Source organism: Perna viridis, chromosome 2 (assembly GCF_037379345.1).
Source record: "Perna viridis isolate PV_CMFRI_1.1 ecotype Kerala chromosome 2, ASM3737934v1, whole genome shotgun sequence".
In the NCBI taxonomy this organism is placed as follows: domain Eukaryota; kingdom Metazoa; phylum Mollusca; class Bivalvia; order Mytilida; family Mytilidae; genus Perna; species Perna viridis.
The window spans coordinates 54039305-54152993 of NC_142446.1; the positions used below are offsets into that span (position 1 = coordinate 54039305).

The 113689-nt window shown below is 32.8% G+C and overlaps 5 protein-coding genes across 7 annotated transcripts; 1 reads left to right on the forward strand and 4 right to left on the reverse strand.

Annotated features, from left to right (window-relative positions):
• Nucleotides 1-615: 615 nt before the first annotated feature.
• On the reverse strand, nucleotides 616-44526 carry LOC148626043 (usherin-like). Its single transcript, XM_088569651.1, has 44 exons — nucleotides 40762-44526; nucleotides 39944-40121; nucleotides 38782-39204; nucleotides 37766-37990; nucleotides 37168-37248; nucleotides 36178-36360; nucleotides 35008-35121; nucleotides 34185-34354; nucleotides 33303-33432; nucleotides 32656-32843; nucleotides 31931-32078; nucleotides 31160-31474; nucleotides 30144-30323; nucleotides 29337-29487; nucleotides 28617-28756; nucleotides 27747-27883; nucleotides 26745-26880; nucleotides 26005-26304; nucleotides 25226-25444; nucleotides 24401-24592; nucleotides 23675-23920; nucleotides 22263-22475; nucleotides 20780-20982; nucleotides 20013-20221; nucleotides 19484-19583; nucleotides 18906-19051; nucleotides 18416-18546; nucleotides 18036-18223; nucleotides 17256-17406; nucleotides 16680-16883; nucleotides 16143-16340; nucleotides 15301-15455; nucleotides 14476-14674; nucleotides 13854-13961; nucleotides 10318-13308; nucleotides 9169-9368; nucleotides 7790-7885; nucleotides 7145-7389; nucleotides 6414-6637; nucleotides 4158-4337; nucleotides 3379-3459; nucleotides 2456-2685; nucleotides 1360-1578; nucleotides 616-812 (listed from the first exon to the last, which is right to left on the reverse strand). Exons 2-44 carry the CDS (start codon nucleotides 39951-39953, stop codon nucleotides 747-749), a joined length of 10425 nt encoding a protein of 3474 aa, XP_088425777.1. The 5' UTR covers nucleotides 39954-40121; nucleotides 40762-44526; the 3' UTR covers nucleotides 616-746.
• On the reverse strand, nucleotides 8588-89361 carry LOC148626044 (cholesterol 24-hydroxylase-like). 3 transcript variants are annotated; one of them, XR_015919975.1, is made up of 15 exons: nucleotides 89084-89361; nucleotides 86964-87041; nucleotides 85253-85334; nucleotides 84379-84452; nucleotides 82439-82525; nucleotides 81856-81994; nucleotides 80848-80961; nucleotides 77648-77804; nucleotides 73910-73966; nucleotides 72938-73010; nucleotides 71579-71774; nucleotides 70424-70515; nucleotides 67413-67482; nucleotides 62952-67065; nucleotides 8589-8972 (listed from the first exon to the last, which is right to left on the reverse strand). XR_015919975.1 is itself a non-coding variant. In XM_088569653.1 (14 exons), the coding sequence occupies exons 1-14, from the start codon at nucleotides 89227-89229 to the stop codon at nucleotides 66907-66909; spliced, it is 1524 nt and encodes a 507-aa protein (XP_088425779.1). In that variant the 5' UTR covers nucleotides 89230-89361; the 3' UTR covers nucleotides 62092-66906. The 3 variants fall into 3 exon arrangements, 1 of the variants encoding a protein (XP_088425779.1); XR_015919976.1 differs by lacking the exon at nucleotides 73910-73966 and having other exon boundaries at nucleotides 8588-8972; XM_088569653.1 differs by lacking the exon at nucleotides 8589-8972 and having other exon boundaries at nucleotides 62092-67065.
• On the reverse strand, nucleotides 40021-60266 carry LOC148626045 (usherin-like). Its single transcript, XM_088571081.1, has 24 exons — nucleotides 59800-60266; nucleotides 57606-57768; nucleotides 56877-57070; nucleotides 55821-56091; nucleotides 55165-55352; nucleotides 54621-54833; nucleotides 54323-54416; nucleotides 53547-53873; nucleotides 52768-52963; nucleotides 51317-51973; nucleotides 50384-50576; nucleotides 49888-50051; nucleotides 49128-49277; nucleotides 48329-48817; nucleotides 47951-48153; nucleotides 47282-47524; nucleotides 46593-46737; nucleotides 45484-45711; nucleotides 44634-44765; nucleotides 43045-43176; nucleotides 41503-41628; nucleotides 40762-40880; nucleotides 40559-40562; nucleotides 40021-40121 (listed from the first exon to the last, which is right to left on the reverse strand). The coding sequence occupies exons 1-24, from the start codon at nucleotides 60264-60266 to the stop codon at nucleotides 40021-40023; spliced, it is 5199 nt and encodes a 1732-aa protein (XP_088427207.1).
• A 2229-nt stretch (nucleotides 89362-91590) lies between the features above and the next one.
• Nucleotides 91591-95739, forward strand: LOC148626046 (uncharacterized). Its single transcript, XM_088569650.1, has 4 exons — nucleotides 91591-91688; nucleotides 92134-92223; nucleotides 92856-92987; nucleotides 93311-95739. The coding sequence occupies exons 1-4, from the start codon at nucleotides 91658-91660 to the stop codon at nucleotides 95485-95487; spliced, it is 2430 nt and encodes an 809-aa protein (XP_088425776.1). The 5' UTR covers nucleotides 91591-91657; the 3' UTR covers nucleotides 95488-95739.
• A 4200-nt stretch (nucleotides 95740-99939) lies between these two features.
• LOC148626047 (uncharacterized) lies at nucleotides 99940-105697 on the reverse strand. Its single transcript, XM_088569652.1, has 2 exons — nucleotides 105606-105697; nucleotides 99940-103782 (listed from the first exon to the last, which is right to left on the reverse strand). The coding sequence occupies exon 2, from the start codon at nucleotides 102905-102907 to the stop codon at nucleotides 101174-101176; it is 1734 nt and encodes a 577-aa protein (XP_088425778.1). The 5' UTR covers nucleotides 102908-103782; nucleotides 105606-105697; the 3' UTR covers nucleotides 99940-101173.
• Nucleotides 105698-113689: the final 7992 nt, after the last annotated feature.

Here is a 113689-nt window from a genome sequence, read left to right on the forward strand (position 1 = left end):
TGAGTCTGCATTTATTTTCAAACCAAGAACCATAACCCATCAAAAATCAATTGACTGGAACAACATTCGAACTTGACCTGAAAGTTTTCATGGAATAGAAATTTACACAATATCAAATGTGTATCTGCAAGTATGATGACAAAACTTAAGAAAACTTAGTTTTTGCATGAACTTCAAGGGCCATAAGTAAGCAACAAATCATTGCACCAGAACTGAACATGAACCTGATCTGTTACATATCATTGTTAATCAATGTACCAAACATCAAATGTATATCTGCAAGCATGAGGAAAAAAACTCACAGAAAACTGATTTGCAGGACTGACGGATGGAGTGCAAACCAAAAACTGGAGGAGACTGATAAGTCATAAACATACAAAAAAGAGTCGGTCTTCCATAGATTTATAGATGACCATCATCTAATGAACTTCTTCAGCAAGTTGACTGAACAAAAGAAAGGGCTTCAGACAATTTGATAGCTTAATATAGAAAGCTTTAATCTTATCAAATGTACAATCAACTACCAAAAAAGTTATTTAATCAAAGAAAGACCAACTCTATCCATGAGCTTTATGATTGCATGTGCTGTAAAAATGAAATAATCATCAGTCTTGATCATATTTAGAAATATTTTTATTAAAAAAATTGTTGCATCAAAATAAATAATATCAAGTAATTACATAAGTCAGTAGTAATTAAAAAATATCACAGCACTTCATCATTATGTCTAGTTAAGCAAGTATATATTACAATATTGTGTCTCCGTTATAGCCTGGTAAATCACTGTCATCTGAATCATCATCAAATAGAAACTGAAAAGAGAAATGAGATTGTTCAAGTGGCGCATTAAAAAAATACTAAAGTTTTTAAGTATCAACTTGAAGTTCAGTAAAAAAAATTCTCACTGACATTTAAATGAATTTTGTTATTGTCAATAATGACCATATGTGAGGATTTTGTTGTTTATAGGGTAGTCATTTATTTTTATATTAAAGCAGCCCTGCTAAGTTCGCTATACCTTGGTTAAATTAAAATGTGTTTCAACTTCAAATTAAAGGCAACTTAGAGCATGTGGCCACTTGGTGACCCGCAAAAAAAAATGAATTGTTTGTACCATCGTGGCCGATCAGAAGCTTTGATTGTCTCAGGTGGCAATCTTAATTAATCAAACTGAACCAAATTTGGACCATTGGTATAGAATTCTTCTATAGATCATTATCATATATTGATCTAATGTTTGGTTGTTAACCTGTCATCATTTTTTTGAAGTTGAGGTCAACATTAAAAATTATGGATAATAAACTGGAATTTGTGGTAAAAGCTCATTTTACCTTAGGTCCAGGTGAGCTGAAAACTTACCAGTCCATTCCCAGGATATTCTTGCCAGTATGCTTTGTCATCATCATCATTAAACAAATCAGATAATCTCCCCTTAGTTGACTGGTTCCCCTGATAAGATCTACTCCTACTTGATTGATCCTCATGGTAACCACTTTCATAACTTGAATTGATAATTCCATCTTTACTATAAAGACTATTGCTAGTTTTTGTGTGGAATGCAGCTGATCCTGAAGAGGCCTGGTAGAAAATAAACATGCATGTATTCATAAATCAATTCAAAACCTTGTAAGAGCACAATGATTCAATTATTTTGTTTTCTTCTCCAAAGTGAGGTATTTATTTGTTTTGAGAACATAAATTTAAATGCTGAAAACTTCATAAAGCTAGTTGAAATTTTTAATACCACCAGTACAAAGTTGATGTTTGATTTGACTACAAAAAATGGGTCAATGACAGAAATGGCCAAGTTGATGTAGGTTGAAAAATACACCAAGTCTGTAAAGAGGAAGAAGTGCCACAGACCTGAATTCACACCTCACAATATGGGATTCCATAATAAAGTACAAAATATCTTGTGGCTGTGTTTTATAGAGGCTGAGAAAAATGTTAAAAAAATATTTTCCCTGCCTGCCCAACATTCACAATTCCATAAGCCGATTTGCACGAGTGGGACCTGGCCAAAAATGAGACATTTCATAGTACCAATCTTTCATAAAAACAATGTACAGTACACATTGTTCATAGTAAAGTTTTATGATTTGTAAAGAATGATCATAATCACAGATTTTGGAAAGAATTAGATTGGTGCTTTGTTCACACATTTTTGCTTATATTGAAAGTAGCAAATGTCGTTAAACCACAAAAAATAGCATGTTATCTCCTACTTAAATTGATCTATTACAGACAAACCTGTCTAAACCAAACCCATTTTGTTCTGAAAGATTTGTTTTGATAAGGCAGGTGTTCAGTTTACACAGGTTCAAAACACCTTGAAAATGATATGAAGGGACTCAGGAAGATGACTGGATAACAAGTAACTTATTAATCCAGGTTCAGTTTATAGAGGTTTTACTATATATACATGTATAATGTATACTGGTATATCAAATCTTACTGTTTCTGAGCTATATCCATCACTATTGCTATACATCTGAAGATTTTTAGACAGTTCCAGTGGTGATCTTTCTCTTATGTATGGTCTGGTAGCTCCAGCCTTTCTACAACAGCATGCAAGTAGTGTGAACAATATCAATGCCCCAATCAGTGATACAAGTACGATGAACCATACTTCTGAGTAGAATGTCACTTCCTCTGTATGTACCAATTTCTGAGCTATTGTAGTCCCTGGAAAACAAAGTTAGAGTTTTGCCACTGCTGGAATACTTATTTTTTATCATATGTTTTGGAAATGTTACATGCAATCATTAATTAGACACTTCATGAGATGAATATGACCAGAAAAAACTTATTGGTTCTAAGGGTCATTAACTACATGTGTGTGTGTGTGTGTACATGTATTTCCACTAGTGCACTCCAATTAATGCACCACTACCATCTCTAGTAGTCAGTAAGAGAAATACAGTCAAACCTGGCTTACCAACCGCCTGTATTCAGCAATAATCTGACCTAAAAAACTAAGATTCTAATATCACTATGTAGTGTTTTGTATGCACTAATGACCTATGTATAAAGACCTACTGTCATTTGTGACTATAATTTTGCTTTCATGTGTAAGGTCAATTAAGACAGGTTAAATTGCACTGTAATAGAGAACGAGGTCCTCATAATGGTAATCAATGCGAATTTAACCTTTGACTTTAGAGGTACTGAGAGCCAGTCTGACAGGAAGTCAACTTGCAATAAAAAGAGTAAAACAAAGCAAGGATTTTTTTTAGTCTTGTATCTTTAATGATAGTCAGAAAAATAAATCATTGTTGACATAAAACTGTTCAAGGAATTATCATTTTAAAAAATATCAATATATTCAACTACGTCCTCTTACAGGCTACACCTGCCTCTTATTAAATTATAGCTTACCTGTTGTATCAGGTGTATATGTAATTAATGGTGATGATACCCTACCAAAGTCAGTCACTGTTGTTATAAAAAAATCAGTAGCTGTAAAAAAATTATTTACCGGTAAAATTAATCAAGAAAATCAAATGTATTTTCAGAATTATGTAACAAGTTTTAAAATGTAATTCCATAAATATATTGGGAGTGAATGTGCTGCAATGCGGTCATGATCTTCTTTAGCGCTTTTACTGAAAATGACATCATGTGCCAACAGTGTGTAGTTACTCTACATTTACTAGATTTAGTAGTCCCAATAATGATTTTAAAATGAATAAAATGTCAAAATTTGATTCCCGATAAACAGAACAATAGTTATTTTTTGATTTTGATAATGATAATATTATATAAATTAATTTGAGATAAATACTGTAATCTGATTGGTTAAAATAATTTTGTTACATCTCAATAGATAAAAAAATATTGACACACCCCTATTCAGTTAAATTCAGAGCTACTTTTCTCATGTTTAAAGATAAAAATATGTTTTAAAATTAATTTATAAGAATTGGCCATGATGAAAATTTTGTCTATTGAAAAATAACATAAATTTTCGTATAATAAACAAAATATGCAGATGGAAAATTTATGTTATTTTTCAATTAACAAAATTTTTATCAAGGCTAATTCTTAAGTGGAATATCTCAAGACACTTGTTGCGATGTCCACATGATATTATTGGCGTCAAATTCATAGGTAACTGTTATTCTATATCTACGTCTAACTCATCAAGCCTTTCTTACCTTTATCTAATGGTAGATCTTTATATATGTACTGTGTACTAAATCCACGGAACACTTCTCTATCCCCACCAAGCAGAATGTACTCTATGAGCCTACCATTGAGAGTAAAGCTCCGTGACCAGTTTATAACCAGGTCTGTTGATGTTCTGTTGAATCTTGGGTAGTTAACATATTGAGGAGCTATAAATAAGACAAAATATTTTCTTCATCATAATACATAAAACTCTTCAGCAATATTCATCAGTACGGTATTAATTTTAGTGTATTTATACTACACCCATCGTATTTAAGCATCAAACTGCATTTACCATAAATTTTCAAATGATTTAGGGTAAACTTTTTGTTGTGACATCATAACCATTGCATTATTTAAACTTGCTAGGATGTTGCTTACTTCGAATAATAAAAAAAAGGTTTTCCTGGCTTGTAAAGTTTTTTTTCTTTTGAAATGTTGTTCAAATTCAAAGCCAATAATTGTGCACTGACTTGACAAAAACTTTGATACAGCAAATTAGCTTGAACTGTTGAAAAAGTCACACATGTTCCCTTGGTTCTAAGCCTTATCTTTATACATGTATTGGTTTTGTCAAGTCAGTACACTCTTATTGTCTATATAGTATGTACAATATTATTCAAACAAAATTTGAAATGCAGTGGAAGCAAGTTATAACTACACTCAGGTGCCAAAAGTTTGTCAACTTTTTTTCAAGATGGCGTTATTGTAAACAACAAACGTCACAATAAAAATTAAAAATCATACCTTTATTTATGACATAAAACTTCAATATTTTGTAATAAATCCTTTAGACATTAACACTTGTCGGCAACGTTTCGGCAATGTTCCGTATAGGCTCTGCAGGTATGTTACACTGATCTTATTCCAGGCCGTCCGAAGTTCGCGTTTTAGGTCCTCCGTGTCTTTAATGTGAAAAATGTTTCTTTTTATGTGATTTTTCAAGACCAGCCAAACATTCTCAATCGGATTTAAGTCCGGGCTCTGTGGTGGCCAGAAAAACGGTTGAATTCCATTTCGCTGCTTCCAAGCTTCGGTTTCTCGGGACCTGTGCACGGGACAGTTATCATCCATAAACTGAAAGTCATTATTCGGAAAGTGTTTAATGATAACAGGCCTTAAAAGTCATTTAAAGTCTTGATATATTTCTCCGAATTCATATTTCCGTCAACGAATGCAAGCAGTCCTCGTCCGAAGTAAGTAATAGTACCCCAAACCATAAGCTTCAGACTACGAGTCGGGCCCTGATTCAGATATCCAAGACAATAACCACGCCATTTTTCGTTTTGTTTTCTCCATACCTTCACTTTACCATCCGGTTTTATAACAATAGTCATCTCATCACTGAAAATAACTCTCTTCCAGTTACGGTTAGCTGTCCAATGTAGTTTTCCACGACAGAATTGTAGGCGTTTCTTCCTGTTAACCTCGCGTACTCCAAGTTTTTTCGCTACTGTCCTCTTATTATACCCAAGCCTCTTCAATTCACGTTGAACTGTTCTACGAGACAGTTTCACAGGTGTATCACTATTAAGTTCCGCTGTTATGTCGTTCAAAGTTTTCCGGCGGCCTTTCTTTACAATTCTTGTCAATGCGTTTTCTCCGCGAACTGTCAAAAGTTTGGGATGTCCTTTCCTTGGTGCGTTTTCGTTGTTTCCACGTTCTCTATACCTCTTCAAAACTTTGGAAACTGTAGACTTATGTATCTCCAAGATTTCTGCCACTTTAGACGACTTAAGTTCACTCCTAACCATAGATAGAATGGTTTCTTTGGTTTGAACATCAAGATCTTTACCTCTCTTCCCCATGTTTACAAACACGCGAATAATGACGTAACAAAGAAAATGACGTCATTTTTGACCCAGTCACCGTAAACGTTACTTATTTTACTATTTTTAAACCAACAATTACAAAGTTGACATGCATTGACATTGTCACTATCGGTATCGGAAAAATTAAAAGGGGGCGTGGCCGGACTAGCGTACATGTGAAAGTTGACAAACTTTTGGCACCTGAGTGTATGTGCTAAGATAATTTTTTTTAAGTTCCCACATCTTTTCTTTTCAACTAAATAATATTGTAAATAGAATGTAACAGCACTAAGTTTTCTGTTCAATCAAACTTGAAATGTTTGAAGAAGAAAAAACACATAAATGTGATAATTCAATGCACTGGACTATTAGCTTAAAATTATGTCATGAACCAAAGAAATATCTTGATATGAAAATATTATAAACTCTAACCTGATGATTTAGTTTCAGCTCTGACCCAGGCTATGCCCTCTGCCATTCCAGCTGAATTCTCAACATCAACTTTGAATTCATATGCTGTGTATGGAGAAAGACTACTTGCTACTTTCCCTATTCCAATCCCATCAAATATCATACTGGTATTACCAACACTACATGGCTGCTGGTAGAGAGGTTGTGGCAAAGGTGGGCAAGTAGTTCTCTGATACACAATAAATCTGAAATAACCAAGTCAATAACTGAACTTATTCTTCGCAAAAAAAAAACTAGAAATACAGACATAGTAATAAATGGATGGAATTGTGCTGAGATGGGCTAACAGATTTAGTGGCAGAAAATATCAGAGAAACTGAACCTCTTTTAGACTGAGAAATTTGATCAGTTAAGGTGTTCAGTTTACACAGGTTCAACATGAAGTTGCATGAATTGTCAAGCTATGCATACCCATACTCGAACAGAAACTTATAACATATGCCCCTTATATATGAAGCCACACACCAAATTTGAAATCAAACCATCCATTGGGAGCCAAGATAATTGCGATGAAAATTTGGACAGACGGAATGATGGACAGACAAAGTGATTCTAACATACCACCCACTCATTGAGGGAAGGGGTTATAAGTATTGAAAGTAATAAGAAGTGACTTCAGAATATGTCTGGTTTACACAGGCTACCTGTTTACCCAGGGTTCAGTTTAGACAAGTTTCAATGTAACTACTGACCTTCTGATATTTCCATTAGGATTAGTGGGATAAGTCCAGGATAGATGGACAGTGTTATCTGTTGTACTGTCAACTGTGATAGGTGCCATGCCTGTAGGTAGTGTACTCTTTGTCTGTACAATCAAAGCTTCACTCACAGTACATCCTCCACCAGTACAAGCTTCAGCCTTCAAACTGTATATAGTGTTAGGTTTCAGTCCTACAGTCTGTCCTATGGTATGTTGAAGGCCTATACTGCTGCTTACCTATTTTTATAAATAAACAAAATTGTACTTTTGCTATGTATGATAATAAACATATTAAATTCATCACTGATTCTTTTTTCAGCTTGAAAAAAAAAAAAACCAAAACAATGTATTACTTCCCTTGGTAAGACTTTCATTATAGCCAATCCATACCAAAAAAAAGTAATCAAAAAGATTGCTTGGCAGTTTATAATAGTGATTCCTTCAAAGAAACAACCAATGAATTTAATGAAACCATATACCATATACCATTTTTTAATATCTATAATAATTATTTATGCATTTAAAATGCTAACTTTGAAATCAATATTTGATTTCTGTAATCTCTCAAATCTATATTTTTGCAAATGTCTTTCACACCATTATAAAAAGAAATACAAACATGTAATTGCAATCATACCATTGTATTGTTGACATAAACACTGTATTTCCTAATGATTCCATTGGTCACTACTGGTTCTGTCAATTCAATTGTTACTGTAGTCGGTGTTATATACTATAAACAAAAGTAGATTCAAGTACATGTATTGAAACCCAAAACTTGTTGCTTCATTTTAACTTTTTTAAGCTAATTGATATTTTTACTTTTATTTTAGCGGTCAACCATTAGATTTTGAGACGGGTTGCGCTAGAAGAATTCCAAAATTAATATTTTGACTCAGAATTTTTTTTTAAAATAAATACTTTGATCTTGAAAATTGCAGGAAAACAAATAATCACTAAGATCAGAACATTATGCTTTTCAATATATAAAATTACTAATTTGATTGGATGAAAGTGGAAAATAAATATCTTAAGCATTAACATGAAAATATATATTTTGACCTGAAAAAAATTTTCCAAGTCCTTCCCCCCTCCAATATCAAATGGTCTTAACACTATTTACAGGCAATAATGCCCTGCTAATTTGTAAAATTCATTATCAAACAATAACAATTAAGAGGGAGTCCATGTGAAAAACCAAGCAGTAAATGGCACATCACAAATTTTGTTTTCAAAAAAATTTCATCCATTTTATATCACAAATGTATCCATTCCCAAAACTGAATGTTGGTTTTTGATTAACTGCAATGATAAATTACATTGAAATTCATTGCAGAAAGGGAGATAACTCTTTAATTTGAGGTCTCACTAACCACTTCCGGGTAAATGGCCACCCCCCCTATGTAGTACCAAAAACACACTGAACCTAGACATACGCATTGTAAGTGCATTATTTGTGTGTATTATGATTAAAAGTAGTCAAAATGAAGCTGAGAATGTGTACTTTAAAATCATTTATGTAATTAACTACAAAAGTGTATGAATATTGTTTACATGTGTGAGTAATTTGCCTCCATGCTGTCAGTTAGCAGAACAGGTAAAAATGTGGATTTTCAGTATTATTTATTCAAGTAAATTTCGTGAAGAATTTCTACAATCATAGTACCATTAGCATAATGATTTTGGAAGCCTTATTTTCCAAACTTCGCAACGGTATGCAACTTTAAGATGTCTTTTGTCCTGGGAATTCACAGTGAGACTTTGAAAATTACTTTTTTAACATGTAAAGTAATGGAAACGTTAGAAGTGGTTAGTGAGACCTGAGCAAAATTTGGTTGCTTTGTTAGGGAACTTTAAAATCATTTTCTGAGCCATCCATTGTGGATTTAAAACAAACTATACATATCCATTACATTTGAACAAAAACATTGAGTGGGATAAAATTTACCCTGTGCCACCCATATCACAGAATCTGCCTGATTTTTACATGGACAACCTCTTAACCGTGTAACATACCTCAACTGTCGGAGGAAGTAAAAACTCAGGAGGTGCCTCTTTGGTTAGTACAGCCTGCCAGACACTCTCTACCTTCCCAGCTCTGTTTCCTGATATTACCATATACTGGTACTCTGAATAAGGTTTCAGTCTACTGTCAGTGTCTATATACCCAAGTTTGGTACCATTGTAAGTTAGAGTCAGTCCACTGTAAGATGTTCCTGAAAAGTAAAATTATCATAAATGATTCTTTTCCCAAATACTGTATAACAGGTTATTTTCGCAGGTGTTAAATTTCGTTAATAGGGGTAATTTTTGCATCTTCAGATGTAATGGAATGGAAATTATATGTATAATATCTGGCCTTAAATTTGGCAAGCTTTCTATTTCACAATTCCCAAACCATGCAAATATGTAGCAAAAATTAGAGTTACAATGTAATTTTATTTACATTTGTCAAAACAAACTGGTAATTGAAAACAAATCTCACAAAATAAAAAACAAAATTCCAATGTACCCTGTTACATTCTATGAAAATTTATTAAGATATGAAGGCATGAGAGCTCTTGCATTGTCATATGAAAAAAAATTAGCAAGATTTTTTTTTAAAGGTAGATCATACCTGTTACACTGAGCATTCCTTTCTGTCATCTTACTGAGTCATACAGACATATATTTTCAATTAACAGTGTAAACAGCATGTTTAAATTATTTTAAAAGAATTTTTGAAATAAAAAAATGTATGGTAAAATTACAAATATTAATTGTATAAAACCTCTTTTATTTTCTTTTAATATTACAAGAAAAAAAGTTCAATCCCCCAATTTTCTGGGTTTTTTTTAAATGAAAGAATGTCAGTTAAGTGTTCTCTATATAAAGATTTATCTACCAGTTCTTTCATAGTTTGCAAAACAGCTAATTCCCAACAAACATGTAGTCCAAATTCCAAAATTCCAAATAAAATTTGCCATTATTGAGATATTGGTTGTGGCAACCTAGAGATCTCATGAAACTTTATAAAGCAATGTAGGTGCAAAAGTGCTTACAATGTTCAGCTAGACGGACAGAAGCATCACATTTCTTTGTCTCAGCATTGAGGCAGGGGCAATAATAAAGTAACTATAACCCTAACATTACTATCCCCTATTAAAACTTTGATTTGTTACTTACCTATGTCTTCATTAGTCACCATCCTTCTGTAAAGTTCAAAATACAGTATATCTCCATTGGGCAGAAGAGGACCAGTCCAAGCCAGCTGGACTCCTAAATGTGCTCCTTCATCATTAGCCAATGCTAGAACAGATGGAGGGCCTTGCTCCTCTGGCTTTGATTCTAAAGTCTTCACGCTAGCAACTGTACTCAACTCACATCCCCTGTCAGTACAAGCTTGGACCCTAAAAGTGTAATCTGTCCAAAAATGTAATCCTGTTATAACATGAGTAAATGTAGTATGCCCTCCTGAGTATACTATTTGGCTGGACTGAAATAATGTATAGTTAACTATAGGCCCATTCGGAAAGGCTGGTGGTTGCCATGAAGCTTGTACAGATGTCGAGGTCAAGGCTATCACATTTGGTGGGTCAAGGCCACTAGGTGAAGCTGAATATGTTTTGGCAGTTACTGGTAAACTCTCAACACTTCCTTTATTATTTCTAGCTAAAACCACATACTCATATGTTGTTCCTGGATTAAGGTCATAGTCAATATAATTAGTCTTCAAGGTACCAGACAGAGTCAGTATATCAGTGTAAATCAGTTTCCCATTCCTTCTGACATCATATGAGTTGACAATACCATTAGGATAAACAGGTGGCTTCCATATTATTTCAACTGACCTTGAACTTAAAACATTAAGTATGGGCAATGGCATCTCCATGGGAACATCATCATCTGGGCGACCTTTCACTTTTCCACTCATTGTACAACCTCCACTTGTGCAAGCTTCTATGTTAAAATCATATTCCTTGTAAGGGATGAGACCAATTTTCACATATGACAGCATAGCACCATTGTAAATTTCAGTGTCATCCATATATAAATGATACTCTACAATAATTCCATTTGAAACTGCAGGAATAGTCCAAGATATATTTAGTGCAGTTGAACTTAAAATAGTAACAATTGGAGGGTTGACTTGCACTGGAGCTGACTCCTGGGTTTGTATCAATGCAGGATTACTAACAGTACAACCTCCCTGTGTACACACAGTTATTTTGTAGCTATACCATGTGAATGCTACAAGGTTATAGTCTGTATACTCCATTGGGTCAGTTGAGGTAAAGCTCAATGGGACAGTACCATTCCTCTGTAGGTTGTAACTTTGGATTATTCCATTTGGTTTTTCAGGTGTAGTCCACTGTACATATAGACTGTGAATATCATTAGGTAGGTGAGTTACTGTAGGGGGTAGTATACCCTCTGGAGCAGCTTGAGTTGTAAACACACTCTGCCAAGTACTTTGTGTTGATCCTTTGGAGTTACTGGCTTTTATTGCATACAGGTACTCTGTAAATGGTTGAAGTCCAGAGTCTTGATACTCATAATTCTCTAAATTGGTATCCATAGTCTTATATATCACAATGGGATCAGAGAAGCTTCTTTTCAAGCCAATTTTATGTTGTCTCAATACTTCATACGTCGTTATTTGACCATTTGGACTGATGGGTTTTGACCATGTAATTACTGCTGATGTAGAATTGGAATACCCTGCCACCGGACTTGGTTGGTTGGAAGGTAGAATTTCAGCTGTCATAACACTTTGAAATTTCCCTATAGAACACCCTTTAGTAGTGCAGGCTTCTAGTCTAACGAAATACTCTGTGAATGGTTGTAAACGTCGGAACTCAAACTCTCTGTTCAGTCCCTGGTATAATGGCACTGTTGAGCCCTTCTCATGAATTTTATATTCTGTTATTATTCCATTCGGTAAGGTTGGTGGATTCCATTTGAAAATCAGAGATGTTCCAGTATTGATTTTCTCCACAGAAAAGTATGGAAGCCCTGAAGGTGATGATTGTTGGGTTTGAACAATAAATGGAGTTGCAGATACATTTCCCTTTTTGTTGTATACTATCAACTGTACCTCATAGCTTGAAAATGGATCAAGGCCGCTAACACTGGTACTAAGAACATGAGGCTGAACAGCAACATGCTGTTTTACAGATACATATGAAGGGTCTGGTAAAATTTTCCTATATGTAATTTTGTACTTAGTAATAACCCCATTAGGTAACTGAGGTGGTTGCCAAGTGACCTGGAAACCGAATGGACCACTAGTGTTGACAAAGGGTGGTAATAGCTTTTCTGGCTTAGCTTCAAATGTCCTAGCAACAGACCATGGACTTGACACATCGCCCTGGGAATTGCTTGCTACCACTTTATATTCATATTGTGTGTAAGGCTTCAAGTCATTTCCTACATGCTGAGTAGTGAAAACAGTGTTAAGCACTCTGTTTATAAGTAGAGCAGTCGTTGTCCCTAGTTCTCTATAAAATACATCATAATAAGTGATGAGACCATTAGGATTTATAGGAGGTTTCCAACTGACACTGATCGCACGGGGACCTTCTGGCACAACAGTGGGCGCTTCCATTCCATCAGGTAAATATTCATCCATTCTGATCACAGCAGCAGCTCCTAGACCACACCTGTTGGAGAATCCCTTCACACAACCTTTAACCCTTACTTCATATTCCATATAAGGTTTTAACCCATCTATAGTAGTTGACAGAACATGTCCAACACCTTGATCAATCTCTGATACTCTCCCTGCATTTAATACTACTCCATACTGGTCAATAGTCCCTCCTGTAAAGTCAACCATATCCCATTCTACAAATATAGCAAATGGACTGAGCACTGTAAGGTTCTTAGGTTCTGGAATATAAGGTAGGGAGAGTTGAGGCATGGTTAGACTGAGTGGTGTACTACTAGTGTTTCCAGCATTAGTCCCTGTGATCAGAAAATACTTGTAGGTTTCACCCTGTTTCAGATTGTTCTCCACCATTTCTAGCTTCATGCCAAGGTAGAAGTAGTTGAGTCCTTGAGACCAGAGCCTCATGACAGAGTAGAACAGTATTTCACCATTAGGATGGGTGGGAGGTTTCCAGAACAGCAATACAGAACTGGCTGTTAGAATTAATGCTCTTGGTGGGTCTACACCTGAAATATATACATGTACAAGTAACTCATTAACTCAATAAAAATTGATATATGTAGATCCAGAAATAAAAAATTTATTTGGCAAAACAATTGAATGATATGCAATGAATTAACTGTAAGATGAATAATGAAGTTAATTACCACCATTATATTTATGGTGTTTTTGTTAATTGATGGAGATTTCAACTGTGTTTTTTTCTAGTTTTGTTAGGGTTTGCCCAACCAATGAAAACCACAAAAAATTGTACCATAGTACACATTTACAATTTACTTAAGATAGTTGTATCTTCTTCTGAATATAATAATGTCAATGATTACAGGTACATGTACATAATCAAACCTGTTTTGTCATATGATTGCTCACAAGAATATGGCTAGTGTAATAAAATGAATTTGAAATGACTGCAGGGCGCTACTTGTCAGAATTGAAATATACACAAACCTTTATTGTGAAAATTGAAAAGTAATTGTTTACAGTTGATGGTGATTTCATGAAGAGAGTAATTAGTACAGATTTGACAGAACTATCACATTAAGATACAAACCAACAGGTAAATCAGCCAAGGTTCTGACTGTTGTCTCTGAGCTGTTTGTACATCCACCATGGGTACATACTTGTACAACAAATGTATACGCTGTATAGGGTGTCAAATCTAAAATTATGGTAAGTAAAAAAAGTTTAGATAATATGAAAGATGGCATGTACATCATATCAAACTAAATATAAAGAAACGACAAAAATAAATTCTCATTTCATAAAGTGAAAAATGGCAATGTCCCACAGGAAGTTGATATCTGACAGCAACCAATATTGCCTATAACGTATGAACCATCTATATAAAGACACACACCTAACTTGTGAGCAGAGATAACTGAGGTGAAAAAATAATGGACAGATGGAATGACATATGGATGAACTAGGTTATTCAAATATACCATCCATTGGTTGAGTGGGGAGTTTAAAAAACTTACAATTTGAATGTACTTTAATAATTAATAATTTTGATCAAATTTAGGGAGATCATGAAACAACTACAGAAATCAAGTCTGAAATAGTTAGTTAAGTTTCTCCATAAAAAGCTAGATTGTTTACATATATTTAAAAATACATTTTAAAAGAAATGTAAAATATAATATTTTTTGTCATATTGTGAATGTAACACTTACTATTCAAAGTTTTCTGTAATATATACATAGGGTAATGATCTTGGTAATCTCCAGCTGAGATGAATAAGATATAGCCCTGTATAATACCATTTGGTTTGGTAGGTGGAGACCATTTGACCCTGGCCATTGTGGAAGTGAAATCTTGTACAACAGGGGCAGCAACTCCTTCTGGTTTACTCTCTGCTGTTGCTGTGACAACCTAGAAAATCACCAAAATAGATAGATGAAAATGTCATATCATAATAAAAAACATAAATACATTAATGTACCACTGTAATTTCTTAGTTATATATATCTCAGGAACATCTTAAATTCTGCAATAGCTGACAAGATCTCATAATTATTGATTTCATGTGTTGGCGTTATCAACCGAATCTTCTGTTCAGATTAGAAAGGACAAAGTCGTAAACATATGGGGAGGCTTTAAAAATTACAAAAACATTGGGCATTAATGGAACATCAAGTGATACCCAGCCACATAATGGCAAAAAAAGGGGATGTCAAGTTATTAAAAATGGTCTAACTGGAGGTGAACATTGAACTTCACCTAGATATTTTTTGGTACTAAACAACAGTACAAAGTTTCAGAAAAAATTCATAGATTCGTTCTCAAGTTATCATCTGGAAACCATCAGGGGATGGACAGACAGACATGCAACTTTTCAGATGGTATCACATAATACCCCACCACTTCTAGTGGCAGGGTATTAAAAGGCATGCCCCCTTGCCACTTTCATCAACTAATGATTTTTTTATGAGTATGGAGTTACGGCTAATGGAAAGCAAAAAGATCCATCAGGGTTACAAAAGGGAAGTTTTACATACCTTGGTGCTATCAGTACACCCTGCAGCTGTACAAGCAGTAAGCATGTAGGTATAAGACTGGTATGGTAAAATAGCACCATCATCTGTATACTGCTGGGCCATACCTCTGTATAATTCTACATCATCTCTCCACAGGATAAATCTTATGATATCACCTGTTTAAATTGTTGTAATAATTTTTGCTAGTTTGGCAGGGGACATATTAGTGAAAAATTGTTCCCACATTTATCATAAACACTATTTCATAAAACCATGAAATTTAAGACAGTGAATATGTTCACTTAATTTAATCTGCCAAAAAAATTATCAAATGCTAAGTTTATCCATTTACAGAACTAATGGTAAATACAATAACAAAAATTAAATTGTCACAAATATTTTCTTTGAAGAACAATACAGTATTATTTGATGAATGATTGTGAATTTAAAAAACTGTGTGAAAGCAGATTTATAGCAGAAACCGTGAAAAAAAGATGACACAAAAAATTTCCTGGTTTACAGTAATAAATACAATGCACCAGAAATTTAGAATAATTAGATCTTTACTTAGTGTATGAAATGGGTATAATTGCATTACAGAATACATTAACTATTGCATTCAATGTAATCAAAGAATGTCATACTAACTTTAATCTGGTTGTAAATCAAGACTTCATATGACGTTGCTGAAATGCAGCAAGGATACCCTTTTTCACAACCAAAACGCTTCTTCAAATAAACATTTCCATTAGGCATAGTTTCATACCAGTATAGTGAGTAATATGATGTATTAATAAAAAATTATATCCATTATTTTTTCTTGCTAATTGTTAACTGAATTTTCTGATTTAACATGCAATTACCATTTGGCTTCAGGGGTAGACTCCATGACAATTCTATGACATACAGTTGTGTTGATGCTGTGTTGATTATGGGTGGTTGCACCTGCTCTGGTGGTGCCTCCTGGGTACGGATAAATGTTTTTGGGCTGGTTGTCTCCCCTGCGCTATTGACAACACTCACTGCATACTGATACATGGAAAATGGTTGCAGACCTGAGTCTTTTAAAAAAATAATGAAAGAAATATAATTTCTAGGATTATATATTAAATAACGTAATGATAACTTTACATAAATCTTAATTATACGAAAAAAGCATATTAAATCAGATGCATTTTAAACTTAAGCTCAGAGAAAACATAAATATTGTACTACATACAATATAAAAGTCATAAAAATAAACGAGTTATATACATATACATATTACTTTTTTCAGCTGTTAGAACTCTGTCTGGCAGAAGACAGCATACTTCTTTCAAAAAAATAGAAAATATTTTTTTTTTAAATCAGCAAGTAATCATGTTTTATGCATTTTAAAACACAATTAATGAAGAACCAACCTTTAAAGGTGAATTCCATTCCAGTATACAAGACATCTTCATTTACCACACAATTATCTGTTGGGTCAGGAAGGGGAGGTAATACATTGTCACCATAGTAACCAGCAACAGAGCCACATCTTTTAGATTTCTTATCATAATCACATCTGTCACAGAATGCACTGTCTGAATTGGAGAGAGGACAAACTGTTGCTTCTCCACAACCTACAAAAAACATAACATTTTGTTATAACAGTGGCTTACAAATATCAAAAGAATAAAGAGATCTTATAAAATACTTGTAACCCATCTTAAGGTGCAAAGTAAATCATTTTATTCACATTGATATATTAGGAGGTTGAGATAAAAGACTATTAATTATCACAAAATATCAAGAAAATACCCACTACAGCTCTAATTCAGAGGCACGAAGTTGCAAAATTTTCATCCATTTAGAGCCAAGATAATTATCTTGAGCAGGATGGAATGACAGATAAGATGAATCTAATACTGTAAAATGGGAATTTTTTTTCCTTGTCTTTAATTCATTACCTATTGTATGGGATGGGAATCTTCTATTTTATAAATTTAACTCACCAACAATATCATCAGATATATCTGCACAGACATGGGTCAGTGGATTAAAACCTTTATTGTTACAGCAACTCAAGGTTTTTGATATCTTCTCCATTCCACAACACCTCTCATTAGATTTATCTTTACTTGTTTTATTTGCATACATATGAACCTGGAAAAGATACAGTAAATGAATATTCATGAAACAATACAAGACTTTTAAATCAAGATTAATCTATATAATTTATTATTACTGTTATAAAAAGCTCACAAAAAGAATACCATCATACCTCTCCTGGGTTCGACAATGAAATGATCTTTAAGTTAAGTTGCCTCCCTTTACATTCTTCATACAACAATTTTATTCCCTTATATACATCTACCTATTAGGAGGAGTTGCAATTACAAGGTTTCATTTTTTTTTTATCTCGCTTTGGAGTCATAAGATAATAATTACATTCCTTCAAGACCAAACTTCCTATGAAATTTTTATCACATTCCCATGAGCAGTTTAGGAGGAGTTTTGACATTTAAATCCTTCGTACACATCTACATATGATGCAAAACCTTCCTACTTAGTTTCACCATGATCCCTTGTGAATTTGTGCTTACAAGGTTTTAACATGCGAAACCCTTCATTTTGATTATTCAGGTTAAAATATATTTAAACATACATAAAGAGGATCTTCTAAAAGTGTTGATTTAAACAGGTGTTTTTTTTTCAAGGTTTGGTTTAGACAGATTTCACTGTAGTAGTATAAATGAAAGTAGATTCACATGTAAATATTTTCAATTTCTCACCCTTTGATGGCCAGTATCACTAGTACAACAGAGTGTAGCATCAGTGTTGACATACTGTCTATCACAACAACTATGATATGGCAGGAGGGTGTAGGCTGAGCCATCTATATCATCACCACAACATATCTTACTGTCCTCTATCAGATCACCTCCACAACACTGCTGCTCAAATCCATCATACAATTTCCCTGTAGAAAATGTAATGAAGATTAATACAAAATGAAATCTGTTTTAAAAGTTTCCTGTAGAAGTCATAATTCCAATTAATACTTCTATAAAACACTTCATTTTGAAATATTTTATTGTTTTTTCATAGGTCAAAGAGAAATGAGTCCTGTTACGGCACAGAACCACAACATCAATCATCATGGCCTACTTACCCTTACAACACACTTGAGATCCATTTGATGAGTATGGTACAGAACCACAACATCTGTCACCATGGCCTACTAATACTCTGTCTTCATATAGGTCTGGACAGCATATTTCACCTGGTAATACCTTAATGTATCTGAAATAACACAAATAATAACTGAAACAGGACAATGCAAAATTATTTTTTTAATTTTCATGAATCAAAAAAAAATTATAAGAAGCTTGAATAGACAATAAATGTACAAAGAAAAAAGACATATTACACAGGCATATATTGTTCGCATGAAATTCCTGAGAATTGAGCTTTGTGTGAAAATTGAGCTTCATGTGAAATTTATGCGAACTTCACATGAAATTAATGTCAGTTTTATGTGAAATTCACTTGACATAAACATATCACAATTTTTTTTGCTGAATTGAAGTGAAATTTATTTATCATGAGATTCCTAACTCTACAATAAAGAGGTTAGTGCATTATTTCCAACCATAACTTACCTCCCCTTGCAGCACTGATAGTTTTCTTCCTTTTCGTAGAACATGCCAGCACAACACACAGAATCAGACGAGGGTTTAGGTAAGTACTTGTTACCACAGCAACCATGATTCTTATAGTTGTCATGGAGAACACCATCACAGCAAACCTAAACATTTACAGATAAATTGTCATGTCAGGGAAAAGGGAGGTTATAAAGGCAGAGACAACATGAAGTTGCATGTGTTGACATGTAAAACATACCCCCAATTGTACAGCAATCCCATCAAAACAGGAAGTTGATATCCAACAGCAATTAAAATTATGTACCATTAATATTATGCTAAGTAACACATTTGAAATTAATCCATCTATTGGGGTCAAGATAGTTGCAATAAGAGGGGTATAACTTGTATGAAAATATGTCTTGCTTTTTGTAATCAATTTTATTATTCTTTCAGAATCCCTATCACTTAGCAAGATGAAGTAAAAAATAGTAGAAATTTGTGGATGCAAAGCACTTAAAAGAATTAAAGATAATTTGGTATCTGAATTATAATTTTTCAAATGAGAGAAAGCTAGCCATAAAAAAAACACAAACCTTAGCTCCTGAATAACAACTAGTTCCACAAATATTCTCAAATATACTGCACTGGACATAGGTACACTTTGTTATTTCAGGACTCATTGTTACTGGTGGTCTACAAAAAAAATATAGCATTGATAGTAATGGAGCATCAGCAACATGCTATATAGGTAGATGCTCTGAAACATGAATGTCTAATCATTGTTCTGTCAGAAGGGAGAAATTCCAGAAATGATATACGAAGTTAGGAAGTGCTTGTTTTAATGCAGACAAACAGGAAGTCTAGCATATTCCCATTGGTAGAAACATCACCCGTTACCTATCGAACATCCCCGGCTATCCCAACAACGGTCAGAATCAACATAAAGGATTACACCTATCATAAATATGAATAGCTCTGTCCCTCATAGGCAAATAATATTAGTCTAAAACTTTGAAAATAAACATGAATCTAAACAATTCTTAACATGATTTTTGAATATGTTAAAAATGACATATCATAACTTATTTTTACTACTTCAGTTTCTTGTATGATTTCACTTACATTTCAGAGCATGGCTTCAGTGTTTGACGAATCAAATCATACTGTAGGATTATTCCATTTCCATTCTGAGGGGGTTTCCAGTTTATATCCACTTCAGTTGGAGAGACTGAAGCCAGGGAAGGTTGATCTACCCCCTGCGGAAGGGCTTCAGCTGTTGTTACCATAACAGGCTCACTCTCAGTGCAATCAAAAATAGTACAGACTTCAATCTGAAAAAATAAAACAAATAAGAAACAAAATTAGAGAAACATACCAAATGTAATTATAGGAAATTAATGGTTCATTTATGATGCTTCAATGGTGTGTAAAAACCTTGACCATCACACATTTTGGACATGAGCATGCTTCATTGAAAACATGCCATGGTCAACATTTTACATGCCAATGAAACAACAAAAATAAAACATTCAATTCTTAATAAAAAGAAAAACACAAAACTTTAAGTCATTTAATCTAGTGAAGAGCAGATAAAAAACTATCATCCACATCTACATACCATTTCCATCAAACCTATAAATTTTCATTTAAATCAGCTGAATAGTTTAGGATGAGTTGCCCCTAGAAAATATCCCTACAAATCGACAGGCAGGCAGTGTTTTCCTACATATCCAAAAATCTTTGTTTGAAAGAATCATAATCATAAGTTAAGGCTATGTGGTAAATTTATCTTTTTTAATATTTGTTCAACTAAAGTCAAGAAAGTCAAGAAGATTCTTGAATCACAATGAAGAAGTAAATTAATTGACCAATAAATTTTATCTTCTCACCTTGATACTGTATACAGTATATGGCAGTAAAGTATTGATGATGAAGGATCCTGGCTGTGTCATTCCTGTGGGTATCCTTTCATTGATCAGATGTATGTAGTACCCTGTGATTTCACCATTGGGTTGTTGTGGGGCTAACCAGGATACTCGAAGAGATGTTTCACTCAGAACTGTTATCACAGGAACCGCTATTCCTTCTGGGGCTGAAAAAGGTATATATTACATATAAAATCATAAGCAATATACATTCTGGTGAAAGCTTGAATAAGTTTTTTTGTACATATAAGTAATGCTGTTCTTCAAAATATGGTTAAAATGTTTTTAAAATTGAAAAACTGAGAGCAAAGCTCATAAGCTTACTGAAGAAAATACACCTGCTCTCCCCAACTCAGTTGCTTTATGGTCAAAAGATAAAGTCGTAAAATAGAAAGTTGATGTTGCTTCAGTCTGCAATAAAATCCTTCAATTTGGCATACCTATAACAAGCTTGCATCAAAATATTAAGTAGCACTCCAGCTACGAATCATGCAAAATGTGATTCATGGGTAAAAAGCCTACATATTTTTATTTTTGATATTTTGTTTGAATTGCCATAGTAAACAGAAATTAACAGTCGGTTATTCATATACCCAGTGCTCTTAGGAGATAAAAATTATATAGCATGCACTATAGATTTCAAAATTAAGGGAGATAACTCTGTAAATGACACTCGAATACAATATACTCTATAAGATTTTCAATGTTGATTATCTCCTAAGAGCAGACAGATTCGAATACATATTTACACATTTCATAATATAGACCCATAAATTAACTTAATATCAAAAATAAAAATATGTAGCCTTTTTTGAGGTATATCACATTTTACAGATTTTGCATGATTCTTACAAAGACTACTACTTAAGTGATGAATAATTGCAGTGTACATTTGCAACAAAAAAGTTGTAGACAAACAGGCGTATGGAGGAAAAGATGGACAGGTACACTATGATCACTAAATATCCCTTGAAAAATGAAGACGTTTGACAAATATCAAGTTATTACAACAATAACATGTAGTTGCAGGAGATGTCATGCTAGAGATATCTCAGCTTGAATAGGAAATTGATATCATACAGTAACCATAATCACTTACAACATATGCCCCATCTATGTAAAATATGACATTGAAACCAAACCGTCCATTGGTAGCAGAGATTTTTGTGACAAAATATTCTTGATCATTCTATAAAGTGAAAGATGGCATATTCCCATGAAACGGGAAGTTGATTTTGAACAGCACCAAAAATCACTTGTAACATATGCCCCATCTATAAATAGCCACAATTAATCCATTCATCAGGAGCCCAGATAAATGCAACGGACGGACAAGGTAATTCTAATATTGTTCCCCACTCAAAGTTAAAAAAATCAAAATGATGTGGCAAACACTGGCTGTGCAATCTTAAAAATACAAGTGCTTAAAACTTTCTACAGAACTAACCTCCATCCAAGGTAGTAGCCTTCTTTGGTTCACTGATAATACTAGCTCCACCATGTATAGTGATGGTCACATACACTGTGTATGTAGTAACAGGAGTAAGACCAGTCAGGAGGGTACTATCTTCATCAGACGCCAGCTGTTTAGTGACATTACCCTCAGTACTATAGGCTGATACCTTGTATTCTGTAACTGATCCTTGTAAATCAATCACATCTGAAAAATACAACTCAACTTATTTATTGACCAATCAAATAGCATGAATATTTTTAAGATTAGAGGTCTTTCAAGGTTATTTTTTAACAGTATTCAATTTGATAAATGAAACTATATCCTAATCACTTTTAATTAATAACTATAAGTAGTAGTCTTTGTAAGAATCATGCAAATTCTGTAATATGTAATACATCACAAAAAGGCTACACATTTTTATTTTTGTTATAAAGTTGCTTTATAGGTCTATATGATGAAATACATAATTATTCATTCCAATTTTTCTGCTTTTAGGAGATAATCCACAATAAAAATTCAAGAGATTCCATTGTAGTTTGGTCTCACTAACCACTTCTAACGTTTCCATTACTTTACATGTTAAAAAAGTAATTTTCAAAGTCTCACTGTGAATTCCCAGGACAAATGACATCTTAAAGTTGCATACCGTTGCGAAGCTTGGAAAGTAAGGCTTCCAAAATCATTATACTAATGGTATGATGATCGTAGAAATTCTTCACAAAATTTACTTGAATAAGTAATACTGAAAATCCACATTTTGACCTTTTCAGCTAACTGACAGCATGGAGGCAAATTACTCACACATGTAAACAATATTCATACCCTTTTGTAGTTAATGACATATATGATTTTAAAGTACACATTCTCAGCTTTATTTTGACTACTTTTAATCATAATACACACAAATAATGCACTTACAATGCATATGTCTAGGGGTTCAGTGTGTTTTTGGTACTACATAGGGGGCTGGCCATTTGACCCGGAAGTAGTTAGTGAAACCTTTAGGGTCATTTACAGAGTTATCTCCCTTAATTTTGAATTCTACAATACATTCTTTATAACTAAAATCTCTTATAGATAGGGTATATATATATATATATAAAACAATTTCTGTTTAGTATAACATTTTAAACAAAATATCAAAAAAAAAAAATATGTAGGCTTTCCAACCATATATCACACTTTGCATGGGTGCCACTTAACAACTTAATTCCACAAAATCTGATTTATTCACAACAATATTTCTGACATTAAAACTTTATTTATGTATTTGAGAGGTAAACAACATATGTATTGAAATTAGATTCTAAATCAAAATTAAACTCACAATTATGAAAATAGTTTCAGCAATTAAAAAGTCTTAATAAGTATGTTTTCACATATTTTAAAACTTTGCATATTACCTGGTGTAGTCCACATTACTTTGAGTGTTGTGTGGTTGATAGGGACCAAAGTGACCTCAGCAGCCTTCCTTGGGAATCCTCCATAGGTAGTTACCTCCCTTGAGATATTACTGGTCAACTGTCCAACATCATTATAGACTGTTACCCTGTACACAAATGTTGTGAACAAAGGCATCCCTGAATCTTCATACAAGGTCTTAGTTCCTAAGTACACACTCTGCCAAATGTGGAAATTGGTAGCTGAAGCTGAAAATCACAAACATTTATTTTGCAAGTTTTTAATTTTTTAATTTTTTTTTTTTATTTAAAAAAAAAAGTTTTTAACTCTCAGTAATATCAAAGAAGAATATAAGAGTGACATTTTCACAAGTTTTCAAAAATGATGTCCAACTACTGAAAGTAGCTTAAATTAAAATCAAACCTATAAAAGTTAACTATTCCAAATATACACAAGCAAAATGTTCACATAAAATTCATGCAAATTGAGCATGAATATAACACATTTATGTGATTTTCATGTGAAGGTGTAATGCACATGAATTTCACATAAAGTCTGTACTTAAATTTATTTGCTTAATTCAGGTGAAAATTATGTAAAAATCAAGTAAAAAATATTGTGCCTGTGTAACATCTTCTTTAATATTCAAGTACTTGATGTACCCATTTTTCCAACAATCACCATGTATTAAAATGACTTCATATCAGTTTAAGTAAATTTAAGTATACCCTCTAAAGGTTGCTTCAACTTCATTCTAGACAATTCATATCTAATATTAGGTCCATTATTCCTGTAAGGTCCAGTCCATGCTACAGATATAATGGTCTGAGAGACCTCTATAGGTAGGGGAGGGTCCTGTCCCTCAGGAACCGTGGGGTCAGTCCGTACAGTAACAACAGTACTCTCTGTACAACCAGCATCTGTCAATCAAGAAATACATCTAAATGTCATATACCAGCAATCAATAGCTCTTTGAATAATGAATAAAGGGAAAATGGGGTTAGCACATTAACCATGACTTGAGTGTAAATATAAATACTAGGTAAAAATGCAGACAGATACCACTGGCAAAAAATCACACAAAACTAAATAAAGGCTAACTAAGACTAAAAACAATGTAAAAAAATCAATTATGCATCTAAAATGTGTAAAAATAGAAATTTATTTCTTCTAAAATGTATTCTTGTGCTTTCATGATGCTGAAGATGATAGTACCTCGTCAAGCAATTTAAGGAGGTAGACCTTAGGTAAGGACACAAATCATTTGAATGTTTGTATTCAGTATTTTACATCAATCTCATATAAGCATCAAAGTAACTTAGACTGCTTTCATTATGTTTCAAATGAAAGCTTGATAGGCTTTGGTGAAACTAAATATTATACAAACATATCACTGATTTCAAAAGTTATGTCCCTTACCCTTGGTCTATCTCCTTAATACAACCATGAAAAAAAAACTTACAATAGACTTTTAACATTTTCTTCCAATAACTCTAAATAAAAAGTTTTTTCTTTAAATATGATGAAATGTAAGTATCTATAATAATATTTACCTGTACAAGCAGTAACAGTAATGTAGTACAGTGTAAATGGAAGCAGTTCATCAAACTCCATAGACATGACACTAGTGTTTCTGATCTCTATCATGGGTTCTGGAAGACGGATGACATAATATTCCAAAATACCATTGGCCTTTCCAGGTGGCTGCCATGTTACCTCTAGAGATGTAGGCCCAGTGACCTGAACTGCTGGGGGTAATAACTCTGTTGGTTCTGAAACATTTTAAAACATTTTGAAATAATAATTATAGAGCTAAATGCAGTTGCAAGAAAAGAGAAAATTAAAAAAAACCATGTATTTTAAACACAATGTAAAGACAATGTAATACTTGTAAAACAAACTTAAACCTCTCATAATTGCAGAAGATGCCTTTTGGTTATAAATACACATGTTAGAATGAAAAATCTAATTTTGTTTACCATTTAGTAACTAAGAATGTTCCACCATATGGCAAAAATTAATAACTACATTTAGTTATATCTTGAATAACAAATTTGCATTAATAAAATCAGCAATAATTCATAAATTTCTAACTTCTAAATTATTGGTAACCAATTTAATTTCATAGATACTTATTTAAGTGTTTTCAGACATTATTTAGTTCCCTCCCTGTCAAACACAAATTCCATTATATAGGGACTTTTTTACAGAGATTTATTTTCACGAATTTTTCTTGCATATTAAATTAGTGAAAATAAATCGCTAACGAAAATAAGTTGGTTACAATGTCCTTTTAAAATATATTTTATATGAAACATCACAAAAAACCTACTTGCTGACATTGTTGTTACAGTAGCCCATTCACTGGCTAATGCTCCAGCATCATTTCTGGCTAATATTCTATAGTTATATGTTGTAAAGGGAGTTAACTCTGTTGATTCATCAACAAAAGCAAGATTCATTGATGGTAGGATCTGTGTGATAACTAAAGGATCAGATTGTGTCTCAGAAGCCTGGCGTTCAATGATGTATTCATTAATTAATCCATTCTCATGTTGAGGTTTGGACCATGTGATCATAATGGAGGTTGAAGTCAGAGCTGATAATTTAGGGGGAGATAATCCCTCAGGTACTGAAAAAAAATATTTAGATAAAACAGTATATTTAAGGCTAATAAATTGTGATAACATAGAGTTTTAATAGATTTTCTGAAGTAAGAACTAAGTTGAAATTATTTGACCAAAACTGAATTCACCTATGATCAACTATTTATAAAAAAAAATCCCTAATTTTTATATCATACACTATCATCCTGGTGTTTTTAGAATTGGAACTTAAAAATTTGATTTGTATCCTTTATAAATATTCCCATCATATCAAAGTAAGGCTAAACTTTTTCATAAGTACAAAATAATAGTGCATATAAAATAACATTCCTTAAGCCTGAAAATATTCTAAACTGTTTTATATGATGTTACACCATAAATAAAGTATTGTATAAGTAAATATTCGGACAGAATCACATTTAAAAGTGTTGGAGAAGATTAAATCTTTTTATTATAAGTAACTTACAATCTGGTCTAGTCCTAATAGTATTGGATTGACTACTGTTAGTACACCCTCCTTCAGTACATGCTTCTACGATGAAGCTATAGAGTCGGAATGGTGTCAAGTCTGGTATAGATACTGGCAGATCATCTATATCAGCCTGGAAAATATTCAAGTGTCGGTCTCTGTTAGAACAAGGCAGACGATTAAACATGGTATGAAAAGTGTAATTTGACTACTTGTACTGTCAGAATCAAGGAATAAGACAGGATTTGCCATATCATTTTAGAAAAAAATATTTTATCATTTCATTTAAATGCACTTTCAAAGGCAGCTAACTCTGTCAAAAACCACATTTTTTAACATTCCAATGAAAATTTTTCAAATAGAAAAAACTACCTTGGGTGATATTGTGTAGTCACCATGATGGCTTTTTGGTGTGCATGTTTCAGATTTTTCCAAATTTGCCTAATTCATACAAGTGTTCTTAAGAAGCACTGCAGCTAAGAATCATGCAAAATGTGATACATGCTTAGAAAGCCTACATATTTTTTATTTTTGATATTTTGTTTAAAATGCTTCAGTAAACAGAAAATAATGTGAATTTTCATAGAACCCCTGTTCATAAGAGATATAAATTATATAGAATATACTGTAGAATCAAAATAAAGGGAGACAACTCTATAAATGATACTAAAATACCATAGAAACCATTGGATTTTTAATGTGAAATATCTCCTAAGAGCAGACAGATTGGTATGAATGATTACACATTTCATCATATAGACCTACAAAGCAACTGAACAACAAAAAATTAAAATGTGTAGCCAAAATATGCTGCAAATCATATTCTGAAAACAATTTACTTAAATTTGACAACTACATGTACTTAGGATTTTAAACATCATGTAAGCCAAATTTCTGCCTTAAAAGAGTAAATTTTCACTATCAAAAGAAAATAACTAAGACAGGTTTTATTTTCTCTACTTTTCTTATAAAACTACAAGTCTGATTGTCTGTACTTACAGGTAGTGTAAACAATCCATTTGTATATATCTTATATTCCGCTATATAGCCATTGGTGATAAGAGGTGCCTGAAATGTTAAGTTGACATGTCTGGTTCCTACTGATACCACAATAGGGGGATCCAGTCCTACAGGTTCTAAAAAATAAATTACAAAATATTAAAACAAAGGCATTTCTTAGGAATCTTTCACTTTATCTTTTAAAAATTTAGAGACACATAAAACTGCTTACTACAGTGAAATCTGACTGAACTAAACATTCTCTAAAGTCTCTTTATAAAAGATTTGATCAATTTTGAACTGTGCAAACTAGGCACTTATCTAAAAACTCAATTTTTTTAGCCTGAGTTCAATTCAGACAGGTTTCAGTGTAAATGCAACTCACTGACAAAATAAAATTTACCAAAATTTAAAAAACTGATCAATAAAGACAAAAATAATGGTCTCTTCAGTAGCAGTTTTCATAAATATAATACAGGTGATCCTTACATATAAAAAAATCCATCAAATTTAATTTTATTTCTTACTTAGAAACAGATACAGACTACATAATTAGCCATTAGTTTTTCATTCTGTTATTGCACTTTTGATATAAAAAAATATATGGGTTGAACATGAAATTGGCAGTTTGCAAGAGTTATTGTTCCTAATATGGTTGATTAATGTAGGAAATAAATGTATAGTTTTCTCCAAAATACAGGTCTATATGCAAATATGACTACAGTTATGTACAAATATTGTGTTTTTAAATTAAAAAAGCATCATTTGTTCGGTAGGTTTCTCGCACCACAAATCACCTCAAACATTGGCAACATATGAGTTTTATATGGATTGGTAGTAAAATGTAATTGTAACTTGAAGAAAACTTACTGTCCTGTAGAGTAATGATCATGACCCAAGGTGAGTATGTATATCCATGACTGTTGGTAGCTTTGATTCTGAAGTCATATTCCATCCAGGGTTTTAACTGGTGTTTGGTATAGATGTAAGAGGTGGTAGGCCCAAAAATACTGTGTAAAGAAACAAACAAAATATAAAATAACAGGGTTATAGGAAAGCAGAAAGACAAACAAAACACATAATCACAGGAATTTAGACAAAAAATTAATACATAAAGACAATCGTACAAAAAATATATAATCACAGGAATCTAGGCCAAAAAATTACTACATAAAGATGATCATACAAAACATATAACAGGGGTCCAAATAAGCACTTTCCCACTGGCCAGCATTATGTTTAAGTTAAACAGTGCTTGCATGCTGGGCCACCAAATTTTTATAGTTTTTACTGTTCAACATATCATAAGGGTGAACTTTACTCTGGGACAGTTGAGTTTCGGCAAAACTTACCCACTTGACCAGTTGGACAAATTTTTCGATCACCATGCTTATTAGTATTTTAGGTAAAATTTGAAGTGGTAGATCATTTTAAAGTATAAACACCACGGTTTTGTAATAAGCAATTGATATGTGTAGTATGAACAGAAAAATTTAGATAACTTTTTGCCAAAACCTTTTGTTCTAATTATAAGACATTCTAAAAAAATTTATATATCACAAGCTCTTATCAATTAGAAATAAAACTTACTCAATGATGAGTGTTGAATTACTCCTGTCTCTGAACTGTAGGACAAAGACTGGAGCATCCTTAGCATTCTGTCTGCCAACCTGCTGCCATGTGGCTGTTACTGATGTAGAGGTCTGAGATACCAGAGTAGGAGGGTAGACACCATCAGGTGCTGAAATATAAAAAGTTTATCACCATGGTTATTAAAGCTAGTAAAATAGTTAACTTCAGAAAATACATTTTGTCTTCCTTTAATTGAACTACCAATAACTGATGAAATGTCGTCTTAGGTAGTTCATTGGACAATTGACTAGCCGATTTAAACTTTCTATCATTTAATCTAAGTTTGAAAGAAAGTTTAAATCTCTATGTCAGTTGTTCAGTGAATTTCTGAAGGAAGTTTGTCATATGGTTGTCATTTAATCAAGCAAAGACCAACTCTATTCCTTGAAGTTTACTAAATTACTTGCTATAAATCTTTTGTATAAGACCAGACTGATATCATTATGTTTACTTATATCAAAGAACTAAATAGTAATTTTTGAAAACCAGCATCACACTTAAGGTCAGTTACAAGTTAACTCATGATTAATATACACTGTCACTCTATTATTTTAAGGTAAGGAATCTAATTTACATAGAAATCTATACTGAAAGGCATACAAATGAAAGATGAATTTTCCTGAATCTTTTTTTTTTTTTTTTTTGGGGGGGGGGAGGATTACACATAGTTTTCGTACACCTGAATGTAGAATGTAATTTCTCAACAAGATTTCCCACTGACAAAAAAACCCTTCCAAAGCACAGTTCACTGGTGTATATACTTACTTCCTTCAGGCATATCAAGATCTACAAAGTTACTGAGTATAAACCCAGCAGTATTGGAGGCATTGATCTGTACACTGTATGATGACATGGGAATAACAGGGGAGATCTGAACCCATTCCTGAGATGTGGTGGTATTGTATAACTGTCTGGTCTCTGTTACTGTCCTGTAATCCCAATTACCTACATTAACAGAAAATAAATCAACATTTTGTTAAGACAACTAAGCTTCCATACAGCAGTCTAGAATTACTTGTTATTTTATTCTCATAACCATAGGACTTGTAAGTCTCAATTTATTTTTATCCACAATTTCTGCTGTTTAAAAGCATTCATAAAACTGAAGACTGATTTATATTTTGTTGGCTACTTCCAGGTACACCAATGTGATTCAGTGGTTGTCAAAATTTTCTATTTTGTGTGATTACCAAACTCATTTTAATTTAGAGATAGTGTCATATTTTTATCATCATATTCATGTATAAGAGGTTATTTGTTGACAAGGTTGTCAAGGTTACTATATAAACAACCACTTCTCATGCTTTTAAATAGCAGTTAGGGACCCATTCATGTGAATTCACAAGGTCACATGACAAGACTTACAAACCCTATTCAAACTTAGATCAGGTGATGATATATTAAATGCTATTTTGGGAGTAAGTAACTTTTGGCAGACTGGACTTTTGCTATTAGCATGTGATTTCCCCCCCTCCTCCATTCCAAAATAATATAACATGTTTGTTACCATTGTTACCCAAAAAAGTAATTTTCCACACCAATATCTTTGAAAATAAATACTGTTCAAACTTTTATTCTTACTCATCATTCAACAAAGTTTGAAGGAAATCCATAATACAATTAACACACTACCAAGTTGATGAAAAGTTATGACAGACAGATGCAGAGGTGGATGGACAGGTAAAAAAAGTTATACCCCTGAACTTGTTGTATGGGGGAAAAAGTACAAACTGACAGAAAGGAAACATGAAAATGTTTAATGTGTCCGTGTAAGTTAGTACCTGGATCTTCGTAGAAAAGTCCCGTCAGAAGTACTTTATAATGTATAATTCCATTGGACACATCAGGAGGGGTCCATTTTACATTGATTGTCCTCGGATTATGTACAATGGCTTCCATGACAACAAATCCACTAGGTGGAGCCTCCATAGTTCTGCCTGTAATCTGTCTACTGGATCCACATCCCTTTGAGGTACATGCTACTACTCTGAATGTATGTAAACTAAATGGTTCCAGTCCAGTCAAAGAATGGGTCAATAAGAGGCCTTGGTAAATCAACACTTCATTGTGATAAAGGAAGTAGGATGTTATATGCCCTGAAAAATATATTTTATCATTGCAAATAATACTTATCTAATCAATCTTTTACATAATATTGGATTCAACAGTATGGTTGATATCGTAAGAAAAAGAATTTTTTGTGTGACTAATTAAAAATGGAAAATAAGTACAAAACAGGCACTCTCCAGCACTGGTCATTCACTACAGTACAGAGACTATTACATGGTCTACATCAACACTGACAGTCTTACCACTAGAACAAATACATTAAAGAAAGATTAGTGACAGTATCAGAAAATCCTTGCAATTGTAAAAATAAGAAATAATTCATATTATTCAAAAGACCCAAATTATATATCATAAAAAGAGTTCAAAAATGAGTCTTGACCATTTTACACAAGTGTAAAATAAAACCAAAAAGTTAACTCTTTAAGATTTTTCCACTGTAAGTTACAACTGCCATTGAATTAAATTGATACAACATGACTTACCATTGGGTTGTAGTGGTAGACTCCATGTGATATTGAGTTCAGAGAAAGCAGGGGAAGTAATTACAGGTTCCTGTACACCATCAGGTGAGCTCTCCTCAGTTTTGGCTGTGCTGGGTGAACTCATTGTACATCCACCTCCTGTACAGGCCTAAATTAGACAAATAAATTTAAAATAAATAAAAGGTTGTAATTTTTTTTTCTAACTATGATCAAGTAATAATATGCAACAACTTAAAACACTCATGGCTGCAGTGTTCTAGGATTTTTCTGAAATTGAGGTTTCCTCGGGAAAAATCCATATAAAATCAACTTTCCCACAGTCAATGACTGCTTTCCTAACAAAACAAATCCTTACAGCATATGAATTTTTCAACTTGCCACGGGAAAGTGTAACTAAGTACCTAACTTTCCCTGACCCAAATTTCACTTGCCCCGGGTAATGGAAAATAGGAATCCTAAAACACTGGGTTGTAAAAACATACATATATTAACCATATTTGAAAACAAAGAGAAATTATAAAAGTTATGGTATTACTGGTAAACAAAAAGGATAAATGAAGTCCAACTTATGTTGAATGTTTTTTCTACTAAACAAACTCAGGCTCATAAAAAAACATCCCCTTGTAACAAATACAGGCTACAGGTCTGTCATGATCTTAGTCAATGTCTATATAATGAGTGTCCTTCTATATCTATATGCATTCACTACTGTATACTGGACTTACCCCAATAGTGATATAATACACCGTTCCTGCAGACAAATCAGTAACAACATAGTCAGTGAAGAAATCAGAGTTGTTATATACAGTGTTGCCCAGAAGGATAGGATACTGTGAAACAAACAAGACATATCTCTCCAATACACCATTCAATTGTTCTGGTTCTACCCATCTTACTTCTATCTCTGTTGTACCTATAAAGAAAAAATATCAAGTTTGGTAAATATAGAATTATTTAGAATCATGCCATATTGTAAAATCAGATTATAAATCTAAAAGTTTCAACTTTAAAAATAAGAACATAAGTGATTCTAAAATATTATCTTTATAAATTGTACTTCATAATCAAATTTCATGTTAACTTTAACAGCAATATTTTATTATAATAAAACAAAAATCTTACAGCGCAAACAGTGATAATTTTCATAGGAAAGAGTTGATCTTTTTTTTATCTATCAGACACAGATTCAAATACCAATGGAATTAATCAACTGGATAATGGTTTGATAGAAAGTTTTAATCAGTTCATCAAGTGATTGTCACTGAAGATAGGGAAAATCAATTCTATCCCCTGATCATCATCATTACATGCACTGTAATTATTTTTTTCTAGCAGGAAGTCTCCATGATCAGGGAAGTTTTAACATACACACCTAAAACAGAGAGTGTGGGTGCCTTGACAAATGTAGGAGGTAACTGTGCTGTACTGAGAGCAGCTACTGGACTGTTGGTACATCCTACTGTGGTACAGGCTCTCAAGTAAAACTGGTAGGATGTGTACACCTATAAATAAAACAATATAAAATATCAAATTTGCATGAAGGAAGTCTGTGTTGCGCTTAGAGAAACTTCTGAGCTGTTGTACAATCTTCTGTGGTACATCCTCCAAGATATGCACATAAACATTTTTCATATGATACATTATTCATAAAACCAGTATTGCACATCAGCACATAGAATGGAAAGACCATTTATACAAATAAATAGCTAAACATCTTTTTTTCCCTTTTCAATTTAAAATACTTTATGATGTATGATACAATATGAAATGTGAATAACACCATTTGAGGAAAAATAATTTCATGAATGACAACAAAGCCAACCACATCATATAAGTCTTATATTATGCAAATAAGGAGATTCACATCGATAAGATGGGTAATGGTTTTGTTTTTTGTAATTCCTAAGTAATTAACATGAATCTGCAATTAGCAGGTATGTGATTTTAAGGTGGAATCCACTGTAGGTAGTAATATATAGATTGCACTTATCATTCCTTGAAACCAGGGGTAGGTCCATGTGAGGGCGTAATGGGCTTACCCCCCATTTTCAAAGAAAAAAAAACAAAAAACTATCGTAATCTGCTAAATATTGCATTGAATATGGCAATTCATCATATTCATTCATTAAACATGTCATAGTCTGGTTTCTTTTTATACTCATTCTTGTAATTATACCACTCCTTCATAAAATCCTGGATCCCCCTTTGGTAATCAGATACTTTTTACAAAGATTTTATTAACACAAATTAATACCTGTAAATCAGTAATATTGATCATTCTTTCTCCACCAGTGTAAATCAGTTCACCATCCATGTACACGAAGTACCCAGTTATTATACCATTAGGTTTGCCAGGCTCAGACCATATAATTGTCAGGGCATCTATATCCTGTAAGGCTTGAGGGGCTGCTACATCTTCTGGGGCTGGAATATGAGCAAGAGTTTTACACACTGATGACAATGTACAATAAAGGTGAATGTGTATATGTCCAATATACATTTAACCATCCAATTTAAGAATCAACTGACATAAAGCTTTGCAATTACAAATACTAATGACTAATGTTGTCCATCATCAGTTTACTAAAATGTAAGCATAAATGCATGGATAGTAAATATATTGGGTATCCAGATAAAATATAAAAAAAACCGTACATCATTCAACTACAATTTATACTGAAATTAACAATTGGAATGAATATTTTTTCGACAGCCCAATTACATGTCAAAAACAAAAAATAAAAAAAGTAAATTGTAAATTCAGCAAAACCTGTCTTAAGGATGTTAGAGCAACAACCTGTCTAAAAAGACTGGTTTACACATCTCTTTGTAATACATTCCCTGTAAAATAAACTGAGAACATATCTACACTTCAAATAGCGAAAATTAGGCTAGAAAATATCTGGTAAGAATTTTTAAAAAAATTAAAAATAAAATCCTCCCACCCGCCCCATACTTTTTGTGAAGGTTGGATGAGAATCTACCGATTAAGTTTACTTGGCCTAATATGACCATGGTTTTGCTCTCCTTTGAAAGGTCACTTAAGACATGCTGGACTTTATGGAGTCAATAATTACCTTCCTGGTTAGTAAGTACAGTAACACCATTTGTACTTTCTGTACACCCACCTCCTGTACACGCCATTATCTTTACCGAGTAGTTTGTGTGTGGTATAGCGTTACTAATCTGTCCTGTGAACAAAAGTCCAGTTTTAAATTTCTGTGTATTTTCTGAAATAGGCTAACGCTGTCTATGCCCACAGGGTTACAGCAAATAAAATCAAACCAAAAATATAATGTCTAATACATGTAGTCATTAAATATGACTGGTATTTTAATTAAAAAAATCAACCAGAATGATTAGGCAATAAAAAAAGTTTCTATCTTTAACTTTATCCTTTTTCACTTCTTTTTACTGCCTAATATTTTCAAGGAGTAATCAAGAGAACCAAGGTTATAGCAGTAATCAAAAGAATGTAATCCAGGAACAAAGACCAGACATGGAAAACAGACACACACAACAAAGAACATACTAAAATCATACATACAAAATAACAAAAGCAAATGAGCAACTCAGACTCAACTAAAAACAGGGAGCATGGACCAGGTGCACTGGTAGGGTTAGCGTCCTCGGCTTTTCTAGAAACACCCGCCAAGTTGCTCATAAAAAGTCAAGTCCGGGGTAGACAAACGAGGCAAGGAAAACCATGACCCGTTGAATAAATCAGTTTTTCAGATGGATACACCATAACGATCCACAAGTTCATGATGACGACCATAAAACTTCTGTAGTGATGACTTCAATCTTGTAGCAACACAACCCTGTTCCAGAAACCTATTTGTTAGAGTTCTAGTGCGATATAAAAAGTCTGCGTAATTTCAAGCTATTGATGTGAAACTAAAAAATACAAAAAATTATCGGCAATATCCAATGACAACGTTATTTCAAATGGACTGATACATTGTCGATAAACAGAATACAGAATACAAATCTTGCCCTATCAGGATCACTGTGATATTTATGACAAGACTTCAAAATTGTTGTTATTCTGTATGCATTTCAATAATTTGGACAAAATGTTCATGTATTTGTCATAATTAAGAAAAATACTTGAAAAAGTTGGCCTTGTAATCATAATTATATCCAGAAACAAAACATTTGATAATCATGCAGATCTCATACAGTCATGATCACTTACTAGTTTGGGGGTTAATAAAAAAATATAACAGCAAGGATTTCAATTCTACCTTGGAATGTTTTATCTCCATATTCAGCTTCTACAGGTGGTATTTCAGGATGGTCTAGATTGTGGGCTCTAAGTATATATTTCTGTAGAAGACCAGAAATGACTTCTGGCTGGGTCCACTTGGCTGTTATTGCATAACCTGTTACTACTACAACATCATAGGGTGCTGCCACTCCCTCAGGTGCTATTACATAAAATTCAAGATCATATTAAATAACATTGTTTGAATTCAGCTGTGATAAATTTCCTTTGGTTGCCTTTAAGGGAAAAACTTTTTTGCATTTTTAAATGATAAAAAAAAGTAATATGTAAGTACATATTAACATAAACACGCCCAAATTTTATTTCATAGCTTATTTAAGTTACAGGCTAACTCTAGTGACATGATACCCACCCTCTTATTTCGGGAAACCATCTACAACCCCCTTTTTCAAAATTTCTGGACCCGGTCCCACCATTGATAGTACTATTAAAGACACAAAATGTAACAATATTTAGAAAAATCTACTTATTTTTATTCCTATTTAACGTTTGCATTATATGAAATAGATTTTGATTCAACTATTGTAATGTAAAATCAGACTTATTGACACAAGGTTTTCTATGACATATAGCTTCAATTTATTGAAAACTAAGACCTTACTATGCAATATATTTTCTTAACATGCATATATTCTAAACAAAAGAACCAATTGTAATCTCCAAATAGAGAATTACCATATATATAAAATATACCTATCAATCAATGTTAACATAGGCATATATTGTTTTGTAAATGAAAATCTCTCTTTTACCACAAAAATTACTGCCAGTAAAATAGTTAAGTTCAGGGAATCAGGGAAGATCAACTCTATTCCCTAATGACAATTATATTATACGGTATACCCATTTAGATTCAGTTTCTATGTTATATAAGGTTAGGTAAATAAATAGTGCTTCTCTTATTTAGACATGATTAAAGAGATGAAAGAGCATCAACAGCAGATCCTACCTCCCTCTAAAGTTCTGCCATATGCCCATGGACTAGGACCAGATCCTGCCTCATTGCTAGCCATTACTCTGTATAAATAATCTACAAAAAAGTACACAAAAAACAGTTTATATAATGAGTACAAAGCCAAATATTTGATAAAAATCCCTATAAATTATTTCTGTACAAGTAAAGTGATTATATATTGCCCAGTCAGACCTTATGTTTTCTTTCCATTCTCAGCCAGTGATCAAAAACCAAGGAACTTCTTATCCACCAAGCAGTGATTCTTCAATAGATTTACAATCATTTTACATTATCCGTGTTTACTACAGATGGGAAAAACTAATTTTCCTTAAGACTACTCTTGATTTAAACTATTTCTTCACTCTCTATGATAAAATTTAAAAATTAACATGCTGGCTAAAGCTCACTTATAAAACTCCTTCTTATACCATCTTGAGTGGAGAAACACATTTAACTTTGGATTTATGAAGTCTTTGTGTTGCCAAGTTTCAAAAGCTAAAATAAACAGCATTTTTTTCATCATAATGCTAATGAAATAAGAAATTAGAAGTTTTCAATAAAAGGCATAAATAAGACAATGCCTGGATCTTACCTGAATAAGGCACAAGATTCTGGTCATTGAATGATAGATCAGTCCCACTGTAGATATTAACGACAAAGTCTTCACGACATGTACGTTGAGGAATGTGGAAAGGTGTGCATCCATCAAGGTTGATATTGGATATCGCAACAGCAGCTAGTTTTAAATCTATAGATATGATGTATTGGAATGGAATGAAGTTCTGAATCTTCAAATCATCTATACATCCACCAAAACCTGAAATGGTATCAAAATGAGTTTTTTTAATTCTTTCTCATATTTTTATTGTATTATTGTATACACAAAAAAAAAAAAAAAAAAAAAAAATTGATAACAGACCAGTATTATCTAAATGATGTGAGTAGAAACAAATACACTTATCACAAATGGTATTGAAATATAAGGTTTTTTGGGGCTTAACAGAATGAACTGTTTCAAAGATGTTTTATTGAGTACAACCAATACATTTAACATTAACAGCATTACGTATATCAAAACTTTTATCTTACACATTAAAAGTTTGCTAGTGAAAAATTGTGGCAATTAATATATCGCATTAAAAAATAGAGCCAAATGCAAATACGTCACTTTCATAAGCATTAGTCTTGTTTATCGCTATTTTGTTTAAAATCCCTTTGATCTTTCTGTACGATCATTTTTAATCTCATGCCAGTCGTGTGAGAAAATTAACATACAGCTGCATAACGTGTGACGTCATGTAGCACTCCGCTGAAAAATAGACCCGAAGGGAACTTTGCAGTGCTTATAAAACATACACATTTCAGTTAGGAAAACAGAAAATAAAAGAAAACTAATACCTTACACTTCAGCAAAACAGCAAAAACAGATTATTTGATATTTTTTCAAATCCCGGCAATGCCCCTCAACCAGATAAGCATGAAAAGCTCCCAATCGTTGAAAAAATATTAAATAATCTAATATTCTATGATAGGAAGAAAGAATCTCAAATTTGAGCTGCAATTGTCCTTGACATTTTTAAATCATGTCTAAATTTAGACATTCATTACCTTGGAATGGCAAAGGTATATTGTTGTCTTTCACAAACTGTGACGCCTCAGAATTATCCGGGATCCCTCCAACAAAGACAGGGGACACAGTCTGTACATCCAGAGGAATACTTATCTCCCCTGAAGACACTGTTATCGAGTTTATCACAATTTCACCCCGTTGTCTCAGTTTTCTCACTTCTACAGTGTGCCAATAGCCATCACACAATGATATATCATCACGACTGAAAGTGACGCTACCAGTAGCCACATTGTTAGAGAACTGCATGTGTAGTGCACCATTGATCAGACCAAGGTAGAAATATATGCCTGGACCCCCATAGGTAAAGAACAGTAAACCAGTCCTCATGTCTGTTCTCAGTGTTAGTGATAGACCAATCATCTGTCTCACCTGAAGCATGTTCCATAGCAGTGTCATGTATCCTACAAAAAATATCAGCATTTAAGATTAATGTACCATGTGAAAATTGATTCTGGAACTTACAGTCCCTGAACTTATCCACCCAATTATTCAAAAATTGATGACTGATAGATTTGTAAAAAAAAATCTGATCTAAATGAATCATATCCAGATGGAATGTGATAAATGGTTCACAGCCAACTCTAAACTCAATCACTGCAATCTGCGGTCAGGTGGCATAGAACTGAAGCAATTTTTAATGGCTGATTGACAATTGATGATAAATTGCAATTATAAGACAAATGTAGTTATCTAAATGATTATTTTAGTTGAATGGAAAGTTTAATTTCATACCTGAAGCAACTGTATGTTAGTCATAGTACCATTAAGTTATTTGGCACTGTTTATATTAACATACTCAATTAATTTAGTACAGACAACAACAGACAGTCAGATACAATTTTTTACTGTCATTTAAGGAGGAAGACCTAGGGCATGGGACATAACTCTTGAAATCAGTGATATATTCAATTTCACCAAAGCTTATCAAGCTTTCATTTGAAACAAAATGTAATCAGTCCAAGTTACTGTGATCCTTACATGTAATTTATTTCTAAAGCTGAATACAAACATTCCGATGATTTGTTGAGAGACAGTTGTGTCCCTTACCCTAGATCTACCTCATTAAGTGACACAAAAGTATACTTCTACTAAAATAAGCAACATTAGACTGTTTTTCGTTCAGAGTTAACTTATGAGTACCTTGTCCCATGAAGTGAATTCCATGATCCAGATTAGTAGGGCATCCCTGCCAATTAGCAAATGCAAGCTCAAATGTCTCAGCCTTTGTCCAGTCTAATGGTGACCAAACTTCTACAGGGTAAAGCTGTTGTAATATTTCTACATCTTTGATACAACCCTGAAAACTTTTCTCTAAAACCTACAAAAGACAGTACACAAAAGTTTATTGTATCTCATTATCCAATGAAATCCTTCAAAATTAAACCTTTTTTTGATTGAAGGGGCTTCAATGTAAATCAAGGTTTCAGACCATTAAAATATGGGCAATAGTTGATGTTCACACACATACATGGCAGTAGTGGTTCCAGAAATTCAGAAAAAGGCGGGACTCCAGTGATGGCCTGTGAACCAAACTTTTTCTGCATAAGAGATGAGGGACCCTCTTCCAAACTTAGATTTGGTTATGCATGGTTCGTATGTTTGAATTGTAGATGATCCTGTACTGTTGAGAGCAAAGCCTTAGGCAAAACATCAGTCAACTGATTTCTTTTTCTTTTTTTTTTCTTCATAGGACTGGTCTAATCATTATTCTAATGCTTGAACTTTTGTCTAGTTTAGTTTCATAAACAAATCTACTTGACTACAAAAATAATGTCTTCAAAAAGGATCTAAATCTATAACAAATTTAATTTTAGCCAATGTGACATAGATTTTTTCTATTTTCATTGCATTGATTAAAAACCTGATAAAGCTGCATAGTATTAAATCTAGTCCTACATTGAGAGGATAAACTAAAGAAAAACCATTCAATACTCATCATTTTCCATGAAGATTTTTACCTGCTTTCTGGAATCATCTCCACCAATTCTCTGGACAAAGTTTTTAGGTACACCACCAATGTACACACCAGATGTAGGACCAATAATAGTCCCTGTTGCACAGTCACTTTCTCTTACTCCTATTTATGAAAACAATATATGATTATAAGTAACTTGATCGTTTTTTTTTTTAAAAAGCAATTTTAAACTAAACATTTTGTAAGTTACCCCTTTCCTGAGACAAGTTTCTAAGCACAGAAATGCTATTCTGTGTAAGAATCAGGCAGTGGGTGAATAATGATGGAAAAAACACATAAGTCTTTCCATGAAAACTTATTCAAAATGTTATCTCTTTCCATGAAATCTTATTCAAAATGTTATCTGAACCACAGAAATGGCATTCATTTCTTATATAAGTGTCAGTAATTCGTAGTTTAAGTTTTATGCAATCCATACCTGAGCATGATTCATTATTTTTCCATTCTGCCTGAATCTTAAAGATTTCAGCACTTAATACAACTTTAATGTAAATGGAAGATAGATATAAAGCTAGGAATATTATGCCATCATTAACTTTAACAAACTGTATCATAGAAAACTATGTGGATTTGTTTGTTTTAAAATATTTATCAAACTATTATCCAACAAATATTTGGTTTCATCTTAACAACACATTTAATCTAATTAAATCACCATGTATTAAAAGAAATGCTATCATCTAAAATTTCTTATGTATCTTCTTAACAACATAGTTGACCAAACCTGTCCATCGATTATCAATAGAGATGCTGGCTCGTTTACCCTCCCTCTTGGCCTGTAAGACATGCCATTTCATATCATTATATGGTAACCCTTCATCATTTGTTGGAGTAACAAATGACGAACAACCTGATTAAATAAAACATGCAAACGTTCTTACTAAACTACCACAAACTGTTAGACTACTGATGTATCAATATTTGGCTGGTTGTGAACTATGTGGCAATTTTCAATATTACAGCAAGTAAAATAGTAAACTTCATGGAATAGAGTTGGTCTTCCTTTGATTAAGAAAGGAAAACAAAAGAAAACAAAACCAAAACAAATATACATGTAAGGAAAAAAAGTTGGAAAAAATGCCACTTTGGCTGAAGATATTGCTGTGTTTGGACAAGTGTATACTTTAAATTAACACAGGTTTGAAATGCATATAGACCAAACTGCAAAATAGGTCTTTAAACCATGATTGTTATAGACAGGTGATTAAGTCCTCAAAAGTCCAGTTTAGACAGGTAATTAATTTATTCAAGGTTCAGATTAGACAGGTGATTGGTTTATTCAATGTTCAGATTAGATAGGTGATTCGTTTATTCAAGATCCAGTATAGACAAGTGTTAACTTTATTCAGGGACCAATTTAGACAGGCTCAAAGTCATATGTTACATCCAGCCAAAATTGATACACCTGAAATTTCAAAGCATTACCATTAAATCATACCACTTATACTACCACTCAATCGGTAAACATGCAACATAAATATAAAAGTATACTGTGACAATTTCATAATCTTCTGTTTAATATACTTTAATATGATGGTACATGATAATTCATATATTTATATTGAAGACATTTTTTCATTGAATGAAGATTACAAAATTGTACTATATAGGTTAAGTCACACGAGCTGGATGACCATGCAAGGAAATAAGACCTGCTTGATTCTGAGAAATAAAATATAAGGATGATTAAAAAAAAAAAATCGTAAGTCTACATGGATATAAATAAATCCATAAGAGCAGGTCTACTACAGAAACTCTGCTTTGATGTATGCACATGAGTGACAAACCTCATTTTTAATTAATTTAATTTCCAAATAATAATTATTAAATCAAATTTTCAATTAAAATTTCAATAACTTCAAAATTAATAGATTTATTTCTCAGAAAAGCAGCAAGTTGTTAAAATGGCTGACACCTTGTGCAAACAACAAAGTGCAAAATTTCTGAGAACTACATCCTATTTGCGCTATTCCTGAGTTCTTTTAAATATGACATTCAAATTTGAACATTTGCATCACCTACAATCACTTAAAAGTTCTGATGAAAATATAGCTCTCGATGGATAAAAGTGCTTAAGCCATTAAAAATCATATGGAACTCATAAACACTAAAAGGTTTCCCCAAATTTGATTCTTTTTTGTCAACCATGCTTCAAATAAATAAACTAGAACTCAGGAATTTAATTAGCTGGAAGCCAGCAACAAGCGCAAAGTGTTAAAACTGCAAATGCTTTTGTGTTTCACTGCAAACTTCAATCATCTCAAACCTCTAAATGTTTTATCAATTTCTATCTGGGAATATTCATTATCTCGCATGACATACAGATAATGCCATTTATTATCATTGTAAGTACGATCGTCATCCATTAGTGGATCAATTTCCACGTATGAAGTGCAGCCTGAATAACATCAACAAAAACAAAGTAAGACTACAATTGGCTTATGGCTATTTCAAACATTTCGGTCTTGGGGTTTGTTTTTTTTTTTTTTCATAACGTAAACAAATAAATTCACACCTTTTCTTCACATGCCAATAGGACTTGCAGGTCTCATCACATGACTCTATGAATTCAGGAGAATGGGTCCCTAACTCCCATTTAAACACATAAGATGTGAAACAGTGTAAACAGTTCACACAATTAATTATATAAGTCAATACAGCAAAGCCAAATTAATCAACTAAAATTATAAAAGAAACCCATTCAGAAAATATTTTTATTCAAGCTATGCTTTTCCTCTCACATATGCATCAATGAAACAAATATAGATAATAAAAAGTGAACTGGATTCATAACACTGGTACAATTCATATGACACTAAGTGTACTATAGTTTGCAAGTGCAAATATTTTCATATACACTATGCTTATTATTTTGTATACAAACATAAAAAGCTCACGAAGAATCACGTTAAATCACAGGGAGGTTGGTGTGTAAAGGTTTTAATACATTTGTCATGGTATGGAATATTGTTACATTGAAGCAAGTGAAGCTAACCATATTGATACTGACTAGTACATTTATCAAGGCATATGACATTGACATTTCAAAAATTCAATAATTTTCTAATTATCTGCACACGTAACTCAACTGTGTGACAACATCTGAAGATAGCTGGTTCATAATTTATATTTAATGATTGAGTATTTTACATGTATTTACCACATATTTCTTATTTTAACACTTTACTCACTTAAGGCGGTACACCTAGGCAAAGGGACACAACTGTTACAAATCATTGTAACGTTTGTATTCACAACTACATCAATCTTATGTAAGCACCAAAGTAACTTGGACTAATTTCATTCTGTTTCAAAGGAAAGCTTGAAAGTCTTTGGTGAAATTGAATATGATACAAACATATCACTGATTGAAAGAGTTATTTCCCTTACCCTAGGTCTACCTCTTTAACTCTGTGGAGTCTAAGAGACAGACTTGTCAACAATAGCTAGGAATAAATATGAAGTTGCATATGGTGTTGTGGTAGATTTATCCCACTCATTCAATTTAGTGAAAAATGGTGAAGTCTCATGAAACAGGAAGTTGATACCAGTCAGCAAAGAAAATTGTTTATAATGTATATCCATCAATATAAAGCCACAACCAAATTTAAAATCAATCCATCAATGGTGAGCCAAGAAAATTGTGACAATATTGGAAAGGACAGACATGATGATTCAAATATATATCACCCACTTGTTGAGGAGTGTATGAAATATTTCCATTTGTTACTACAGTTTGTTACCTCTTTTTTAATGTCAGGAGTAGTAATAAAAGTGTATTTTTATGTCTTTTGACAATAAACATGTATTTCAAATTCATATTTCAGAAAGGTCAATAAAGTACTTAGCATTTACCTTGAGGATCAAACAAAAACCAAGGTCTTCCAGATTTAAACTGAACAGCTATAAATTCATCCTGATTCCCAACAGAACCAGCAAACATCAGAAGGGCATCTGCTGATACTGTCCTGAACCAAAACCTTATACCTAAAAGTTAAAACAGTAAATAAGTCAGTCCAAAGTGATTAAATATCCTTCAATGTTGTTTCAATTGCTCTTTCCTTTGTTTTTAAACAAAGCCTGTTTTAAAGCAATCTTTTAAGTAGTGGTCTTGTAAGAATCCTACAAATTCTGTAATATGTGATACATCTAAAAAAATACTACATATTTTTATTTTTTTTTATCAAGTTGCTTTGTAGGTCTATATGATGAAATGTATATTTATTCATTCCAATCTGTCTGCTCTAAGGAGAAAATTCACATTGAAAATCCAACAGTTTCTATTATATTTTAGTTCTCATTTACAGAGTTATCACCCTTAATTTTGAATTCTACAGGAAATTCTATGTAACTTTTATCTCCTAAGAACAAGAGTTATATGAAAAGCCACATGTTAATTTCTGTTTACTATAACATTTAAAACAAAATATAAAAAATAAAAATAAGTATGGTTTGCAATCACAGGTCATATTTTACATGATTATTATCTGGAATGCTACTTAAAAGCTTACATGATAATAATTTTTGCTTTAATAAGTCAGGAAAATTAACACCTTCTTTGAAACTTAAAGCATTATTTGAACAAATATGGAAACTTGCAAAAGAGGAAAACAGCCTTCTTTCACTAGGGGAAAAGCCCATTTCGGCAGTAATTAAAGACAAACAATATCACTGGCAAATGCTTACTAAGGACAATAGTTCTTACCGGTAAAACCAACATCAAATGGGATAGTGTCAGCAGGGAACTTGTAATAGCCTCCCCCTGGAAACCTGGTTCCCTGTATAACATTTGGTGGAAAACTGAGTGAAGTTTCAGTCTTCTCTATTGAGTATACTGGTTGCGGACCATTAAATACTTCAGGAGGTACCCAACTCAATTTAATTACCGAAGAACTTAAACTCTCAATTCTTGGTTTAATTAAACCTTCAGGTACTGAAAAAGAAAACGATGGTTAGATAAAAAAAAATATGGATGACTTAAAATTGACATTTTCATTTCTTGTTAGCCATAACTGGGCTGGAAAAGAGATAATTTATGACAATCATAACTTAACTTAATTGTGTCTTCTATCATATGCACATTGTCCAATTACCATATCAAGTAATCTAGTATTTATCATTCAATATTCCAACCAAATTTTATGTTTCTCAGATTTCCTCTACTGTATGTTTATTAATAGGGTCTAAATACTACACATGTGTCAAGTATCTACCTAAACACATATGCCACACATGTGTCAAGTATCTACCTAAACTCATATGCTACAGATGTGTCAAGTATCTACCTAAACCCACATGTTACACATGTGTCAAGTATCTACCTAAACACATATGCTACACATGTGTCAAGTATCTACCTAAACTCACATGCCACACATGTGTCAAATATCTACCTAAACACATGCCACACATGTGTCAAGTATCTCCCTAAACCCATGTTACACATGTATCAAGTATCTCCCTAAACCCATATGTTACACATGTGTCAAGTATCTCCCTAAACCCATATGCTACACATGTGTCAAGTATTTCCCTAAACACATATGCTACACACATGCCAAGTATCTCCCTAAACTCATATGCTACACATGTGTCAAGTATCTACCTAAACTCATATGCAACACACATGTTTCTCAATACAAATAGGACCCATGTGTTGCACTCATGCATTCACATGTGTGTAACGCACATGTGAAACATGCATATGTGTTATGCACATGCATGTGTGTATCATTTTTGTCTGTGTTTAACTTAAATCTTTCATATAATATTATCTTAAAGCAAACTTATTTAGTGATAACACAAAAGACTTACTATCCTGTAGAGTAGAGCCGTGACTCTCTGTACTGTTAATACATCCTACACCATTACACACTCGTACTTTAAATGTGTAGTTTGTGTAAGGTACCAAATGGTCTAAAGTGTATGAAGTCACATTAGGGTCAGTGGTTATCAAAAGCTGAAAAAAGTAAACCAGTAATACACATCAATGAAGTCAAAATGGCATCAACTGAGTTTAAAGACAATAACACAAACATTACCTCAATAAAAATATATTTTCCTAAAAGGCAAAACAGTACTCTACCAGTATTATGTTTTGTTTTACTCATATACAACTGGATGCTATAAAATTTTTGTTATGTTTCAGAATACCGAGCAGTAGCCTATAAAGAGGGCATTATCATGCACAACTTACTGCCCTAGGGATACTGATTTTGCCTGAATCATTGATGCCTTGAGCTGCTTGCAATGGGCATAATCAGTGGTTGAAGGCAAAACTATTCCCCAAGAGCAGTCAATTTATCTATAATTCCATCTACATAAGCAATTATTGTGTTTACATCATTGAAAAATCTGAACAGTGCTTTACTGTGTTGCATTTGATCAAAACACATTAATGAATACCACATGACCATACCTCGACCAACAAGAATAGCCCATTCTTCTTAGATATGAGATAAATCATTTTGCTAAATGAATTTTTTATAATACATATACTGTACCTTCCAAGTATACGGTGGAGCAAAGGGGTAGAGAGTATGGTTTGTTGGTTCATAGAAAAACAGATGAAATGATTGGATTATTCCCCTTGATTCATCGGGAGAAGGTTTTCCCCAGGTGATGGTTACTGCAGTACTACTGTAGGGTTCTATAGTTGGAGGGGCAACATAGAGTGGCATAGCTTCCCCCGTCCTTGATCCTACCCACTGGCTTGCTGTTTTACCTTTGTCATTTTCAGCTAAAACCTGTAATTATTACATATATGTAAGTTAGCAGAACAATGCCTGGTTTTAAAAAACAAAATCAAATTAAGATTTTCCTCAAATACTTCCTTTATTCAAAATTCAACCAATCAGATCACTTGAATTTGAAGAATTCAGGAAAAGCTCAACATTCAAGGAAATTCTCACTGAGATTTTCTTATATGAAACACAATCCAGATTACTAAGTAACTGAAATATCAACTGACAAAACATTCCTCCATACAAAAATGTCATTTATCAATCATTGTGAGTGTTGCTATACAAAATTTATACTAGTAGTTTTGTACAAAAATGCAAATTGACCTTACTTGAATTATATTGAGGCAAAGGTCCTGAGCTAAAGCGACAAACTTCAAACCTTAAAATACAATTAAATAAAACATAAAACAAACAATTTATTTCATTTACCTGAAACTCATACCAGGTATAAGGATCTAACCCTGACATAATGTAGTTAGTGTCTGGTGGTGGTAAAGCATTTTCTTGAGGGGAGAGGGTTGGACGAGGGTTATATTGTCCTCCAGGATGAAATATCCTACTAGCTGGTGGATAATGAACGCCCTCCGAGTTCAACATTCCTCGCATCCATAGTTCATAGTATATAATGATACCTGTACAGAAAAAAGTAAGTATTCTGTAGATCAAAGTGGAATCTTAATTTCACTATCATAATTTGAAAAGAATAGGAAACCACTGGTAAAATACGTTCAAAGAGCCTTATTTGTCACTTTGGGTAGTGCTAAAATTTTCAACATTCAAATATCGGAAACTACATTGAATACCTACCATTTGGATGTAATGGTGGTGCCCATGTGATGTTCAACTCAGAGTATCCAACTATGTCAATTAGAGGCTCAGCCATTCCCGAAGGTGGGGCTGATTTAGTGTAGAAATATGTCAGCCAGCTTTCATGACAACCACCTGGTGTACAAGTCACAATGTAAGTTGTGTAATTCATAAATGGGATCAAGCCAGTTATTTCTGCAACTTTAGAAGTGCCTGTCCACTGGACTGTACCATTATCACTGCCAGGGATGGTAGTCATGACTGTATAATTGACGAGTGGTCCATTCATACTGACCGGTTGGTTCCATGACAAAGTGGCAGTGCTTGATGTGACTGTTAAGACATCAATCAGGACTATGCCTACAGGTTTGCCAGGAAGGGTTTGGAATGTAACAGCTGGGCTGTATATACTGCCAAAATCATTGGAGGCCTCAATCACGTAAGTATACTTGGTATAGGAAGCCAGACCTGTGTCATTAAATTCCATTTCTGCAAAATATAAATCACTAACAAAATAAGAAGAAATAACAAAATGACAAGAAGTCAAACAGAGTGAGGCACGGTATTACAGTGATAAAATACTTTGGTGATCGGGCCTTTCAGAGTTTACTTAGAGGTGTATGCCCACTTGTTGATCTCTCTAAGTATTTACTATTTTGTATGCATTATCTATTCCACTATCAACTAGAACTATATAAGCATGAAATTTTGAAAAGAGCTGAGGCGATCTGTAAAAATATTGAAAATATCTTCTTTATCATATCATTTTTGAATAAAAGAATTTCCACTTTAAACTCACCTGAACCATTGCCAGAAAATATGAGAGTACCATTTCTGAACAAGCGGTACAAATTAATTACACCATTGGGGTAGTCTGGTTCATACCAATATAAATGGAGAGCTTCAGAAGTTAGCTGGATATGGAGTGGTGGAGGCTGTTGAGCAGGAACTGAAATGAATAAAATACATGCAAAGTACAAATATGAAAAATGAGATCGATTAACATGTGTAATACATATGCATGTTCTTAATTTATTTTTCTGAACAAATCCTGTAATTCCATAGTCACTTTTTCAATGCAGCCTAACAAATTATTTTAAAAGATGTACTGTTTAGTGCATTTGTGTGTCTTTAAATACATGGAGTCATATGTAGTGGCAGGCTAACATATGATTACCATTTGTTAAAAAAACCATATGATTATCATGTGATAATTATATAATAATCATATGTAAATTGAAATATAAGTCAATCATACTGTGCTCCACTCATACGATAATCATATGTAAATTGAATTACAAATCAATCATACTTTGCTCATCTCATATAATAATTATATGTAAATTGAAACATAAATCATGCTCCACTCATATGATAATAATATGCTTCACTTCATATGATTCTCATGTGTGGCACAATTTTGCTGTGTAAAGCAATTTTGAAATGATTCACATATGTAACTGCATAAATGATAAACATTCTGTTATTTCTTGGTTTTCAAAAATTTTTTATATCATGTATATTCTAGATAATACAAAAATTCATATTGTTATTCCTACTTTTACTACATCCATAAGGGTTATCAGGACTAAGATGGCTGCTACCAGCTACACATGTGTCACATCTTCTCCCAGTCACAAAGTCTTTACATTCACACTGTCCACTGACTATATCACAGAGTTCACTTTTACTTCCTGGTGAATAACAGTCACATCTACTGCAGCTGATAATAGAAGATAAATGAAATTTAGCAACATACACATAGTTCTCCAAATGAATGTCCCTTATATAATGGAGGGCTTAAATCAATAATAATAAATAAAAGAGATACCTGTCTGAAAAGAAGCAATTAATAATTATTTCATTTTCAAAGAAATAAAAAAAACCTACTATTAATAACTAAAAACTGCTACCTCTGGAATAGATAACTTTAATTGTACATTTTTTAACTATAGTACACTTTATCTTTTCTAATTTTGATGGTGTGTGTATCCTAAAACAATGAAATATTAACAGAAAATAGAAACTACATGAAATAATAAAAAAAAAACTTACTTTCCATTATTAGGATTGAATGAGAAATATTTCTCCAGACATTGATTACATGCCCTGCCAGTGACCCCTGACCCCTGTTGTTTACAATAGCATTGACCAGTTTCAGAATCACAATGTGTCTGGGGTAATGTCCCTTTTTTGTCACAGCCACAGGGATTACAGCCTCCACCTGCTGCTGTATTGATGTAGTAATCTACAAAATTCATAAGTTCATATACTAGTATGTAATTGTTTGCATGTACCTGTAAGTAAAATCTTTCATTCATTTCCCATAAAATTAACCAAATGGAACCAAATCAAGAACAATAACTCTTGTCAAGTGCCAATTTCATGTACAATCTATACAATTTTTATCTCAAAAGTACAACCTCAAAATGAAAAACTAAGCCTGGTTATGTGATCAGTAACTGTTTCTGAACAAGAAATAAAACTGAATTTGGTGGGTTTTTGACATGCTTGAATCACCTTCTGTCTGATTTATAGAAAGACTGCAACTTAATAGAAATGATCATTTGTTTATATAACACTAGTTTGAAAAGCATCACACAAGGAGATTCGATTGCATAGGTCTATATATTACCATTATATACAGCAGTGCATAATCAAATGATCCCTGTATTATAAATTTCAATAAAGCCTATGTGAAATAAATTCTGTAATTTCATTCTAAGACTTTCTCCCATAAAAACATCACAATACTTTGCTCTTAATTTGATGTCATGTGAAGTTAATTTAATTTGATGTCACTGAAGATTTGGAATATCAATCTGTCAATCACAATATTAACAGCAAATTATTGAGAAATCTATATAATGAAAAGAATAATCAATTGTCTATTGTGAATTACCAAAATATAATTGCTCCTGCCAAGAACGCTTGGAGAACACATGCATGGAACAAGTTGTATTGTAATTTGAACAACTCTACACCTACCTGGGGAACAATCATCACATTTCCTACCAAATCTATTGGCCAGACATGTACACTCTCCTGTATTCTGGTCACATGCCAAGTCATTAGGTGATGTATCTCCATTCTGTGTCCCGGTTGGATCACAGTTACATGGCCGACATCCATCAGGATCAGTGATGTTTAGACCAAATGTATTTCCTTTACACTGGTTACATGACATTCCCTGCACGTTGTCTTTACAAACACAATTTCCAGTAACTTTATCACAAACAGATGTACTATTAACTGTACCAGCTTCTTCACAATTACAATCATTACAGCCTTTCTCTGTTGATCCTCCAAAGGCATAGGCTCCATCCACACATTCATCACAGGACACACCCTGCACATTAGCCTTACAGACACACTGTCCAGTTAGTGGGCTACATATGGTTCCTGGTATTGTTCCCTGTACATTACATTTGCATGGTACACATGCACTGAAAAATTTGAAATACCCTGTGGCACAAACATCACAAGTTCTTCCCACTACTCTGTCTTTACATGGACACTGTCCAGTGACTGGGTCACAGAATTGGGATGTCGCTCCAAGTGGATTGCAGTCACAAGGAGTACATCCCATTGGGTTCTCATCTGTCAGGTTGTAGTACCCATATTTACAGGCATCACATTTGTCATCTATAAAAGGTGAAAATAAAATAAATAATATTCTTTAAAAATGAAAAAAATTTATCTGGTTTGAAAAACATAAGTATACAACATAAAAAGCCAAAAGTGCTACATATGATTATCATACATATATGAATCGTGTTAACATATGCTTCACTTTACATAGGATTTTTGTGTGATTAATATATGATACTCATATGCTTTTTTCACAAATATATCATAATCATTTGTTTGCAGCTAATATTTACATATGATAATCATATGTGGCTCTTTTGGCTGTGCACCATGGACAAGACTCCTTCAGAAATACATTTGTTTTATTTTCCTCGTCTCAAGTATACTTACCTTACCATTGTTATTAACTGTACTTCAATAGATACCAAGTTATTCCATCAGTGTATCATTTTATAAATTTTTAACTAACAATCATAGTTTACTATACTGTAAAGCCATCTTATTTAGAAAAAGAAATCAGTATCTAAATTAGAGTGAAACCTGTATAAATCGAAACCTGAAAAAACCTGAAAAACTATCTAAACCAGACATTTTTAGAGTCCATTCATTTATAGTGAAACATGTCTCAACCAAAACCCTGAATAATCTGAAAAACTGACTAAAACAACACTTTTTTTAAATCCTTTTAATATCAGTTTAAATGTATTTTTAAAATGAGTAAACTGAACATCTTCCTTCACCAATAAATTCTACAGTCCATCAAAGGTTCAGTATAGACAGGTTTCACTGTACTAAAGGTGTAAGTCCCAAAGCTAAAAAGAACTGATCCAGCACTTATAAGTACCTACTTCTAACAAAAGGTTTACAGGAACAAACACCAGTTGTAGGGTGACATGTGACATCTCCATTGTTTGTTCCCATGGTAACACAGCTACAATTACCACAGCCCTCCGGATTGCTGGCTTGGAGGTTAAAGTGACCTGGTTTACATCTGTCACATTGTCTGCCCTCCACATTAAGCTTACAGTCACACTGTCCACCAACCTATTGGGAAAACATATGTTATACACATGAAATTTGTAACATATGTATGAAAACGTATGTTATACACATGAAATTTGTAACATATGTATGAAAACATATGTTTAGGACCAATATGGAAATATTTTGTTTTTTTCTTTTTTGCATATTCAACACAGAAATATGTGATTTCAAAAATAATATGAAAACCATAGTCTTTTCATATTCTTAGTCTTGTGAATAAGATAAAATTACCATCTGATTTTTATTCAGGTGTAATTTAAAACATATAAAAAACATTTGTAGCATTTTTACAGGAAAATAAAGTTGAATGTTTGAAATAAGGACAGATATACTACAATTAATGGCTCATTAACTTAGTAGTTGTGATTGTGTGTTCTTTTAACATTTTTCATACAAACTTACATATGAAATCAGTTACTGTCTGCATTTTCATATTTGAAAAAAAAACTGCTTTGTCATCATAAAGCAGTCATAAATTACAAATGAACTTAACTCTTCACAATCATGACATGAAGACTTTGGTCAATATGATTTCAGTAAGTTATCTAAAAATTAAAGTATTTTTACAGAAATCAAAACCAACCTTTTCACAATCCAGATTAGAATTTTCAACGCCATCTAAGAAGCATTTACATGAAGAGCACACATCAACATCATATTTACTCTTCCCTTCTGGCCTGTAGAAATAGGTCACACACATATCACAAAACTGTCCTGTTGTATTGTGTTTACAATTCTGACATACTCCCCCACCTCCAAGGTCATGGTCGTCTGGGAAAAGGTCAAGGCTGTTGTCATAGATACAGCTATCAGCATGGTCATGACATTCACATGGTTTACAATTATAAGCATTAATCTGGTCCCCCATCTTGTATGGTTTGTTGTTATATAAAGGTTTACATCTCTGGCACTAAAAATAGAAACATTTCATTTTTCAATCAAGCATGAGAATGAAATTGAGTATAGCTCATCTTTTCAATTGGAAATGCCTGTACTGTTATGATTGTTTCCAACCTTCAGCTTTTGCCTTGATATTGCCATTTGTTACATGGACTTTCCTTCTTCAGACATATTCCTTTTGACTATGGCCTTGAGTTTTTGCCTATCAGTTCCATAATTTTGTATTCACCCTTTATTTTTACCAAGAGAACTGAAGATTTATCATCATTTTACAGGTATTGTTAAGAGTCAATAAGCAAAGCATTTGGAAATAAACCATTTTACCATTCAGTTCACTTTTTATTGATGTAACTGATACAGTACTTGTAAAGAGTAAAACTGAACATTTTAGTTAGCGTCCTTTCATATTATACTTTATCTTTTTACCTTTCATACTAAAGTAAGCCATAGAAAATTTACCTTATTCCCCTCTGTGTAGCTGTCAGCTGTACAATTACATTTGTACGGAAAGCTGTTTGTGTCACAACTATCAGCATGGCCATTACAGTCACATCTAGAAAGAGATGGGAAAATTGTCAACATTTGTAATAAGAGGGGCAAGGGTGTGCAATAACAATAGCAAGAAACTTCTTACTAAGAAAAAGACATATTTTTAGCTTATTTTTGTCTTAGATTCTAAGAGCAATTCTACAAATATTTCTCAATTTGAAAAGACAGGTCTGATGAAACAAAACAAAATCAATACAATTAAGATCACCTTCCACCAACAATAAGTTCAGACAGCCCAAAGTATCCATGTCTGAAGTGATTGACATAGTAATGTCCCATCAATGTAATTCTGACAAGTGAGGCCTGTAGGAACTCCTGAAGGTCTGGTGTCTGGTATAACTTGTTATGGGCAGGTCTGGGTACAGGTTCTGTTGACAGAAGGTTGAATGTTATCTGGCCTTCTGAGTATGGTACTGTGTTCCTGAAAACAGACATATATATGGACTTAAACGTAAACAAGATCAGTAAGGAAAGTAGTAGCAGAAACATGTATGTCTTCAAACATTTTTTTTCAAGAGATGAGGTACTTACAATGTAGAATATAATCTATGAGACTGTTATATATCTACAAAAAGAGTTGCAAATGCATACACTAAAATCATTAACAAGATACTTCATTAGATTGACAGCTTTGTATCAAAGCCATAAGCACTTTTCAACTACAGTGAGTGAGAGTTTCTGACAAAACTATGATTTTTTTTGTATTATAACCAATGTCACTTTTACACACAACAGCAAGATAAATTGCTTACATATCAAACTGTATACAGTTGACAGATGTTGACGTTACCAGTGGTCCATTGTTAGGTTGGTCAAAGTAATGTTGACAGTCGTCCGCATAGTATTGCCATACTGTCCAGTCTGAGGTGTGATTCTGTCTCCTCTCGATCTTAATGGCCTTGGAGTAAGGGCTGTAGAAATGGAGCTGGACATAAAATATCTTGAAAAACAACAAAACAATATGCCAGTTTTAAGATACTCAATTCCTGGGGTTTTAAGCTTTTCTTAAATAAATGCTTGCAATATAGGTGCAAGCTAGGACACACATGCAGATATATCACATTTGTTTTTTCAGTGGTGGGTCGTGGGGGACGAGGAGGGGGAGTTTGAGGGTTGGAACTCCCACCATTTGTTGGATATTTTTAAAAATGTCGTGAAATTTGGGTGTAAATGAGCAAATAATTGCCTAGAACTCCTCTGGAACCCATCCTTTTCAAATTTTCTGGATCGCCTCCTGTTTTTTGCATTATAGTTTGTCTTAAAAGATTTTTACATGAATTATGGCCTGTTTTTACCTTATATTTTCCATGTGATACTTTCAACAATAATTAAATTCAGAGATATGTGTATAAAATCTGCTTAGTAAATGGGAACTAATAGAAATTTCAAATGCTTTACTCATTATTACCTGAAAGGTATCCTTCAAATCAATATTGATCACAATCTGATCCTGGAACTTAGATATCCACACACTGTTACTATCTCCGTCATTTATAAACTCTAAGAAATGAGCCTCATCATTCAGCCTCAGAGCAACATCGCCAGTATTGTCTTGGACGTTATTGGGAATACAATAGTGGGACTTATCTGGTCTGACTCGTGGATGGGAGGCAGGACATCTACATTCTGTCTGAACTCTAAGTTGAGGTAAAAATCCTGTGTAAATCTGGTCTATCTCTCTGTAGAAGATTTATTTTTACTTGAGATACAAGATTTTCATTCTCTTTGTGTATTGCAATACTATTTAAGTATCACTCCAGCTAAGAATCATGCAAAATGTGACACATGGTTGGAAAGCCTACATATTTTTATTTTTGATATTTTATTTAAAATGTTATTGTAAACAGAAATTAACATGTGGATTTTCATATAACCCTTGTTCTTAGGAGATAAAAGTTACATAGAATGTACTGTAGAATTCAAAATTAAGGGGGATAACTTTGTAAATGACACTAAAATACAATAGAATCATTGGATTTTCAATGTGAATCATCTCTTAAGAGCAGACAGAATGGAATGAATAATCATACAATTCATCATATATATAGCAACTTAATTACAAAAATAAAAAATTGTAGCTTTTTTGGGGGGTATATCACATATTATAGAATTTGCATGGTTCTTACAAAGACTGCTACTTAAGGTACATATTACATGACAATTACAGTGAATGGTATAGTTAACTTCAGGGAATAAAGTTGGTCTTCCCTGATTAACTTCCTCAGGTAGTTAACAGAAAATTGACAAAGTGATTTAAACTTTCTATCAGACTTAATAGATTAAAATACCTATGCAATGATAGACAGTTTAAATCTACTTGTTATTTTTTAATCTTAGATGAAATGGATGCACAAACCCTGTCAAAAACAATATTTGTCCCCTACCATAAACAATGCATGTTACTGAAAACTGTCAATCTGATAAACAGGTAATTTCTGTGATAAAAAGCAATAAAATGATATACCTGTTGGATAAAGTTGTTGAGTAAACCATGAAATTCTGGATCCTTCCAATGAACTGGCCCCCTCCATTATGATCTTGGCCAATCCTTAGTGTTCCCTCACCATCAAACAGAGCACCAGTAGTCTCAACCGTATAAGTGGCCAAATACCCTGGGCTGATTCCATTGATGTAGAAACTCAAAACATTCATATAGGCCTGAAATATACAGAGCAAATACAGTGAAACCTGTCTAGAATGAACTCCTTTTGGAAAGCAGAATTTGTTTGGTTTACACAGGTTAATACATTTAAATGGGCATGAAGGGACTCCAAAAAGTGTCTGGTTTAGCCAGGTTTTCAGTTTTGTTGAAAAAAAAATTAATTTCTGTCAAAATTTGGGTTAAAATGAGCAAATCGCCTGGAAACCCCTTTCAAAGAGTAATCAAGGGAACTAAGATTCAAACAGAAATCAAAAGAATATATTCCAAGGATTCTGTTAGACAGGAAAAACAGACAAACATAACAAAGAACATGAAATAACCATATTAATATGTATAAAGAAATGTAAGTAAATGATCAACCAGGACTCCACTGAAAAGTGCATGTATGTTGCACCGGTGGGGTAAGTGTCCTTTGCTTTTCTAGCACCTGTTGAGTTGCCCATCTATGGATCTGCCCTGGAGATAATATTGTTATTAAAGTTTTGATGAATGAGCATTTAATTCTTTAAATTCAATTCATAAAGGATATACCTGTATTGCAAGATGTGTCCATGTTTTCTCAGGTAATGTTTCAGAGAAGGAGACTGTTTCTGTACCAGTTGCTGTTCTGAAGGTATACTGGATCCCTGTTGTAACCAACTGTATTTGGTATAATACCACACTTCCATTGGAGGACTGTTTTTGTACAATGGTACTGGAAAATACAGATTTAAAAAAAATTGAAACATAAACAAACAATTTAATAATTTCACAGGGGACAGAAACGTCAACAATTTGACACAGTCGACACTTCACTGATGTACTTCTAATTGATTACATACAGGTACTATGGTGCTTGAAAAGTGACAAAATAGGTTATGCAGTTCAAACTAACTGCATGTCCTACTCCACCCAAAATGGAAGGTAATGTAGAATAATGAATGAAAGTAAAAGCAAGGAGACCATGTTTAGAACAAGCAGGATTTTTATCATCTGGGAACAAAGGCTTGACCAAGAAATCAGACAAAACACCAAAAGTCGCATGAATTATCTAAAAGTTTATACACAGAAAATATAAAGTAAAATGAGCAACCTAGACTCCACAAAAAACTGGGAGTAAATTAAGTCCAATTCAATCAATAGGGTAAGTGTCCTCTGCTTTTCTAAAAACACTAAAGTTGCTCATATGATGTAAAATCCACATGTACTCTATTCATCTAAATATCATTTTATTCAAACTTTTCATATTCTTAATTATAGAAGAAGCCATCTACAACTACAACATAAAGTGAAACCTGCATAAGGAACCAACCATTTTTATACTGAGGGGGAGTCTGGGATTATTACTCAGTCAAGGACAGAAATAACAAAATATAATAATGATTCAATATTTTCCCTATGACTTAACAACATAGATTTCCAAATAAAATTGTTTAATCTGGCTGCTGCTGAAAAAAAATTATTTACTTTTGTGCTTGTGTGAAAAAATTTGTCTCACTGAACACAAAATTCCAGGCTCCCCCTTCAGAAAAAATGGTCTTTGACCTAAACTTAATCCATTTTGGAACTTAAATTTGGTTCAATTACGATAGGGGTTTAGTTTATCAGGTTAAAATTACATTTTAAATGATTTAAAGAAACCGTTCAAGTGTGTTCAGGCTTTGGGATTATTCAGAGTTTCGTTTTTTATAGGTTTCATTTTATAAGCATAGTCATATTTAATGGTCATTTATTACTGTGAAAGTACTATTGTTTGTGGGGTACCAATTTTCATGGTTTTTCCTGGTTAAGCCACACCATGAAATTTGGTTCCCAATGAAAAGGATATTTTCATTGATGTGTCTACTGAAAATTTCAAAACTATGAATTAAGAACCCAAAAAACTTGTTTTTCTTCCCTAATCCACAAAAATTGGTATCCACAAATTAAAGTACTTTCAAAGTTTTTCAGAGTTCAAAATATTTTCTCAAGAAAAATTCCCAGTGACAATAATGAATGTCAAGGAAGAGCAGTAACCATTGGTAGACCAATGGGAAATATTTTATTCCACAGAAATACCAACCATGTATGTTAATAGAAGGGAACTGGGTCTAGCGGGAATATTTTTGTAGTGAAGTTAAACATGATCCCTACCAAAATCACCAGTAACATATTTCAATAATTTGAACAAGATCAGACATGTATTGACCAAGACTGTAACACCACACTAGAGCTATAACTATATAGTCCCATAGTAATTAACACAATACCTGATATCGACCCTAGACAAAATCTATTTATATATTGATTAAAACAGAGGTGGTACTACACACATACATTATTCAGAACCTAAAGATAGTTATGTTGGCTCTAAGTGACAAGGGTGTGACCAAAAGGCATTCAGAGAAAAAAATCTTTTTACCAAAACTACCCTACATGGTGGTATAAAACAAATATATTTAGGTTTTATGTGAAAGCAAACAAGATGTTGACTGGCAGGTCTAAGCCAAGAATACCTAAGAATACCCCCACTCAACCATAACTGTCAGCGATATGGTAAACAGAAAGTAGGTAAGCAAGGTTACTGGAAAGGGGAGTCATAGAAAAGGTCATCATGCAGAAAAAATAACCAAATATCTAAGCATTCCCTTTAATAGAAACTTAGAAATCTGTTACAGAAAAATGTAACATGCACAGAAGAATGGACTAATGGATGGACAAGGTGATTGCAATATAGCCCCACTCAGTAAATAAGACACACTCTTACCCATAATTGCCAGGTTCTCTCCATATCCAAAACGCAAATGTCACAGCTCCTTCAATATAAATCACTGGAACAGCTGATGGAGTAAAGTAACAATCTGCACCCGGCTTTAAAAAGTATGTTGAAAACTCTCCAAAACTAGAAGCAGGCTTTGTGTTCACACTATCTGTCAGGACACACTGTCCAAATCCAGCACTTGATCCTATGAGTAAATCTGTTGGCAATGGTAATGAAGTTCTATTTGGACAAGATTGAACACAAAAAGCCTGAACACATTGGTCTATGGAAGCTTTATAAATAGAACTGATGCAATAAGCATTTCGTGTTGGAATGCCACAAGTACTGTCTGAAGGGTCTGTTATTACTGTCCTTTCTAACGCTACGTTAGTTAACGGCGGAAAATGTTTCTGAGCAGTAGTGAAAATCGTGTAAGCAAATAAACTAATCATGAACAGAGTCACTTTGCACATGTTCCTATTTCTTGGTAAGGCACTAAAAACTGAAAACTTTCTAAATCCTTTGGTAAAGAACATTCTATTATTCTATCTTCTTTGTCATCAAAGTATTCCTTGGCATTCTGAAAATAAAATTATATCAATTACATTATTTAGTTGATGCCTATACAGCTAGATAAATCAGAAAAAAATACAGACAGTTTTAATCAAATTGTTTCTTTAAACCCCAAAAATAAACTGAAATATCTTTTAAGATGCTTTACAGGGAAACATTTTTAATTTTTTTACAATAAAATAAAATTATTTTTGCAATTATGGAAACCCAAACCTGTTGATACACACTATTCTAAACTTCGAATATTAACAATTTAAAAATGTGTTGAAATTAACAAAATATTACGAAAAAAAATATAACAAAAAAAACTTCATATTACACCCTACCTTATAATCTTAGAAAATAAATTCCTCTGTGTTCCCTTTCACTTGCATAAAGAATTGATTCCTAATTCTGGAAAACAGTAGCTAATCATGAATAATTAAAGCAATTTATTACCAACTATCTCTACTGTTTTACCTGTAAAGGTAATCTAATTAATATACACCTTGCCATATGGTCAGGTAGATCAAAAGTCTAATCAATTAATTACTAGGTGATGACTTTACTGATTAATAAATAATTATCTATGTAAAAAAAAACATGTTAGAGTTTGTGTAATAGTGGGCCCCAAGTAATATACAAAATATTTTTTTGAGAATGAATATTACTATCTACTTTTACAAACATTTTTTCTTCATGATCACCCCTTAAGTAACAGTCTTTGAAAGAATCATGCAAATTCTCTAATATGTGATACACCCCAAAATTTATTTTTTGTAATTATGTGGTTTTGTGGGTCTATATGATAAAATGTATAATTATTCGTTCTACTCTGTCTTTTCTTTGGAGATAATTCACATTAAAAATTCAACAGTTTTAACGTGTTTTATTGTCATTTACTGAGTTATCTCCCTTAAATTTGAATTTTGTAGTACATTGTTTATAACTCATACCTCCTATGAACAGGGTTTATATGAAAAGTGACATATTAATGTCTGTTTATTATAACATTTTAAACAAAGTGTTAAAAATGAAGATATGTAGGCTTTCCAACCATGAATCACATTTTGCATGATTCTTAGCTGGAGTACTACTTAAAAACCAGTTGTTGCACAAAAAATAATTATAAGAATAACCCCACTCAACCATTTGGGTCAAACCTGAAAAGAGGAGACATGGTACAATCCACAATCTAGTTATCAGAACTGATTTAATAAACATTCTTAAAACATTTTTTATTACACAGTTCAAACCATTGTGAAAAAATTTGTACTGTTTCATAATGCTTTTAAGTAAATTTATTGATATTAAATTAAAAATAAACAGTGGAAATTTGATATATTAATTACTAGTAAAATATCAGTGAGATGAATCAATCTCAGTGGGCTCGTTGAAATAAAACCTTTGGTAAAAAAGTAGTAAGGACAGATTGGTGCTAACCAACATGCCAAATATCTAAACCTCATTATAAAAGACAAATAATTGACAACCTGGACCATTACTGTAAGATAAAAAAAACCCATTAATTTCATCTTCAGATCCAGATGTCACAAACCATGGTACAATACATATTGCAAACGTATTAATGTTCGTGCTTGCTTATTTTCGTGGATTCAAACTAACACTGGTTATGTGGTCTGTAACAGCTTCTGAATTTGAAACAAAAATGAATTTGATTGTTTCCTGACATGCATAAATCACCTCCTGCCTGATTTTTATAAAGACAAAACAAAGATACAAGACTAGCATTCGATGTAATTTATTGTCGAATATAAGTAACAAAAATATAAAATATTAACATCATGTTACAAAATGTATACTATTATAGCGTGTATAAACAATGCTAGAAAAAGAGTTAATCTTTTGATAAATCTGTCAACTACTACATACCTAGTACTGTAAAAGTACTCTTATTCGTAGGTATCAATTTTCATGGTTTAGGGAAAAATATTCCATCTGTAGATTCTAGAATTTGTGGGTACCAATTTTCATGGTTTAGGGGAAAATATTCAGTCTGTAGATTCTAGAATTTGTGGGTACCAATTTTAATGGTTTAGGGGAAAATATTCAGTCCGTAGATTCTAGAACTCGTGGGTACCAATTTTCATGGTTTACAGGAAAATCATCAGTTCATATTCTAGAATTCATGGAATTAACAATTCTACTGTACAAAAGAATGAAAAATTTCCTCTTCCTTGGGAACCAACACATGAAAACCACAAAAATTGGTACTCCATGAACTATAATACTTTTACAGTATATTAATGTCTCAAAATACAAATAACCTAAAATCTTCTCTGATTAAATAACATTTATTCTCATTGAACCAATGAAATATTTAAGTATTATTTTCTGCAGTTTGCTTACATTGTAAACATGAAGTTGCATGAATTGTCATGCTAGGTACACCCCCACTTGCACATAAAGTTATTATCAGACTTCAAACAAAACTATACCCCATCTATATAAAGCAACTTACTAAGGTCTCACTAACCACTTCCAGGTCAAATGGCCACCCCCTATGTAGTACCAAAAACACACTGAACCTAGACATATGCATTGTAAGTGCATTATTTGCGTGTATTAGAAGTGGTTAGTGAGACCTAAATATGATATCAATCTGTCTAGTTGGTGCTGAGATTTAAGTACTTCTCCATCTAAGAATCGGGCAAAATGTATATAAGGTGTGGAAAAAAACGCAGAGATTTTATTGCATTAACCAAATAATAAAACCTGATAACCACCAGAAATAACCATCAAAGTGTTTGTAAAATTTGCCTTTTTAGATTAATAGGTCCAATTTAGTTGAAATATACTATGGAAAAATGGCAGGAAAATTTTGTTTATATGAGCAGTTAAAAAGTTTCTACATCAACAATGCTTCAGGATAAATTTGAATAGCTTTTCAGTTGTTTTCTAGATTTATTTGAATATGTTTGAGGCAAAAAAGACCTAACTGATAAAAATGTTGCGCCACTCATTGCCTGATTCTCACACAGAATGGTACTTAAAAGACAAAATTTTAATGGAGAGAATGGCAAACTGATGGACGGACAAGGTTATTATTATTTATCACTCCAAGTAGTGAAAGAATGACCATTATATTTTTCTGTCTATGAGGAAATAACCCTTATCAAATGGTACACACTAAATAACATGAAAAGCAGGTTATTTTCAAGTGTGCACCAAAGGCATTGAGGTCGTTTCAAATACACAGAATTATACAACAATCATTCCATATAATATATTTCAGTATCAAACACTAATAAAAGATCACCAAAAAGCATTGATTACGTCAGTCACATTACAAACTTTTGTTCATGAGGTCCACAACGAAATTTCTTAATCAATCATAAAACATGTTACTTCTAAAATTAAATTATTAATAATTAATCTTAAATAGGTATAAAACAAAAACGAAATTCTGCATTCTTAATATTTAACCAAAACAAGACAAAAAGGATAAGAATTTACTCTAATTGGAGTTGAACATGTCTAAAAGTAAAGTTTTTTGTTTCAGTTGCTAAAATCAATTAAAATGTTAAATAAATAATAAAAAGGGAAAAAATACCCCTAACAATCTATTTTCTACAGTATTTGGAAATGTAATCAAAACATAATCAAAAAGTAATCACGATTACACTTTTTCATTCAGTAATCGATTACATATGATTACTTGTAATAATAAAATTAAATGATTCCTGATAACATGTAATAACTAACGAAAATGTAATTACAGCTGATTATGATTACCCATCCCTGACAAATGTACTTCCAATTGAACAAGTATCAATCCATATAGATCTCAGACATTTTGAATCTCTTTGTTACTTGTCCACTTAATATCTAAGGATGTTCATTAGGTGATTCTCATTTAAGTAAGGGAAGACCAACTCTACTCCCATAGTTAACTATAATATAAAAAGGATAATACTTTTCTATGAGCAGAATTCCTTGAGTATAAATGTCTCCTTCACTTTAAAATGCAAGCATTATAAAACGAGGTATTATTCTGATTTAGAATTACTTTGATATTTAGAAGCAGCATGGCTATGGGGTAATGTTAGTTAAATAACAAAAGGCAAGGATAACTTACTAACCCCCCTTAGTCATGACGACATGACAAATCCCCTTAGTAGGGTTAAGTTTTATAAAAAAATCATTTTACTAATTTTCTTAAATCTAAAATAATTCAAATTCAAATAATACCTTGTTATAATAAAGATCCTAATAAAGGGTTTGTAAGTCTTGTTCCTGCATGTTTCATTTTCCTTACAAGAATTACTTTTGTAGAATGTATTAAAATCCAATGACCAATCTGCATTTTATTGTTAACTTCCAGGATCTTGGAATGATGCATTGCAATGCAAAATCTTCCATTTATTTCTTTTGTTAACACTTTCATCTTGTAAAATAAAGTTATTTGTCAATTCTTATCAGTATTTTTACACGGAAACATGATTCGCTTCTAATACTTAACCCTACACTCTGTAAATGACAAATTGGGACCCATTTTCATGAAACCATGAAGTCATGTTACAAGACTTACATACTTTATATAAAATATATACAAATGTATTTATAAGAATATTTATTGTATTAAAGTTGTTGGACTGAATAATTCATTACGCCTCTCATAAGAATATGATACAAGAAATAATTTGATAAAAAAATCTTTCAACAAGAAAAGAAAAGTTGACAATAATCCAGGATATATTTTTATCATTAAAAAGAGCAGAATAGAACAGTTATTAAAATTATCAGAATTCATAATACACATGTATTCAATTTTATCATTATGATAATTGAATTTTCCTTCCTTTTGATAAAGTCAAAATCATATTATGCTTAAAAAATAGATGAAACATAATAAAAAAATGCTTAAAATAATCTGTAAACTCACAGCATAAGAATCATTATATAGTGTAAAAAAGCAAACAACAGCATAACAACATTCAGAATGAATAAAAAAATTCTATAATTGTACAACAACAAAAGCAAAGTATATTTATATAAGATGCACACATTATCGTGCTAAGTTTACGACTAACCATAAAGGAAGTTGATATCAGAAGACTACCAATACCCCTTAAATGTAAGCCGTATTTATACAAAGCCACATACCAACTTTGAAATCAGTCTATCTATAGGGAGTTGAGGTAATTGCAACAAAATTTAAAAAAAAAAACCCTGGACCACCCAAGTGATTTCAATATACACCCACTTGTTGAATGGGGTATGACAAATCGTTCTTCAAAAAGCATATATTAGGGGTGGATCTCAAGACATTATAAAGAGGGTTTCTAGAGAGGTTCCAGATTATTTTATTTGCTAATTTTTGCCAAAACTGTACTCAAAATTAACAAAATTTTCCAACAAAAGGGGGGATTCCAAACCCTGGAACTCTCTCTTCAGGATCCACCACTGCACAGCAGATTACAATAGGTGACATGACATCTTTATCTTCTTAGCCTCTAAAGGAATGAAAATAATAACCTCCCTTTTAGGAAACATGCAAAAAATACATAGATTTCATTCTGTTTCTTTTTATATTTCTAAACAAAATTGAATGTAAAATAAGTATTTTGATGAAATTAGATTTTCATGGTCAAAATTTCTCCCTACATTATTGTAAGTCCAAAGTAGAAATAAGTTGTCACATGATCACTGCATCATGTTTAGCATATATGCTAAGTATGGTTCTGCCTAAAAACCAGGCAGGTAGTGTTTCATCGTATCTTCAAATAATAAATGAAACTGTATAAATACATTTGTTAGGTCCTAAAAACAATTTTTTCTATGTTCATGTCTTGGATCTGTTACTTATATTTTTACTGGTTATAGTGTAAAAATTCTGGCAGGAAATTTTCCTGTCCCTTTTCTGTACTAGACCATAACCAAATTTTAAGCTTTTATATCTCCAGTGGACTACTTTTATTAGCACTTATATTTCCTATTACAGTTTCTAAGGAGCCTACAGAAAGATTTGCAATAAAAAATATTTGGTATTAAGAAATGCATGAATCATCCTTTATAAGCTTCTACCTGGTTTTAAGACAGAGCTGTACTTAATTATACACATTGTGCAATAGAGAATCACCATTTTTTGACATTACATAAGTATTTAACAGAAACATATGAAGTTGTGTTCAAAGAAATACACCAGGATTGTCTCTCTTTTACCACAAAAATTAAATACTGGACACGAGTCAACATAAAATGAAGACATTAAGGGTAGGGGGAGCATGGTAAAATATTATTCTAGCAAATGTTACTGGTAACTAAAAATTCAAAATTTTGACACAAAACTTATAACAAATGTTATTTACCACCGTAAAACAAAATAATAATAAATGATTTGCATTAGTTAAAATGTTAAAATCATATGCATTGATTAAAAAAGTTGCATTGAGAATATCTGTTTAACAGCATTTTGCATTGATATATAGCTTATAGATATAACATACATAACAACTTGACACCTTAACTGACTTTAAACAATAACCAGTAACAGACACTTAGTCAGTAACCATGGTAACAAAGATTATTGCTGCTGCATCACTCTTCGGCAGTTAATGGATTCCTTTGTTTCAGAAAACATTTCAACCCTTCTTTGAATTTCAAAGTAGATTCTAAAACAACCTCAAAAGAATGGTCAGGGTCAAGTTTGACATCAAAATTCTGGAACAATTTTATCAAGATCATTTTCCCTTCAATCTGCAAAATAAAATTTCCCAATTTAGTGCTTTTAGAACACCAGGAACACTTTTTATGCATTTTAAGAATATGAAAGTTATGTCTCAATATTTAAAAAAATTGTAAAGCATAAAAAAAAGTAGAAATTGGTGAAATTGGAAGCAAATATGTGGTAAAAAAAGAATTATAATGATAAATCCTAATATGACAAAAAGGCAGAAGAAAACCAGGCCTGAAATTTATGCAGTTTATTTTTATCTAAAACCGTATTGCCCTGAAACTAAAAAAAAAAAATTGCAAGAAGAATAAATTAAATTGACATGCCTAAGTAGATAAATTACACATTCACAGTAACACAAATCCCTTACCTTGGCAAACTGTTGACCAATACAAATTCTGGGTCCTAGGGTAAACGGATAGTATGTGTAAATATTGGGTCTGAAATAAAACATTATACAATGCACATGAGGTAATGGAAACTTATTTCTTATAGAGAATACTGTGAAAGTACTTTAAGGAAGTAGACCTAGGGTAAGGGAAATAACTCTTTCAATCAGTGATATGTTTGTATCATATTCTATTTCACCAAAGACTTTCAAGCTTTCCTTTGAAACAGAATGAAATCAGTCCGAGTTACTTTGATGCTTACATAAGATTGATGTAAAGTTGTCTTACAATTATTTGTAACAGTTGTGTCCCTTACCCTAGGTCTACCTCCTTAAGGTACCAGTATCGTATTACATATCCCTGAGCAGGTGTAAGTCAAAACATGGATGCTATAAAAATATAGTGCATTTTCTTTTTGCCTCTCTACAAACTAATATTTTGTCAAAAGATATGAACAATGACTTATAAAATAGAGCAAACATCACACTGTAAGATGAAGAACTTTTTAAAAAGAAAATCTAACATAATATCATAAAAATGTTCCACTGAAAAGGTTGGTTTGGTGAGTACAAAACGAAAGTGAAAGTAGGGAAAATGGCTATTTATAGTTCGAGACTACTTTTCTGTCCGATCTTCATGGACTCACCCTATTTTCTTTGCGGGAAATTATTTTTTCACATGTCCTTAGAAATGCTACATAAGTGAAAGTTTTATTGAATCAATTTACATATTTTTTAAAAAATCCTAAAAATATGCACTTCACTATAGAAGTCTATGGGAAAATTAATATGATACTGAGACCTTAATTTGTGGATACCAATTTTTGTGGATTTGGGAAGAAACAAAAGTTCGTGGATTCTTGAATTCGTGGTTTTGACGTTTTCAGAAAACACATCAATGGGATTCCCTTTTTTGTTGGGAACCAAATTTCGTGCTTTGGCCTACCCACAAAAATCCTGAAAATTAGTACCCCATGAACAATGGTACTTTCACAGTAACAATTTATTAGCGTAACCTAATGCTTTTCACACTGACTCATACTGTTTGTTCAATGAAATACACTACGGTTGTCTCTCATCCATAAATTTTATTATTAAATTCAAGTTTGTAGTATATGTCAATTACTGGTAAGTCTTTAATGAGACAAGGGAGTGGTATTTTTAGGGAGAGATGTTTCCTCGTACTGCTTACAGACCATGTTTGTATGTATGATAGAGCCAGATTCTATAAGGTATTGTATTGCAGTACCTGTAACTCAGTTATTACAGTGAAGCATAAAGTTAACTTAGGGAATAGGGTTGGTTTTGTCTAGGTTAAATGACAAACACCTCATGAACTTACATAGGTAGTTAGTTAACTGGACAATTTAAAAAGAGATTTTAAGCTTCTATCTAACTTAGATCAAAATATTTATAAAATAATAGAAAGTTTAAATCTCCACTTAAGTACCAATGACATTTCATCAGGTAATGTTCATTTAATCAAGGAAAGACCAACTCAAGTCCATGAAGTTAACTATGTTGCCCGCTGTAAAAAAATGCTTTTTCTTTGAACTTAAAAATTTGAAACTAATGCATATAAGCAGGTTTTTTTTCCAGGATTTTGATAACTTTAGTCACTTTCATGTAAGAAAATTAGGACCAATTGAATGATATATTTTTTTTGAAGTACAGTAGTAATTAAAACTGACATAAGACATTTCAGAATCATCTGTTATTTATAGCACTGTGTAAAGACAATAAATAAAACTTACATGTACATGTACATTGCATATGAATAAAGCACATATTTTTTTTCTACTATCATACAATCATGTTTTCAAGAGAATCCAAATAGCATACCTGAGATTTCATTAAAAAAGAAACTCCCCAGCTTTTAAGAATCATCAAAAATAGAAATCCCTTTACACTCTTATACATAAATCAGGGACATACATCCTTGGCATAGTTTTAAATGTACATTTTTTTTTCATAAAAAAATGCTGTTTTCTGCATTGCCACCCTTTGTAGAAACACAAAAATACATCTACAACAGTGTAAATATAGAACTGCCTTAACATGCACCAATGCTACATTTGACAGATATAAATATTTTGAAATAGGCACTTCCTTATTGTTGCCTCATGAGATTCTATTTTTAGCACAATTTTCAACTGTGCTTTTGGGAACCAGACCAAGTGAATGACAAATTTATGTCAATATATTTCAGTTAGTATTGTCCATGAGGAATTCATTGATAGCTTAAATGATATTTTCAAGATCATAAATATTGCTGACATGCAACTACAAAATGTAGTGACACTGGGGTAGTGATTAAATTACCCACATTTGGTTTACACTCAAGTTTGATGTACAAAAATAAATGATAAATTACTTTTTATGTCATTTTGATACAAAGTTAATGAGAAGTAAAGGAATTTTCCAAGCAGCAATGGTTACCAGCATTTGAACTTTCACACTTAAGTGGTCAGAGATCGACATTCACTCCACATGCCTGATTTGTGTAATGATTGTTTACACAAAATTTGGACACCTTGTGAGAGTTGTAATTAGCTTGGAGTAATAAAATTGTTACTTTCGCCACTTGAACCAATGTTGGGCTTACAGCTCTTAATGTTTTCTTTGTACTTTCCAAGATTTCAGGTGATGAAATGAGACTAGATTATTTTCTTCATTCTAAAAAGTCTTTCATCATTGGTGAAAATGACGAGCACTAGAAACATCACTGATATAAGCTAAATTATAACAGATTTTTTCTGACTGTTTCAATGTGAAGCAACTAAAATGAAGTTCCATATATAGATAATTCATGTAGGACTGACAGTATGTGTTTTGTAGCAAATACAAAAAGACACTTATTTTCTAAAATGCCAAGTAAATTTGTAACTAACAAATATGGAAAGGATGTTATCATATATCAAAAAGTAATTAAGTGCTACAAATGTCTTTATCATGTATCAAAAAGTATCTTATATCAAGTAAAAGTTTCTCACTTGGTAGGTGACTCTGGAGCAAATCTCTCAGGAATAAAGTCCAATGGATTCTCATTAAATTCTGGTAGTCTGGAACTAACATAGCTGCTCAACTGAAGACAAATATTGGCATATTTAGGTACAATTCTTTTTTTAATACACATTAAAGTTAAATTAAAGATTCCTTGTGAATTATTGTGAAAAAAAATAATCATTGTATTCATAATAGAAGGAGGCAAAAAATATATTTCTTTAAACCAAGTTCCAAATTTTATAAAGAAAATGTATCGACACAATCCTGACACAACAACTTTATTATGACTGATTATTGTGTATTAGTACATTGTTTCAGTTCATATTTAACTTACATTAAATGGGGATAGTTCAGGCTTAAAACCAGTTTAACTCCACCGCAGATTTCATGCACATGTCCACAGTCAGGAGATATTGGTCACTTATGTACGTGTCTTTGTGACATTATATTACTTTTTTTGTTTGACAATGAGGGTTTGTCATCATTCTGTTACCACGGATTTATTATTCTTGTTGTTAGGGCCTTTCAAAACTTGCATAAGAGTATTCAAGAGAAACAAGATTCTAGTGGAAATCAAAAGAATGTAATCCTGAGACAAAGACCAGACATGGAAAAAAGACACACACAACAAAGAACATAAAGTAACTAAAATAATACATACCAAGTGACAAAAGTAAATGAGCAACTCAGACTCCACTAAAAACTGGGAGCATGGACCAGGTGCACCGGTAGGGTAAGCGTCCTCTGCTTTTCTAGAAACACCAGCTGAGTCAGGCTCATAAAAAGTCAAGTCCGGGGTAGTCGAAAGAGGAAAGGAAAACTATGACACGTTGAACAAATCAGTTTTCATGGTGCAGATTAAAAAGGTGTATTCACTTGAAGACCTTTTGGTGACACTTGTAGGTGTTTACTGTTTAGGATTTAGGTTAATGCTTGTTATATGCTACTGCATTTTTTGCATTAATTTTATAAGGAAAAAAACAATTTAATACTGCTGAATACATAGTTCAAGCAGAATTTTAAACCACAAAGTACATTGTCCTTTATCACATCACATAAAATGGACGGAATCATGGACTTGAAAAAGGGGCTAAAAACAATTTCATATCTTCCTAAAACTGGCAAAACAAATTTCTACATACATGTACATCTGATTCAGGAGGAATCTTAACTCCACCAAGTACATTCTCCTGCCCTGTCACTCTAATAGTGGCAATACTTGGTGGATTAAGCCGTAAAGTTTCCTTCCAAACCATATCCAGGTAAGTCATCTGTGCAATATCATTAAAATCTATAATCTTCTTAGACCCTACCACTGCATCTATTTCATCTGTCAATCTAAAATTCACGGACAAAAAATGTTAAGTTACCAGTTAATTATAATGTGGTTCATATGGACGGTATGTTGTCCAAAAGAAATTACATAGACAGAAGTTGAGATCCATATAATTTAAAGGGGTGACTTATCTTTCCATAAACTGACATTTGACCTGAAGTGAAATTTACTTTTTGCAATTAATATATTATATTTTTCAAAAGTAATGCCACAAATCTCCCAGTTCATGTTAATTTATTTCTGTTTACTATAAAATTTTAAACAAAATATCAAAAATAAAAACATGTAGGCTTTCACATCATGAATCATAATTTGCATGATTTATAGTGCTAATTGTTTTTTTTTGTTTTTATTTTTGTTGTTGGCTTCATATGGTTAGGATTCAAGACATTTATGACGAAATTGGAACTGACCAATGGAATGATGAATTGCCTGATAGAAAAGATGATTCCAATATATCATCCATTCATTGAGTATTAATGTATAAAATGCTTTCTAAAATCTACCATTCAATGACAATAAAACCATTTTAAAAACATAATCAAATTAAAGAAATTAACTCCATAATGAGTACAGCACCTGAACCAATCCATGAAACAAAAATTGTGATCGGTCATCGATCACCAATCAGTTTCCGGTCAGTCATCGATCCGTCAAACTGGTCCAATAAACTGGTGATAGCATCACATGACCACTGAGCGGTCAATGTATTTTACGGTTTTTCTTGTTTTCTTTGTTAATTTTACACATATTTACATAACGTAATAGATTTAAACATCAATTTATACTTTTATTTTACATTTCTTTTATTTTGAACAGATATTACGTCATTTTATATCACAAAATTGCGATCAGATCAGTCACCAGTCATCGATCAATCAGTCAACGGTCATCAATCCGTCAAATCGTTGCGCAGATCAGTTCAAGGACTGTATCTCAAGGAAGCAGACCTAAGGTAAGGGACACAACTCTTAAAAATAATTGGAACGTTTGTATTCAGCATTTTACATCAATCTCATGTAAGCATTTAAGTAAGTTAAACTCATTTTATTCTGTTTCAAATAAAAGCTTGAGTGGCTTTGGTAAAATTGAATATGATACAAACATATCACTGATTTCAAGAGTTATGTTCCTTACCCTAGGTCTACCTCCTTAAGGTACGAACTTTTTCAGTGTGTCTGGATTGTTACACAGGTAGTAAACAGCAAATGTCGTGGCTGCTGATACAGTTTCCTGACCTGAAATATTGTAGAAATCATTCATCAAGAACTTCTGTTAACAATAAATGCATGAACAAAAATATTCATGTTCACAAAAACTATAGCATATCTGTCTATTTATTACTGTTGAAAAAAATACTTCTTATGTCACAGATATGACATTTCTTCAATCATGAAGTTGAATGAAATACCAAATTTGAAAAAAAAAAATCAATCAATTGGGAGCTGAGATAGTTGTGAAACCATTTTGAAACATATGCTCACAGGTTTTAATTTACATTCAAAGAGAAAGGTCCGGTAATTACTAAAGTTTCAAAGTCAATGTTTCACTTGAGGGATACCAAAAGTCCAAAGGAAGTGATATGAAAAGGGTCAAAGGTTCAGTACATATGTGAATATAAAACTTAAGTAGCAGTATTTGTAAGAATCATGCAAAGTCTGTAAATGTGATTCACCTAAAAAAAAAAGGCTACATATATTTATTTTTGTGATTAAGATATAGGTCTATATGATGAAATGTATAATTATTCATTCCAGTCTGTCTGATCTCATTAAATAATCCACAAGGAAAATCCAATAGTTTCCGTTGTATTTTAGTATCATTTACAGAGTTATCTCCCTTAACTTTGAATTCTGTAGTACATTCTAAATACTTTTTTTTTATCTCCTATGAAAAAGGGTTACATGAAAAGCCACTAGTTAGTTTCTATTTACTATGACATTTTGAACAAAATATCCGAAATAAAAATATGTAGGCTTTTCAACCATGAATTGCAATTTGCATGATTTTTATGTGGAGTGCTACTTAAAAGGTCCTTTGTCAGAAATTTAGGGTCAAAGACCTCAAACCACCACGAATTTGAACTTTGAACCCCATCATATAAAAACAACAAATTTAACTAAGCCTGTAAACCCACCTGCTATGAAGAAAGTACAGAACTCATCCAATATATCACTGAAGTCAATATTATCATCTGGAAAAGTTATAAACAAAACAAAAAAGGTTTTATCAACCATTGAAATAAAACTTTAATGATGCAAATTAGAATTGAAATTTAAACTTAACATAACTTGTCATAAACTTAACACTGAGATACTTGGTATAGAAATAGGAAAGTATTTTACTTCCTTCTTTGCCAATTAAAGCCTAACTTTTTATGAGCAACTCGGCAGGTGTTTCTAGAAAAGTAGAGGACGCTTACCCTACCGGTGCACATGGTCCATGCTCCCAGTTTTTAGTGGTGTCCATGTTGCTCATTTGCTTTTGTTACTTTGTATGTAAGATTTTAGTTACTTTATGTTCTTTGTTGTGTATGTCTGTTTTCCATGTCTGGTCTTTGTCCCTGGATTGCATTCTTTTGATTACCGCTATAACCTTGGTTCCCTTGATTACTCTTGTTAATTGGAAAATCAGAAAAAAAGCCAGGGTTACAGTAGTACCCTGGGAACATATCCTATTCTAATGTAGCTTACAGTAATGTCAAAGCTTGTAATGTTCAGTCAAGTTTCCTGACCAACAGGCCATTGGGCCACTGATATACTCAATATTATTTTTTATAATATGAAAAGATTTTTCTGTTTTCTAATTGGCCTAAACACTACTTACAGGTCATGACAGTAGTTCAAAATTGCTAAAATACAGTTACTTTTTACTTTTTGAACAGTCACATGCTAAAAGTAGAACAACAGTGGTCATGTCAAATTTAATAGTGCAAGGTTTAAATAAAAAAATCTTGATTCATTGAATAAAACATTTAATGATATGTGATTGAGGATATCATGAAGAACGATTCCTTACGTAACATCTGCTTGATGTGAGTGAGAATCATGAAGGACATGTGCCTTCACCTCACAACTGAATGATGTAATGTAGTTTATAATGAAGTGTGATTCCTTACTTAACATCTGTGTGATGTGACTGAGAATATCATAACAGAACAATCCTTAGTTAACATCTGTGTGATGTGAGTGAAAATCATGAAGGACATGTGCCTCCACCTCACAACTGAGTGATGTAATGTAGTTTATCATGAAGTATGATTCTTTACTTAACATCTGTGTGATGAATGTGACAATGACATAAAGGGAAAGTTTCTTGCTGCATATCTGTGTGATGTGAGTAAGAATATCATATCATAACAGAACAATCTCTTAGTTAACATCATATCATAACAGAACAATCTCTTAGTTAACATCTGTGTGATGTGACTGAAAATCATGAAGGACATGTGCCTCCACCTCACAACTGAGTGATGTAATGTAGTTTATCATGAAGTATGATTCTTTACTTAACATCTGTGTGATGAATGTGACAATGACATAAAAGGAAAGTTTCTTGCTGCATATCTGTGTGATGTGAGTAAGAATATCATAAAGGAACATTTACTTACCTAACATCTGTGTGATGTGAGTGAGAATATCACAAAGGAACAGTTTCTTACCTAACATCTGTGTGATGTGCGTGAGAATATCACAAAGGAACAGTTTCTTACCTAACATCTGTGTGATGTGAGTGAGAATATCATAAAGGAACAGTTTCTTACCTAACATCTGTGTGATGTGAGTGAGAATGTCATAAAGGAATAGTTTCTTACCTAACATCTGTGTGATGTGAGTGAGAATGTCATAAAGGAACAGTTTCTTACCTAACATCTGTGTGATGTGAGTGAGAATGTCAAAGGAATAGTTTCTTACCTAACATCTGTGTGATGTGAGTGAGAATGTCATAAAGGAACAGTTTCTTACCTAACATCTGTGTGATGTGAGTGAGAATGTCACAAAGGAACAGTTTCTTACCTAACATCTGTGTGATGTGAGTGAGAATGTCACAAAGGAACAGTTTCTTACCTAACATCTGTGTGATGTGAGTGAGAATGTCACAAAGGAACAGTTTCTTACCTAACATCTGTGTGATGTGAGTGAGAATGTCATGGGGAATAGTTTCTTACCTAACATCTGTGTGATGTGAGTGAGAATGTCATGAAGGAACAGTTTCTTACCTAACATCTGTGTGATGTGAGTGAGAATGTCATAAAGGAACAGTTTCTTACCTAACATCTGTGTGATGTGAGTGAGAATGTCATGAAGGAACAGTTTCTTACCTAACATCTGTGTGATGTGAGTGAGAATGTCATGAAGGAACAGTTTCTTACCTAACATCTGTGTGATGTGAGTGAGAATGTCATGGGGAACAGTTTCTTACCTAACATCTATGTGATGTGAGTGAGAATGTCATGGGGAACAGTTTCTTACCTAACATCTGTGTGATGTGAGTGAGAATGTCATAAAGGAACAGTTTCTTACCTAACATCTGTGTGATGTGTGGAACAGTTTCTTACCTAACATCTGTGTGATGTGAGTGAGAATGTCATGGGGAACAGTTTCTTACCTAACATCTGTGTGATGTGAGTGAGAATATCACAAAGGAACAGTTTCTTACCTAACATCTGTGTGATGTGAGTGAGAATGTCACGAAGGAACAGTATCTTACCTAACATCTGTGTGATGTGAGTGAGAATGTCACGAAGGAACAGTATCTTACCTAACATCTGTGTGATGTGAGTGAGAATGTCACGAAGGAACAGTATCTTACCTAACATCTGTGTGATGTGAGTGAGAATGTCACGAAGGAACAGTATCTTACCTAACATCTGTGTGATGTGAGTGAGAATGTCACGAAGGAACAGTATCTTACCTAACATCTGTGTGATTTGAGTGAGAATGTCACGAAGGAACAGTATCTTACCTAACATCTGTGTGATGTGAGTGAGAATGTCACAAAGGAACAGTTTCTTACCTAACATCTGTGTGATGTGAGTGAGAATGTCATGGGGAACAGTTTCTTACCTAACATCTGTGTGATGTGAGTGAGAATGTCATGAAGGAACAGTTTCTTACCTAACATCTGTGTGATGTGAGTGAGAATGTCATGAAGGAACAGTTTCTTACCTAACATCTGTGTGATGTGAGTGAGAATGTCATGGGGAACAGTTTCTTACCTAACATCTGTGTGATGTGAGTGAGAATGTCATGAAGGAACAGTTTCTTACCTAACATCTGTGTGATGTGAGTGAGAATGTCATGGGGAATAGTTTCTTACCTAACATCTGTGTGATGTGAGTGAGAATGTCATGAAGGAACAGTTTCTTACCTAACATATGTGTGATGTGAGTGAGAATGTCATGAAGGAACAGTTTCTTACCTAACATCTGTGTGATGTGAGTGAGAATGTCATGGGTAACAGTTTCTTACCTAACATCTGTGTGATGTGAGTGAGAATGTCATGAAGGAACAGTTTCTTACCTAACATCTGTGTGATGTGAGTGAGAATGTCATGGGGAATAGTTTCTTACCTAACATCTGTGTGATGTGAGTGAGAATGTCATGAAGGAACAGTTTCTTACCTAACATCTGTGTGATGTGAGTGAGAATGTCATGAAGGAACAGTTTCTTACCTAACATCTGTGTGATGTGAGTGAGAATGTCATGGGGAATAGTTTCTTACCTAACATCTGTGTGATGTTAGTGAGAATGTCATGAAGGAACAGTTTCTTACCTAACATCTGTGTGATGTGAGTGAGAATGTCATGGGGAACAGTTTCTTACCTAACATCTGTGTGATGTGAGTGAGAATGTCATGGGGAACAGTTTCTTACCTAACATCTGTGTGATGTGAGTGAGAATGTCATGAGGAACCTTTTCACCATTATTAATAGCATTAATCCTCTCACTAATCCATTTCTTTCCTGTTTCTCTGATAAGTTCTACACTTTTCCTTATTCTCCTGCGGTAGAACCAGTAAGTAGGACTATACTGTAATATACACAGAGGGTAGAACCAGTAAGTAGGACTATACTGTAATATACACAGAGGGTAGAACCAGTAAGTAGGACTATACTGTAATATACACAGAGGGTAGAACCAGTAAGTAGGACTAGACTGTAATATACAGAGGGTAGAACCACTAAGTGGGACCATACTGTAATACACAGAGGGTAGAACCAGTAAGTAGGACCATACTGTAATACACAGAGGGTAGAACCAGTAAGTAGGACTATACTGTAATATACACAGAGGGTAGAACCAGTAAGTAGGACTATACTGTAATATACACAGAGGGTAGAACCAGTAAGTAGGACTATACTGTAATATACACAGAGGGTAGAACCAGTAAGTAGGACTAGACTGTAATATACAGAGGGTAGAACCAGTAAGTGGGACCATACTGTAATACACAGAGGGTAGAACCAGTAAGTAGGACTAGACTGTAATATACAGAGGGTAGAACCACTAAGTGGGACCATACTGTAATACACAGAGGGTAGAACCAGTAAGTAGGACCATACTGTAATACACAGAGGGTAGAACCAGTAAGTAGGACTATACTGTAATATACACAGAGGGTAGAACCAGTAAGTAGGACTAGACTGTAATATACAGAGGGTAGAACCAGTAAGTGGGACCACACTGTAATACACAGAGGGTAGAACCAGTAAGTAGGACTAGACTGTAATATACAGAGGGTAGAACCACTAAGTGGGACCATACTGTAATACACAGAGGGTAGAACCAGTAAGTAGGACCATACTGTAATACACAGAGGGTAGAACCAGTAAGTAGGACTATACTGTAATATACACAGAGGGTAGAACCAGTAAGTAGGACTAGACTGTAATATACAGAGGGTAGAACCACTAAGTGGGACCATACTGTAATACACAGAGGGTAGAACCAGTAAGTAGGACCATACTGTAATACACAGAGGGTAGAACCAGTAAGTAGGACTATACTGTAATATACACAGAGGGTAGAACCAGTAAGTAGGACTATACTGTAATATACAGAGGGTAGAACCACTAAGTGGGACTATACTGTAATACACAGAGGGTAGAACCAGTAAGTAGGACTATACTGTAATATACACAGAGGGTAGAACCAGTAAGTAGGACTATACTGTAATATACACAGAGGGTAGAACCAGTAAGTAGGACTATACTGTAATATACACAGAGGGTAGAACCAGTAAGTAGGACTAGACTGTAATATACAGAGGGTAGAACCAGTAAGTGGGACCATACTGTAATACACAGAGGGTAGAACCAGTAAGTAGGACTAGACTGTAATATACAGAGGGTAGAACCACTAAGTGGGACCATACTGTAATACACAGAGGGTAGAACCAGTAAGTAGGACCATACTGTAATACACAGAGGGTAGAACCAGTAAGTAGGACTATACTGTAATATACACAGAGGGTAGAACCAGTAAGTAGGACTAGACTGTAATATACAGAGGGTAGAACCAGTAAGTGGGACCACACTGTAATACACAGAGGGTAGAACCAGTAAGTAGGACTAGACTGTAATATACAGAGGGTAGAACCACTAAGTGGGACCATACTGTAATACACAGAGGGTAGAACCAGTAAGTAGGACCATACTGTAATACACAGAGGGTAGAACCAGTAAGTAGGACTATACTGTAATATACACAGAGGGTAGAACCAGTAAGTAGGACTAGACTGTAATATACAGAGGGTAGAACCACTAAGTGGGACCATACTGTAATACACAGAGGGTAGAACCAGTAAGTAGGACCATACTGTAATACACAGAGGGTAGAACCAGTAAGTAGGACTATACTGTAATATACACAGAGGGTAGAACCAGTAAGTAGGACTATACTGTAATATACAGAGGGTAGAACCACTAAGTGGGACTATACTGTAATACACAGAGGGTAGAACCAGTAAGTAGGACCATACTGTAATACACAGAGGGTAGAACCAGTAAGTAGGACTAGACTGTAATATACACAGAGGGTAGAACCAGTAAGTAGGACTAGACTGTAATATACACAGAGGGTAGAACCAGTAAGTAGGACTAGACTGTAATATACAGAGGGTAGAACCAGTAAGTAGGACTAGTCTGTAACACACAGTGGCATGGAGCATTAACTTTAAATCATCTTAACTTTTTCTTTTTTTAAGATAATTGAAAAACTCTTTTGGTTCCCTACACTGCCAATACAACTCCTTTTATCCAAGTCATTTTTAAATAAATATTCAGTAATTAGACTATTTGAGCATACATTTCCAAAAATGATTTTATTTGAAAATAGTGGTTTACATATAAATATCATTTCAAATTAATTTTTCAATTAAATAAAATAAAATATGAATTCTTTTATCTAAATGAATCATTTCACCTAACCAAAACTGGATATAAAATAACAAAGCAATCAAGTTTTGAAAATTGGGATTCTAATCATGAAATTGTTAATTGTTTATTTAGTTGTCATTTTTTGCCAACCAATTGACACTTAATGATATGCAAATTGGTGAATACGACATCACTAATGAGATTGGCTAACTCTCCTATAGTCATTTCTGCAAACCGATCTACATTTTGGAGAAAACTATGCATACATATCCCACTCTTATATCAAACAAATCATGAAAAGTATTTATTTCCCATTTAAATCAACCAAATCAAACTGAATCAAGAACGATAACTCTTGCAAAATGCCAATTTCATGTACAATCTATATAATTTGTATCTCAAATAATGAGAAACTACTAATACTGATTATGTGGTCTGTAACTGTTTCTGAATAAGAACTAAAAGTGAATTTTGTGGGCTTTTTGACATTCATGAATCAACTTCTGCCTGTTATTTATAAAGACTGCTACTAAAGTACATGAAGACAAAATCATTAGATACAAATGTCTCTATTGTTACAGTGTTCTATTTCTTTGTCAACCCATAAAAAATGATTATCCTGCACCCCAACTAAAGTTTACTGGTAAAAACAATGAACTGTGTCTGTTAAAATATATGTGTTAACAGATACTTACCTGAACAAAAGGTGTAAGGCTCTTCATGGACATACCATGGAGTATATTTCTTACTGCAGCTGGAAATGAATAATCGTTGTTGTTAAGACTGTTGATTTCCCTATTGAACCCAACCTGAAATAAACCGATTATTATTTATTTGAAATGACAAATTTACAACCATTTTTGTGTTAAAAAAATTGGGTCTAGATAGACTAAAAACTTTAAAATACTTTTCAGTCTAAGAATCTGGCAAACTGTGCATAAGGTGTGGCACATGAAGAAAAAATACACAGAGATTTTATTGCATTATCCAAGTACTTATACATCATAACATCAAGAACTTACTGTCAAAGTGTTTGTAAAGTTTGCCTTTTTAAGATATCAATAGGTCAAATTTAGTTGAAGTGCACTATGGAAAAATGGCAGGAAAATTTTCCCTGACCTTTTCAGAATCCTCGGGCTTTTTCCTTTGAATAATGCTTTCAAAATCAAGAAAGATAAAATCTGATCGACAAATCAGAAAGGTTATCAGAAAATAAAGTAGAATGGAGTGTTGTTATATCCTACACATGCAGTGACTGAATAACTGATAGGCCTAATTTTAATCAGATTGAGCTTAATTTGTAATATACTGTAATATATTTTGGGAAATGATCTTCTGTGAAAATATTTCGTTTACTTTTTACTCCTTTCCCACAGTCAGCAACAAAATTGGGTAAAAAATGTATGGTATGCAGTTTGAATTTTGCACATGATGCCAGAGTCAATGTCAGCAATTTACACTTGGCCTCCACTGACAAAAAATTGACCTGTCTGACAACCTAAGACAATATCATTTATCAGTGATATCAAAATATTGCAATAAAAATCAGTGGACAATCTCACAGAAAGTCCTAAGCATAAAATTAGACATAAGTTAAGAAAATAGCATTGTGGCATCTTTACTTACAACAACTTTTACACTTGCCACTTTCTGAGAAATTAATCACAAGAGCTGGTATCTTTGTTTTCACCATGCTAACTTACCTTCCCTAAAGTATCTAATGTTGTTCGAGAAAACTGTTTCATCAAACACACAGAAGTTTTGGCATGTCTAATCTTCTGTAGCTGTATCAACAGCTGATCGATACTTTCATTAAACTTAATGATCAGTTCCTTCAAACTTCTGTTGTACATTGTTTAAAATTGATAAAAAAAAACATTGGTTAAATTTGGTATTATGTCAATTATCAGCTTATTAATTATCATAGCTTTTTTTCTGTATTTAATGAGAGCATCTTATAGTATCTTATCAGTTGCAAATCCAGGAGTTGGAACTTCCTCTTTTGGTGGAAAAATAGCCTGGACCACTCCTTTTCTGGAAACTCTCTTAAGTACACTCATTTAGTGCTTTTTCACAGCACTTAAAACCCTTAATTGTACATACAGATTAAAAAAAACAACAGTTGAGACTATTTATTTCCAAGTAAAATACATTTTTTATAAAGATAAAGAAGTTTTTAACCTCATATGTAGCAGTCTCTTAGATGCTCAAAATATAAAGAGTGTGTGTGTGTTTTTTTAAAATATTTCCAAGTGTAACTACCTAATTTAGTTTTAATATACCTACTCCTTTTTAAACACAGGGTTCATGATGGTTCTATTTCTGTACCAAGTCTCTGTGTTAGTGATGGTTACCAGTCCATTACCCAGACACCTGCGGAAAACATGATGACATTTAAAGATAGATTTAAGGCAGCATTTCAACTGAAGAATATTAGAGTACAAAGCAGGGATGACTTCATGATTTTTTTTTTTTTTTTGGGGGGGGAGGGGGGGGGTTGGGGTTGGCAACCAATTAATAACTTCAGATTAAAGTCCTCTAAGACTTTACAACCTTATAAAAAATTTGGACCATTTCTTATTCTAAAATTTTAACATGTTTTTTTTTCAGCAACTTATCAAACTAATTAAATGGCAGGTAAACAGTTAGAAAAATAAAAGTACAACTAAATACATGTACAATGTACTAGATAAACTGTGAGCAATGCTCAGTAACTTGATACCCAACACTCTCCCCATTTGATAGCATATAAAAATAGGAGATGTGTAATGATTGCTGATGAGACAGTCATCCACCTAAAGTCAAGCAATGAACAATTAAACCTCTACAGGTCATGACATGGTCTCCAATGATGGGCAAAAACCATACCATAAAGCAAGCTGGAAAAGGCCCCAAAATAAATGAAGTAATATTATTCAAAAAGACAATTGACCTTATCTATTAAAAAAAAAATGTAAAACAAATAACAATGAACATAACAAATAAAGACAGCCACTGGACTACAGGTTCCTGGCTTGGGACAGGCATATAAAGTATGTGGCAGGATTAAATATGTTTTTGAGCATTAAAACCTCCCCCTTACTTGGAACAGTAGTGGGGAAATACAACAATAAAATGAAATATAAAAATCTGTTGACTTTGGATTGAGATCTTGAGATCGATACAGAATACAAACTGTTTAACAAATACGACAAGTGGCACTACCTCAAAATAATACTCACTTTTTCTGTAAGCTACTTCAAAATCCATAAAGCAACTTATAAGCACACCTTGTTTACTCAAACAAAAAGTATCAATAAAAACACAGCCAACAGGATTTAGGGAAAATATATCATAAAATGTCAAAGTAAAACAAGGTCTTTGTGCACATGCCAAGATAAAAAGCAATGATGTTCACATGGCATATTAACATAATAATGTTACATGTAATTCATTAATCTTGAAGGTTGTGAAAGAACTATTTAATGCCACCAGCATACTAGAAAACATGGAATAGAGTACCTTTGTAAAGAACTGATTACTTCAATGGATCATACAGCTGTCCATATGTTAAACAACAGGATTTATTGAAACCATATAACAAAATGTCAAAGAAAAACAAGGTATTTGTGCAAACACCAGGATAAAAAGTAATGATGTAAAGTAGGACAAAATGCAATATAGTTAATTTATATTTAATTTGTTAACAAGAGAGTCAAAGTTAGAACCAATAAAAACATAATCCAAAGATTTAACAATGGTATGGTGAAGATAACCCTTACAGATAAGTTTATTTTTCCAAATCCAAAGGATTCTGTTTAAACTTTCGAGATTTATTTATTAAATTACCATAAAACTAAGATGTGAAATTCCATTTTTGATCAAGTTATGACAAGTCCAACCAAACTTCAGCATCAAATCTTTACATTTACGTAAGAATTTAGCAAAACTCTTAAATAATTTGCAAGCAACTTTTCACCTCTAAAATGATTTGGATCAAATTCTAAACAAGGAGGTACAACAGGGGAATACGTAATGTGATTCTGTGAAAGTTTCATTAAATTCCATTCACCAGTGTACCTTTCTGTATAAGAAAAGGAAGGACGTAAGTACTGACATCCTATCACTGTATACCCCCACTGAAGTATAAAAAGATATTTATAAATCTTTTGTACCCTTTTCTTTATCTCAATACTTTCATTAAGAAGTCAAAATGAACATCTAACATCTAACTTATTCATTTATACCTAGAACCAAACACTTTTCCTGCTCTACTGTAAACATCCTCTGACTTCTCATATTTACCAGACACAAGCAATTCCTGAAGAAAAAAATAAACAAGAATTTTGTGAGCAATGACTCACTAGTGATACCCCCCCTTTCAATCCTGAAATATGGAAAATAAACAAAGTTGTTCTCAAATTTTCCCAAAAAAGGATCCCACTATACAGCATACCTACAGGAAGAATGTGTTAAAATTTCAAGCTGCTGTGATGCTTTGGACTATGGTGACAGTGACATTTAACAATACACTGTAAGAAAATCTCACGTGGCAAAAATAATTTGAGAATTACAGAAGAGGTTATCAAGTAGCAAAATTTTAAAGTTAAAACAACACAGTGGCAGATCAAGGGGAAGGGAACAGGAGGTTGGCACTCCTTCTTTTTATTGGATAATTTGTATTTTTCATAGGTCAAAATATGGTAAATGTCCTAACACCCCCCTTTTTTTGAGGAACCCCGGCTGGAACCCTTCCTTATCAAAGTGTGTCTGAATTCATTGAATTCTGTGCACAGTTGAACTAACATTGGTTTAATACTTTTGGAGTTACCGACTAGATAAAGAAGGTACCCATGACAGCAAAAACTGTCAAAAACTTTTTAAGTTAAACATGCTAAAAATGTAGGAAAACATTTGTGAATTTTTTCCGTAACAGGAGGTAAGCATAACGGACGGGTGGACACAGTTGAGCAGCTACCATACCTGCTTTCACTCTTGGGGGTGACGCAGGTAAAAATATACAATATTTACCTAAATTGGTGTAAATATAAAAAAATTCAAATTTCACATAGATACTGCATAGTAGTGCAAATGTAAAATGTTGTTATTCCCAATGCACACCTTTACAGCCTCTTGGTCGACAGATACTATAATTGGTCTTGAAACCACCATCAGTTTGAATGTATGTCCATAAGTTTTTGCTCTAAAAATAAAAATAAAACCGGTTACATTTTGTTTCTGAAAAGGGCAGTTAAGCTGACAGTAATGGCAGGTCATCAGTTTGTCTAATAATATTTTTCTATAGATTTATATTTATGTTATAGTATAAACTGGCAGTGCCAAATTTAAGATAAAGAAAAAATAACACAATTTAATGAGCTACATGTGTACAGGTTCTACATCTATATGAATAGTTCCAAAAGTTCAGTGTTAAGTTTTAGTAGAACATCTAATATACAAAGATCATCTTGCTACAGCTGATTTGAATATGTAGTGTTACACATTTTAATAAAGTTCAGTTTCTCCTGATTTGACAAATCAAAATGGGGGTCCATAGAAATACCCAATAATACCCCCAAAATACTACAAAACATTAGAAGATAGTCATAATAATTTTATACTATATTCATCTTGATACAGCTGATTTGACAACGTAAATATGTAGTGTTCACATTTTAAGTAACTGTCTGTGTAAGAATCATGCAAAGTCTGAAAAAATGTGACACACCCCAAAAAAGGCTACATATTTTTATCTTTGTAATTAAGTTGTTTTATGGGCCTATACTATGAAATGTGTAATTATTCATTAAAATGTGTCTGCTCCTAGGAGATAATCAACATTGAAAATCCAATAGATTTTATTGTATTTGGAGTGTCATTTACAGAGTTATCTCCCTTAATTTTGAAATCTACAGTGCATTCTATATAATTTTTATCTCCTAAGAACACAGGTTATATGAAAAACTGAATGTTAATTTCTGTTTACTATGGCAATTCAAACAATATATAAAAAAATAAAAATATGTAGGCTTTTTACCCATGAATCACATTTTGCATGATTCTTAGCTGGAGTGCTACTTAATAGTTCCTCCTCATTTGACAATTTAAAATGGGGGCCATAGAAATACCCAAGAATACCCCTGAATAACACTAACATTATAGGATAGTCATAATAATTACAGAAAATATTATTTTTTCAATTGAGACATGATATATTTGAATGGATTTTTTTTAACTACGAAAAATTGATGAAATAGTGTTGAATATTTGATCTACATAAGAACTTCAGTATTGCATTAATTTTATATTAAATATGTCTAGGCGGTGAGTAAATCATCAATTCTTGTAAAAACTACACCACAAATCATGGTACAATATATTAACTAATATTTTCGATTTTTTCATAACAATAAATAGAGAATAAATTTCAAAATGGCTTGCCACAATTATGCATAATTACCATTGCATTACTGGTTACACTGATAAATTCAGGTGTTCGTTAAAAAAAAAAAAACAAATCACAAATAACTTAAAATAAAAACATTATCTCTTATCAAATAAATACATATTTAAATGAATTAGGAGATTTAATGTATATTTTGAGGTATTCTTTGTCATTTGTACGTATTCTTGGGTATTCTTAAGGTATTCTTGAGTATTCTGGGGTATTCTTGGGTATTTCTATGGTCTGTGTAAATTGTTATTTAATGAAAAATCATTTCATGAATACAACAGAGGTATTTACATTTGTAAACTAAACTACTTTTAACTTAAATTTATATGATGACGACTTTAGTTTATTTTGAAAGACAAAATTCAATTAAACACTTACAAGTTGAGAAATACATCTCCAAGATGAATTCCTTTCTTTGATTCTGACATCAAGTAATCTAAATTTCCAAACCAGAAGCTGTGAATTAAAGATACATGGCAAATCAAATTTGTTGTTACTCCTGTAATACACAATGTACTGCACATGAAAGAAAATACTGTATTTAGTTGAATTTGTTAATTAATATACATTTACATATACATTGTAATTCCCTTTGTAAGCCGATACTGGATTACAAAAGTACATGTAGGCATGCACCAATCCCATAAGCAAGTAATCTACAGATGTTGTTTGAAATTACCCTAATAAACGCATTTTTGACATCTAAAATCTAAAAGATTTTAAATTGAAAAAAATTACAAGTACATGATCCTTTGGTTTACACACGACTAGATAAGCCAAAGAGTTATAAATTTACCTTTTTATTTGCAAAACTACATGCAAACCCATATGGGTCAAGTAAATACAAAAGAATAAACAAAAAAAAAAAAACACCAAAAACACAATATCAACACAAAAAAGATAATACAATACATCTAGATGTAGAGAGATCTCTTGACCGACATAGCCCTCATTTTGGCAATTCTATTGCTGCCTATTTCAGGCAAAAGTTCAATGTTTGGAGAACATGTAAGATGAGTTATTAGTTGATTGAATGGTTGGTCAGTGCTTAAGTACAGCTCTCCCTTAAAATCAGGCAGAGGCTTATGATTAGTGATTCGTGCATTTTTTATCCCTATTATTTGGTGTTGGAAATCCTTCTGTAGGCCTCATAGAAATTGTATTTAAAAAACATAGACATGCAAGTTGCCCACTGGGATTATTCACACTTAAAATTTGGATATGTTCTACTTCAGAAAAGTACAGGAAAATTTTAGAATTATACGCTATAAATACACTAAAAATATTTCACAATGTATAGCAGATTCAAGAAAATGAACAAAGGAAGAGTTGTTTTTAAAACATAACAAATTTGTTTGAACAGTTTCATTGATTATCTTGAGATATGATGAATCATCCTGTGCACGGTTTTAGACAGAACCATACTGAATAATGTACAAATGTAACAGACTTTTACAGTATCACTTACAAATGTATCTAAAAAAAGGATCTCTTTATACTATATTTCAATAGAAAAAAATTACATAGAGGGCATAATCTACTTTCTCTGAGAGCATTCTAATAATGACCAGTTTCAATTGCCAGTGGATAATCACTTACAATCTATCCTTAACTTGGTTATACATTGTCTAATTTTAAAACTTGATTTAATTCTCCTAAAATGTTATATGACATAGAGATATCTTCTATTTTAAATTCTGTTTTTAGTTTGCAATAAAGAAATACATGTAGTTATGAGCTATCAGTGAGAGCTGATAATTCATTGAAAAAAGTTTTTGTATTTTTCCTGCATGGCCTTTATAGCAGTTTTATACATTTTAACCAGAGACATATAATTAAAGAGATAATTAGAAACTTGTTAATTTGCCAGTTTATCTACAAAATTATCACCCGGTGGAGAACAAGATTCCCTGACCTTTCCACCTATTTATTAAACTTCTTTTTCCCCTTTTGATGAAATGATCTATAATTAATTGTAGCAGACGCTCAGAAGATGTAAAAATGTAAAACTGACAATTTTATCCATTTGTCTTTAAAAACAAAAAAAGTTGTGATAGGTTAATGTGAAAATCATGAATTTAATTTTGAATACTTTTCATTTTCGTAAAAATCAGGGGTAGTTAACTTGTTTTCAAAACTTCTTGTTGGTTTGTTTTGGTAGAAAGAAAATGGGGTAAGAACATGAAGCTAAGATATTGTCAAATAGGAAACTGAAGGTTTTATTTCAGTATTTGCAATACTATTTTTAGTTATGATCATCTAAAGTCATTTAAAGTTGTATTGTTGCTTAAGTAAGTATGAGATCTTGTTTCCCCCAAGTGATAATGCATAATTTCAGTCAGTTGCAAACCTCATTAATTACAGGTCTATGTTTTAACTGACAGACAGACAGACAAAAACTTAACTTGAAGTCAAAGCATGTACTACATAATAAGTCTACATGCTCTGAAGACTTTTTACAAAAAAACTATTTTGACATAATTTGCTATGAAATTCACCTAGTTCTTTTAGGTCCAGGAATGTGGTCATACTTCTTGTGTACTTCATGTAAGCAATAAGCAGCATAACACAAAATTACTGCTAGAATTGTACAGATTATAGTGATGAATGAAGAAAAACTAGGAATGAGAAATTCGAGCAACATTTTCTCTTCAAACAAGGCTTCGAATAAGATTTCCTGTTGGTAAAACGTTGCATCAACTGTTTAAGAGCTCTAATGCCCACAGCTACATTTGTTACATAACTTTCAAAAACTTTTCAATGGGTATAGAGTATGTTGGGGATCGAAACGACATATAAAGTTTTAGGACAACTCGGACTAAAAGTCTACTTGGACCCAGACTGCTTGCTCTGATTAGATTTGTATGCAACTTAGACAATAGTTTCCTAAAAAGTAAATTTTGGTTTATAATTAACAGAAATGGTAATAAGTAAAATAAAATTACGCAGAATCCACAACAAACTTTAAAATGAAGGGATATAACTATTTGATCTTTTCGCAATTTAGTTGATTCGTAAGGGATTTCACGGAGCGTATATTATGTAGAATTTAGGTCCATTTTTCATACAGAAAAAATCTCTGTTCTCTCTGACATCACAATAAGTCAAATATTACTTTAGGGAAAAAATCTGGCGGAGCCTTCCATGATATGACTTATAATGTCAGTTACACCTTTTCTAAAACCGAACAATCACTTTCTCAACGTATTCACCAACTTCAAGAGAGATATGTAATTCTGTATCTTTTTATAAATATAGATATATATTTTTGTATATAAATATTTTCGTATGTTTAAGGCTTACAAATGTTATGTTTACACATGTACATTGACAGAGTGGAGGTTTCTTTGTGTGAATAGTGCATTTTAACTAATTTTCCCTTTATTCAATCTTGACACTGAGTTGGAAGCAAAAAGTATTGAAAAAAATCTATAGTATGAAAAGAAATGTGGACTTCGGAGTATTAAAGGGGGAATCTGAACTTCGGAGTATTAAAGGGGGGAATCTGAACTTCGGAGTATTAAAGGGGGAATCTGAACTTCGAAGTTGCTTAAAATGTAAAATCGGAAGTCTGAAAATAAGTGACGTACGAAATGTCACCTCTCTTTTTCCGAAGAACCAGAAATCAAGGGAATCAAAATCAAACATATCAAATAGCATAAAAAAGCAAAAAAACAAAAAAACAAACAAAACAAAAACAAAACAAAAACAAAAACAAAAACCACAAAAAACAATAAGCAAAAACAAAAAATTTTTTTGATAAATAAAAAAAACACGTACAATGAAACAAAAGTAAATAAACAACCCGCATAAAATTGGGAGGCTGGACCAGATAAGCGTCCTGTGCATTTTTAGAAACTCATAAAATTTCGGGGTAGACGAAAGAGGAAAAGAAAACTAAGACACGGTGAACAAATCGGTTTTCATGGTGTAGATGGATACACCATAATGACTCACGAGTTCATGATGACGACCATGAAACTTTTGTAGTGATGACAACATAACTATGCATGTTCCAGGAGCCTAATTGTAAGACGTCTAGCACGGTACAAAAAGCGCTTATTTCGGTTAGCTCTGCTATAAAGTATGAGTTATGATTTGAAAACTACATACACAAATACTAAAGGGATGTTGCCACGATAAAAGGAAAGTTGACGACACGAATTTAGAAGTAATCGGCATTTGTTGTGTAGTTTGTTCACTGGTTTTCACTTTTCATCCATCTCTTCGAGAAAATCAAGATATGAGACCGACTTTATAGTGTCTGTAGTGTCCTTTATCTCAAGTTCTTTGGGCAGGTAATGTGATGTATAAAATCCCCAAATCTATGATTGTTTTAAGACAAAACGTCACCAATAAGCGGAAACTGGAAAGAAAGGATCTGGCTAAGCGTTGTTTCGTCTTATCAAGTTGGCCTCATAAGAGTGAAGGAATCGGTTAGCCATTAGTGGAGCACAATTGTTCCCATTGGGATGACAATCGTCTGTTGAAAAACACATCCACCACACTGGACAAACGTGTTGTCAATAAAAAAGTCTAGCATTTTCGAATAGCTACTAAAGTATTCTTATTCAGATATTTACTTTTATTGGCAAAAGATTAATATTTTACACCAGTAGGTCATAGTATATTACATTCTTCATACAAACACTTATATTGATTTCAGTTTAGAAAAAAGCAAAATTTTCAGAGCAATGCTCGATGTATTCCTTAAAATTATTTCCTCATAATAATATCCAAATTGACAAAAAAAAAATAATAATAAGATAAAATAAACATACTAAAGAAGCTGCGTGTGGAGTACCTTCAACACAACAGTTTAAAATTCATCAGTTTGTGGTGAATGTAATTATTGACATTACAATAAATAATATCATTCATCATCTATTGAAAGTCCATAGTTATTAAATAATGACTGTTTATAAAAGTTTATTTACTAGTGAGGGAAGATTATTCCACCGTCTAATCCCGCAACATGTGGGACATAAACCTTCAAGGCACTCAGAAATATTGACAGATTCATAGACATTTGATTACAAAATTAATAATTTTAAACTCACACAAATCCAGTGATGATGGGACAGAGGAATGGCTACCGAAAATGTAAGGTTGATACCGTTAGTTATGTATTTTAATATATTTTTTAAGAAATTAACAAAAAATGACAATTACAAGTAACGATTCCAATAATAATAAATTAAAGGAGATGAAAATGTTTAAATGTTCTAACCATGGTTAACAAGAGTCAAAGTGGACAAATAACATGTACATTAAATAATGCTCAGAAACTAAATCAGACACTTTTGGGGTAGTGGTGGATCCAGGGGAGGGAACCGAGGGACGGAACCCCCTTTTAGTGTAACATTTTGTTAATTTTGTGCCAAATTTGGGCAATATTGAGCAAAAGTAGCCTGGACCTCATTTTCAAAATTTCAGGATCCGTCCCTGTTAAATAGGTAATATATATTACTAAGATTTATTCCTCTTTTGACACCTCATGTAAAATTTGTAAACTGTCAAGAAACGCGGTTTCTTTATTTACTTATAGGGCTGTCGAAATCACTGTTTCTGTTATGTTGGTTTGTTACAATACATGGATCTCCAATCATTTCTGGACATGACCATAGACATGGTGAAGGTACAATGTAAACTCAAGGAAAAAAAACAACCCTTCTTAGCACTTAAAAAGGAAACAGTTTGCTTCTTTGATAATAATCGCTACTGTTTATTCCATATTAAACTGTTACGTGTATTACATTATTGAAGTCTTTAAATAGTAATAAGTCGAGAAATAGTTTAGGAATTAGAAATGAGGTTGTAATAATCTCCTTTTCTGGGCTCATTTTATTATGGTAATTGTACGCATATGTGCATGTAAGTTAAAATACTTTCAAGACAAAACTTATGTATGTTCAAATGTGCTCTTCGGGCAATACCAGTCTGCGTCCATACTTGTTTAAAGGGAAAAAATTTCGAAAATGAAGGTTCCAGAGTTTAGTTTTAATCTTAAGCAAACACCGGGAGTTGATAAACGGCCGATTTCAAGTAAAGCCACAGTGGGCAAATTAGATTAAAGGCTAGAATCAGAAAGAAATAAAGTTAAATTAAATCCCACCTAGTATTCAACAAAAAAGAAATAAAAAATACATTATTGTTTTTAATTCTCACTTGAATTTTTTGAAACACCAATTATCGTTACAATTGTGCATACTATTAGTTCAGTCTGTAAAAATATGATTGGAATACAATTCGATATCATTGTGTTTACAGGGCACTGTGTAGTTAGTGAATGGTCACCATGGAGCAACGTGAACTGTGTTAGCAAAGAGGTAGAAAGAACCAGGGAAATCATCTCTGGGAACAGGGAACATTGTCCAGAGATACTGTACGAGGCTAGACGAGGTAGAATTACGATATACGCTGTTGTTAAGTTTTGTTTTTGATACTATACTACCAAAACAAAAATAAATCAAAATTTAGCTGATGTAATTGGAAGTTAAACTGATAAAACAAATACGAACAACAAAACAAAAACAAAACAAAAACAAAAACAAAAACAAAAACAAAAAAGACAAAATAAATCAAATTAAAAAAAATATTTAAATACAAGTGATGAAAAAAAAACCCAAAAAACAAAAGAACAAACAAACAACTTGAATTACATTCAAAAAGAAGAACACACACCACCTAATGTATATAAATTTGGTTTTAATTTTTGTTTTCAGTGTTGATTCACCCACCAATAGTGTCCAAATGGTCAGATTGGTCTTTACCAGATATAACGGGGGTCATGAAAAGGTCACGGACTGCGTATGGATTTTGTATTCGAGCTTTTCTTGGACCTGACTTCCCATTGGTAGAAAGGAGACATAGTAACAAAACTAACTTTGACATTTATAAAGAACTTGACTATAAAGTTGTTAACACGGGCGAAGATTCATTAAATGAAACTACGATAACTGATTCTGGTGAAACGAAACAGGAAACTACTCAAAATGGGCATAGTTCAACTTCTGATAAACAGAAAGAAGAATCTGACCCAAATTTCGTTTCGAAAATAGCTGAAGTGAATATAATACAAGGGAATGAAGACATTGCAAATAAAACCGATAAAACAAAAGGAAAATTGCCAAAGTTTTTGAAAACAGTGTACAAGAAATACTTCATCCAAAACCCGAGACCCTTGGATCGTTACTATATATTACCCTCATACAAAGTCAATACTAAGCCTCTTGCCCATGTTCTTGTGAACCATTACAAAAAGTCGGCAATCATGAACGAAAACTTAGAAGTAATTACGACAACACCAGCACCAACTACCGAGAAGACGTATTGGAATTCCAATAACTTCACAGACTATAAGGAAGAATATAGAAAATGGTACCACGGCTTACTAAATGCAGCTGTCAAGAACCAAACCGGCATAAAAGCACATACATACTCTAAAGCTTCAGACGATGTATGGCATCATGTATCTGTTAATGAAGTATTTAAGAATGGTGTCGTTGCAAAACCCGGAAAATACGGTTCAAACCCCAAATCTTATGGTAGTTCTTATGGTGGGCAACAAGTATCAGGTGGATCTTATGGCACAAAGAAACAATCAGGAAGTGGATATGGTGGAAATTATGGTGACAAAACATCATCTGTCGGGTCATATGGATCCCCATTAATTTCTGGGAGTTCTTACGGAACAGGTTCAAGGAAGTCATATGGACCAATCAGCGAGATAGGCGCAAACCAAGATAATGCAGATGGACATTCTGGAGGCTACGGTAGCCCATTCACTAGCAGTGGAGAAACCCAACAAGCGTCTATTGGACAATACGGCAGTTTACCATCTCCCATGGGAGCAGGATCCCGTCATTCTTCTAACAAATTACCTGAAAATACTATGAACGTTCATAGTATCAAAGCTCTATCAAATTATTCAACACAAGATACACCAGAAGATATTGAACAAAGGAAGAAATATCTAAAAACAAAGAAAGATTTTAGCGATATATTCTCAATTTTGACGAGCGGAAATGCTCTTCCACCACCGCTACCCGGGAACGGTTTACTAGGAGGTCATAACCAGAATTTTTATCCCCAACACAATCTTCCACAACCATCTATGCAATCTAGTTCCATATCGAGAAACTTTAGACACAATGTTCAGAATCACCAAAACAACATAGCACACGCTTCATTGTTTAATAACGCACACCATTCTCCAACACAAACAGGTATTCATGGAGGGAATAACAACTCCCCCTTTAACTGGCATTCACGTGGATCCCAAGTACCTTCTGGTTCTCGACATAACCTACAGAAACTACAGAAATTTCATGGGTCTCATGTTGCAGCAACAGCTAATGGTAGAATTAGAAACAACAGACCTCAATCTTCTTTTAGCGTGTATCCACCCGCACCGGTACCCCAACATTATAGATACCCTCCAGCAGGGGCCTCACCTGTCAGCCGCAATGTAAATAATAACAACTCACCACATACAGGCCAACTATCCTTCCCAGTCGTGTCGCATACAGGGGCCCTACACTCTAACAATTTTCCAATATCTCAAGCTCATAATCCGAAACCTAGCCATATTAATCATCATGCAAGACATCATATGAATCATTTCAGTGGAACAACAGGTGTGGGTCAACATGCTTTTGGTCACAACAACGCCGATGCCAAAACATCATTTAACAAAAACAAACAGAACGCAGAAAGTCCGTTCGACAAAATGAGAAACGACAAATTTCTTGCTTCAAGAGGAGGTTTTGACAATATATTTTCCATTCTATCTGCTAATGAACACCTTACAGCCGACGATTTACACCATCTTCACAGAGCCACGGACAATTCAAACAACCAGTTTGGTGTGAGTGGTATTCATAATCATGTTTGGAAATAAAAAGGGTTAAAGCTAAAGATTTTATGTTTAGTGCTGTGAATACATCAATAGATTTAATAACTATATTACATAGGTATTGTATTTAACTAAGAAGATATGCAGCAGCCACATCATTTATAATTTTGTCGACACGTAAATTATTTCGTGTATGTTAGTATCTTCGAACGAAATGACAAAACACAATGAAGTTATTGGTTTGTGCTGGTTTCCATAAATTAAGTAATTTTTGCTGTACATAGTTATGCATTTTTTTTTTTAAAAATTGCAGGCACTTATGGTTTTAGTTGCGATTATAGCAAACGCCTACGATATAATATAGAGGCACGTAATGGAAGACCACGATTATTTCATAATGTTTAGTGCTTTTTATTGAAATGTATTTTACCAAGGTGGTGGACATGTTTTTCAACAAAAAAAATTTGGCATTCATTTGAGTACAAACTGCGCCCCTCCCCAAATGACCCACTTTTTTCACTCGTAAGAAGCAAACAATACACCAGATTTTTGGCAAAGTTTTTCTTCATCACTCTTTTCACTATATAGTTGATGCGCTGTTACTGTTGTAAAATTCATGAAAAAAAAAAAAAAAAAAAACAAGATAACGAACAAACATACTGCACATTCCATGTTGTCAATTTTCCATTTATCTTTCCATCAGTGTTTCTGCATATGCGTTTATACGTCATTCAAACACTTGCCAATGCTGTACTAAAATTTCATATTTTGCGAAACTTCAAGCAAATATAAACAGATATTTGAGCAGGGCTGATTTGCCTATATGTTCTTCTGATGTTTTTCGTTTTTGTTGGTATTTCCTTATCAATTACTCACATTTCTGGCTGTATTGCTCGGACGAAATTTGCTTATCAACACCAAAACCCTTCTTTGATATCTTTCAAGTACTTCAAGTTGGTTCAGTTTGAAAGAAAACAGAATCTGAATTTATCTAAGTTTCATTTATATAAACTTAATTTCGTAATGGTTTGAGCAGGAAATTTTGTTTGTAAAAGGTTGATTTTAAAACAGACTTTGGTACACAATCAAATGAAATCGTCTGAGATGAGGACCTAAGGCTTATTTATTTTCTTAAAATATAAGACTATATCATATAATTGATAATATTTTTTTATTTTAAGTGTATGTATTTGTAATGATCAGGCAAAATGGGAAAAATCAGAACCTCGATGTCAAAATCCCACCAATATGACACTATAATTTCACGCAAGGATGTTTTTTTATATTGAAAAGACTATTATTTGACCTCTGCGCCGCTAGATTTGCTTAGTATTTTTTAATGGAATGCTAGAAAAATGAGGCTTTTGACAGAGTTATCTGCCCTTGAAATGTTCATTTTCAGTGCATTTCAATTAAATTATTAATCAATTTACCAACATGATATGGAAAGTCTTATCTTTTTTTCTTCAATCTGATGGTGCAAATAGTCAATTTAAACTTTCAATTGGTGTGTAAATTTTGTTTATACCATGTTTCACCAATTTCCTGACATTTACAGAGACCGACATTTAAATCGAAAAAATAAATCCTCGTTTTCTTTTGCTCGTAATTAAGTATATATCTAGAGTAAGTGCATTTTTTTGTCTTTAGGCACAAACCATTTTTCTCTCGAGGGGGAGACCTGGGATTGCTTGTCGAGTAAGATTTTTTTGTCTTTTTTTAACAGCTGCAGGGGTTCTACATTGATAATTGATGCTGGCAATATTGAATCTTTTTTTTCTGACGATAGCTACGTAAAATATTTTTGCTACGATGGTGAATATTTTTTTATTTCAAATATATTCCAGTACACCATCGCTAATAAAATGGTTTGTGCCGTAATGTCAATTGGCAATAGATAAGACTTGCGTCCCGGAATCTAACGTTAAAAATCCCCATAGTAGTAGGAATCTAATTTAAAAAAATATACGATGAATACGCGCCAGTAACAAAATACATGTGAACTAATTGTTAACCGTTTTACTTTGATCATGACCATGACTGGACAATTTTGGTTACAAAAAAACAGACTTTAGATTTATAGAATGGTGGTAATTTGCATCTTTATCATTTTACTTTATTACTGTTCCCGTGTTATTTTCATCGACGCCTACTGCATGTATCATTAATGTCAAAATAGACTGACAGTTTTTTTTTTTTTTTGTCTCAAGAACTGCTATGTATTGATATATACAGGTGCACGGGTGATAAATTACAATATCTTATTAATATATGTTACGGCGACTCTTAGTCAAGTCTGCGACAGACAATTTATATGACAAATTGACACGCCAAATAATTTTTAAAAGGTTTTCTTTTTTCATATTTTGAGATATATCACGATTCGCACATGAACACTTGAAAGTTTTCTACACATAAGAAGTTTAAGGATATATAACTGTATGTAGGTATTTGTTTATCTATAATATCGGTTTCCTTATGTCAACTACTCCTCATACATTTCTTTGTTGATCACGCACCCGCTGTTAACATCAATTAGTGAACCTCTTAAGACGGCGATGTATGAAAGTGATTTCATATTTATTTCCAAAACCGTATTTGGTAAAATCTAAAATAGTACTATTTGAATAAGTGTAACATGAGTGGCCAAAAAAAAAGTTCCAAGTTGAACAGTGTTAAATTTTGGTTGTTGTTTACAAATTGTTAAGAGCTTCACTGTCTTCGTGTCAAAACTCAATGATTTTCAAGGTTCTAGGAACCCGGATTAAGCAATCACCAGCCTCTATTCTTATCCCAGAAAAAGGTCGTTTTTCAGCGATTGGTGTCGTTTTTAGCATATGCAAAATTAGCATATATTGACAAGAAAGACTTTGAATATAACGAGAATGGATATGGTGAATATGCCAAATAGAAAACTATCCCACCGGGAACGGGTCTTCAATGAATGACGCGGAATCCCTCACACCACAGGACAGGCTGCAGCAGGCCCCAAAAGAACATTATACACATGTATACTCAGTGTACCGTACAGCCAAATATTTGCCCCCATATACTCTTGCAACATAAGCGAAAACTATTCATACAGAGGCCAGAAATTCCTGACTTGGGACAGGCGCAAAAATGCGACGGGTTCAAGTACATGACTTATCAACTGAATGACTTATATCAGAATATTAGCAAATATTTCATGATGCTTAGGGTCATATGACAATATATGTCCTGGCTGGCCGCCCCCCCCCCCAAAAAAAAAAAAAAAAAATTATTATAGTGTCACGAATTATTTGCTCTATTATTCTTTTATACTTTTTAAAATGTAATATACTCTCTGTCATTCGTGTAGTAGCAAAGAGAAAATCACACACACATCACTTTTAAAATCTTGATTTATATATCATAGTACTTGTTAACGCCAGAGGATGGTTTTGTGCATTAGACCTAGGCGTTTAATATTAACGAAATTAGATATTGATGGTCCAATAATCGTTTTAAACTATGAACGGGATATTTTCCAATATACTTTTACAACATAAAGTATGAATGTAGATAGAGCTAATTTGTAACAAGGTATAATTTTCCTATTCAAAGGTAAACGGTGTAGGTACACGCTTACGTGGTGGAAACAGCCGATCCTTGTTTAGACGACTTTAATGGAAAAAAGGGAACGTACAGCATTCAATAAGCAGTTGTTAAAATCTATAACCATTAACTAAGATATGTGAGAATCTTAGATGATCTAGTAACTAATGTTTTGGGCAATATTTTTTTTACTTAGACCAACAGTCAATAGGAGCGTTTGTTGTATTCGTGTAAAGTGGTGGATCAACAAACTCCATAAGGGTCGAAGGGCAGGCGCTTCATTCATTTCCATTTTTTTTCTATATAACCAACCAAACCTGACAAGCAATAAGGGAGGGGGGGGCTAACCCTTGGATTATTAATGCGTGTAGTTGTTTCATGGATACTTTCCCTTTTCAAAGTCGCAATGATTCCATACTGATCTGATGTTTTACAGTACTAAAGCGAGTATATGGAATTTTGCGCAGTGGTATTCACAAAAACTGAAGGGTTCGGCGTTAGGTTTTTAACAGCGGCCATGCACTTTCGTTGTTTCAAGAACACATTTGCCTGAGATACCAGTGATATTGTTATTACAGGCTTTCACTAAGTCACCATGTTTTTTCATATTTCTGAGGCAAGTGTTGAGATAATATTGAATTACGAACTACTGTAACAGTTCTTCATTAGAATGAAAGTAACTTTACGAACACACTCTTGAAGGCTTTTAAAAAGAATAAATATTTATTCCAAAAGCTATCAAGTCATCAAAAGGAATACCCTTGTATGAATGCATTGTAGATAATGAACTTCCCAATAACAACCTCGTATCAGTTACAATTGACAAGGCTACAGTCAATGGGGCATTAATAGGTTATTTCGGTCTTTTTTTGTTCGAAAAAATTCAAGGTAGGTATTATCTAAAAAAAACACAACAAAGAATTTTCGTTAAAACTTTAATTAATTCTAGCATGAAAAATGAATAGAAGTTAAAAAAATCACGACTTATTACGGCATTATAGAAAGCAGAAAAGGATTTGACTTTTGAGGAAGTGTATTGTAATGCCAAATATTTCGCATAATCGGTTGAGCTCCCTTTTTATCTCCATTTTAAATCTGTTTTTCGTGATTAAACATCAAAATATAAAATGAGTCACATAATACAGTGAAACCTACCTAGATAGATCCCTGATAAAAAAAAATATCTGTCTAAACCAGGCACTTTTAAAAGTCCCAATGTATGTTTAGTCTTATTAAGAATCATGCAAGTTATGTAAAATGTGATACTCCTGAAAAGGCTACATATTTTTATTTTTGTTATTAAGATGCTTTATAGGTCTATATGATAAAATGTATTATTCATTCCAATCTGTCAGCTCTTAGGAGACAATCCACATGGAAAATCCATTTACAGAGTTAGCTCCCTTAATTTTGAATTCTACAGTACATTCTATATAAATTTTATCTCCTATGAACAAGGGTTATATGAAAAACCACATGTTACTTTCTGTTTACTATGACATTTTCAACAAAATATCGAAAATAAAAATATGCAGGCTTTCCAACCATGAATCACATTTTGCATGATTCTTATGTGGAGTGTTACTTAAAATGTATGTTTAACCTAAATAAACGAAAGTTTACAGCCAAAAAAGGGTTCTAATTAGACAGGTCTCACTGTGCATGTACACGTATAGAGAACAGAGATGATTGACAGTTTCGTATGAAGAATTTAATGTACATGTAAACAATTACAAATAAGTTTCCCTAGGTAAACTTTTTTGTTTAAATTTGAATGTTTTCTAAGCACTTTGTTCGTTTGTTATATACCTTGTCCTATCAAATCTATAATTTATTCTCATTAGGATGTCAATATATTTGAAAACTGTCAGAAAATCTATAGCCGATAAAGCCGGTATGTTGAACTCATTGCCATTTGAAATGACACCAATTGAACATTATTCCACCATTCTACTAAATGTTAGAGTGTAAATGTAAAAAAATGTGTAATTACTATATTATTGAAAACCCATGTGTCAGTTAGACAACCTCTATTTCTTATGTGAATAAGTACATTTACAGAAAATAAATCACAATAAAACATATCTCCTTTCAGATATGAGCACTATTCTGAAACGAAATATTACAATAGGAATTGTGTGAAAGTCATATAATGTTAGAACAGGCTAGTTCTCTGTCTGAGGTACCGACACGGTTGTAACGTAGACCACCATTGACTCTGAAGTCTATCCTCCTCACCGAGCTCTTTTAATGACAATTCTTTAGCTTTAATTAATTGGGCAGAAGTAATTGTTTTTAACCACCTATCTAGTTTTTGTCTCACCTTTTCATATTCGGTTTTGTCTTTTTCGTCAATGGTCGTCTCCTGTTGGTCACTTTTCAAAGGAGGCAATGCCGGAGATTGTTTGTCTTTATTTTGGACAACAACAAACGGACCGTCGCCATAATTTGCTTTGATACTATGTGCGACTTCTAGAAGAAACGTTTCTTCCATTTGACCGTGTTGTCCTCGCTGAAAAGCACGACCGAACCTTGCAATAGAGCATTGTGGGTCAACATTAAGCCAAGCTGAGTTTTGTTGAATATTTTGACGCTTGTGGTTAAGATATTCATCCCGATTTTCGAGAACATATCTAAGATACTGAAGTAAAACTGTGTGATCCACTTTGACTTCGTATTCATCTTTTTTCTTCCCTTTCCTTCTAGATTTTAAACGCTCCATTTCAGTTTGTTCGTCTTCAAGAATTGTCGTCTGTTCACATTTCTGATCTTCGTCTTCTACCGGAGACAGTTTTGATTCCGGAGCAGTGTTAGAGTCCTCAACAATTTTCAGGTTTTCCTCTATATCTACATCATTTATTTGTTGTTTACGTCTTCTTAATCTCCTCTTTCGCTTCGTTTCAATGGCTTCCAAGTCATATCCTGCGTCTTTCAAAGCTTTCTCGTGACAACTAAATGTACTTTTTCGCGGTAAATAATATTCCAGCTCTTTTTTCGTAAAACTGATACCATAACTTGACTTTTTAGTTTTTTGCGATTTGTTAGATCTAGCACTAATAACACTAGGTTCTGACTGAGATGAAGACGGTCGAGATAACGACACGGATATACGGGTATCATGTTTGTCATTCCTTAACGAATTACTACTTGCTTTACGACAAAGTACTCTTTCTCCTTTTGTTGGCCTATTACTCTTCCTTAATGTTTTGATGACTTCAGCATCAGAATCTGACAAAGACGAAGACAGAATTCTCGTTGACATGGCTTCCACTGTTTCACCGTTAAACGCTCGTTTATGTATATTGTTTTTATCACCAGAAACTTCATGGCTATCTATATTTTGATCCGATTGTACTATAGTCTGATTATTTGTTGACTTTTTAATCTCCTTCTCTTCGCCTTTAATATTCTCTACAATCGTTGATAGACCCATAGAGTGCCCTGCTCTAGTCCCTTTGCCACCATTAGGTGATGGCGGCATTCTATTGTTTTGTTCAATATCAGATTCCTTTGAACATTGCTGAGTATGTGTGATGTTTGTCTCCGGAGATTCACAGTTAGAATTATTGTCGTTGGATTCAAAGTTGTTTTCATTAGAAAATTGTTTTATATCCTGACTCACTTCGATGGTTTTATGATCATCTAAATCATTTTCTTCATTTTCTGTTGATTTATGAGATCCTTGCGTAATTTGTATTAAATTTTCACTTTCAATTTCAGCGATTTCTGTCTCAGTAGGTTGATTCGCAACTCCATTAGTTTCAGAACCAATTTGCCTTGACGTGACTTCAGTTGACGTCGGTATCTCTTTTCTTTCTATAATAGTTTTAACGTTTTGTTTTCGCTTTGAACACCTCATTGTTTCTATTGACTTTACCCTGTGTTTCATTTTGACAATTGGAACTAATAAAAAGTACGTCCGAACAATACACTCGAGATAATTAGTCAAATCCAATAAAAACAAAAACAAGCGCGTTTATAATGGAATAAGTGAACTTTGGTCGTTTTCTCCTGTTTCGATGCGTACTAGTCGTTTTATAGGTCCAATCGCCGAATTTCCAATTCACTAGTTTATTTGTCAATTACATGTTAAATTGATCATTCTTTTTAAATTCAATGTTTCCATTATAAGTCTATATGCCATTACCCCAGTCAATGGGGTGAAACTTTAGATTCTTTTTTTATTTAAAATAGTCGCATTCTAATAATTTATTTAAAAGTCCCAAATTATACATAAAGTTACACGTTCACACTTAGATTAAAATAAATCCCAAATTAAAAATATCCAAGAATTAAAAATCGGTCAATTTGTACAATCCAGTAATATTTTCAGACTGATTAAATATTTTCATAGCCGCGCGAATCTTCTTAACGGAATAGAGCACTGAATATTCCCATCTGCAATACCTTATGTCAACTTTTAACATTTAAATTTTTACACGTTATAATGCGATTATTTGCCTTTATATATTCCTTCCTTATCTTCGAGATAAACATATTTGCATTGTTACTATTGGAATGAGCTATACTTTATTCCTTCAAAATCTTCCGAGATCAGACAGTAATCTCCCTTGATCGATAGTTCAACGGAGATTAAATCCTCCCATGTAATTATCGCCCTTTACGTACTCTGTTCGAGATAGATTTTAATATCATAATGTTTTTATACTAGTTGTAGATAACAAAAGACCCTCAAACAGAAAAATAAAATACTATATCTTCTATGTTCACAGGTGAATTACTGCAGAATTAATACCTAAAAATCTGCAAAATAAATATGATACAAAACTGAATGAGTTAATGACATCTAAAGTAAATATTATTGCAATAATTAAAATGGCTGGTCGCTGTTGGCATTGATGATAAATGAAAACAAACTCAGGTTAATTAAAAATATAAGCGGTTGGTGGTATGTATGAGTGTTTGATATTTAGGAAGTCGATACTTATAATTGAAAAGCATAACTCTTGTACATTAGTACGTCGTAAAATTCAGTAAATGGCTGTTGAATAAAAGAATTTTTAAGAATACTATTAAAGCCTTGTGGACCACTTAATACCACAAACAGAGAGTCAAATATCTTACAAGAGGAAGTCAATTAGATATTGAATGTATGAATTGCGTCATATCTACTTGGACCAAGTCTATCATAGCTACATGTTAGTATAGTTCATACTTTTTAATGGAATTAATTGAGAGTGAACTCGCCGCGTGACACCTTCGCTTGCTTGGAGCATGTTTACCCCTAAAAAACGCCCATAATGTATATACATGCTCAAATATAACATTCATTTACTGGACATTTTAGAGTGCGCTGTGCTTTAAGATTTATAACACACTTACCAATAAGTTGGATTGTCTCGGACTGTAATTAGTTTGCTTCATGCAAACTTTCATATCCAACCTTCATATCAAGTCTCAACAAATTCCATATAACGGTAACGGAAGAGTTGGTCTTTCAAAATACTACGACGGACAGACAGATGGATAAAGCGGTTCATAAATACCTTCAAACTCTAATTGTGGGCGATTATTACTTACCAAAATGACATTCTACAAGCACTATAACAAATGATAGAGTTTTGTTTCATTTCTATATCTATTGAAGATCACTTCATTGAGTGAAATTTAAGCGTTGAAGACCAAAACGACAAATCCTGTTGAAGACGAATAAAACAACTGTTGAAGACCAATGGCACAACTTCTGTTGAAGAAGAAAACAAATCCTGTTGAAGAAGAAAACAACTCCTGTTGAAGACCAAAAACACAACTCTTGTTGAAAACCAAGAAAACGACTCCCTGTAGGAGACCAAGGGCACAACTCCTGATGAAGACCGAGAGAACAACTCCTTTTGAAAACCAAGGTGACAACTCCTGTTGAGGAGACCAAAAGGACAACTCCAGTTGAAGACGAAGAAAACAACTACTGTTGAAGACCGATAATATATTACCCAATTAAAGGCATATGAAGGCATGTCATTCTTAAAGCTTTGATTACATGATTGTAACAACAAAAGCATTAACAATGTGCAGTACTAATTTCGATTTGGTGCTGATGCATATCCAATGCATCAATATAGTGATGTGACATTTATACGATAAACGTCATGTACTGGATGCAATTTAACACTCAATGATCTAAGCAGACTAAGGTGAAAAGAAGTGTACTCGATAGGTTAAACCAAGAGTATCTTCTCTAAGTACATGTAGTGACTAAACAATACAATAGTAGTGACGGAATAAAATTCGCGTTAATATGATTAATTGAGGACGACGTCTTTATAACGTTTTGTTAAAAAATAAATCATAGTTGCTGTAAAACTGTAAAACACATACTTATTTTTTTAATATCTATACATTCAACTTCGCCCTCTTACAGGTTACATTTGCCTCACATTACATTCCAGGGGTTATAATTTTCTTGGATTTATTGTGAAATGGGCAAATGAAATTAAAACAAGACAAACCAATTGAACCCCCAAAAATACAAACCAAAAACAATGTAAACTAATATACCAGAAATTAAAGAAAATTAAAAACAAAAACAAAAACAAAACAAAAAATACAAAAATCGAAAGCCAGCTTACCTTTTTACTCAGGTTCCTGTTTCACCTCCAATGTTGATTTTTGTGTTCTCAAAATTAATCAGTTATATTGAGCATTACCTCTCACAAGACTTGTGGAGAACAAATGATTACTAAAAATGGTTAATTAACCGCATTCATAGCATTGCAAATAAACGATCAATATTCATTTCAATTCAAAATAGCGATAATTTTGTTACAATGAACAGTGAAATAAGTGAGTCGGTATAAATGAGGATTATTAAATCTACTTAATTTTCCGGACGTTTGTCTCAACTGAAGGTATTATAGGGAAACTAAAACAATTAACCCCCACCCCCATTTTGGACTTTAAAATTATTCCGGTTTAGACAGGTGTTCTGTTTACAAAGGTTGAAAATACATTCAAATTGATATAGAGGGACTTTAGAAAGTGTCTGGTTCAGACATGATTAATCAGGGTCTGGTTTTGGTAGGTTTCACTGTAACAAGAAGCACAGTTTAGATATAGATACGCGAGGACAGATCCCTATTTGAGCCTATGAGTTTCCTCCCCCTTTTTTCTATCTGACCCCAGACCCCCTGCCGTAATTTTGCCTACACTTCAATTTGGCCTCAGCTACGCGCCTGACTCCCTTTTACACTGGCACAAAATGTATACACGTTAGTTCTCCATTTCGGCATCGTTGGAATTTAGTTGACATTTCTTGTGAAATTTAAATACGTCATTCAGAGTTATCTTTCTTTCCACAATGAAATAAAAGACCAGGACTTCCACCTAAAAAAGCTAAAAAAAGTATTAAAAAAGTGGACAAATTAACTGAAATAATCATTTTAAACACAGGAAGTTACCAACTCTTGCGATTTTCATATTCTTCACCTCAAGATGGTAACAGACAAAAGAAACAGTATTTTTAAGGACAAGGAAACCATTCTTTAGTGACATATTTAATGGAACAATTTTACTGTGTGCAAACATGACAAGCGCTGTTTAATCCAGGATTTCAAGTAAGGGGGTGTAAATAGAATGAAAGACCAAGCGAAGCAGGGCAAGAAATTTTTCGGTGGGAAAATTTGTTAAAAATCAAGATTTCATGCCAAAAAATTCTCAATTTTAGGGATGATGGGTTCATTCTCACTTAGCCAACATTTTGAAAATTGATAGTCTCATCTGGCCAACATAGGTAATTGGGGTGTTAAAATAACATTTAGAAATATTGTTTTTATAACTGTTTTATTGAGGCCACCCAAAGGGCTACATTTATGTTGGGTAAAATAAAAAAAATATTAATGATATATTTTTAAAAGTATTTATAAAATAACACAAAACATTTTTTAATTATCTTTAAAAAAAATATATAAATATATATATTTCAAATATAAAAATAAAAAAATATAAGTTTAATTTTTAAATTCTGTAAATAAAATTTAATAAAATGAAATGACTGTTATTCTTAATTGAGAATAATTATTATTAATTGATATTAATAAATATAAATTAAAATAATTAAAGATAAGATATGTTCAGCTTGCACCACTCTACTTGACAGATGCATACTCACTATAGCTTGGGATGCTATGGAAGAGTATATAAATGTGGGGCCAACTAGCAGATTTATCATTTCAGTTCTCATAGCTAACGCTCAAGTACACGTAGACTTTCTTGAAAATGGCCGCGGTGGTCATTATTTGCTTCATAATGGTTACAAATATTCAATAAAAACTAGACGCAACGACCGTTGCTACTGGAGATGCGTCTCACGTCAATGTCCTGCTACTCTGACAACACTAGATAATGTTCCTGTTACCATAAACAACAACCACAACCATGACTCAGATAACATTGGTTTAGCAGCAGCAGCCTTTATTAATAAAGTAAAAAAGCGTTGCAGGGAAGAGGTGTCACCAATACCTTCCATTTTTGATGAGGAGCTTAGTAGTCTTCGTAATAATGAGTTTGACGATGATGTCAATGAGATGATAGAGAAAATTCCGACGTTTGAAAGTTGTAAAGCTGCACTCTACAGAAGCCGTTCTAAGGTGCTACCAAAGCTACCATAAACTCAGGCCGATATAGACCTCGATGAAAACTTCAAAAACACACCAGCCGGTGATCGCTTTCTTCTAATAGACAACACCAACAACCAACATCAGCGAATGTTAGTGTTTGCTACAGACAACAACTTGGAACTGTTATGCAACTCACAAACAGTGTTTGGTGATGGCACATTTTATTCATGTCCTGGGATTTTCTATCAGCTATATACATTAAATGTAATAACATGCAGACAATGTTTTTATATGAATATAGTGCTGATTATAAAAAAATACCATTGCTTTCATATAATAAAATGTTGTTATGTGTTATTGCTTGAAATTGTGATTTGATCAATTACTATTTCTGAAATAAAAAAATATAAATATATACATATTTATTACTTTTTCTATCAAACCCCTGCATATTATAAAAAAACCTCAACAAATTGACACATTTACCTTGAATAATTATTATAGTCCCCATGGAAGAGGCCCCAATCAATTAAATAATTGCAGTAAAAGCAATTGCAAAGTCTCACCTAGCCTACATGAATTTAATTACCTGTAGGTACCTGAAATACAAAATGTTGGCTAAGTGAGAAGACACCGGATGATGGTACGCCTAGTCCGATCCATATAATTTAGCACCTTGACGACTCATCTGAAATAAACTCTGCATCATTGACCTAATTCTCCTGATCAAAGTTTTTTTGAAGTATATTGACGAAAAACTTAGAAAGAGCCAACCGGTTTGTTGGACAGACCCACAAACTTGTTTAATCTATCTGATTTTAAAAATGTAAATTAACGTACCGAGTGGGGGGGGGGGGGGGGGGTTTGGGAGCGCAGTTATTTTTTTTAGGTCAAATTTTTTACCTGTTCTTCTGAAATGGGTGCAATGTAGCTATCTCTTGTTTTAAAATTAGCGAGTAATAGTAATTAAAGTTTCAACCTAAAACCGCCTAAATCTACCCCTGACAACCCATGCTTTGCAAATTTAGAGGGGGCGGACGCCCACCACGCCCCCGCCTGAATCCGCCCCTGTTATTTACTATCATCGTATCAAACACTAAAATATCCATGAAAAGACATACCCGGATAACAAAGCATCGTCATCGTAGAAGGTAAAACAAACTCAATTATTCTCTGAATCAGTCATTTCAAGCAGCTTTTACTTACGTTCGTTGATTATAACGTTGTGTTTTATTGCATTTTACACTTCACGTAAAGAATTATTAGACTTACTATATTTATTTTGCATATAAATTGCATTATCATGATAAACAAGAGGCTCCCAGGAGCCTGAATCGCTCACGTGGTTATTTTTTTGTCTTTCAAGGGCAATAGCTATAACATGGAGCATTCCGACAATTTTAACTCAATGTAGATTTAATAGGATTTATCATAAGGATCATTTCATCAATTGAAAAGTCCGTTCTATCTATCATACTTTTCAAGATATTTGCTGAAAACTGTAAAAAAAAACCAACACTATTTTTCACCTTTCATGTGCAATTACTCTTACAAGGAGTCGTATGATAACTTTGTACTCTGGATACTTTTATAGGCCTTATAATAACTTTAAGGAAATCTGGTGTTGACGCAATGTGATTTCTGCCTAGTGCTCTGAATGTCAAAGTGAAGAAATTCAATCAGATCATTTCAGCAATAAAAAGAATTTGGCTAAACCTAACGGTTTTGGATATATAGGGAGAAAAACTTCTGACTGACCCTTTGTTCTATCTCTAGTAACAGCGGCAATGTTTTTCCACTGATCGAAAATCCCTACATTGGTTCTATGAAAAATACTGTAATGAACATTCATACCAAATTTGGTTCCAGTTGGTCAAGAAGTGTCAGAGGAGAAGATTTTGAAAAAAAAAAATGTTAATGACGACGGACTACGACGACCAGTACAACGGACGCCAAGTAATGGTAAAAGCTCACATGGCCTTCAGCAAGGTGAGCTAAAAAGGATACTCAGTATTTACTGCTGGTTTTATAGTTTTATTTTATACCTCCGCTCAACGAGTACATTGGAATCACCTTGTCAGTCATTCCAAACATTGGCAAGTTTGGTCATACGTTGTAAACTGCTGTCCGATATCAACTTCCTGCTTTGTATGACTTTACCATTTTCACTGTGTATATAGAATGATAGAAAACAAAATCGTTACAAAAATATCGACTCCTAATGAATGGATTGATTTGATGTGTGGCTTCATATAGATCGGGTTTACGTTGTAAGCGGTTTTGGTTGCTGTCCGATATAAAAAAAAGTCAGTTCTTCTCTTATCCGTTTCACCAACCGATAACATCTGTGTCCTGTATATGATGAAGATAGCCATGCGGTACTGGAAAACTTCTGTCTTTCATTTTGGAGTTAAAATACCTTTAAGGAATAAAAGTGTGTCAGTGTCATATCTAATATGGACGGGGGTAGTAAACATGCGTGACTACAATGATTTAGCTCCTTTGACATGCTCTGGTAGAGCTTATTACTCGTGCTGGACTTGGTTTCCTTTTTGATATTTTTGTTTTAAGTGCTTTTTGTGTACATTTTTTTTTAAGTATTGAACTTCCCTAGTATTTGGTTCTAATGCTGCTGATCTGAAGTTGCTCCTTAATAAACGTGTAAAATATACATACCAAAATTTACAATATATAATTTGTATTTTTGTCCTTACCATTAAACACCATCACGGACAGCAGTCTCTACCTGTAACCCTGGTGCTGTTAGCTGGTTATCCTGAGGCTTCGCCCGTTTTCACTCCATGGCCAGTGGGCAGCAAGAGAGTAACCTTGATTTTTATTTTATCAAGAATTCTGCTTATGTGCACGTTATAGGGGGCCTTCTTGGTCTGCTTTGAGGTTGTTAACGTTTTTTTTTCATTATTGAAGACCCTCATACAACGTCAAGACGCAAAAGAGGCAGTAAAGCCCTGTTCCTTGATGTCGTTTATTTTCAATGTGTCGTGTGAAGTTTTTCAGACGCACATTCACTCCGTGACCACCTTTTTATATATATGTATATACAAATATGAAATCAACCCCCAAACTGGGACTTGTTCGCTTGTAAATTTTTTAATGGTTGAATTTGAGAGAAAAGTCGAAAGGGGAATTTCTAGCATTTTGTCCTATTATTCTGTGAAATTTCCTGTTAGTTATCAAAGAATTAGGCCCAATAATGCTTTCAAGTACGTCATCAAAGTGGTTTCTTGCTAACTCGAAAAATGTTTTTTTCAAATAGCTAAAAATCGAACTTGCATGAATTTTTGTGCTCAACAACTGTACACAGGTTTGTTTATCAAATGGAAAACGCCGGGAGACGAACGGACAGACACACTCAACTGATTTTTTTTATGCATAATAAAAAGTTTAGGCTTCATTCACACTTTATCCGAACTGTGCATTTTGCTCGAACAGAATATATATATTTTTAAAAAGAACATTATGCTACTTTTGTTCAAAATGGTAAAAATAATACACAAATATAAATGTTTATTAAAAAGGTAGAAATATTAAGTAATATTTGTTCTGAATGGTGAAAATGTTATATAATATTTGTTCTGAATGGTGAAAATGTTATAAAATATTTGTTCTGAATGGTAAAAGTCCTATAGAATATTTATTCTGAATGGTAATATTATTACAGAATATTTATTCTGAATGGTAAAAGTATTATAGAATATTTGCTCTGATGTTTCGTGCGGAAATATTGTGTGATAATAAATCCACAAAAGGTGCAATGTGAAAGTATAATGTTATATTCATTCCGAATTGTAATAATATTACATAGTATTCATTTGAAATGGCAAAAATGTAATATCTTTAGAATTAGTCACAATTATTCACTTGTTTGCATGTAAACAAAATTGTAAAACAGTTTTTTCACTGAAATTTAGGTTTATATCGCAACTTCATTTGTTAAGATATTTACTAAACTTCTTTTAAAATTTGATTTTCTAATATTAGAAAATGGATTTGTCTTATTCAATGACGTTTTTTAATATTAGAAAATCATTTTGTAATATTAAAAAAAGGTGACAGATTTTCTAATATTACCCATTCATTTTCTAATATTACAAATTCATTTTCTAATATTACAAATTCACTTTATAATATAACAAAATGTGTGATATTTTATAATATTACTAAATCAGAAATTTGTAATATTAGAAAATGAATTTTTAATATTAGAAAATGAATTTGTGATATTAGAAAATAAGTGTTTCCTAATATCAAAAAAATGATTTTTTAATATTACAAATTCATTTTCTAATATTACGAATTATATTTCTAATATCACAAAACACTTTTTGATATTAAAAATTCAGTTGAATTTGTAATATTAAAAAAACGATTTTTAATATAAGAAATTGATTTTCTAATATTAGAAAATGGATTTGCCCTATTCAGTTGCGATTTTTTAATTTTAGAAATTCATTTTGTAATATTAAAAAATGTGACTGATTTTCTAATATTACAAATTCATTTTCCAATATTACAAATTCATTTTCTAATATTACAAATTCAGTTTGTAATGTTACAAAATGTGTGATATTTTATAATATTACTAAGTCAGAAATTTGTATTATTAGAAAATGAATTTTTAATATTACAAAATGAATTTCATATATTAAAAAAAATGATTTTCTAATTCATTTTCTAATATTACAAAATTTTGATTTTTGTCCACACACACACGCACGCACGCACGCACGCACAAAAAAAAACAAAAAAAAAACACACACAAACACACACTATTTACATGTAAAATACAAGAACACAGACAAAAGATGTGGATGCTTACTCAGGAGTACCAATGCGGGAATTCATATTTTTCATTAAATTACAAAGTTTAAGAAGTAGATATGGCTTTTTAGTTGATAGTAAGTTCGAAAACTTGAAAGTATTGCAATGATTTAGATAATATTTTGGTAAAAACTGTTTGCGTTTCTCTGAGAAAGAGGAACATTTGAGAATATAATGATATCCATCACCTAGTCCTTGTTTATTGCATAATACACAGTGTCTGTTTTCTCTCTCTATACCTTGCCAATCAACCAGTTTCGATAGGTAAAAATGACTTGTAGTTTTGTATCTGCAGTTTCTTAGCTTCGGAAATATGAAGAATATTAAGATATTCTTCGAATTCAAATTTTGTTTTGAAAATTCTATAGTTTAATCCATCTAACTCATAATGAACACTATTAATTGTCAATAATAAGCCCTTGATTAAAACAACTTTCTGATTTAGATAGTAATCAGCCAAGTGTAAAAATTAAGTGCTTATCAGGAACAACTGTTATGTCAATAAAAATATAACATAAGTTCCTTATATTACTGGAACAAATATAATACTGTAGGAAAAATATTCCATGACAGAAATTCTGCAGAACATATATTATTATAACATTGTTTCCTTTTGGAATAAATATTATTAGGAACAAATATACGTTGACAATACTACGTTTTTAGGTAGTACAATACAGTTGGGTCATTTCTGAAAATTTGGTCTCATTTTGTTGAAATAAAGCTGTTTTGAGGCAGTCCACACAGAAATTTCTAGTGTTTTGTCATAAAAAAGTGCATATTTTTTAAATCCTTGGTGTGTGGAGGTTCAAGTCATTTATAAGTAATTTAGTGATTATTCTTATAAAATCCAGTAGCCATGGTAACGTACTGAAAAAAATATTATTGAGTTTTAGTACAAGTCAGGGGTGCCTTTCCAAAACTAATAGCCAAATACAATGTTTTATAAGATATCAGGCACTTAGACACTACCACAGGATGAAAGCATGCATGGAGTACGTGGAAAAAAAGGTAAAAATAATAAGACCCTTTTCGATTCATTCTCTCACAGTTTTAGTCCCAAAAGTTCGTGCGAAATAAGGTATTTTGAAAATCAGCCATCTGATGCTGAGGAGAGAACCTAATACGGCAGGGGACTGAAACGTACCGGATACCATTTTTCATTTAAATTACACCCGTTTACTATAACGTATATTACATCTGTCTATGTATAAATGCATACCTACATTTAAACAATATATCCACCAAATTTCAAC

What these genes read in the sequence shown, in the direction of transcription:
- LOC148626045 (XM_088571081.1), bottom strand. Translation starts at nt 60,266, where the DNA reads ATGTGCAAAGTGACTCTGTTCATGATTAGTTTATTTGCTTACACGATT. An exon ending in GAACTTATTGTTGGTGGAAG is followed by an intron (nt 54,417 to 54,620) that starts GTGATCTTAATT and finishes ATCTCTTTCTAG; the next exon opens with ATGTGACTGTAATGGCCATG. An exon ending in ATTTGATGTTGGTTTTACCG is followed by an intron (nt 44,766 to 45,483) that starts GTAAGAACTATT and finishes TTTAACTTTTAG; the next exon opens with GTATAAGGTTTTGGTTCAGG.
- LOC148626047 (XM_088569652.1), bottom strand. Translation starts at nt 102,907, where the DNA reads ATGAAACACAGGGTAAAGTCAATAGAAACAATGAGGTGTTCAAAGCGA.
- LOC148626044 (XM_088569653.1), bottom strand. Translation starts at nt 89,229, where the DNA reads ATGTTGCTCGAATTTCTCATTCCTAGTTTTTCTTCATTCATCACTATA. An exon ending in GGAGATGTATTTCTCAACTT is followed by an intron (nt 85,335 to 86,963) that starts GTAAGTGTTTAA and finishes TTTTATTTTTAG; the next exon opens with AGCAAAAACTTATGGACATA. An exon ending in CATTAGATACTTTAGGGAAG is followed by an intron (nt 80,962 to 81,855) that starts GTAAGTTAGCAT and finishes GGTTTATTTCAG; the next exon opens with GTTGGGTTCAATAGGGAAAT.
- LOC148626046 (XM_088569650.1), top strand. Translation starts at nt 91,658, where the DNA reads ATGATGGGACAGAGGAATGGCTACCGAAAAT. An exon ending in GAGGAATGGCTACCGAAAAT is followed by an intron (nt 91,689 to 92,133) that starts GTAAGGTTGATA and finishes ATTTACTTATAG; the next exon opens with GGCTGTCGAAATCACTGTTT. An exon ending in ACTGTACGAGGCTAGACGAG is followed by an intron (nt 92,988 to 93,310) that starts GTAGAATTACGA and finishes TTTTGTTTTCAG; the next exon opens with TGTTGATTCACCCACCAATA.
- LOC148626043 (XM_088569651.1), bottom strand. An exon ending in AGTAATGTGGACTACACCAG is followed by an intron (nt 22,476 to 23,674) that starts GTAATATGCAAA and finishes TGTATTTTTCAG; the next exon opens with ATGTGATTGATTTACAAGGA. An exon ending in TATCAGTGCTGCAAGGGGAG is followed by an intron (nt 18,547 to 18,905) that starts GTAAGTTATGGT and finishes GTGTTATTTCAG; the next exon opens with ATACATTAAGGTATTACCAG.